At 40.7% G+C, this 119,254-nt stretch overlaps 2 protein-coding genes across 3 annotated transcripts; one reads left to right on the top strand and one right to left on the bottom strand.

The window, feature by feature from the left end:
- Window positions 1-243: 243 nt before the first annotated feature.
- slc30a6 (solute carrier family 30 member 6) lies at window positions 244-79,407 on the top strand. 2 transcript variants are annotated; one of them, XM_023963160.1, is made up of 15 exons: window positions 244-458; window positions 3,654-3,700; window positions 4,535-4,621; window positions 13,249-13,333; window positions 36,409-36,451; window positions 36,714-36,779; window positions 46,270-46,350; window positions 49,041-49,076; window positions 53,111-53,205; window positions 56,595-56,643; window positions 71,487-71,606; window positions 74,731-74,833; window positions 74,912-74,959; window positions 75,106-75,174; window positions 78,205-79,407. In XM_023963160.1, the coding sequence occupies exons 1-15, from the start codon at window positions 275-277 to the stop codon at window positions 78,787-78,789; spliced, it is 1,698 nt and encodes a 565-aa protein (XP_023818928.1). In that variant the 5' UTR covers window positions 244-274; the 3' UTR covers window positions 78,790-79,407. The 2 variants fall into 2 exon arrangements, with proteins under 2 accessions (XP_023818928.1, XP_023818927.1); XM_023963159.1 differs by having other exon boundaries at window positions 71,484-71,606.
- Window positions 79,408-111,940: 32,533 nt separating this feature from the next.
- Window positions 111,941-114,284, bottom strand: LOC111948787 (zinc finger BED domain-containing protein 4-like). Its single transcript, XM_023963428.1, has 7 exons — window positions 114,061-114,284; window positions 113,817-113,908; window positions 113,527-113,733; window positions 113,347-113,460; window positions 112,994-113,251; window positions 112,265-112,887; window positions 111,941-112,181 (listed from the first exon to the last, which is right to left on the bottom strand). The coding sequence occupies exons 1-7, from the start codon at window positions 114,137-114,139 to the stop codon at window positions 111,947-111,949; spliced, it is 1,608 nt and encodes a 535-aa protein (XP_023819196.1). The 5' UTR covers window positions 114,140-114,284; the 3' UTR covers window positions 111,941-111,946.
- Between the last annotated feature and the right edge of the window lie 4,970 nt (window positions 114,285-119,254).

Below are 119,254 nucleotides of genomic sequence, written 5' to 3'. Positions count from 1 at the left end.
ACATTTCAAAATGTTTGATTCAATAGTTTTTAATCTCATGTGTTACAACATTTATCTAACTCTACAAATGTATTGTGTCCTCTATATTTAAATTATCTTTTGGCCAACATTTGTCTGAATTTAACCACAAACTTGCTCTATTTGAAAAAATGTTTGTACATTTTATTAGTATTATTATTTTTATGTTCGTTTCCTTTTAATTTTGCTGGAACGATTTTTCTTACAACGCATGCGCAGGTGAACCGAAGAGGCTCATGGGTACAGGAAGTCCAAAATGGCGATGGACGCAATGATGTCCACGTCCACCGGTCTTTCTTACAGCAATGTCGGGGAGTTTTACCCCCGAAAGTTCGGCCCAAAGCCGGACGTGGTGCCCTCTGGGGTGACGGAGAGGAAGGTGGGACCGCTGGATAAGCCTGACATGGTGTCGGTGGATGTCCTAAACCTGCAGAATCCAGGTTTGTTATGCTAAAGCATGCTAACAGCTGCTTCCGAGTCAGAAAAAGAAATGTCCTCATCTGTCTGCTTATTATCCGTCACTAATAAGAGCTTTACGGGCTTTTATGAAGACCCCCCCCCCCCCCCCACACACACACACACACAGGCTGTGTTACCGTCTGCTAATGTCTGAATGTGGCTGACTGGTTTGGTGGACCGCTGTGTGTGTGTTAGTTAAGTGCAGGTGGAGTTGAAACACTTGTCTGATTGTTGGACAAGCTGGAGAAAAACTAAACGACTGTAGGTTAAAATTTTGAATTCATTTATTTCTGTTTACTTTCTTGCTTTTAGGGGGTTTAGTTTTGAACCTCTTGATTTGTTTGTTTTTTTAGCTTGATTATTCAAAAATGATCCCAGCTTTATGACAAACTGGAAGTAGCCATCAGAAGATGGTACACTGTGGTCATAGAGGGATGGACATGGTGACCAACAAGACTTTGATGTTGTAACCATGGTTAATTGGTACTAAGTGGCCCAAAGTGTGCCAAATAAAAATATCTCCTGACCATTATACCACCACCACCGCCACCAGCCTGAAACGTCAATACAAGGCAGGATAGATGTCCTTGAGTGAGGGGAGAGGGCAGCTGATGATCCTCTGCGCTGTCTTTACCACTCTATGGAGGCTCTGCCGTTCTGCTTCAGTGCAGTGGGAGAACCACACTGTGATGCGTTAGGACAGGATGGTTGAGCGGTAGAAGGTTACCAGCAGCTCCTGGCTTACATTGTTCTCTTCCTGAGCCTTTTCAGGAAGTACAGGCGCTGCTGTGCCTTCCTGATGACAGTCATGGTGTTGTTAGACCATGTGAGGTCAGCCGAGATGGTGGTGCCCAGGAGGGTGAAGGTGTGGACCCACTCCACACAGTTCTCGTTGATGTAGAGTGGTGGTGGATCTGCTCTGTTTTTCCTGAAGTCCAAGATGATCTCCTTGGTCTTGGTGGTTTTCAGGATGAGGTTATTATTAGCCTGACACCACCTGGACAGTTTCAGGACTTCGTCTCTGTAGGCCGTCTCATCGTCCCCAGAGATCAGCCCCACCACAGTAGTGTCGTCTGCAAACTTCACTGTGGTGTTGCTGGTGTGGGCTGGTCTGCAGTCTGCTGTGTAGAGCGTGTACAGCAGAGGACTCGGCACACATCCCTGTGGGGAGCCTGTGCTCAGCATCTGGGTGGAGGAGAAGTAGAGTCCTAGTTTGACTGTCTGTGGTCTGTTTGTGAGGAAGTCTTTGATCCACGAGCAGGTGAGTGGGTGGAGTCCTAGTTCAGACAGTTTGCTGACCAGAATGTCAGGAACGATCGTATTAAAGGCTGAGCTGTAGTCCACAAAGAGCACCCTGGCGTAGGTGTCTCTGTGTTCCAGGTGGCTCAGTGCAGTGTGGAGGGTGAAGGAAATGGCATCCTCCGTTGATCTGTTTGCTTTGTAAACGAACTGGAGGGGGTCAAAGGCTGGAGAAAGGCAGTCTTTTATGTGTCCTTGGAGCAGCCGTTCCAGACGCGTGGTGATGACAGGAGTGAGTGCAACTGGACGGTAGTCCTTGAGGCAGGCTGTGGATGACTTCAGGCAAGCAGGGATGGAAGCCTGAGCTAGCGACAGGTTAAAAATCCTTGTGAAGACTTGAGAGAGCTGGTCGGCACAGGCCCGCAGAACCGTCCCAGGAACTCCAATTAGGCCCAGCCGCTTTCTTGGGGTTTACCCTGCTGAACATCCGTGCCACGTCCTGTGCCTGCACAGTCAGGGTTTCGGAGCTGGAAGCAGAGTGAGGATGAGGTGATGGGACTTCAGACTGCAGTGGTGTGTGTGGTCAAAGCGTGAGGAGAACGCGTTCAGCTCTTCCGCTAGTGCAGCGCTGGAGTGTGCCTCGGTGCTGGTCTGTCCCCTGAAGTCCCCTGAAATACTCAGACTAGCTCAGCAACAATGGTTCAAAGTCACTTCAATCATCTTCCTTCCACATTCTGATGCTCGGTTTGAACTACAGCAGATCATCTTGACCATGTCTATATGCCTAAATGCATCGATTTGCTGTCATGTGATTGGCTGATTAGAAATTTGCGAAAAGAGCAGTTGGACAGGTGTACCTAATAAATTGGCCACTGAGTGTATAGTGTTACAGTAATAATATTTAAATAATAAATAATAAACCAATTTAACATTAATTTAAAATGCTGATTTAATTAAATCTTTGAAGAAAAAAATAGACAAAAAGCAACTAAGTGTTTGCTAAATGTTGCTGTTGTTAACATGTTCTTGTGGCATTTTTGTAATGATAAAGGATATATCGTAACAAAATTAAGCTCATATGGCATTTTTCAGTATTTCTTTATTCAAATTGTTCTGAATCAGGAGCGGACGAAAACATGCTGTTTGAATGAGAGCTTACTTGTGACAGAAAAAATGCTGGATGGGCTACAAGCTTCCTGCTTTCAAGCATTAGGCTAATTTCAAAATATGTATCAATTAAAAAGTACATATAAAATATATCATCAAAATAGGAGGCTGAAAGGGTAGATCCTTCAGTCTGATTTTCGAAATCCTCAAAGCAGCTGAAAACCTCACGGAGGCCCCCCCGCAGAGACGGTCCACAGAGACGGTCCACAGTGTGGACGGAGCGAGGCTTCTCTGTGGGCTCTTGTTTTGTGAGCAGACCTCCACCTGGGGATCTGAGGGCTTAAAAAGATCAATGACAAGAAGGCCTAAGACTATTAAAACATTGATAAACCAATTCATGTTTTTGTTTTTTACGCAGGTAGAGATTGTTTCTTTTTAGATCTCTAGGGAAATTACGTGGGATTCTGTTCTTCCAAACACTTATTAGATCACTCACACAGATTGAAACACACATTACAAGAATACATGAGTAAACAATGTGTTAAAATACAACAATTAACCCAATAAAACAGTTCAAAAGAGAGAATAAACAGTAATTGGACATTCAGTGTACCAAGCCTCCATCTCAAGACTGTTCGAAGCATATATTCCCTCAGTGTGTCATTCTATAGCTTCAGCTGTTAGAAGGAATCGATTTTGTGCTCCAATTAAAACAAGGATAGCAGAAATTTGGTTTAATCATTATAAATAAGTCAATGTGATTGTGAGTCTGTCATTTGTTGTCATCTTGGGGTTCTGTTTTTGTTCTTGACGCCTTTTTTCCTCCTCAGATGTGCCCATTCACAGGAAGAAGCAGGAGCACGACACCTATGTTTTGGTGAGTGTGCTATCTGAGGGGTAGGGGAGTTCACACAAGCACACAAATGCACCAAACTTCACGTTTTTCTCATGATGTCGCACATGAAACATCTGAAACAGAAACTCTTTGTTCTGCCAGCTAAATGAATGTAGAAAACATGAGAACAAAGTCATGTCGAGAGTCATCATCCTCACATGGAGAAAACCTGGAAACATTTTACTAAGAAGAATCAACCAACCAACTAAACTGAGTCCAAGATTCATCCAAGAAGCTTTTTTTTACTAGTATTTCAAAAATTTGTGAGATCTACCACAGTTACAGTTTTATAATAAAGTAAATAAAATGTAATTATTTAAATTTAATGGTAATTCATAGATTATTCTTTCTTAAAGCTAAACTTTAAAGTTGGAAGATTTGTTCAAACAAAAAAGGAAATCAGAAATGATCTGTGGAAACCTGGTCCAAGTCCTGCCACTTGGGGGCAGTATAGGTCAACTGTTGGGCTAAAACTGGGGGGTTTCCTTCATGAGGAAAATAAATTTCATCTGAAAACAAATCATGTCTATTTTTCTAGATTTTGTTAACTTCAGAAAATCTAACTTGCTGGTTCTTTGACATGAACAGTCAAACAATCAATGGTCATTGAACGCACCATCATACCATTACAGCAGCAGAAGGTCCTCTCTGTTGCAGACAGAGGCCTTTACTTCTAATGGGATGTTTGATGGCGTTTTTAAACATGAAAGTGTTCTAGTTGTTTTCCTGAATACACATGGATAAGCGTCAACTTCTGATCATTGCATTAAAGTGATTTATGTCTGATGACCCTTGTTGGTTTGCTTGAACCCAAAGGGCACTTTTCATCCTTTTCGGAAGTCCAACAGATCCGTCGTTGGGAAGTTCCTTCAAGAAGTTCGCCTTGTTGCCTCGGATCGACGGGTAAGTTTCAAAATCTAGTTTGTAAGCCATGATTTTTGATTATTTATTACTCCATATAGTTAATCTTTAGCTCATCGTCAGTCCTGGTACTTTCCATTCACTGCTTGGCAGGAGGAAAACCCGTACATTGTAATCACATTACGCTGTAAGCCTGTTAGATCGGCCGCATGCATGTTTAAACGTCACTCAGCTTCCTGTCTTTAAGTCAGCGTTCCTGCTGACAGCGGTTACAGATGATCTTTACATCAGACTTTTTATATATGTGTGTGTATATGTATATATATATATATATATATATATATATATATATATATATATATATATGTATGTATGTATGTATGTATGTATATATGTATGTATGTATGTATATATGTATGTATATGTATGTATGTATGTATATATGTATGTATATATATGTATGTATATATGTATATATATGTATATATATGTATGTATATATATATGTATATATATGTATATATATGTATGTATATATATATGTATATATATATATGTATATATATATATATATGTATATATATATATGTATATATATATATGTATATATATATGTATATATGTATATATATGTATGTATATATCAGTGACGTGCGGTGAGGTTAATGGCTTGTGAGGCACTGACGTCATCAGTCAGATTTACAAACATATGAACCATACTGAGTAACTTATTCACCATTTAATTGACAACAGTTAACGTGTTTTGTTTAAAATATCATTTCAACGTGTTTTTTTTTCATATAACTGCAGCATAGAAAAAAGCAAAAACGTTATTATAGTCTTACCTTTACTTGTAAATAAAGTCCATACGCCGCTCCTTCTGAAAAAATGACTTGCCGCTTGCTATCACTTATTCTATTATTTTTTAGCGTCATAATCTCAGGGCTCACTGGCGCCCCCTAACATGAGGCACGAGAATGTCTGGCCTCACCCAGCGGCTTTTTTGCTGGCGTTTAGCGCTCAGCACAAGAAACACGTCCCTCACATACAGTTATTTATAAAAACAAACAGTGTACATCATATACATCTGCTAAATTATGTAAACCCAGCTCATATAGTACAAGTGATTGAACCGACATACAGAGAGACAGCAGTACCGTCTGACTGCATAGGTATTGCGCAATCCAAGGTGAGGCTCAGCGGGCTGGTGCCTCATCGCACGTCACTTCTTATTATCTGAATGGCAAATGCGGAAATTCAGCGATTTTGAAAAGAAAAAACACCCAAAAATGGTACATTTAAATGGAAAATGACTGCAAAGCAAAAATTACTGATTAAATATAATAATTGGATTTTTTTTCTCTCTTTTCTTCCCATAATAACAGGTGAGGCTGTGCCTCACCTGCCTCTCCTGACTGCACGTCACTGGTATATATATATGTATATGTGTATGTATATGTCTTTAAATATATATATGTATATGTGTATGTATATATATATATATATATATATATATATATGTGTATGTGTGTGTGTGTGTGTATGTTTATATATATAAATATATGTGTGTATATTAGGCCTGCACAATATACAGCAAATTTATCGTTATCGCGACATCAAGCTGTGCAATATGCATACCGCAAAAGATGGCGAAAATCGCAATAAATGGTTACCTTGATCCTTGTGCTATCCTAGGTACTTTAACATTGGGAGTTGGGTCATCTAGACCCACTAGACAGTGCTCTGAACCTTTTTTCTTCAATGATTTGTGATCTTCACTGGTGTCCATGGATTACATGAAATCTTTCCACCTTCATCCACCTTTGTCATGGTAGGGAGAACATGTCAATGTAAGGGTGGGGTCATCTAAGATAGCACAAGGGTTATATGTGCTAAAACAAACTCATGGCAGCTTGAAATATTAAATAAATGAAATAAATCCCTTTATGCATTTAACCAATCGGAATGACCCGTTTACGTTGTTGATCAATCAGATGAGCCCTTTTATGTTTGATGTTTGCCTCCTATGTAGGCAAGGGTCATTTGGAGTATCATTTTTATACTGTTGCATTGAAATGGAAATGATGTTTTTGGTTGGTTTGATATTTGTTTATATACCGCAAATTATATCGTTATCGCAATATTAATCACCAATATCGCATACCGCGAGTTTTCCTCATATCGTGCAGCCCTAGTGTATATATATATATGTATATATGTATATATGTTATTTATGTAAATATGTATATGTATATATTTATGTATATATGTTTATATATGTATGTATATAAATTCGTACGTATGTATGTATGTATATAAATTACGCGATCAACGGGAATCAGCGGACTCTGTCCTGGACAAAAATGATTTTCACAGATCTAAAGATTTTGATAGTTGACACATTCAGCTGATGTACATTGATTCCACTTTTGCTAATTGTTGCATATCAGCACATGACTGCTTTCCTCCACTTCAGATTTTGCTGGAATTCATCATGTACACAGCTGAAGAGTTACTGTAGTTAAAAGAATGTAAACACTGGAACTAAATCTCTGTCGAAAAGAGCTAAGGGTGCGAGTTTCCAAACACGGCTGACCTGGGCTTTTCCCCACCTTATTTGACCTGTGTGGTGTTTGTGTGTTGGTAGTCATGGAAACGATTTGGCGTCAGACGCTGCTGGTCATTGCATCTTTCTTGTCTGGGTGGAACAGAGGGATCCGTGGCTATCAAAATGCTATAATGAGAGGTAGTTTGGCGAAGCGCTATGAGGCTCGGCTCATTTTCTGTGGGCGGGTCTCCAGTTCAACTACAAGTGATCAGATGCTCAGCTCTAGGTAGATGTTTGCAGGAGTTTATTGTTGTTGATTCTTGGTGCGGCGTCTGCTCTCTGCCCTCTGATGCCCTCTGCTGGTCTGCAGGACTCCTGGAGGATTTCTTTTTCTTTAGACTAAACATCAGTGTAATTGTAACTCACTGGTCTGAAAGAACACAAAAACATGAAGACAGGAAATGAAAGGAATGCAACAAAACAGGGACAGATGTGCAGCTCCAACAGAGATGGAGCAGACACCATCACAGACCTGAAATCATCCTGGTCTTTGTGTATCTGTCAGCGGTATTGTACTATAATCCACTTTGAGCACACACTGGGCAAAGTGGATTAAAGTGGGGGTCTTACTCCTCCATTGAGCCTTGGATTGGATTACATGGTGTGAGGATGGAGACCGAAGGCTTTGCTTTTCACCACAACAACCTTCCATGAAGGCGTTTGTGGAAAAGCAGAGGGCTCCGGGTTTGTGTTCTACGCAAAGAGAAAGAGACCCGTTTTTCGGAACTTTTTTGATTCCACTTCCACAGAGGGAGTGGAGATCAGACGCCAGCCCCCCCACATGGCTGTGTCTGCTCCCCCAGAGGCTCTTCTGTTGATTAATCAGCTAATTGGAGGCTGAGTTGTTTACAAACACCAACTTCTGACGTCAGGGAAAACTGCAGCAGAGAACCATTCCCAGCTTGGACAGGAAACACGTCTGAGTCTAATCAAATGGAATCATTAAGGCATCAGTTAGACAAGACACACCACCTCAGAAAACCTTTACATGTTAAAGCGTACAGCCTTTTTCCTGACTATCACTGTCATCAAAACGATGTGGGTGGAGCTTGTTTCTGCTCCATTCTGATGGATCCATTTGTAGACGATTAGATCCATGAACGTCTTTGTTTTCCTCGTCTGAGGTGGAATCTGGATCAAAAGTGTACGTCTGGAAGGCTCTTATATTGCTCACCAAATTGGTAGCACCAGTAAGCTAGCGGAAGAAAGTGTGTAAACAGAGAGCTCTCAGCAACAAGGATGGGAAGGGGGGCGGTGTTGCTCTGTGCCAGAAACCCTGTGGCTGAACATGTGTGTGTGTGTGTGTGTTTGGGGGGTTGATGTGCTGCTTGGATCCAAGGTTGTCCAAATTTCTGCTGCATTTGGAAAATCTGACCTGAGCAAAAAAAGTGTTGAAGGGCTTAAAGGTGAAGCTGAATCTTCTCCAGTACCTGTCCAGAACTTTCAGTTTGATGACTGAGCTGATGTCACACGTGAACTCATCACACCCTCCACAGGGGGGCAGCAGAGTGCCGTGAAGAAACGACACTGCCCCCACCTCCGGCGGCCAGCGTGTGTTTGTGTGCACGCTAAAGGGGGTCGGGGATGTTTTGGGCTGTGCGCTGTCTCTCTGTTTGCACACACAAACGCACGCACGCGTGTGTGCGTGCACACACACACCAACGCGCTCCAGCGCTGGCTAGTGCTGTCAGCGGACGCCGCGCCACTGTCATAACACGGCACACCACAGTAATTGTAGATTTCACAGCACTCGGCTCTCCTCACCACGGCGTATGAGTCCAACGCAAAGTGACAGGCCGACACACACACAATGCACACGCCATCCTCAATCCCTTCTTCCTCTTCTGGTTCCTCCTCCCTCCGACACACAAACACACTCTCTTGCTGCTCAGAGGGCAAATTACTCTCAAGGTTTTGTCATTTTTTTATTCTTTGTCGAGTTCTGTTGAGTTGGATTCAAACAGTTCCAATCTCGATGCTCCAAAGATAAACTCGTGTCCAGTACAGCTGGCAATCAATCAGAGAGTTCTGAGAAATGATGGCTGCCTCTCAAAGAGAGAGCTGGAAGTGGGGTCACCTTCATGCACCGCCGCTCAGAACCTCAGTTTAGATCCACACTCCGACAGCTGATACTGCCATCTGTAAGCCACAGTCCTGCTGCAGCAGCAGAGAGACAAACTCACTTTTCAGGCCACAAACCCTGGTGGCTCTGGATTTCTGTGTCATTTGTGTACTTCCTGATCAGCTCACAATGTCCAACACCTCCACTGGACTGTCATCCATGAAGCTGGGATCTCTATTTCTGGACTAAGACCAGAATGTTTGGTTCTGACTCCAGAACCTTTCAGATCACGTTCACTAACGCCATCTTTATGTTCATCTGCTGCTTTAAGTTGCTGTCCTCCCCCATCTGTACAAGCTCATAGAATACAGACTTTACATCTAATCCTTCCCTCCTACATCTAAGCAATCAAATATAATAGATAAACGTGAAGGTTTGAGAGTTTGATGTAGATTTTGATGGGACAAATTGCAAAGATCAACAACAGCAGAATATAATTTTTATTTTATTTTAATTAAAGCTCCACTCTGACGTTTGAGGTGTTTTTAACATGTTCCTGTGGCATTTTTCTACTGGAGGACATATAGAAAGAAAATTCCAATTAAATTTACGGTTGTGAGTAATTCTCTAATGCAATCATTGTGAATCAGGAGCAGATGAATGCCTTTTAAAAAAGATTGTATTTGTCGTGTTTGTGACGTAGAAAAGACGCTGGGAGGCCACGAGCTCCCTGCTCTCCGGCTGGATGGCTCCAAAGTTGCTTGTAAATTTCGGTCCACCTGTAATGTATTTCTGTGTCTGTGTCCAAATTCCTACCCCAATCCCTAACTACTTAAAAAACGATATAGTACGGGACTATGTAGTGGATTTTAAATCCAAAAAAGACACCACGCTCACTACTCTTTGTTTTGTTTTTTTTAAACTGCGAATTTGACGTCATCGATTTCACAAAGTGAAAATGCATTGTGCATTGTGTCTATATTTGCCGATCTAGCGAGCATCGATACAAGCTGGTTTTCCTGAGAAACTTCTGGGAGATTTCTACGGCACTGGATTTTGGAATTGTAGATTGCGACAGCACAACAAAATGTTGAACGCACCATGTAGTGAGTAGTGAAGGAAATCGGACACAACCTGTGTTTACTGAACCCGGTGATAATTTGGACACATGTAAAATGTTTGGCTCTGTCGTGCAACCTGAAATCTCTGTCGCCAGACCGCCATGCCTGACAGGCAAAAAATGTGGAGCTCTTTGTGGTATCCATCCCCTCTATTTTTTAATTTAGTTCTGGAGATTGGTGCATATTTAAAGGGAATGCCTCTTCTTTATTCCTTCATTTGCACAGTTCAAACTTGCTGACTTCATCTGCTTTAAAGATGAAGGGAAAAGAAAGAAAGGTGTAAGTGAGAGCCGTGCAGAGAGCGGCTCTTTTTCTGCTGTGCTGCTCTCTCATGCTGGAAATGTGACCTTCCCCCTGGGCTGCTGTTTGACTCCAGCAGCAGTGGACACGTTCAGATCTGTTCACGCAGAGAATTCACCTTAACCCTCGGCAGGACGGGACGACCGCTGAGCCACCAATCCGCCAGCCGGAGCCAGATTACACAGGATTTGAAGCTCGAGGTCGAGTTTGATTATTAAATATGTACAATCTGTCAAATTTCATAAACATTTATGCGGGCGTCTTTAACGTGATCACGTCTCTCTGACGGTTAGTCCAAAGTCATGCTAAACCGCTTTGATGCACAGACTGCAGCGGCTCCTCACATGCCTCAGCACCATCCTGATCAGCTGATCCGGCAAAACAATTTGGTACCCCTCAGTTAAAGAAAGAAAGTCCACAATGCTCAGTGAAATGACTTGAAATGTTCAAAAATAACAATAAATTAAAACTGATTGAAAATTAAATAATCAAAATCAGCCATTACTTTTGAGTTGTTGATTAACAGAATTATTAAAAAAAAAAAACTAATCAAAAATTGCTGGAAAAAAAGGATGGTACCTCCATAAAAGACTGAGAACTAATTGCCCAAAGGGTCATGATAAACTCAGGTATGTCCTTTAATTCACATCACAGCTGTTTTCAAACCCATAATCAGTCAGTCTGCCTATTTAAAGGGAGACAAATAGTCACGTTGCTGTTTGGTGAAAAGGTGTAAACCACACTGAACATGGACAACAGAAAGTGAAGGAGAGAATTGTCCCAGGACATGAGAAACAAAATTATAGACAAACATCGTAAAGGTAAAGGCTATAAAACCATCTCTAAGCAGCTTGAAGTTCCTGTGACGACAGCGGCACATATTATTCAGAAGTTTAAGACCCACGGGACAGTAGCCAACCTCCCTGAACGTGGCCAGGGAGGTTGACAAATTGACAAATTTGATGACAAATTGAGGAGACGGATAGTTCCAACTGTATCCAAAGAGCCCAGAACAACCTCCAAAGACATTAAAGGTGAACTCCTAGATCAAGGTACATCAGTGTCAGATCGCACCATTCGTCGTTGTTTGAGCCAGAGTGGACTTCATGGGAGACGACCAAAGAGGACACCACTGTTAAAAGGAAATCATAAAAAAGCCAGACCGGAATTTGCAAAAATGCATGTTGACAAGCCACAAACCTTCTGGGAAAATGTCCTTTGGATAGATGAGACAAAACTGGAGCTTTTTGGTAAGGCACATCAGCTCTATGTTCATACACTCAAAAATGAATCATCCAACCAAAAGAACACTGTCCCTACTGTGAAACATGGAGGAGGCTCAGTTCTGTTTTGGGGCTGCTTTGCTGCATCTGGCACAGGGTGTCTTCAACATGTGCAAGGTAAAATGAAATCTCAAGATAATCAAGGCATTCTGGATAGAAATGTGCTGCCTAGTGTCGGAAAGCTTGGTCTCAGTCGCAGGTCATGGGTCTTCCAACAGGACAACGATCCAAAACACACAGCCAAACCCCCAAGAATGGCTAAGAGAAAAGCGTTGGACTATTCTGAAGTTGCCTTCTATGAGCCCAGATCTGAATCCCATTGAACATTTGTGGAAGGAGCTGAAACATGCCATTTGGAGAAGACACCCGTCAAACCTGAGACAACTGGAGCAGTTTGCTCATGAGGAGTGGGCCAAAATACCTGTGGACAGGTGCAGAAGGCTCATTGACAAATACAGAAACCGTTTCATTGCAGTGATTGTCTCAAAAGGTTGTGCAACAAGATATTAAGTTATGGGTACCATCATTTTTGTACAGCCATATTTCATTATTTTTTTTAAATATTTCTGTTAATCAACAGCTCAAAAGTAATGACTGATTTTGATTATTTAATTTTCAATCAATTTTAATTTATTGTTACTTTTGAACGTTTCAAGTCATTTCAGTGAGCATTGTGGACTTTCTTTCTTTAACTGAGGGGTACCAACAATTTTGTCCACCACTGTATATGACCTCCATCAGGAAAAATGTGCTACAAGAGCATGTTAAAAACAAGAAAACATGATTTTCAGTGGAGTGGTTTTTAAACTTTTGAAAAAAGGACCTTCGTACGAGTTTAGTTTGAAAATCTATCCTAAGAGATCCCTTCACACTTGCATTTATGGCAAAGTCAAACATAAAAGCCTGTCAAATCCTGTTAATCATCACCATATATTGTGTACCTTACACACAGAACTGTATTGAAGGAAGGATATTTATCCATCACACCAAAATTTGTACCTCTAGACCACATTTTTTGAGATATACTGGTATATTATCATCTGAAGATATTTAGCTTAAAAAACTTCAAAGGTTTTTACTGTTTTCAGAGGATCCCCCCCCCCCCCCCACACCCCAAATTGTATAATTTATACAAATTATACAAATTAACATCCAGAACATTCCTAACTTTTTTTTTGTTGTTGTGAGCTCCTCCCTCCCTCCCGCTGTGAGCGGCGCTGAGTTGGGCCTTCAGCCGGACACCAGCCTCTGCTTGTTGTAATGAACCTGAACGCTCTGTTGTTGTTTGTTCTCAGTCATGGAGGATCCTGCTGTTCGGGGCGCTCAACCTGCTGTGCACCGGCTGTCTGCTGATGTGGTGCAGCTCCACCAACAGCATGGGTAAGCACACACACACACACACACACACACATACACATGCAGGCAGAGTGACATGCAGATAGACACATGCAAACTGACACACAGACACAGATGTGCAGTGACTGACAGCGACGCACACTCTTCCAGACTCGGACGTTAACGAACACAGATACCTGTCCACACACTGCAAACGCAGACTGACAGCAGCTGCGTATTTGTGTGAACAGAAGCGCTCTTTGAATGAAGCCCCACTGACCACGGGGGGCTGGAGCGGCGCTGTTGCTGCACTGCGGGTCTCTGTTTAAGGGGCTTTGAATGGTCCATCCCTGCAAGTGCTGCAGCACACAGAACACATCTGTTGTGTCTGCAGTGGCTCCACCCCCCACACCACCCCTTTTGACACACAGTAGGGGCAACTACAACCAGGAATGCTCCCATCGAAACTAAACTGGATGCTCTCTGATATCAGTGGGATTTCATTCTCACTTCTTAAAAAGCCTGGAAAATGCTAGAATTCCAACCACAGCTGCCTGACAGAAAACTTCAGGTGGGATCTTAAAGATGGGACCGTTCTCCCCCAAAAACCTAGGGATTTTAAAGAACCGAGGGCACGTTCAAGTGATTTAGTACTCAACCTTCTAATACTGGAGAGTAGTAAAAGAGTATCAGGGAACTATCAGAAGGTTGGGCTCTATAAGTTAAAGGCCAGCATAGGAACAACAGTCATCCTCTCCATTCAGTTTCTATCAGTAGAGCACTATGTTCAGAGGTGATATTGATGAATTATTTGTTCCTCTTTTTCCAAAAGACAATCTGAATTTGGCTGCTTTGGTCTTTTATTGTGCTCTTAGAGTAGTGTAGTCGATCCTCTTTCAGTGTTGTGTTTCTCATGTAGGATGTGAAAGCAGCAGACAAATGTACCCATCTGTGTCCATCTTTCCTTGTCCTTCTTTAAAAGTGGAATTAAACACCTTAGAAAACTGAATCAGATTCACTCACTTCTTCCTGACAGCAAAGAGAATTTAAAGTGAAGAACCACCAAGTGCCCTGGATTTTAATACAATTCAGACACATGCTTACTACTGTCTATAAACGGCAAATATGATGTCACACTAGGGCTGAACGATATGAGGAAAACTTGCGATATGCGATATGAGGGATTAATATTGCGATAACGATATAATTTACGGTATATAAACAAATAGCGAAACAACCAAAAACATCATTCCCATTTTCTGGCAACAGTTTAAGAATTGTACTCCAAATGACCCTCGTTGACATAGGAGGGAACATCTAACATAAAAGGGCTCCATCCGATTGGTCAACAACGTTAAAGGGTCTATCCGATTGGTCAAATGCATAAAGGGATTTATTTGATTCATTAAATAATTTAATCTGCCATAAGATTGTTTTAGCACATTTAAGGTAAAGATTTATTGCAATTTTTGCTGTGTTTTACGATATGCATATTGCACAGCTTGATCTTGCGATAACGATAAATTTGCGGAATATTGTGCAGGCCTATGTCACACATTTGCTAAAGTAAAAACCTGAGAAATAGGAACATTTTACTAAAACTTTATATAAATCTGCTGTGCTTGGGTGATGAAGACTCGCATGATTTATCAAAAAATAAATTGAGACTGTTCTAATGCAATTGATTGTGGTTTTTATTCCCCAATCTAGTGAGCATCGATTCACACTAGTGTTTTGCAGAGACTTCTGAGACATTTTAAGGGGTTTTTGTCATCGTAGATTCGGACATCCTGACCAAAAGGCGAACACCCTATAGTGTTCTAACTATTTAGTGAGGGAATTCGGACACAATCTAAAATTCAACAAAAAATCACAACGTTTGGACATGAACAAACGTTGACATTAAGAGGTAAAAGATTGAGAAAAAAATTCTATCTACTGAGTTAAAAAAAAAAAAAAAGAATCCTGTTAAGAATCATGTGCAGGACGGGTGGAGGATTCATCCAGAGCTTTGGGGAGAGGGATGCAGACACTGACTGTAAAGAAAAACAATTTTTTACAAACAAAAAGTTTTTTCCTGGAAGGGCGCTTTAAAAGAGTTTTCTGGTACCACAGTAAACAGAAGTTAATGTTTCACTTTGAGTAAAAGCTGCCATGTTGGTATTCTACATCAAGAATAGGGTTTTTTGAGTCTAAACAGACAAAAACTGTAAAGTCCAACATTTTGTCAGATAGAAATGTTTTTATCTGCTTTTTTATTCGATTTAGCTCATAGAAGTTGGTAGAAAACCAGATTTCAGGATTCCCCTGGACTTAGTATTGATTTTCTGATGGTAGCTGTGCAGCAAAGAAGAATGACTCACACTTCATTCAGGTCAAAGTCATTGAAGGTCTTCAGCGATGGTGGAAATAGTTTATAGATTTGGCGTATTTTTGAAGAAGTCTTGCTGTGAAGAAAGTAGGAAACCCCGTTAATGTTGGCTTTAGCTGTTTGGGTGTTTGTCATCAGAAAATTTAAAACTTTCAAACTTCTGACTACAAACTGTTATGTTTCTGTTAGCGTGACCCTCGTTTTACTCAAATGCAGCTGCTCAGTTCTATTTTTTTTAAGTGGAATCTAAAAAACAAAAAGATCCTGCCGTTAGATTTGATCAGCTGTGCTCGGGTCTGGACTTTCTGAAGCTACTGGGCTTGTTTGTGTGTACTGCGAATGAATTTGTGTGTAAACATGCACATATTAGTCGCAGTCAGACGAGCGGCGAGACGGCGTGTTTCTCCTCAGCCAGGCCCGTCTCTGCCGCCAACCCGAGATCCTCTCGGGGAGTCCGCGGCCCGGGAAAAGGCTGCTGCGAAAAGAAACAGGAGGAAACCCGACCCTGCCGCAGTCGCTCTGCCGGCACAACACAGAATCGCCGAGTGCGCAGGCGGCGTCGGGTGTCGCGCAGACAGGAAGCGGAGAGCAGGGGCATTGATCAGAGAGGAGAAGGCAACACCACAATCAATGCTGAGCTCGATAAGAACAACGAAGCAGACCGCGACCCACACCCCATCTTGTCAACTTCCTGCTGACCCCCCCCTTTCAAGACCACAGACACTCAATCAGAAGTCAAAGTCAAATGTTTTATTTTTGAAACAAACCATAATCTGGGTTCATGTTAAACACATCCTCTCCCTGCTGCCAGTGCTGCTCCAGATTACACCCTTAAATCTCCTTTGCCAGCTCCCAGCACCCTGCTGATGTTTGATGTGCTATTCGGACTTAAACCTTCACCCGCAGAGCGCTGACGGGCCACACCCGGGACAAAATGTCAACTTTAAGCACCAGCTATTATATAAAGTCTTCCTCTGATCCTGTTTGTTTCCCAGCTGCTGAGCTTGTGATTAAATGACCTCTGGGTCCGCCCCGCTTTAAAACTTTAGCCGAAATCTGATGTTTGTTCTTCCCCTCGCTTCTGTTTGTGTTTCTTGGATTAAGCCAGATGTTGGTCCAGGAAGCTGCCAGCTTCTCTGGTCTGCTCTCAGTAGAGCTCCTTTATTATCTCCATTCTTTTCTCAGTTGTCAATCAAACCCCCTGACTGTCAGACCGTGGTCGCTCATCGCCGTGTGTGCGTGCACACTTGTGCCAGGCCTAATGAGATCACTTCATGTCCTGCGCTGTTGGCTAAAAGCCCTCATGATGTGGAGCGCTGAGTGTTTGTCTTCCACCTCATTAGCCTGTGGTTGCACACAAACACGCTTGTGTTTTGGCCGCTGCTAACATCTTCACACATTAAGACTTAAATCTTTTTTTTTTTCGGGGGTTTTTGATCGGGGTCTTTCACCATGTGATCAATACAGCAGTGAAGCTAACATCACCTGTTGAAACACAGGTTAGAGCAGCACCATGAAGCCAATCTGCAAAGATCCACACTATCTGCTCGATTGATTTAAATTGTGATGCCAATAAAAGTAATTAAAGGTCTTATCAGAGTGAAGCAAACTAAGTTTTTAGTTTGTTTTCCCTTAACCTAACCTAAAAAAGGGACTTTTAGGTCATGATTTAAACACTGATTGGGGGTTAATGGTGCGGAGGTCCCGCAATAGATGTTCCAAAGATAAGGGGCAGATCTTCTGAATGCTCCCCACCCCATGATGGAAACACAAGCAGATAGAGTGGAGAGGAGAGAACCAGAGGATGATATAAAGGGTGCAGGAGGATAGATGGAACTGGAGGAGATGAGGGAGATATGAAGGGGTTTGGTTTGGAAGAAATTTCAAACTGAGAAGAAGGGTCTGAATTACATTTTTGAGATGGACAGGCGGACAGTGTGGTGCTTTAGGACAGAAGTGATGTTATCGGTGAGGGCGGTTTGGAAAGGACCAAGGCGGCAGGTAGTTGATGCGGTTATTAAGTGTTGGATTTTGTGGTACAAAATTTGACACGATTGTAGCTGATAGACCCCCGTTTAAGAAAAGCAAATCCAAGATGATAAAATATGTATAATAAATAAATATAATGTATATCATTATATTATTCTGTAGGCACCCCTAGGGCTGGGTGACGGACATGTTTTTAAATCCCTATATAGTGTTTTAATATCAGGCAATAACGATATAAACCAAATAACTGTATTTGTCAAATGTGAACACTCTGCTCATGAGAGAGTAATCATCAGCAGGTTGTGTAGATATACATAATTTTTCACTTTAAACAGGTCTTACCTTTGTTGTTTTTGCTGGAGAATCATCGTTTCTTCAGTCTGAGATTGAACATATTTGGTGGCTCTGCTTCAGGTGATAACAAAGGTTGGTAGTATTTCCAGTTTTATAAGGAACATGCCTTCAACACAATTTGAAGTCCACATTACTCTGTTTTTGTCAGATTTTAAATAACTAATACCTCCACACGGGGGGGGGGGGGGGGGGGGGGGGGGGGGTTGGAAAATAAAATTGCATTAAAGTAATTAAAAATAGATATAAACACTTCTTTATTGTCTTCTAACTGTAAACTCAAATTCAAACACGCTGAGAAAACAAAAAAGATTTAATTCTGCTTGCAGTTTATTACATTTTATATTGAATCATTACAAAAAGACAGCCTGAAAACAGTATAATGTTTTTGATTATTGTCATTATATATCATTGACAATAAAGCTGCAGCTCCGACAAGGGACATCTGACAGGTCACAGTTTTTGGTGTAACTCTGTAATTCTACAAAGAAGATATTGAAACACAGTGTTGTTATATTTATAAAATACAGCTTTATATTAATGTCCATCTTATATGCCGGTCCTTGAAATTACTATCCGACTTTAAATCGGTCCGTGTTTACATTTAGGTGACAGACTGAATAGCTCGTTAGCAAAGCATCGATGCCATCATAGCATAAGCATCTAACAACAGCGCTAGCGCTGTCTACAAATCAACACTTTTTATCAAACTATCTCTTGCTGCTGTAAGTGAGGCTGTTTTGTCCTTCAGTTCTTACTGGATACTGTTTTAAAATTGCTGCATGTTCCACCCCTAAACACCCCATAAGTGAATTGACCTTGGTGGTGTCTTCCTTCGCGTGCGTTAGTCCTCTCCTTGTATCGTGTGCTTGATACAAGGAGAGGACAAAATAAATTTCCCAAAAGGAGGACTAATAAACATGACTAAGTTCACGCAAATGTTTACTCGCCATGTGGCGACTAACCCTCTAACCTTAACTTGGCAAGAGGAGAAAGTGCTTGCCACTGGCGAGTTTTAATTTCGGACTCTTGTGATAGATTGATTCTTTTATTGAGCAAAAGTTATACCATGATGAATATCGTTATTGTTTTATCCCTAGGTAAACATTCAAGTTAGAAAACTGCCTTTTGTGCAACAACCGATAGTGTTGAGACTGGGTCAAATAGAAATCCAATATCCCAAATGTGCATTTCTGAAAGAGGGGATACATGGTACAAGGTACATGACAAATTTGGTGGCTGCACCACAAAATGCACGATATTTCTGGTCCATAAATGTAATCGTAACCACTTTGAGTTTTGAACCAAAGAAGCTAATGAACAGAGCTATGTGAGATACCAAAACAGAATGTGACTTCTGCATGGACCAATGGTAGAAGGTGCAAGATACTGCAGGATTCATTTGATATTTGATAGGTAGAAAAAATGCTGCTGTTTTGAAATTACTAATATGTAAGAAAAATAGTGTGAAGAGTCAAGAATGACACTGAGACTCAACCTGTGAAGGAGAGGACAACAGAGTTACCCATAGGTAATACAAATCTAGAAATATTTGACTTGAAAATGTTAACCCTTTCTCACCGGAGTATTCACCAGCGACACGTAAATACCACACAATTTTGGACAGACCATAACTCTTCAATCGTTTATGTAATCAATGTAATTCAGTTGCCTTTGATGCGCAGAAAAAATGGTTCTTCGTATCGGCTTTGCATAACGGTAAAAAGCAACTTTCCTTTCCGATAGGATCAGCTGATTTTCATTGACTGCATAAGTACTTCACTGCTGTAAAGTGTTGCATTTAAAGCTGTTTTACATTGATTGTGTAAACGGTTAAAGAGTTAGGGTAGTCAAAAGAATGTCAACTCTGGAACTACAGCTGTGGTTTTTAAGGGTTAAAAATATCCCCTAGTGCAGGGGTGGGCAATTATTTTAATTCGCGGGCCACATTGGGTACTAAAATTCGATAGAAGGGCCGGACCAGGAGCAGATGCATGAAGTGAGAATGATATAACATGGAATGTAGATGAAAACATTTATATGAAAAATTATATTCCAAAACGGAACATTCTAGAGTTTTTAGTTTAAAAGTTTTGTTCCCATTTTAGATCTCTTGGTGTGTGCTATATGAATAAAGTTTCATTCATAAATGGTCCTTTGAATAAAATAAATAACATTATTTATTAAATAAAACAATGACCAAATAACACTCTCTATGACTTCATTGGTTCATTCAGTCAGACCCCTTTGTATGTTTGAAAACGTGCACATGCAGTGCCTCCAGTGCACACCGCCTTCAGTTTAAGTGGAGCATAAGACGTATAGAAGGCAGTCCCTGCACACACATACACACGCACTTACACACTTGCATGCACACACATGCATGGACAAACCCCCTGACCTCCTTTTTTTGTTTGCATAATTCCATGTTCCAGAGCAACTGACACACTGACACAGGCAAAGCCCAGTCCGTTCAGAGCGCATAGGCCTGCCCTCTGCAGTGGAGACACACATGTGCACGCTCACATGCATCATCTCTGGCCCCATTAGCTCATGACTAACGGCTTAGCAGACAGTACACACAGAGCAGAGACCCAATGCATGGTTTTCTGAATGTGGGAGGAGCCTGACGGTCAGCTGACCACGGGGTCCATTTAAACGGATAATCAAAGTGCTGCCTATCTGGACCAGATGCTCTGGTGTCATTTCCTCTTCGTGGATGTTACTCAAGAGACGGCGGGATGAGGCTGGAGACATTTATGCTCCTCCAGTTCTCTAAATCTGGTTAATTGTGACAATGTTTCCTTTGACCTGGTAGAGAGACCTGATAATTAAACTCCGGCTGCACTTGACCTTCACACACGATTATGTTTTACATCGTTGTTGGATCTAAGATAAATGCATTTCTGAAGGGATAATAAGTGGAAAATGTTGAGATGTTTTTCAGTTTTTATATAATGTGGTGTGTTTGGTGATAAAGTAATGACTTGCATGGCTCTTCAAAAATGCTGAGAGATGATTGAAAAAAAGATGTTTTGTACCTTGTGTGTGTGTGTGTGTGTGTGCGTGAGTGTGTAAAACCTTAATAATCCAAGGACCTTTTAATTTTAACACCATTTGCCTTATCAAGGAGATATTTTAGAGCCTAAGCAATGCTGTAACAAAAGCTTTAGACCCCCCCCCCCCCCCCGCTTTTCCCTTCCCCTTGTCTGAACTGATTCTGTTCAATCCTAGAAGGTCTGGTTGCGTTCGACTAAATGTTTAATATTGTTGGGGGTATTTTAAGCAGCGGAGCTCTAAAGCCCATAGCTGATGATTTCTGCCCTTTAAATCAAGCATGAGCCACGTAGAAGTGGCACTGTGCACATGCAAACACACAAACTCAGCATACGCACACGCCCCCGCTGACCTCCCTGTCCAAGTTTAATACCATTTTTCCAGAGCGACTGCCACAACAACTCGCACAAAGATTCAGTGGTTCTATAGGAACGCACACACACATGCACACACACTCACTCTGGCCCCATTAGCTCATGACTGTGGGCTTAACTGACATGTAAATCATGCCGCACACACACACGCAAACACACACGCGATGGTATAGACTTTGCGTGCTTTACTGGATGTGGTGAAGCAGCAAACCTGTTGACCCGTGAAGCGCTGACAGAAATTACCAAGCTGTTGCTCCTCTATCCTCGCTCCTGCTGACCTCCTGCTCAGCGCTCAGCTGCTGCATCCCAACCAAGTCAGGTGCGTCCAACAGCTCGTTGGAGAAACACAGCAGAGTTTAATCCAGTTTCTCAAACCATTTCCTTCAGTCTGTTGGAAAGTGTTGCTTCTGAATGTCCATCCAGGGTGTGCACCAATGAGCTCCATCCAGCGTGAGCTTGGGCAAGACCCTTCATGCTACTGCCTAACTATGTAGCCACGAGGGGCGCCCAACTCTGGGTCTCCCTGTGCCGGACCCCAGCCCGGATAAAATACAGGGTTGTGTCAGGAAGGGCATCCAGCATAGAAATCTCTGCCAAACCACCTGTGCAAAACAATGAAAGCTGATTCGCTGTAGCGACCCCTGAAGGGACATTCTGAAGGGTGAACAACAACAACAACTGTTGCTTTGGATCATTTTACAACAAATCTTGCAAATCTTCTCCATAGTTTTTTTATCATTCAAGTTTTTTTGCAGAATACAGCTATTGTACAAGAAGATGCATGAATAAATAAAGACACAGCAACACCTCAATAAAAAAGAATGTTACAACTGGAAAACACTCACAGACCTTTAATCTAAACCAAAAACAGTGATACTAATAGATATGTTGTAGAAACTGATCACAAAATTTTGGTAATATCAGCAAAGTCACATTCATCATATTTCTTCTTATATTTTTTTATTCAAAGTTGTCCTTAGATGTCTTTCATTCCAAATAGTGAGCTAACATTGCAAACTTAAACCAGTGTAAATTATGGTAAGATAAATGGGTAATGTCTGACACACAGGCAGTAAGTAATACACATAGGGATGATTGCAAATTGACTTGTCCTATAAACTACATGTATTTCTCCTTTGTGGATTTTTTCCCCATCTTGACTGGTGCATAATAAATATTCTCATTTGAAAGCTTTCAAAGACGCTGGACTTCGTTGAAATCCTTTCCTTGATTAACACAAAGAACCGTCATAGGTAAAAGCCGTCACATTTGTGCGTAGAAAGAGCAGGTTGTGTTGATGCTGTTCAAGCAGAGCGGTTGTTGCATTGTTGCTGAAATGTAATCTACTGATGATTCTACAGAACTGAATGTGAGCGTATGCGAGCAGCCCGGTTCTACCGGATCAAATTGTGCAGTGGACAACCAGATCAGTTTTCAGCCTTTGACAAAGCAAAGATGTCAGCTCTTTGGAACCGGACTAAACAAACACACACAGCAGCACTTTGATCTGCACTCTCGTCCCTCTGAATCTCCAGATCGTCTCTTCTTTCTTGCACATATAGTTGCACCTGAACACAATTTTGAATTTTAACTGACTTTCTGTGCCTTGTCTTCACCCTGTGAGCGCTAGCTGTGTGGGCTAATGTACAGAACTAGGATAATGTGTAGGTTTCTTCTTAGACTTGTTTGTGATCGACTATGTTGTGCTTGATCTTAAAGCCTGAGTCACATGCACCTGTACGTGGTGTTGACCTGTACGGGCACTACATGTTTATCGGTTGTTCAGGCCGGTGGAGGGTCATAGAAATGAGTGACGGCATCTTAAAGGAAGCACAGATGTGTCTGGAATTTCCTTTAAGGCCTGTACGGCCGTTTTTAGAGATGTCTTGTAAATAGAACTAACGATTGTTGAGTGTGTTGTACGGTTATCTTGAAATATTTGTAAGGGTGTCTGTCAGAAAGTTACCAGCCAAACTTTAAAAATTTAACTTTGGAGTTTTGTTTTTAACTTTAAAAGCTCAGCAAGCGTTTACCTTTTAGGGGAGAAAGGTGCAGACAAAAATCTTTGGGTGACCAAGCCCTTTTCTCTTTAGCTTCCTAGCCTTTGTACTGTTTTTTTGGACTCTTCAAATGTCTGTATTTTTATATTCAGGAGTTTTGCCTTTGAAGCTCACTTTAAATACAGATCTTTTGTCTCCTGTATGCAGTGCATTTATGCATTTCTGTGCTGGGTAAAACCACTAACTGTATATGGACAACATAATCAAGTCTATTCAGACTGCATTTTTTCACACAATGGACACCATTTTGTTGGTACCAGACATTGTCAGTCAGCAGTGATTGGTCCAAGTCGGTCTGAGTCAACATTTCTGTGGGAACAACTCTCGCCTATCAAGGCTAAGCTTGTTGGAAGGCCACACACCCCCAACCACCTGAAAGCTGGCTTGCAAGAATCTGTCAATCAAATGTTAATAATATTCAGCGTCAGACCACATGCTTTTATTGAGGTGTCTCATTGGTCAGTTTATGATTTAAATAACCTTAGTTATAGAAACATTAAAAAGAATATTCTCAAGACAATGTAAAACTATCTGAGCAAGAATGAGTTAATCTGACCAACAGAATGACTGAGTAACAGCTGTTTGTTTCTCTATAGAGGTCTATGGGATTTTGGCTTCTTGGAGCCAGCAGGTACTTCCTGTTTGAAACCTGGGAGAGAGGGGGGGGGGGGGGGTCACTCAGTCCAGTTCTCAGTCAATGGTCTCTGCTAACAGAAGTACCAAATGGCATTTTCATCTGCTCTTTCCTATGTTGCTTTTTTTCTTTGATAATTCATAGGTAAGTGTTTAGTGGTGTCAAAAAAAACCTCCATCCTGAGAAATGAATCTGAAAAACAAATAGGAGACGATCTGCTGAGTTTTCCATTGTGGTTTGGTCTCATTTATCATTGAGTTGCTTTTCTTCTGTCAGACACAGCAGTGAGGACTGTGAACCCCAAATCAATGGCAGATAAAGTTTCCCCATTCGCTGAATCTGACTGAGACCATTGCTTTAACTACAGCAAAGGATTTTGTCTGAAGAGGCTCTTCTGATCAGATCATTCAGAAACACTCAGAGAAATTTGAAATGATGAAATCGAATCTGTACTGATGAGTCACAAAGGAAACCTGAGTTTCTGATTTCTTTAGATTTAAAGTTTGCTTGGGTTGACTTCTAACGTCCAGCTAATTTGTAGAAAACTTGTGAATCATCTTTTTTGAACAGATTTGTGCTATTTCTAGCAATCCATATGGGATGAAGGTTTTACAGCAAGTTTACATGCAATACCGGACCATATATTATAATTATTCTGACACTGATTTGATCTATTGTATTGTCTATTCCCAGTGGTCTCTCAATTATTATTGTGTTTTTTTTTGCCAAAACTATGTCTAGGACAAAATTTCTGCAGAGTAGCAGAGTTTAGCAGGAGTGGCACTGTTTGTGCGGGGGAAGCCTGTCCTGACTACCCATAATCTCTTTCTTCATATGCACTCCCGCTGTCATACAGCCCCTTCACACCCTCAAACCAATGTTACAGCTGCAACAAAAAAGGTGAGCTATCCAACCGTACAGGTGTGAGCTCAGACGAGGAAAACAAAGTCGTACATGGATCTAGTGGACTTCAAGTGGATGCATCCGAATGGGGCGGAGCAGGAAGGTTGTGGCCTGTCAATTGTAGTTTGTGCGTAACTATGATCTTTTTCAAACCGCATTTTTTCCTCTGCTGCTGATTCACAACAATTTGAATAAAGAAATATTCAGAAATGCAAGTTTAATCTTCATTTTTGTTATATGTCCTCCATCATCAGAAAAATATGATAAGAACATGTTAAAAACCCACAAAAAAACACAATTTTCATTGAATTTTTAAAAATGTCATTTCATTTTCTAATTAAGGATGGGGCGGGGTTACCCCGACCAGTGGTCCTGCACACCACTCACATGTGAATTTCTAATGAACTTCTTGGCGCTCTGCAGAAACTTTGTCCTAGAAAATGACTCAGGTTTTTTGATTGTGGTTAAAAACGGCATCATCAAAATTAAAAGACTACTGGAAACTTTTTTTGAATAGAACAAAAGATAATTGGAGGGGGACTAAATGCATTTTAATCTAGAGGCATTTTCCCCATAACTGTCAAAATAAATGTTTTAAGTTTTTATATTAAAAAGCAAAAGAAAATTGTTACCAATGCTTTACCAGACCAGGAGAAGTCATGCTATTGGAGTCCTTGGACTACTTGTACTTCTTCTTTTTGTCCCGTTTTCTTTTTATTCTCTTTTTATTGCTTCTTTTCATCTTCTAATTCTGTTTTTAACATTATCTATAAGTCTTCCATTTTTATCCATCTTCTATTTGCTTTTAATATCGTTCCAGTTTTCTAACTGTCTGTTGAAAAAGTAAGAAAAAAAGTTTCAATACACAATAATAACATACAGTGAAGAAGTATGTCATGAGTATTATCCAGTATTCTGTTTTTTTTTCATTTTTATTAGCTGATATGTTAAAACAGAGGTATTGATCCTCGCAGTTCCTGTTTTGCACAAATGCTATGCAGACTTATTGCTTCTTAGTGTTTTTCACGCAGCTGTTCATCAGGTCAAATATCTCTCTTAAGGTGGTCAGTGTTGGTTAAAGTCTGAATGGATCAGAGGTCACTTCTTAAGGTTTTATTTTTCTGGTTAAAATGACCCAACCCCCTAATTGTTCAAACAGGCTCTGAGCTTATCTGCTGACTCTAAAACCTGTTTTTATCTGTGTTTTCCTGAAGATTCATAGGAACACCAAACTCCACAGGAAATGACACAAACACGTGGAGAGACTGCGCCATCGGCAGTGTGTTTGTTTGTGTTTTTAACGTTTTATTCGATCGTCTCTACATACGCAGCTTTTAGCCCAGAATAAAGCCACGCACACATGTGTGCGGGTGTGTGCTTATATGTGTGTTTGGCTGTTTTTCAGCCCAGAGCCGCTCTCAGAAACCAGGTCAAGTGTCTGTTCCCTGGACAAATAGGTACACCTCTTCGTCTTTCTACCTTCCTCATCGTCACTCTGGGATTGTTTAGAAAAAGATTTTCCAGTTTTGTGTACCTGTTGTGCTTAATTTCTCAGTTTATGTCATTACATTTGTTTTATCTCATCAAATAATAAAAGCCCACTCTGATGTGGACCTCGCTGCCTTCAGCACTGGAAGTGTCGGTCTGCACACAAAGATATAAATACATCTGAACAGAAGACCATGTTAGTCATGTTGTGCGGCAGAGCAGTGTTTGTATGCATATCCATTAGTTTGTTTGCTCCTCATCTAGATATGGTTGAGTGCACACATGTGATCTGAGCTGTGTGTGTGTGTGCTGTCCCCAGGCCCTCAGTGTTCCTGTGTGTCAGAACACAGCTGGTGAAGCATCCCATCCCACAGGGCCTTCAGAGGAGCCAGCACACACTCGCACATAAACACACACACACACACACACACACACACACAGATTGTGTGTGTTTGTGATCAGCTCCTCTTACTCCCCAAACAGTCCCCACATCTGCTTCGCTCTCAAAAGAACTGGATCTCATGAAGACACCAATGATGTGTGTGAATGTTGTCCCACAGGATTCCTTATTTAGAGACTCATGGAACTTCCGTGCCTGTCTGCGGGGAGCGTTCAGTTTGGAACTTGGGTCAACCGATTAAACAAAACTTTTATTCCAATTGATTACGATTTTCTCCTGCCATCACTCTGTTTAATTTGCACAACCATGCAAATGGTCAAATGATATATGGCCTTCAATTGTACATCACTTTACTGGTTCTCAAGCGCTTTCACACTGCTCACATCATGACTGTATGTGAGAACTGGGCTGAGTAAGCCCCCCCCAACGTTCCAAACAGGAAGTTCCTGCTGGCGTCAAGAAGCCAAAATCTGATAGACTTCTATAGAGAAATAAACAGCTATTACTCAGTTATTTTAGAAATAACATTTCTTGACCTGTTGACTTTTTTTACATAGTCTTGCTTATTCTAATTTTTATTCACATTAAAGCTGACCAACCAGATTCCTCAATAAAGTAGGCGGCCTCACGTTAAACATTCGAAACGTTTGATCACCTGCTTTCAAGTGGAAGGGGTGTAAATTCGGACCAATTACTGTTTATGGATCTCCAACATGGTGGTGTCCGTATCGCAAAAGAAATGGTGATTGAATTGACTTCATTTGATTGTAGACTGAAGTAAGTCCATTTCTATAGATGATGTCACACTCACTTAGTCTAGTTCCTAATTAGTCAATGTCTCTAAACTAACCCAAAAAGGCTTCCAAAATGTTCAGGATGTTTTAGCTCGGAAGACTGAAACCCTGAGAGGACAGTTTGGAGCTCCGCTTAACAGGAGCCTCTGTAACAAACCCCTGAGTAGTTTTCTGTTTGGTCATAATGCAAGATGTTATATTGATTATTATCCCTAGGAGGGGGTCTAGGTCAGGCCTCGGGGGGGGGGCGTGAAGGCCTGCTGAGGCGGGAGGTTTAACATGTCACTGCCAGCTGCCGCAGAAATCCTGTTTCCTCCAGAATGGAGCTGTGATCTGGTTTCATGTAGAATGAAGTCGCTTGTCAAATCAGAGGATGACAAGTTGTGTTTTGGCGTGTTTGTGTGTGCGTGTTTGTACACCTGTGTTTGTGTGTGCATCAGATGGTTTTGTCGTGTTTACGCGGGCGCCTGCTGTACATTTGTGTGCAAATATTGAGCAGCCTTGTTGTGATCACTGGGTTTGTGTGCATGCCCTTGATTGTGTGTGTGTCTTTTTGTGTACAGGCAAACCTCAGGTCTAGTTTCAGGCTGTCTGAAGGGCCAGTGCATTCTTCCTCCTACTCATCGTCCTCATGTCATTCCTTGCTTCACCCTTCTGTCCTTGTCCTGACTGCTCCTCCTCTTCCTCGTCCCAGCGGATCGTCCTCGCCGCAGCAGTTGAGACGCTCGATACAAGCTTTTAGTTCACATCTGCCCCCCAACGAGCTAACCTGACAGCGTGCACACCCACATGGTGTGTGCGTGCACGCGTTCAGGCTAGGTTTCAGTTTTCTGTTTTTACCGGAACTGCTGGCATTCATCTTCTGTTTGCTGCAAGTCCTACTTCCACCTCTTTTTTGTACGTTTTTCTTTAACATCTGCTGGATCTAAGGGCCAGAAACAATCTAAATGGACAACTTATTTGCTTAAACAAATCCACTAACTGGATCAGCATCTTTACTGAAGTCCTTCATATCCCTTTCTTTACAACAAATACAACAGAATTTTGAAAAGACACACCGTGAAGAGGAAAATGCAGCCAAAAGAATGTCCTCACATTTTTATGAAATCTGGTCTCATTAATAACATTCCTTCACCTTTTATACTCAATACATGTCAAGTTAAATAATATTCTGCTGTCCGGAACCCTTTTTCTTGCTAGAACAATCGCAGAAAAGGGAGAATATCAAAAGTGAGTCAGAGATGAGGTTATGCATATGGACAGACGCCGGACTGAGATCACCCACTGCTTCATTTTGGCCCAATAAGAAACCTTGTTTTTTCTTTTTTTTCAGCTTGTGGCCCTCTTGTGTGTTTAGGTGTGCTTCAGTTTGAGTGATATGATTTTTTTGGAGGTGTAAATTCCTGACAGGATTTCATCCAACTGTGGATCGTCCAAATCAGACAAAGGTTTGTAGAGACCAGAAAGAGAAACAACAAAGTGACCAATGAGGTGTTTAAAGTTTTCTAGCACTTCACAATCAGAATTCTGACAGTTGGGGCATTTTCAGTATAATTATATCGCAAAATCATAAGCATTTGACACATTTGCAGTTTTTTTTATGCTGCAATTTCAAACTCACAGTAGTCCCTGAACTCAGCGGTGAGTTTACCAATCCCATCGACGAAGGAATGAAGCCAACCCTGTTGGTGTCGTTTCATTTAAAATTTAAAATTTTAGCTTGAAGGTTTTAAAAAGTTTATAGCTTTGAACATTTTGGTTAGAAGCAAACATGGCACATGCTATAATTGTGATACCCCATATAAAAAAATCTTGGTATATTGTGAATAGTTTAGTGTAGGTTTTTAGACTTCTCTCATACTTTTCTGACCTTGTCTTAGCTTTGTTTTTGTTTGTTTGTTTTTTAGATTTTTATATTATTATTTTTCAATTTTTGCTATTTTTGTAGGAAGAAATGGCAAATGTACTACTAGTTAGACAGATCATGGTGGAACTATTGCGTAATATCATAACAAAATATTTGTAGACAGAAAGAAACTGGTGTGGTAGATAAAAAGATGGATATCAGTGGATATCAGCAGTGCCACAAAAACAGTTTTAAAGATCATTTGGCGGAGCAAATTGTAAAGTAGAAAGAAAAAGGCTGTGGACATCTGAGGGTCATTATGTATGGGGGAAAAAATCCAGTTTATTCCCTGTTTTAATCTTTTTGCTTGGTCTTCTTAAATCCAGTTACTCATATAAAATGATTGGGCTGTTGGTAACAGGCTGAGAAAAACCTGAAATGGCTTTCAAAACCTTTGTGTGATTCAACTTCAACTTTTTTTTTATTTTTAGCAGCTGTGGGAGACTTGTTATGTGTCAAAAATGGCAACAGAATTCGGTGACCTCATGAAGTTTTATTTTTTTCTTGGAGCTTTAGAAACGTTTGACCTCACAGGGGTCGCCATGCTCCGATCCCTGTTTTCAGCCGTTTGCTGATGAATCTTAATCCCAACTAATGCTTTTGTTCCTCTGGGAACCTAGATTTTATGTTGAGAACATTCTTTAGATCTGTAATGTTTTTAAAATGAATTAGGTTTTTTTGCTGATGAATTTTGAAAATAGAAGAGGTGGAAAGTACTCGCTATGAACAGTTGTGCTTGTGCACTGACTTTAGTGTGTGTGTGTGTTTGGGCTGCTTGAGTGCAGACAGCATTAAATATTTATCCTGTAGCTTGTGTTTCTGCTCTCATTTGTCTTTATCTCTGATTTCCCTCCCTCCCCCTTTTTTGAACACTTTGTGTTTTCTTCTCTGTTACTATATTTTCTTTAGGACAAAACCAGACAGAATAAAAGTTTAAAATCACTTAAAGAAGGGACGAAAAAGTTTCCTCAAAGCGATGATTCTTTTTGTTTGTTAACACATGTACGGATGTTTTTAAATCTATACTTGGGTCCCGGTTTTTGCATGTTTCAGTGCATTTTTGTGCAATTATGTCTGTGTTTTTTGTGTGTTTTAGTTTGTCTTCGTATTTTTGTGTTTTTCGATGTGTTTAAGTCTGGATTTTTGTGTGTTTCTGTGTTTTTCTGTGCATGTCTATGTGCGTATTAGTACTTTTGTGTATTTATGTTTTTGTGTATGTGTGGTTGTTTTTGTGTGTATCAGTGTATTGTGTGTATGGGTGATTTTGTGTATTTCAGTGTGTTTCAGTGCATGTATTTGTATGTATCTTTTTTGTGTGTCAGTGTCTATTCATGTATTTGTTTGTATGAATGTGTTGTGTGCTTCAATGTATATCTGTGCATGTATTTGTGTGTATCAGTGTTCTTGTGTGTATCTGTGCATGCATTTGTGTGTATCAGTGTTTCAGTGTGTATCTGTGCATGCATTTGTGTGTTTCAGTGTTTCAGTGTGTATCTGTGCATGTATTTGTATGTATCAGTGTTTTTGTGTGTTTCAGTGTGTATCTGTGCATGTATTTGTGTGCATCAGTGTTTTTGTGTGTTTCAGTGTGTATCTGTGCATGTATTTGTGTGAATCAGTGTTTTTGTGTGTTTCAATGTATATCTGTGCATGTATTTGTGTGTATCAGTGTTTCAGTGTGTATCTGTGCATGCATTTGTGTGTATCAGTGTTTCAGTGTGTATCTGTGCATGTATCCGTGTTTTTGTGTGTTTGAGTGTGTCTGTGCATGTATTTGTGTGTATCAGTGTTTTTGTGTGTTTCAGTGTGCATGTATCCGTGTTTTTGTGTGTTTCAGTGTGTATCTGTGCATGTATTTGTGTGTATCTGTGTTTTTGTGTGTTTCAGTTTGTATCTGTGCATGTATTTGTGTGAATCAGTGTTTCAGTGTGTATCTGTGCATGTATCCGTGTTTTTGTGTGTTTCAGTGTGTATCTGTGCATGTATTTGTGTGTATCAGTGTTTCAGTGTGTATCTGTGCATGTATTTGTGTGTATCAGTGCTTTTGTGTTTTATTAGTGCTTTAAAAGTTGGGTTGTCTCCCCTGAACTTGTCTTTTTAAAAACTTTTTTTAAAAACTTTTAAAAACTTAGTCAGACTGATGACGTTAACCTGGATTATCTGCAAAATGTTTCAAGAAGTGACGACAAAGTTTAGATTCCACAACTCAACCTTAAGACGGCCTCGCCTGAATGAATGAATGAAAACATTCACCAACGGTTTCCTTTTCTGTGTATGTATTTGTGTTTCAGTGTGTGTCTTTGTATTTTTGTTGTGTGTTTTTTTTCTTTTCTTGTACACGAACGTCAGATCTGCTGTTATTCTCTGGGTGTCACATCCTCTCGTCCTTTGGGCGTCAGTGTTTGTAAGCCTGAGACTTCTGAAGAAACTCGATCAGGTTTTGTCTCTCACTCTGTGTCTGTGTGTGTGCATGTGCGACAATGCACTTGTAAACCTACCCCTGCAAGACGATTGGAAATTTCAGCCCGCCTATTGATTTGGTCCGGCCCATTTCAGGGTCACTGTGATGTCAGCCTTTGTATTATTATTGCTTTTATTGTCTGCTGCTTTTAATTCGACACAACATGGTGAAATGGAGACTCATTGATCTTCCAGGAGAGACGAGACGCTTTATTAAAAAAAAGGGAAAAGAAAGATGGATTCAGCAAAAGATACAATCCACAATTTATTTTGCTGTTCAATTTCAGTTTTGGTGTCTTATCACAATAACTCAACACTGAACAATTGTAGTACATAACATACAAAACAATACACTAATTTTATCAGTTCATTATGTTGAAGCCCAGTACTCCACCAGACTCCTGACTGGATGCTTCAACAATCCATCAAGTGCTGCAGCTTTGTCGTTTACGAGTCGTACAAAGATATTTGACAGATTTTTAAGCACCGTGTATCCATGAAATTGGTTCCAGGTCAGTAATCGCAAACAGAATCCACCCATATGGTGCATCGAAGTATAAACTTTTGAGAAAATTGAGGGATTTTGAGTGCGTCTTATGCTCTGACAAATACGGTACTCCAAGACATCCAGCGGGTTACACCCTGGAGGTGTTGGCAGTCTGTTGCAGGGTTCATTTAGCCCATGTGTCTTCTAAAGACCAAACATTATAGTGAGGTATAAATCTGAAAATTTAACAGATCCCCTTTAATCTGACAGAATTATGTTTATATTTTTCAAACTATGAAACATTGATGTCAGAAAGATGGTAATCTTTGCAACCCTCAAATACAAATATATCAAACAGCAAATGTTGTGTTGTAATACTTCTGAATGGATTAGGATACAATTCTTTTACAAAATCCTTCAATCGGTGATTTGTTATAATATATTTGGAAGAAATACAAAGATCTCTACAATTTTAAACAAGTTTTTTTCATCAAATGGGAGAAAAGATTGTTTCAGAGCCCTGATCTAAACATGATATTCTTGTGATTGGCCTCATTTCTGGTGTTTTCAGGAAAAGGGTGAAGTTGTCCAGCTTTTTAAAGTAAAGGTGCCTGTGTTTGAACAGCTCAGTCATTTCTGCTGCAGTTAATTCCTTTACTGGGAGTAATTCTCTGAGGCAGCACCAGATTATCAGATAGCTCACTGCTCTGTTGTCCAGCTTTGTGTTCCAGTGCTGTGTTCACACTGAGGTTGATTAAGCTCCAGCAGATCGGCTCTTATTTCTCTGTAATCTGCCGTGCCCACAGTGGATCTATTCTGCCATCTTTGTTTAAATAAAACCCGTTTACATTTCATTATAACGCGGTTGGGCCGTTAACTTTTCTGCAGTTCTGGACTCCTGCCGCTCTTTCTTCCCCTGTCTGTCCACATCTCCAGTCTTCTGTCTCTCTCTGTGCCTGTCTTCCTGCGTTGATGTTTCATCTATCCATCTGTCTTCCTCAGAGCTCCTTTGTCTGTCGATCTGTCACTCAGTCTCTGTCCTGCCTGCCTGTCTGTCTGTCTGTCAGCCTGTCTGTCTCTGCGGCTCTTTGCCGCTGGCTGTCTCTGTCAGGATTACGGGGCGTCAGGTTGGCCAACATGGACGCTGGAAGTGGGGAAACAAAATGTTCCTCTCAGCACAAAGCTGCTCTAATCCTCCGCCGCCCCCCCCCGTCAGCACAACCTGATTACAGAAAGCTGGCTGGCAGGCACTAAGACCCACAGACAGACGGACGCGTTTGCAGGCAGGCAGGTTCGTAGATTGACCGGCAAGTTTGCATTGTCTAAGGCAGACCGCTATTCAACTGGTTAACCCACTCATTAAGTTCTTGGTTGACCGGCTGATTGGTTTAGTTACTAGCTAACTAACCTCTTGGCTTGTGCTCTGTCCGCTCTCCAAGCCACAGTCCTCTGAGCCTGACTCAGCAGAAGCGCTTGCCGAGTCACAACAATGGAAAAGCATTTCAGTTGTACACAGTGGCTGACGTATCCCATCCAGTTCCAATAAAAAAATTAAAATAAGCACCCATATATATGACCTGTACAGGTGCTGCAGGTTTTGGGAGGGTTGTAGATAGAGCGGCTGCATTTTAAAGGAAGCGCAGATGTGTCTGAGGCTACGATCACACAGCCCTTGACTTCCAATCAAACGTCTGCAAATCCATTTAAATGCACATTTCAAGCACCTGCATTCAAAAATCCAAACCCGCGTTCACTCATTGTTACATTTCTGTTTTGAAATGTTCTGTTTTGGGGTTCTACTTACAAAACGTGCTGCCATTGAACGAGGATTGAATGTTAAACCAGGTCTATTTTTAATGAATCAGGGAATTGGACTTGTTAGTGACGTATGGATGGCGTCCCTTTGAACTTACTAAAGTGTGACCCCCCCAACCCCCACCTGCAGTTTGCTCGGCAGGAGTTTTGTGACAGACACCAAGCCTACGTTCACACTGCAGGGCTTAATGCTCAATTCCGATTTTTTTGGAAAAATCCAAATTGTTTGCTAGACCGTTCACATTTCCAAGTATATCCGAACTTTTGTGATATACAGTGTGACCGTGAAACGACCCAGAGTTGACCCGCATGCCCAAAAGAGTACTCAACGTCGAATGACCTCACTCGTTGTTTGCGGAAGTAGCTAACGTTAACATGGATGTCAACAACAGTGTTGTCAACAGCTCTTTTTTCATTAATAAATTTATTTTCACAAAGGGGCCAGCACAATTACAATCTTCCCATTTTTAAGAAGGCATTGGAGCCGGGATCGTCTGTAACCACTGTTGTGGAATGGGAATGTGTATGTACTGGGCCCACGCGCGCGCGCTTGTGTAAGGGAGAGGGGAAGAGCGCGTGCAGCGGGAGAGAATGGGGGGGGGGGGGGGGGCAGTGTGGGCGCGCATTCATGTTGTGTGTTACGGAGGAAGGACAACGGTAATAAAAGAAGGTTTCCCCCAGAATAAATGCTATGGACTCTTTATTAACCCATTCCGGAGAATCCTGGAGAATCTAATGGTCAGAACAGGGAGGAGGAGGAGGATCCGCCTTGGGTCCCCCGCGCTTTTGACCACGGTCGGGAAGGGGAGAAAGAAAAAAAAGTACTCGTGACAAATGTTCAACACCACGCTCAGCCATTAAGCTGTTAATTTTTTTTTCAAAAACCGCCCGGTTGCGATAAGAGCCCTGGAGTTTTGCCTGAATAGTGCTGTCACCCCAAATATTAATCCAATCCGTGACTTTGCTTCCCTTCCACTGACGGGTCTCTGCAGCATCGTCCGCCGTGGTTGCTGTTTACGTTCTCGTTCCCGCCTATTTCAACGCAGAATGATGACGTTTGTTGCGTATCGATGACGTACGATTCGGATTTAGTTGGCCTGGCCGGTCAGACGGCGGCCGCAATTGAAAAGATCGGATACGTTTCGGATTCAGGACGGAAAACCCAAGTGGCCTGGGTCGCATTTAAAAAGATCGGATCTGTGTCATTCAGACTGTCATGAAAAGATCGGAATTGGGTCGCATAGGGGCAAAAAAATCGGAATTGGGTCGTTTCAGCCTGCAGTGTGAACGTAGCCCAAGTCTTACACACATCGGAATAGAAGTGAAAAGCTTTGAAATTTCGCACCAAACCTCTTTCAACTGTAGGTGGCGGACATGCCCCTCTCTGTGTGTCCAGTGTGAACACCATGGGCGTTCAAGAACCCACGTTTAGTGCGTTATGAACACGCGTCACATGCCCAGTTTGTCCTTTACATTTCCCTTGTGGCTCGTACGGCCACCTCAGGGGATCTCACAAAAATTGATTGTTCCATTGTGCTTGTGGTGAATACATTGTCACACAAACTTATGACATTCGGCTGATGTTGTCGTTCAGTGCCCTAATGCTGCACTCTAGTCTACTGTTCGCACACAAAGGCTGCCCGCATGGGGTGTGTAGGCGACACCCAAGTGCCGTAGGATAGAGGCACAAACTACACTGTTTTTTTTGTTTAATTTTCTAATTTCTCGCAGTCGGTGTGGAACCACAAAATCCTACTTCACCCTTACTCATCTTTGCGTGTTCTGTAAGTGTTTGCTACGACCTGCTGCTCGCAGCATACTCTTCCTAACTGGTCTACAACCTTAATACTTTGTGCGGGCCACCTGCATGCCCTTTCGACAGCCCGGCTTCCCCCATTAGGGGGTCAGTTGTGACTAAGGCAAAACTTAAAGTGGTTGACTAAGCATTCCCTGGTGTTTTTGTGATGTTTTTTCTCACAGCATGAACTGGATTGTGTCCAGTGACTGACCTCTGTTGTTGTTTTCTTGCAGCTTTAACTGCCTACACGTACCTCACCATCTTTGACCTCTTCAGGTAAGCACTCTAATTTCTGTTTAACACTGTTTGCATCAAACACATGCAGGAGCTTTCAATAGTTTCTTGACTTCATGGGGAAAAAGTGAATGAAAGTGGAGAGAAGCTGAACTTCAGCTGACCTCTCTGCTGTTTCTTTTCATCTGCCACTCGTCTCTCAGGGACACGTCTTATTTGCAGTCTGTCTCCTTCCATCGGATCAATTATTGTTCTCTATCCCCGTTTTCCTGCCATCACCCCCACCCTCCCCCCTCACCTGCAGTTTGATCACCTGTCTCGTCAGCTCCTGGGTGACGATGAAGAAGCCCAGTCAGTTCTACTCGTTTGGGTGAGTTTGTATTTTGCTCCCCATCCGTCCTTTCATTAAAACAACAGCTGACCTTAAAGATTGTAAGGTTATAAAGTGGTTCCTTGATTTAGTACTGACTTGTACTGTGGTTGGAATACTGTTTGGCCACTTTTGATGTCTAGAAATCCATCAGTATTCTGATCTTTATCAGACGAACCCGTAAGCAGAATAAGACGCAGACATGTTAACATGTTTATTTGACTATCTTAGGCAGAAAAGCCAATTTCAAAACCTAAAATTAGTTAAACATTTCATTTGCAAAAACAACACAAAGACAGACGTGGGTGCTCCCACCATATTTTCTAAAGATTTTACGATCGCCTATCTGCTATGTCTATCCATCATTTTGATCTCCATAAACTCTAACTTTCTAAAGAATAAAAGGCTTTGTGACTCTTTTTGTAGAATGACAAAAATATAATCACAAACACTATGCAATATAATGATAAGATACATGTGATGGGGGTCATTTTTTCAGGTCAGATTGAATTGTTTACTCTGAAATCAATGCACTGCATCATGCTGGTATTCAAAAAGATGTGTGTGGTGTGGTATTATCTAGACTAAGTTTTACATTTGTTTGTAAATGTGGTGGTCAATGTTACGTTTGAGGGAAAACTGGGAAGCATGGGGGCGGCAGCATCATGTTTGAGGCTGCTGTGCCACAGAGGGCCTGAGTCAGGTTAAAGCTTTGGAAACGAGACTACAGCCCTGCAGCTTTGACATGCAGCACTTTGTGAGCAGCTTTGAAAGAACAGTGCCACTTTGCTCCGTGAGAACCTCCTGGAACGCTAACAAGGTGTCTGTTAGCATAAAATAAGAGAGAAAACATAAGTCTCCCTTACTACAATTTTTTTTCCTTTGCAGCTTTGTGTCTTTTAAGCCTACGCGGCAGGTGATGGCACTGATAGACAAAGAAAAGGATCCATACTAAAAAATTACAGTACAAAAAAGTAACTAAAGTAGAAGTCTTAATGGACTAAAATATCTCAGTCAAACAGGGAGAAAAAAGGCTGGTTGCAGCTCTAGGCTGTTTGTATTGGTTGCTCTTATTTAAATCCATCCCATATCTACACACTGACACACAGAGGCTTCAATTAGTTTTTGTATTTGTGTCAGTAAAGTGGCCAAACGGTGCATTTGCTGCTGGCATATGACCCCCGACCCCGGCATTGGGAAAAGTGTTGATCGAGTGGAAATCTGCTTTTCAGCCTCACTTGAGTGTGTGGGTGTGTGTGCGGCAGTGCTTTTCTGTGGGAATCCTCGTGTACTATTTGTGTTCATTTGAGCGTATTATTGCTTTGTGAGTGCGTACGTGTCCTAATGGGCTTCAAGTTTGCGATGGCTCAGCAGCAGATTTTACCAGCTTCCAACTCCTTTAAGCCCCGCAGAAGCACAGGTCTTACCAGGAATTAGTCCGCTCCACTTTTGTCTTGTGTGCTTGAGTTGTAGTTTTGTTTAAAAAGACCTGCAATGATGAGAAAGTACAGCATTTAGAGGAGTAGGCCATTTCTTTTTAAAGAGAATGACTTTTTTCCTCTTTACTCTTTTTTTTTTGTTTCCGTTTCTGTTGTTTTTCAACTAAATCTGTTAAAATTTGTTATAACTAAATTTTTTGGCGGGTGTCACCTTAAAATTCACTTAAGAAGAAGAAAAAAATCACATTTTTCTCTTTATTTTGTGGAAAATGTTCTTTTCCCCTATGCGATTGTCAAATTACCCAAAACATACAGTTTTAAAAAACGTTAAAGCATTAATTTCTAAACAATTACAAGTAAATGTGTTTTAAAATATCTCTGGATGTTGGGCAGTGGATGCATTTGACCAATGTCTGTTCCCCCGTGTGTGACTGAACTGGTCATAGAAGCGTGATTGCGTACCGTCTTCCTTTCCAGAGGAAGGACACGGCTGCTCTGCTTCAGGAACCACAGGCGGTTCAGAGCAGAGCATGACCTCCGACCCCACAGCATGTCGACTAACTGCCCAAACTTTATGGAGGTCGTCTGAGAGCGTCGTCCACGCCACATTGTCTGCAAATAGATCGCCCTGCAGGTGTCTGTGCTCAGGATCATCTAGGGTTTTTTTTGTTCTTTTCCACGCGTGCTCGCGTGCTAAAATGCAATAAAACACTTGCTGCTGTCATACTGATTGAAGTTTTCTGGAATGCAGCCAAGCAAAAAGATTTTTGATTGTGAAAATAATAGATGTTTGCTGTTGTTTTGTAACAGTTTTGATAGTTTCAATGGTAGCTGGTTGTCCCTGATGATCGGATTGCTGATGTGTTAAAGTCCCACTCCAATCACCTGTTGATCTACTGTCAAAGTGTTTCCAGGGGTCCTTTAAATTATGATTGTCATTTTAAACTAAAATAAAAAAACAGTGAAGTTTTCTCTGACATAGTTTCTGCAAAGCAGCAGAAATTCATTTAAAATTCACTACTGAGTTGTGGGCCCCCTTTCCCTTCTCTTAGCTGAGAGCTCACTGTTCATGCCCCCTCCCAGTAGCTTACAGCCCTTCACACCTCCAACCTGACATTACTGGTGCAACAAAAATTGTACGGGTTAGAGGCAGATACCAGCTCAGATGTGGAAAACAAAGACGTTCATAGATCTATTTGTCTGCAAATGGCTGCATCAGAATGGAGCAGAGCAGGGAGCTTGTGGCCCGGCCAGCATATATTCTACCTCACAAATATGATCTTTTTCAAACCGCTATTTATTGCATGCTCCTGATTCACAACTAATTAAATAAAGACATACCGGTACTCAAACATATCATTTTTAACTGAATTTTCGATAAATATGTCCTCAATTATAAGAAAATTGCTACGAGATCATGTAGAAAACACCAAAAACAGGATTTTCGTCTGAGTGGGTCTTAAAGTGACTTGCTACTGTACTGTAGGAATGTTTAGAAATGATCTTACTTAAGATTTATGCTAAAATAAACACTAATTTATTTATTTATTTATTTAGCTTGTATTTAACTATATTTATTCATTTTAAAAACACATAAACATACATCATTGCTGTTTAAAAAAAAACAAGAAACTAAACTCACATTCTAAACATTAGATCAGATGCTACTTTCAAAGTTTTTGTTTCTTTTTTAGTAGTGTTTTGCTAAGCTTTTGAAGAAATGCAGTTCTGTCCTGAGTCCACCTTCAGGAAGTGCCTGACCTGCATCACACAAATGTTAAAAAAAGTTGTTTTTTTTTCAGAACCCTGTGGTCCAGTTTAGCAGCCATGTGTTTGTAGTCTTTCTTTGCCTGTTCATCCTTGTTTCAAAGAATAATTTGTCTTTATTTACTAGGGTTTAAGAACTGTCATTGTAGAGTTTCTACTGGTAAATGTTTAGCAAAACACAATTTTGTAACTTTCCTAAATATTCTTTGAATTTTTCCATCTGTATATCATTTTCTTCTTTAATTTTAACATTTTCTGTATATTTATTCCTCTCTGCATTAGCAGCTTTTGTCTGCCGTCTTCATTTATATTATGACTCGCTCTCGCTTGTTTTAATCCACAAAGCGTTTAATTTAGCCCGCGCTCAAGCTCTCAGGCGGACTATTAGATCACTGACAGCCAGCCAGGAGTTTAACCCAGTAAGCTCCACGGACCACTTATTGAGGCAAAAGCCGCTCAGCCCGCACAGACTGCAGCAGTTTAATAACATCAGCGGCACAGAATCTGCTCGCTTCTGCAGCTCTGTTGCAGGGCTCCGTTATATCCTGATTGCTTAAAAGGACAGATTGGTTTTATTATTTGTTTTTGGTTTTTTTACAGATGGATATGCACAAGCAGTTAAAAGGTGGCGTGTTGCCTTGTCATCATGGACATGGTTTACTCTATCTCAGTGTTTGTTGTCATGGCAAAAACATAAGATTATGCATCTTAAGGGATTTTAATACACATACAGTAATATTTCTATACACGTGTGGGTTAATATGCTCATTGCCATCATCAAACAGTGGGATAAAAGAGGCCCTTATTGACGGAGGACCATTAAAAACGGCAGAGGAGCATCTGCATGTATGTTTATGAATATGATGAGGGGCTGATGAAGGTTTTATCCAGATAGATTCAAGATTCTTTATGCAATTGCACAGCTTTCACTGGCATACTAAAACCAGATTGTCCCCCCTAATTTTTATTTCTGAAGAAGCAGTTGTCTCTGCAGCTGTTTGGAGCTGTGGTTGTAAGGTCTCTGGTACTAGTTGTGCTATTTCTAAACCGGTGATGGGGGTGGACACCAGAAGTTAGGGCTGCCATCAAGCTGAAGAAGGAAGAAGGGCTTGACTGGCTGATGGGACTCCTACTTCCCCTTCCCCTGAGGAGGAAGCAGTTTCCTGCTGGCACCGTTTTTGTTGCCGGTCGGTAGCCGTTAACTTGGATTAGAGATGAGTTGAGTGGTTAAAAAAACAATAAAAACTTGAGTATCTCTTCAACCCTTTGATACATCTTCTGTTGAGGAAGTAGAGGCTGGGGACTCCAGAGTGGAGCTGTCCATCACCTGGGCTAAATTCACTGGGGTAGTTGAAGAACTCCTTGGTGACAAATTGCTGGTGATGGTTGAAATTGACTGCGGCATTGTTTGGTAACCATGAATATTCAGAGTGAAGTAGCATTACCCTTTTGTTTTTTAAATAAGGGGACCAGAAGGTTTGTTTCAACAACAATGGAATCGCACTTCTCAGCCTTCCCAGGAAAGTCTATTCAAGAGTTCTGGAGAGGAGAATTTATTTGATAGTCAAACCTCAGATTCAGGAAAAACAGTGTGTTTTTTGTCCTGATCGTGGAACAGTGGACCAGCTTTTCACTGTCCATAGGGTGCTGGAGATTCATGGGAGTTCGCTCTTCCAAACGTCTTTGTTGATTTGGAGGCAGAGATCGACGGTGGCTCTTATGGTGTGCTGTGAAGACTGCTCTGAGAGTATTTGATCTGGGGAGCCTCACTAAATGGAATTTAGTCCCTGTATGAATAGATTTAGGGCAACACCTGGGACACGCTAGAGAGTGACTACATCTTTTGGCAAGTCTAGGAACGCCTCAGGGTCCCCCAGAGGACCTGGAGGAAGTAGTCAGGTAGAGGGTATTCCGGGTATCTTTGCTTAAAGTGTCGCCCCCATAACTAGGCCCCCAATTGAGCAGAAGAAAAAGTTGAAGACAAAGATAAAGTTTAAAGTGGAGTCCAAGGGCGTATTCAGACTGAAAAAACCTTTGTTCCGCATCAAGAGCAAAGGATTGAATTGCGTTTGGTCTGTATTCAGACTGGCAACAAGCAGACCATTCAGTTACAGACCAAAGCTTGCAAACAAAACCACACGACTAAAGATCTTGTCAGTCATTGACCAGGAACTATGAGGGCGGGTCAAAACAACAAGAAGAAGGCGGAAATGCAGTGCTTTGTAATCCTTACGGATAGTCAACTTATTAAAAATGTAAATGTCAATTATCGGTTTTGTCGGGAAGAACACTCTTTACTTGTTACTTTGGTACTTGCAAGCTGGAAGGCGGTTACTGGTAAGGAGACGTGCCATGTGTGCTTTAACTCAGAGGATGCTAGCAACTGCAGTGATGAGGAGACATCGGGGATGAAGGTATGCGAATAAAAGTTTGCAGGCGCAGGACTTCCATAAATTCTGCCTCTAGCTGCTTTGCCTCATCCTTGTTATTCCTGACCAATGATTGAAGAGATAGATAGATAGATAGATATAAACTTTATTAATCTCCCAAAGGAGAAATTCAGGTGTCCGGTAGCAAAACACACAACCACACACAACAAACAACAGTAAAAAGACAGTTCACAAAATAATATCAGTTCATATCAGGCAGGTTCATTAAACAGCCTGATAGCTGTAGGGACAAATGAGTTCTTAAAGCGCTCTGTCCTGCAGCGCAGTGAAAGGAGTCTATTACTCCGTGTGCTCCTCTGACCTGACATCGTGTTGTGCAAAGGATGTCTGGGATTGTCCAGGATGCTCTGATCTTTAATCGCATGGTTTTGTGTACATGCTTTGGATTGAATCAGGAAAGGCCGCTTGACGGCAGTCGTAATACAGACCAAACGAAAGGTTCAGGACCGGTTTTTCCAGTCGGAATACACCCCAATGTGCTGTTTTTCTCCATCTACTATATGAAAAAACAAATCATGTGCAGTATCAAAGTATATCAACAATAATGTCGGTTAAAGTTTTTTTTTTGGTATCTTTGTGTCACTGTAATGTTAATGATTAGTTATGGTTGATTACTAGTTTCACAAATCAATTGAATCGAGTCAAATAGACATGTAGACAACATTCAATACTGATTACACATCAACAAATTTTAAAACCTGTTTGCATTTATTTTCTTTGTGAAAAAAGTATACAGCTAAAGATTTAAAAGTTTAAATTTAATTACAAAAATAATAAAATCCTAACTACCTGAGACAACCGGAAAGTAAACAAAAAAGCACTAACAAATATTTTCATAGCAAAAGTAAACATTTTTAATAACACGAAGAGTTTTTAACTCTGTAGTCAAAAAACACTGATCTGGTAAACATCTGTAATTGTTTTTCAAAAGTAAAATGAAAAGTTCTTGCAGTAGCAAAACGAATAGACTTGACTCTCACAATATTACACAAGTAATCTGGAAATTGTGTTTACATTTTCAGCTAGAAAATACCAACCTTTTATCAGGCTGTTTTGAACTTTTCTACAGCTTCTTTGACTGTGTGTGACGAATCCAGGCTTGTGTGTAAAACAATGTCTCCTCCGATTGGGAGGCAACAAAACATGACACTGCCTTACCCAATCATAATCACTTTTCCTGTTGTTAATTAACCCAATTTCTGCTTCTAACAGAAAGACATTTTATGATACAACCCCGATCAGAGGTGCCTTTGGTTTGCTAAGTTTAATAAATCTGCACGTAGTAACACACCATAAATAATATTCAATAACAGGAACAACATTATAAAAACAAAAACAGTAATTGCTTACATTACTGTCTTACTAAACATTACCTAAACACCTAACTTTGCAGTGCAGCAAAAACGGCGAGCAATATTGGACCTATCCAGCCGTCAATTTTGAGCCACATTTCAGCTCAGACGAGGAAAAACAACAACATCCATGGATCCATTTGTCTACAAGTGGATGCATCAGAATGGAGCAGAACAGGGAGCTTATGGCCAGGCCATTGTATTTTCTATGTTCGAAATATGCTCATTTTAAAACAATATTTTTCATCTGCTCCTGATTTACTGTGATTTGAATAAAGAAAATACTCAGAAATGCAATTTTAAACCTAATTTTCTTTATAAATGTCCTCCATCATAAGAAAAATACCCAAAACCCCATTTTTATAATCGGAGTGGGTCTATAAACTTGAAAACCAAGAATTTGGTTTATACATGTTTACGGTGTTATTCTGCTGTTCTTGGAACTACTGGTTGGCCATCCTGCTACCTTTTTTTTCTTCAACGTCTTGGTTGGAAATTGTCCAAGACACTTGCAATATCCATCGACATGTCTATCTGTAGTGCCCCCCCATTAATTTATGTTTCTATGTTTCTCAGTGTCCATTAGAAAAAATAAAATGGATCAAAGTATTAGATCTATGGAGCCCATGTCATAGCGTGGCAGCTCGCAGCTCCTGATCCATTGTTGTTCTGACACAGTTTTTCTTTGTTGCCGTCTGCGGCCGCCCCTTACCCTCTTCCTGTGTGACCACGTCTCTTGTATTAATCCACGGTGCGCTTCATTTAGCGCAGACACAGGCTCGGACAGTCTTGTTATGCGGACCATTAGATCACAGTTAGTGTTGAGTTATCCCCATTAGCTCAGCAGAATGCTAACTGGGACAAAGCTGCTCCACATATGTCGGGGTCGAGGGTCAGCAACTGCTGCGGCACTATGTCAGAGTTGCAGACCTGAACTGTTGAGATTTGACCTTATACTTGCGCATGACCACAGTTTCATTGTTTCCGTGGATGAGGGGAAGTTTTTATGACAGTTTTATTGGTGGGGTGAAGTCAAACCTTTTTATTATGAATGCTTGATCAAAATTGGAGCTGAAACAGCGAAAGGTGTCATTCCACAATATTTATGAGGATTCCTCTGTGGCAGTTCTTTGCCTGATGCTTCACTGACCTTTATGATCATTGAGGAAATATGTTTATTCAAGGAAGTAACGAACTGAATGTTCATAACAGCAAGTAGTCACTGCAGCACATAATATCTGATACAGTATTTAATTAAAGGGCCACCATACCCATCAAACTTAGTCAGTGAGTTTTTTTAATGAATAAATTATTCAATGAAAGTCATAATCAGACATCAGTAGTGGAGAAGACAACGCAGTACCAGACATGGCTAAAAGATCCATCATACAAGTTTTAAATAATTTGACATGATTCAGTGGATGATTTTTACTACATATATTCAATGAAGTGGAGTCATGGCATGTGGACTTAAACTCCCACTCAGATGATAATTTTAACATGTTTTTGTGGCCTTTTTTTTTTAAGACAGAAGACATGTGCAGTATAAAGAAAGTTCAGCTTAAAACTGCATTTGATGCATCCACTTGCAGACAGTGAGATCCATGTGCGCCTTTGTTTTCCTTGTCTGAACTGGTATCTGATTTAAAACTGTTCTGCTGGATATCTCCAATATTGCTCACCATTTTTGTTGCACGTGCACTTGCATTGTGTGGGGCTGTAAGCTAGTGGGAGAGTGTGTAAATAGATGGCTCTCAGCAACAGGGGGGAGTAGGGGCTTGTTACTCCGCTCTGTCCCAGGCACAGCTCGGAGGTGAGTTTCTAATGAACTACTGCCGCTGATCAGTATCTATGTTCTAGAAAATGACACAGGTTTTTGATTTTGGCTTAAAACAGCATAATCATAATTACCATTAAAATAGATCAATGGAGTGGAACTTAAAAATATTTTTCTTGAATTTTTTCACCACTCAAAATGAAGCTACTTGGAGGAGTTGTTAAACATTTTAAGTAATATTTTACGTCTAAATGCCACAACTCCACTTCAAGATCACCTGGATAAATAGAAACCTTCATTGACAATTTTATTGACAGTTTTAAAATGACCAAGTATTTGTAACGCGTTTGAAAATTTGGATTATTATTTGAGTTCTGCAGACAAAGTTGATAAACTAGATAAACTTTCAAGAAAAGATACCAAAAACTAATGTGGCACTCTTAAAGTTTTTGGGTCTTAAAATGTAGTATTTGTTGTGAAGATTAATTGTTAACCAGACTGATATGAATTCAATTAGAAGTACTGCTAAACTACATAAGCAAGGTCATATTACTCATCTATAAAATGATATAAAAATATAAAGTAATAAACACAATTAAAAACAAATATTAATGTGATTATCTCCTTTAAACAGACATGACATTGTTTGTCGTTGTTTACTGGCTGCTTGGTGACTGTCGTTTCTGTCTGTTTTGTTTTCTTCAGGTTTGAAAGGCTGGAGGTTTTGGCCGTGTTTGCTTCCACGGTTCTCATCCAGCTGGGCGCTCTGTTCATCCTGAAGGAGAGGTGTGTACATCCCCTCTGACTCCCAAAGAAACAAACACAATCAAATGAGTTGTTTAATTTATATGTTAGCTTAGAGTTTGGTTGTACCAACCAGCAGTCTAGACACAGAAAAGCGTTTATTCATATTTTGGTTCTTTGGTCAGATGTGACCACGGTGTACATATTATTATAACATATAAAGACACTATTGGCTGTATGTGATGATGTGAAAAAAAACCAAACTCTACAATACAAGGGGGTTGATTTCCTTTAAACGTACAGGGAAATGTGCCAATATATTTATTATTATTTTTGGATTGTATGTTTTAGTTCTTATGTGAGAACAATGTTTTTAATAACGACACTGCAGTGATAAATCACGGATGAATAAATGAAATAGTTTATATCAGTGATTACTGACAGAAACCAATAATAATCACCAATTATTAAACCAAATAAAAACCTGAAGAAATCTTGAACAAATGTCAACAGTCAGGTTTTTCTTCATCTGTTTGCAAGGGAATATTATAACATTATAAGTCCATATAATGCTGTGTAATTGAAGTTTGAGAAGATGAGTAGAAAAATGGGGAAACAGGTTTGTAGTCAGGAAAGTTTATATTCCAACCATCATGTGACGGTGATCAGACAGCTCGCCATCTTGAATGTGGTGGTCAGAGCTTTTCTTTGTGACATCAAGCTCTGTTCTGGTCTCTGGTTTTCTGGTTTTAAATTTAATGAATGCAGCTAAAGATCCTTAATTTTATGCATGGTCTTCAAGTTTTAGTCCATGCTTAGTGTCATACAGTGAGGTCAATAAGTATTTGATCACCCTGTGATTTAGCAAGTTCTCCCACTTAGAAAACATGGAGGGGTCTAAAATTTTCATCATAGTTGCATTTCCACAGTGAGAGACAGAATCTGAAGAAGCATTCAGAAATCACGTTGTACAATTTTTTAAACAATTTATTTGTATATTACTGTGACAAGTAAGTATTTGATCGCTCCCTTTCAAGCAATATTTATTAATATGTCTAATTATCCAAAGTTTGATTAGTTATTGTATGAATGTTTAACTGATGATTGTATTATTTTTGTGTATTATTCCTATTTGATTGCTTGAAATAAACCATTTCAAAATCAAATTATCAGATAGATTTCTGACCAGAAAAGACCTGCTGTTCTGCTTTTAAATAGTCCAACTCCACTCTGCTCATGATTCTAAATGAGTGGCACCTGTTTGAGGTGGTTAGCTTGCATAAAGGCACCTGTGCCCCCCACAACCAGTCAGAAGTCTAACTACCAACATGGACAAAACCAAAGAGCTGTCAAAAGACACAAGAGACAAAATTGTAGACCTTCACAAAGCTGGAATTGGCTATGGGGCAATTGCCAATAAGGCTTGGTGAGAAGAGAACAACTGTTCGATCAATTGACAGAAAATGGAAGAGGCTAATGATGACTGACAATGTCCCTCGGACTGGGGCCCCTCACAAGATCTCACCTCGTGGGGTATCGATGAGGCTAAGGAAGGTGAAGAATCAGCCCAGGACTACACGGGAGGAGCTGGTCAATGACCTGAAGAGAGCTGGGACCACCGTTTCCACGGCTACTATAAGTAATACATTAAAACGTCATGGTTTAAAATCATGTATCGCACGGAAGGTTCCCCTGCTGAAGTCAGCCCATGTCAAGGCCCGTCTGAAGTTTGCCAATGACCATCTTGATGATCCAGAGGAGTCATGGGAGAAAGTCTTGTGGTCAGATGAGACCAAACAAGAACTTTTTGGTCTTAACTCCATTTGGCGTGTTTGGAGGAGGAAGTAGGAGGAGCATCATCCCAAGAACACCATACCTACAGTGAAGCACGGTGTGGAAGCATCATGCTCTGGGGGTGTTTTTCTGCACAGGGGACAGGACGACTGCACTGTATTAAGGAGAGGATGAACGGGGCTCTGTATTGTGAGATATTGGGCAAAAACCTCCTTACTTCAGTCAGAGCGTTGAAGATGGGTTGTGGCTGGGTCTTTCAGCATGACAATGACCCGAAGCACACAGCCAAGAAAACCAAGGAGTGGCTCTGTAAGAAGCATATCAAGGTTCTGGAGTGGCCTAGCCAGTCTCCAGACCTAAATCCAATAGAGAATATTTGGAGGGAGCTGAAACTCCGTGTTGCTCAGCGACAGCCCCGAACCCTGACAGATCTAGAGAAGATCTGTATGGAGGAGTGGGCCAAAATCCCTGCTGCAGTGTGTAGAAACCTAGTGAAAAACTACAGGAACCGTTTGACCTCTGTAATTGTTAACAAAGGCTTCTGTACCAAATATTAAAGTTGTTTAACTCAAGTGATCAAATACCTATTTGTCACAGTAATATACAAATAAATTGTTTAAAAAAATCGTACAATGTGATTTCTGAATGTTTCTTCAGATTCTGTCTCTCAGTGTGGAAATGCACATTTGATGAAAATTTTAGACCCCTCCATGTTTTCTAAGTGGGAAAACTTGCTAAATCACAGGGTGATCAAATACTTATTGACCTCACTGTATATGGGTCAGTGAAGCAGCAGAGCAACATAAACTCCTAAATGTTTGTGGAGTTTGTCCTGTTCTGTTACTATATTTTTTGCTTCTTGTCTACTGATTAATTTACCATTGTCCATAGTCCCACCTGACCACTTTTGTTTACTGTGTTTGTTTGTGTTTTGTTAGCGTGGAGCGCTTCATGGAGCAGCCTGAGGTTCACACGTAAGTATGATCTCTCCACACACTAAATCCCGCAATACACTGTCAAATTAACAGAAGGGATGTTTTTGTGGTGTGTCTACACGCACAAAGACACATCAGAACAGTCCCAGCTGCAGTCAGAACAGCGCAGTAAAGCAACTGGGTCATTCCAACAAAAAACAAAATTACATATCAGATGGGTGCAGTGTCATGCAACATTTTTTTTGGCAAGAACCGCGGAAAAGCGTGTTTAAAAAGGTTGACAATGGATTGCTGGGTCTGCTACCAAAATAAAAAACAAATTGCATGATTAAAAAAATAGAATTCTAAACTGTATGAGGTCAAACATATTTAAATTAAATTTCTGGTTTTTGCTTATCACAGCCCTGTTTCCAGTTGTGTTCTCTTGGATCTTTCTCCCTTAATTTAAATTGAGTATTCTAACTCTGAGCTCAGTTCTTAGTCTTTTCTGCTTTTCAATTGCTCTCTTTAGGGGTCGCCACACGTGAATCATTCGCCTCAGTCTTACCAATTCATATCAATATGGTTAACAGCTAATCTTTGCAACAAATACTACTTACAACCATCTAAGCTCAATGTCAGAAATGTACCAAAGACAAAGAGGCAAAGACTGAAAAGTGAGTTATTGGTGACTGATATTAATTCCCCTCAATCAGCATGTGGAGAGGCTTCATTAAGGAGATTTACAAGCCTGTTACATCTGTTGCAATAATCTAAATAATAGACTAGTGCCAGCACAAGGAGTTAAACTACCTCAACTACACAGTGAGGCAATAACTGAAGCAACAAAACCACATCACTCACCAAGAAAGACCAGCATAAAGTCTCTTCTCCTCAAGCTAGGAGGACGTGGAAATGAGAAACCATTAATGTTGTTGAGTTTTTGTAATTGGTTTTAAATTAGAATTTTATTGTTTTTAAATAAGCAGGATTTAAAGCTTAAACATGTATAGCTATTGGCAGAAATATTTTAATTCAAAAGGTTATGTTTAACTTTTGTAAAAACAAAAAAAAATGCTCTGGTACTAGTTTCTCCCCAATAAGAAAACAGATTAAGGATGGATTTGATAACCTAAAACACTGAGATTTAAACCTGTCATGTGTGGTGGGATTACATCTCTCCCCTTTTCACCCCTGTCACTCTTTTCTTTTCCTCCTCTTGTCTAATGTGATTGGACAGCACAGGAGGCAGCTGCTGACTGGGGTACAGGTGTCTGCTGGGCAGAAAGACTGACCCAATCATTCTCCTCTCTGTTAATCTCTCTTTTGAGCGAGCAGGGTTGTTTTTGCTCACTGTTGAGCGGCTCTTCGAGTCCTGTTATCTGAACCGGTTTTAGTCCTATAAATGGATTGTCCCATATGATTGTTGTATTAAATACCGCTGGTCTTGTAAGTTCTTTTGTGTCCCATGTTTTGAAAACAGTACTTTCATTTTCAGAGACCTCTCAAGCCCCCACAACACAAATAATTTAGTTTTAAGTCCTTTGAAGGTCAAACAAGAGATTTGCCCTAGATTCTGAATTAGCTGGTCTAAGAGCTGGTATATATATGCGTTCATGGGGGAGGAGTCAGACCTGAAACTGGAGGTATTGTCCACTTAGCCTACATGGTTTCGGGTCGTTAATAGTCCTTTGTCCTCAGCTGGGGGTTGGGGAGCCAGTGACTCACTCTCCAAGTTGGTCATCTCTTTCAGCGGTTAACGACTCAGGTGGAACTGGTTTGGTTTGTTTAGGTTTCAAAACACTGCCCTAGATGGATGGAAGAATAAACCTGAGACCACCATTCTTATTAAGAGAAGGTTTATCCTTCTTGACAAAGATGGCTTCTTTCACTCCTCGCTCAAACCATCCTTTCTCTCTGGCTAGAATTCGGACTTCACTGTCTTCGAAAGAGTGGTTTGTGGCCTTCAGGTGGAGATGCACTGCAGACTCAGGTCCACTTGGGTTGGCTCTGCGATGTTGGTAAAGCCGCTTGTGTAGAGGTTGTTTGGTTTCTCCTATATACTGTTCATTGCAGTTCTCTTTGCAGTGGATAGAGTACACAACATTACTCTGTTTGTAGCTGGGAATTTTGTCCTTTGGATGAACCAGTTTTTGTCTGAGGGTATTGACTGGTTTGAGATGAACTGGGATGTTATGTTGTTTGAAAATCCTTTTAAGTTTTTCAGACAGGCCTGAGATATACGGAATTGAAATACCGTTCCGTTTCGGTTCTTGTTCCTTCTTTTCTTGTTTTCCTGTATGTTGGGATCTGGTGAATGTCCACTTGGGATATCCACAGGTTCGGAGGGCTTGGTGGATATGTTGCTCTTCCTTCTTCTTTCCGTCAGAGCTTGTAGGCACCTCCTGGGCTCTGTGTTGTAATGTCCTGATGACGCCTAGTTTGTGCTGTAAAGGGTGGTTTGAGTCAAATAAAAGGTACTGATCTGTGTGAGTAGGCTTCCTGTACACTTCAACCTGGAGCTGTCTGTCCTCTCCAATGATCACAGCACAGTCTAGAAAGGCTAGGGTGTTGTCCTTTGTGTCTTCCCTGGTGAACTTGATTTTCTTGTCCACTGCGTTGATATGATCTGTGAAAGTCTCCACTTCCTGGCTTTTGATCTTGACCCAAGTGTCGGCCTTTTTAGGAGACCATCCTGGCACTTGCTGGACTTTCTTGGATGCCGGGAAGCCTTCTTAACAAGAAGTTCTTGATGATGCTATAAATTCTTGATTTAGGTGCAAACTTAGTAGCTACAATACCCTTGCCTGTGAAGCCATTTTTATGCAACGCAATGATGACTGCACGCATTTCTTTGCAGGTCACCATGGTTAACAATGTTTTCAAGCATCACCCTCCGTTGAACATGTCAAGTCTGCCATTCTAACCCAATCAGCCTGACATAATGATCTCCTTGTGCTTGTCAACATTCTCACCTGAGTTGTCAAGACGATTACTAAAATGATCTCAGCAGGTCCTTTATTGACAGCAATAAAATGCAGTTGATTGATTTTTTTCAGGATTAAGTTCATTTTCATGGCAAAGAAGGACAATGCAATTCATCTGATCACTTTTCATAACATTCTGGAGTATATGCAAATTGCTATTAAAAAAAAAACTTAAGCAGCAACTTTTCTCATTTCCAATATTTATGTAATTCTCAAAACCTTTGGCCACGACTGTACATTACTTGTCATCTGATGTCATTTAAGGGAGATTGTCAGTAAGCTTGTGTTTCTTTCATTTTCTAATAATCGCTTCGACAGTCGATCTCTTTTTACCGAGCTGTTCGCTTATTTATTGTAGGTTGGTTCATCCCAGTCTGGTTCAGGTGTTCAGTCTTGTCCCTGGTGTACTTCAAAAGCTCTTTGGTCTTGGTCATGATAAAGAGGTTGCAGTCTGACTCTTTAAAGGTGTGGACAGGTGTCTTTTATACAGATACAGTTAACACAACGGTAAAGAATAGCAAGGCCGTAGTAGAGCTGTTGGGTCCTGTTTTTCTGTCTTTCAACAAAGCTGCCAAATCAAGCAGGTAAATGTACTGGGGCCGTGTTGCTCAACCTCTGAGGTAATTTCAAAGTCATTAAGGTAAAAGACAGCCAAAAAAGGCTCTAGGCGGCTCTATTACATTTTTGTTTTGGAGGGAGAATATCCACATTTGCCTGTCTCCAGAAAATGACTAGATGCATTTGAGATGACGCTCTCTGACCTTTTATGGTCTTGGGAGTCTGGTCACGTTGTTATCCAGGTTCAGAACAGATAAAGTACAGGCCCCAAAAGTACAGAAAGGGTCTACCGTGAATCAACATAGAGCAAGACCGTTCAAAACAGAGTAGGGCTTATGGGTAAGCGGCTCTCGAATCAGGGAAGGACATGAACACAGCTGTTAACTAACCTTTTATTAAAAGAAACCAATTTAATACCCGCCTCCATATTGATGTTCAATATTTTTCATGTTTTAAAGCAGTTTTAAAATAAGAAGTGCTGTGATTATTTGTGCTTCCACACACATGCTCATGCTTTGTCCCACAAACTCTTCATTTTTCTCCCCTTAGCGGCCGCCTCTTGGTTGGGACCTTCGTCGCTCTGTTCTTCAATCTTTCCACGTTGATGTCCGTCAGGAACAAACCCTTCGCATACGTTTCTGAAGGTACCATGAGCCCTTCCCTGCACTCAAAGCACCCCATCAAATGGGATTCCTTCCTGCAGACATTATTGAGCAGCAAACCAGGATTGTTCCGCTGAAAATGTTCACTGCCCTCTTTGCCTGAATAATCAAAGGCACTCTCATAGGTTTCCTTGTCCTGTTTTAAGTGTGGGTTTTACAAAAAAAAAAGTTTTAAAACATGGCTCACTTTATATGTGAGCTTATTCTTTTCATGCAAAATAAAGACAAAATCTGTTAAAGTCATCAAAATGTTCAGCATAAGCACAAAGATGCTAGTTGAAAGGTCTCTTTTGGCTTGATGTGTTTGATAAGTGAACTGGTGCGCCTCTTAAGATGGAAACAGTTTCATATTCAAAGATTATGGTGGGCAGGTGTAGATGTTGAATTTTTATTTATTTATTCATTTTTAGGATTTTTAAAAAAAACCTTTATTTACCCGCGAAATGTCCCATTAGGATTATGAATCTCTTTTCAAAGGACTCCTGGCAAAAGGAGGAACACATATAATTTTCACATTTTCAATTTTTACTGGTATAGTTGCACAAAAGGTACTTGAACCCTTTGGAATATCATGGATTTTTATATGAATTAAACTGAAAACGTGTTCCAATGTTTATCTGTGGTAGAACAATGAAAAGAACATGTTGAAGTCGTTACATTTAATAAGCAGAAGAAAATACGTCTTCTAGAGTTCTGACCTCAACCCAATTGAGATGCTGTGGCATGACATCAAGAGAGCCTTTCTCACCAGACATTCCGAAAACTTTGCTGAACTTGAAAATGTTTATAAAGAAGAATGGTTCAAATACCTTTTCTTGTTACTGAATCAAATCTAGACAGTAAAATGGGAGGCAATATTTTATGAAATGCACCTTTTTGTTTAACATTGTAAATTCACAGCTATTTACGCTCTATAATTTCAACAAAAATCTCAGACTAAAATAGAGCTTCCTCCTCTCCTTCTCTCCTCTGTGAACAGCACCCTGATAAGTGAGGTCAGTCAGAAACTCTGTTTTATTTTGTGCGTTCAGAGAAATCTCAACAACACTTAACATCTGACATTTTGGAAAAGGAGGACACACACACACACACACTCCCTCTCCTACCAAGCGAAGCTGAAAGTGCATTATGCAACCATGTTCCAAGCAGTGGTGGTGTTAGAAACCACAGCAACACACACAGTTCAGCTCCGTACACTCCCTCCATGCAGGTCATGAATAAATCACTTCCATTAAAAGTTTGTTTAAAGTGACTCGGCCTGCTGGCAAAACAAACAAAACACACACTCACAAACACACATGTGCGCACGCACACTCAGATGTGATGCTGAGCCTGAGGGCCTTTCGCTGTCACCAAACATTAAAGGTGGGACCGTGCAGTTGAGCAAGAGCGCTCATCTTTTTTAAAAATTGAAAATCAAACTGTGTTTTTGAACTCTTTACTTATTTTTGTCTTTGATTTTTCTTTTTTCCTTCCTCCAAGCAAAAATAATAAAAATAAAATCCGAAATAAGTGATTTCTTCCAATTTATATTTGCAGATTTGCATTGTTGGAAGTTGTTCTTTAAACTGCAAAGCTGTGTTTATATCTGTAAATGTGCATCTTTGTAAAAAAAAAACAATTCTTTGAGGACACAAGTAAACAACAAGTGTGAAGAATTTTTTTATAATTGATTTATTGAAAAATAATGCCAAAACAAATTAGCTTAAATGTTATTTGGACCCAGGGACATTAAAAAATAGTGTTTTTTTTTTCTTTGCTTTGCTTAAAGTGCTGACCCAAAAGTATAGAATAGTAAGGGAGGCTATGATGAGGTCATCTTTTTGGCACAATACTGGCGAAAGCTTAGATAATATAAAACAGATAGTTCTATGTTTTGAGGGTTTTTATGCTTCGTCATGTGTCTGCTCTGCATGCAGAATGTCTTAGTCAGAACAAGCAGAGAGCTGTAAAGAGGAACAAGCCAAAGTTCTTTATGGAATTATTCATGATTTTCTGACTTTGACAGCTGCTTCATAATCTGCGAAGCAACTTTTGGCCAGAAAAACAAACAAACACATCAATCCTAAAAGAGAAAAGGAGAGCAGCTGACAGTTTAGTTAAAAGCTGGAAATCTCAGTTTCTACCAGGGATGTAAAGATTCAATGTAACAAGTCAATTTATATCAAAATTTGTGATTCATGGGCGATATCGGTTCATTTTGAACAATCCAATTCACTGACCTAACATTGATCCAGGACATCTTTAGCCAAAATTTTAACCAATTTAAATCAGAGATAAATACCTGGATAGTTAACGGTGCAGATGCGGTTTTCCAGATTCCATCCAAGATAACAAAGTGTAAGTTTAAATATATATAAAAAATGAAAAATTGATAAAAATGGATGTCAAATCCAAATAAATTCAAAGTGTTTCCACACATTGGACTGGAATAATGGGCTGATCAGTTTTGCTGTCATCACGTGTGTGTTGTCCGCTGTGATGCAGTTGGCCATTTTTATGTTATAGTAAAATAAACCTACCGTGCTTTAATGCAAAAAAGATTTTCCGATTTGAATTGAGTTGATTCGTTTCATTTTGAAATGATTTTACAATGATGTAGGTCAATTTGAATCAAATAGTTCAATCGGTTAGAATCGTAGAAACATAAATGGATTCATCGATTAAGTCACTTAATCATTACACCCCCTAGAACATTGACACTACAACACTCCTCTTGTAGAAAAGGCAAAAAAAATTAAATAGTGCAAATAGCTTTCTAGAAAAACTATGAAAAGAGTTACATTGTTTACTTTTCTTGCACTATATCTTTAAAAAATGAAGAGGAAATCCATTGGGGATTCATGATGTTGACATATGAGTAAGCAATAGATGATTAAAGGTCTCATGGATGTGGTACATAAACTGCACCTGAAACAAACATCAGCATGTCGGCCGTGTTTGGAATCCCAACCCTTCTCTTTTCACTGCTTTTTGTAAAGCAGCAGTAATGCATGGGGAAGAGGGTAAAACTACAACACTAACTCTAATAAAGAAGTCCTAATATTCTTTCCATTGTAAATAGAAATAATTACAAGACATTTGAATGTCGGACACAAAAAACCCCGAAAAACCCCCACAGTATCTTCAGTAAAATCCAGATCCTGAAATCAGAAGTCTCTAGGAGCTTTTTCAAATGTTTCAGATTTTACTTTGAAAAACAAAACCAGCTCGTTTGCTCCAAAGATGCAAGGGGCATCAGAATTCAACCGAAGTTCAAAAGTTGTGGAAAACTTGGTCAGCCTTATTTTCCAGATCAAGTAGGAGGGTGTTCTGTTGTGATTTCCAAAAAGCTGATGTCTTCAACACTCAAAGGTTGTGTCTCTCCTCAGCGGCCAGCAGCAGTTGGCTTCAGGAACACGTGGCTGACCTGAGTCGAAGGTAAGAGTGTCCCATTTCGGCTCCTCTTCCTCGCTGTGTGTCTGTGCAGGGTCCTTCTGTCCATCTCAGCACTTTTCAGTCATAGGGGGTTAGGGGACAAAGGGATCTCTTTATACTGACTCAACACACACGCACACACACACACACACAGAAGGCACTTTAAAAGAGTTCATCTACTACTCTGCATCTTCATATGGTCTGAATAAGCACATATGGGTTTCCTCTAAGGTCAGAGGTTATCATCAGTCAGGGTCAGACCTCACAAATACCTCATTACAAATATAACTCTCAAACATTCTTACAACAACAATAATGCAGTTAATTTGACTAAAAGTTATAAAAAAGAAAACCAAATAGGTGCAACTGTTTTTTTTTAAACTACATGGTTTCGTGCCTTGTTCTTTATCTGCTATTTGTAAAGCTTCTGTAAACTAATTACTAAAGGGCAACTATTTCTCTTCCTGCTTGAGGCTGGGTTAAAAATGAGTACTAAAGCAGAATAATTCATAAGGCAAAAGGCAGATTCAGATGTCAAGATTAATTTCAATGGAAAACAGGCTAACCTAATACGAAAAAGAAACTTTTACTTCCATTTAAACTGAAGCCAGTAGGAGACATTCCTGTGTCCTGGGTACACTTTTTTCTTGATCTTTCTACATACCAAGGGAGACAGGCAAAAGGAGACAGACTAAATTTGATAAGAGCCTGAAAACCCAAAGAAAATGTTTCCTTTTTCTGTTAAAACACATGCATTATTTCTTTAGTTCTCATCTCTAACAACCTACTTATCAAATGCAGGGCTCTGTTTTGTGTAAAACTAATTAAAGAGCTCTGTTTCAATGAAATTCTTTTACAAAATCTAGGACTATTTGTGACTTTACCAATCAAAATTTGGCCACTAAAGACCCACTTTGATGAAAATTGTGTTGTTGTTTTTTAAACATTTTCTTGTGAAATTATTCTGATGATGGAGAGCATATATAAAGAAAAATAAACTTAAAATTGCAATTCTGTGTATTTTTTTTATTTATCAGGAGCAGATGAAAAAATGCCATTTAAAAAAGCTTATAGTTGTGACGTAGATACTACAATCAGCAGCAGGTCACAAGCTCACTGCTGTTCCCTGGGTGCTGGCTTTCTGCAGCCCTCTCTACACGCAGGGAGATGGATCCCTTATCTCTCTGGCAAGGCCAAGAGCCGGGGATCACATCACACCTGAGCCGGGGGGTGTCCTTGTCCCTGTGGCGTGGGTTCTGGTCCCTGCCCCTGAGCGCTGGGCGTCGCCAAATTTCCAACTGTGGGCGAGCCTGGTCGGGCCATGTTCTTGTGGACCCCCTCTTCCCCTGGGTGCCCTCTTCCTGGACGGGGTCGGCTGGCCCCTGCCACCCACCCGGCTACCCAACTGTAGCTGGGTGGGTGGCTGCCTGGAGCATGGGGCGGGTCTCCCTTGGGGGGTTCTGGCTCGTACCTGGGGTCGGGGCGGGGGGATGCCCAAAACTGCTGGGTGGTGGTAGGGTGCTCGTCTGGGGCTGTGGGCGCTCTTCTGGGACGGGGCAATGCGTTGGGCCCTCCCTTAACGAAAGTGATAAAAAAAGTAAACATTGCAAAGTGAATAGGTAAAGGTGATAGTCTTTTTTGTGCGTGTTGTTTTTTTTGGGACTTTTTTCCATAGCCCTGTCAGATTCATGTCATTATTTGTGTGAAAGCATACCAGAGCAAACACCATATCTATGGTATTCTGGGTTTTTTGTCTGTTTTCAGAATCTCTGTTAGATGGCTAATTTTTTTTCTCGTTCACCATATGTGATAATGAAGTATTAAATATTATGTACTCTGGTTAAACAGAGTCCAGGACTTTTTTTCCAGCTTTACTTTTTAGCTGTTGGTTGAAGTCCAATGCTCACTTTAGGATTGGAGAGCTTATGTTGGTGTAACACATCATGGCTTTAAGGGAAGCAGCTGCTGAAATGCCACCCGGCTTCTGCTAATGTTCAAAGCCTTTAGTTCTGAAACCAGGTTGCTATAGCAACTCATCGACATTGGAAATCTTGTTGCTTTTACTCAGAGTTGACCGTCATGATGAATTTTACATATCTTTGCTTGCTCCCACATCTGACATTGATGTATATAATGCACACACTCATTCATGCATAGACACACACACGCACACACACACACACACACACACCCACACACAGAGTCAGCAGCTCAGTCCATGCAGGTTACTTTGGCCGACAGCCTGGAGAGTTGCGCAACAGAACTAAGCTCTGATTGGCTGAGAGGGCAGTAGTGAACAGGCCGTCCCAGCCTAGTTTCCACTCTTTGACTGTGTATAGCAGGCAGCGTGTTCCCATGTGCCCCCAAACAAGTAACCCAGTGTGTGTGTGTGCGTACATGCACGCGAAGGCTTTTCTTTCTGTGTGCTTTCCAGCGTAATCGCTGTCTGTTAGCATGTACCGACTGTGTTCCTGTCCTCAGTTAACCCAAACAGAGTCTGAGGGCCAACTGGGTTATATAAAGCCTGCTGCTCTGTTGAGCTCACCAGCCAGAAGCCTGAGATCTGTGTTTGTGTGTCTGTGTGTGGGTGTGTGGGAAAGCTGCCCTCACTGGAGGATGGACACAGATTTAAAAAAGCTAACTCATGTTATGTTAGAGAGAATGAATAAGCAGATGTGTTCTGTCATGGAATTTAGTTCTTCTTGTTAAATGACTTCATCCGCAATGAAAGAAAACAGCGCAGATAAAATAATGCAATAGTAAACCTTTAAAAGGCTAAACATAAGACTTCCTTTTCATCCGGTTTGACGTTATTTCCGGAAGCCACCCATGACCAACTGGTGCCTCCGCTAGAAAAGCTGGGATCTGGGAATGACAGGACTTGTGTCCATTGTTCTGCCCAGTGGTTGGTCCATTGGAAGTTAGTTTTTCAGCTTGGTGTTTGACACTATCTCGACCAGTTATGACATCAATGAAACTGTTTGTTGGACCGCACCTCTTCAGTGTTTCAGGTTGTGTTCGGGGAAAGATTTGACAACCATCTGTGAATCAAAAGGACAAGTTTGAGTGCAGTCTCATTTTAATACAAGGTTATTTTAATCTCAATCAATAAACTCAAATTAATGGGCTGGTTACTAATTCTTTTTTAATAAATTGTACTCTTAACACGTGAAGATTCAGGGAACTGGAACTTTTTTTTCAACTTCCATTTCGGTGTTGGCTAAAGCTGCTTCTGTTATGGACCCACTGGCAGTAATTTGATGAAGTAATTACCTTACATTTTTAATCTGGCTCCAACCAGAAGAGTCACTCAGTTGGGTGTGGGGCTTTAGTTAAGGTGGGGTAGCCACTGCACTTGTTTCCCTCACAACTGCCCTTACGGGTGGATACCGGCTGTCTGCAGGTGAAAATCCCTCAAATGCTACACACTACGCAAGGAGCCCAATAGTGCTGTTCAATGGTTAAGCAGGCTTCTGGCTTACAGCCTGACTGTTAGAAACAAGGAAATTAGACAATAAGAGACCAGTGTTGACATCCTTTGGGCACCTATGTATCACCTGCACACTTCGGGCATGGTCAGTAAGGGGCTGTGTGCGGTGAAGGGGCACTGTTCGACAAGATCACCTGTACGTCATAAATGTATGTAACTTGGGGTGTATTCACACTGGACACATTTGGTTAGCTTGAGGGGGAAACATAGTTTCTTTCTCCTGATAATTAAGAACAAATCTTCAGCCTGAATATAACCAAGCAGACCCTGGCCCGAGACCAGGAACCGCTCTCTGACCATCTTTGGAAGGGGTCTCGGTTTGTTTCCAATCGGACTGAGCTTCCGTTCGCTCCGAGATTTCTTAGTCTGAATACAAAATGTTTCCGAAGCAGAGGAACTAAACCAATACGGCCACCGTTGTCGACATAAACAGAGTAGGAATGAAGCAACAAATGAGTTGCAGAAAAATATAAATTAACGGTTGTCGTGTTACAAAAAGGCATCAACTGTAAATATTTTAGAACGTTTATTTAAACACAGCTGAAAACACTTCTCACATGCTTGTCTATGCAGCATGCGCGTGAAAGACGCTGTTGTTACGTCATCCTAAAAGCTACCTTGTAGAATTCTCTTTTAAAAAATGCCATAAAACCACAACCATGAAACACAGCAACTCATTGAAAAGCGATTGGATCACTTCAGGCATATCAAAATAAATTTTAACTTGATACACATGGCTTCTCACTGTTTTCCTGACAATCTATATATCATAAACAGAGTAGGTCTTCCTTGAAAAAAAAATGCAGTCTCAATGGAATTTCCTGGTAAAATAAAATTAATAATAAACACTTATCAGTCTACCTTCTTAGTCTTCATGCCGGTAACCGCCCTGCAGCACGCCTCCACTGGACCAAAAAAGCGAGTAAAAAGAGTTGAGCCTAACGTTGATACAGACGTTCAAACCTTGTAAGAAAATATAGTTTTACTGAACTAAAAGCGCAAGACGTCCATAATTTCTGTCTCTTGTGATTTCGCCCTGCCCTCGGAATTCCTGACCAATGATTGAAGAGATCTTTTGTCACACGGTTTTGTTTTCAAGCTTTAGTCCAGAACAGGAACGTAGCACTAAATGCTGAAATATGTGCCAATGAATTCCATAACGAGTTAAGAAAAAGCTCAGTTACCATGAGAAGTTCAAACAATCACAAATTAAGTGCTAATATATAAATATAACAAATGAAATGTAAAAATATGTACATATAATCTAAAGCAGAAATAAATTAACTTCAGAAAATTCCTGAACATTTTCTTGAATCTGTAAGACTGGATAACTCGTTTTTACATGTGCTGAAGGTACTAATTGTGTTGTTTTACTTTAATTTAAAGTCTCTTTCCCTCCGCGCCTCCCTGCTCTCTGGCTCTGGGGGCCTCGCGGGGGTCCTGCTGGCCCTGGCCTGGGTGGCGGTCTTGGTCGCCCGGGCGGCGGTTGTTCCCTGCCTGTTCCCGTATGGCGTGGGGGGAATTCCGGCTGCCGCTGCTGCTGCGGCGGGGGTCTGGGTGTGGGGGTGGCTGGGCGCTCCTCCTCCTTCTTTTCTCATTCCACCATCCATTTTAGAAGAACATAAACACTCACCTGAGCACAGGTGTTAGCTCACCTTTGCACTAATAGTTTGCATGATTGAATGAATGAAAGATTTCACACTAGTTGGTTTAAAGGCATAGGTATGCGTTTGTGAACACTATCTGTTTTGTGTACATCTTGACATGTGGACATTCTTGCAGCTAGCAGGTGTGTTGATAATATTTGAGTGTGTGTGAACAGGCCCCGCCCTTTTTGTACTACATTTGAACCGTACCGTAACGATAAACAACCAGTAAACCTGTCTGCTCTATGCTGCTTCATGGTCTTACCCCCCTTCCCCTCCTATTATCACCCTCCTACCCCCCCCCCCCTCTCTCTCTAACGTCCCTCTTTCTTCTTCCCCTCTTTCCTTTTCCGTCCGGTCCAACACCAAAGATTTTCAGACATGATTGAAATTAATAAAGTTTGGCCTCAATTACAAAAGGGGTTTATTCAGACATACCTTTGGTTTGTCTGAAGATTAATAACCCCTCTTGTTAAAATAAAATATGTCCAACACAAGAGGCCCTCAGCTCTCATCTGTTTGCCTAGCTGTTGGACAGGACAAGTTAAAAAATAAATAAATAAATAAATAAATAAAGTCTGTGTGATAAATTAGCTGAACGTATCAAATGACACTTCAAAATAAGCTGAATTAATGATATTTGACATTTGTGTAGTTAATATTAATAATGGATTTATTTTCAGAACATAAAGCAAACTCAGGATATGGATCCTGACCAACATAAAGATATGCCACTAAACAGGCTTTGCAGTCTCTGTTAAATAAACTGCAGGCTTACTGCTACATAACTATGGAAACTCTGCGCTGAATCGTCCGGGATGAATCGCTAAAAGTAAACATTATGATCTTCTCGGATGTCTCTACCAACCAGACAAGATTCTGCGCTCCACGTAAACGCTTAAGCATGGCAGGATCAGGCAGGAGACGGGAACCGTTCCGGATCTGATCCCTGATCCCTAGCTTTTGTGCCTGGTCCAAACATGCACATCCACAAACAAACCCACACTCATACGGACAGCTCCATGTGCTCTCTCTCTCACACGCTCATGCCCACACCCACAAGGTCTTACCGTAAATAATATCAATGCTTCAGTGGGGATTAAAGGATCACCAGGATTGTGAGGCTCATCCTCAATTGTCTGCCCTCCCTCTCTTTGTTTTTGTTCCCCTTTGCTTCTTTTCATTATATGCATTTTAGTGTCACAGCATTTCTGATGCCTCTTTGCCTCCATAATTTACTGACTTTGCTCTGTCTGGGGCCTCATCTTCACACGTGAACCACGCGTGACGTGAATTTCCCTGACTGAATTCAAGAGACACGAGCGGTTTGACATGAGAGCAGAGTGAGTTTGAAGGCTTTACACACCAACTGCTGTTGCATGTTTGATTAGGGCAAAAGCTCGTTTGACTCGTTTTCACATTAGAGTTTCCACCTTAGAGTTTTTTTCTTACCCTCCCCCTTTCCCAATCAATGAATTCAGAGTTACAGTCCCACTCTGGTAGGAATAAAACAAAGAAAATACGCGAGGGACCACAGACAGGCCTTCACTGCTCATACTGATCTCCTGTTTCTCAGATCATCTCCCGATATTGTAAATAAATACTAAGTTTATTCATGAAAACAAAAAAATTGTAATCCCCCCCTATAAATACATACAAACATATAAATACAAATATGGGTAGTGGGTTCAACATTTTGTAGTGCTGTCTCGATCTACAATTCCAAAATTAAGTGCCCTAGAAATTTCTCAGAAGTCTCTGCAAAAAACTAGTGTGCATCAATGCTCACAACTGGATTATAGACCACAATGCATTGCATTTAAACACATTTTGCCAAAAAAAAATTTTTTTTTAAATAAACCATCAACATTTTTAGCTGTAGAACACAGTGGATTCATAAATGATCGTTCCAAAACGCTCATATCAATTAGATTTGATCTTCATGAAATGCCGTGTGGAAAAAAAAGTAGTGAGCATGGTGTCCGAATTGCTTTTCAAATCCAGGTCACCACATAGTCCTGCACTATATAGTTTTTTAGTAGTTAGGGCTTAAGGTGGGAATTCAGGCACATCCATGTTTTAGTAATATGCAGTTGGTTTTATGAGATGATCACTTCTGCAAAATATTCAATCACCAATCTTTCCTGGAAGATCAAGTTTATAAAAAAATGACCGTGTCTTTCTAAAGCGTTCTGGTCACAATAAGATACATTAGCAGCTACATCTATGATTGTGAGTCTGACGTTTGGGAGGAATATAAACTATCTGCTAGTGGAGCGTTGCTTGCATGTCAATCAAGTAACATAATTGCCGCAAGGAGGGTTATTGGCAGTCATTATTTCAATGTAATGTCAAATTCTGACTCAATGTGGAGCTCATCAAGTGTCCAGTTTTTATTTATTTATTGGTGTGACAAACCAAAATCTGAAATGGATCAAGCCATTTTCAAAAATATTGCAGTTCCAACTGCAGCTCACTATGGAGGGGTTGTCATTTGAAGTGAGGAAAAGTGACTCCTCACTACACAGTTTACACAGTAGATATTTATTGCTGCAACCACCAAACTAAGCCCTGGTTTGATCATTGTTTTTGTGTTATTCAGTGTTAGGTGTTTGTTCTAAGAAGAAGCACACAAAGTGTGTGAAGGAAGGATGCTGCAGCAGAGCTGAATCCACGGTTTGTTCTTTCAGAGTAAAGCAGCACAGGGAAACCCAGCGGCTGAACCGTCGTGACTCATCGCTCAGTTTAGGACACAGTATAACCGCCTGACTGTGCGTTTGATGTGAACGCCGTGTCCTGCAGTGAATCAGCTCATGGCCTCATATAGCTCAGTAACATCAGCGTCCTTTCCCAGCGGAGCCTACATTATTCAGCGCCGCAGGAGCTGCTGCTGGATCTCGGCGTGCTGACACCATCAGTGGCTTGCGCCTCCGCTCTCCTGCAACCAAGCGCAGCAATGTCTCAGGAAAAGGAGGCATGGCGGTGGAGCTGCAGAAACAAAGGCTGCTTCACGTTTTGCAGATGAGGCTCTCAGTCTTTTAGATCCATCTCCTGTTGCTTCCTCCTCCCTCCTCCGTCTGTGCGTGGCGGCTCCAGCCTGTGGCGAACACTCAGCCTTTCTGTTTGACAACTTTGACATTAATTACGTGTTGACACTCATGTCACAGTTTTGTTTTTAAACATTATCTCATGACAAATGCCCTGCGGCGCTGAGCTCTAGCTTTGTGTTTGTGACGGCACCCGACGCCTTCGACAGAGGCCGCCTTGTAGCGCCGTAACCCAGCGTATTGGAAATTCAAGCTGACAACACAGCGCCGGGCCGATCCGCTCAGAGATGGATTCAGTGACCCGTTAACATGTTCCAGGAACACCAGGCAGCGTGGGTTTCCTGGACGGAGAGCCGGGTTGACTTTGTTTAAAGTTTTTTTGAGGGGTGAGAGGTGAGGAGGACCAAATCCTGGGATGTCACCACTGCTCCATGGCCACTTTGTGAGGCACACTTGTGGTAGGATTTGGTTTGATTTGTGCACGTCGTATCTGTAATCATCAGCTGTGTTTTTCCGCACATTAACAAGAAGAAGGTTGGTAAATCCCACCCAAAGAAAATATTTGATAAATAATCCAGCATTAGAAGAACAGGAGTCTCCCTTCAGTATCTGATCTGCAGCAGCTCAGCATTTCCAGTAACTGTTGATCTGTTCAGCACAAGCTTACAGGAATTTCAGTGTTCATCACAGCAGAGCAGCTTAGCCTCCAGAATGTCAATGAGTTTCTTCACTCAAGCTGCTGGTTCCAGGTTCTTCAGCCTCTCCTTCATTAATGGCAGAACCTTGAGCTGCTAGAATCATTCACGCTTTAGTTGCTGAAGGTCTTCATTATGAGCTCAGGCTCATCCAGATGACTCAGGACTCTGGGTTTCTTGGAACTGGGGCATCGCTCCAAATACGTGATGTTCAAAAGTAATTGGTGAGGTTGACATATGTACACTGGTGGAAAGGATTGTCCACAACACAGGGATCTAACAAACAAACCACTCTGGAAATAAAATTCAGACTGAATCAAACAAGGTTAAAAAAAACCTCATAATAAATGATTCTGTTCTTACCCTGAAACACTGAAATGATCTGTGATATCTGAACCTTCCTGCATCTCTTCTATGGATGCAAGGAAGCTCAAAATTAGAATTTAACAGCAACCAAAGTATAATCTCACAACAAGAAGTGAGTCACAATCCAATCATCTTTGGATTTCTTTAAAAAGTGTTCCCAGTGGTCTTTTCATTATGATTATGTTGTTTATTAGCAAAATCAAAAAAACTGTCGTTTTCTAGAACATAGTTTCTGCAGAGCAGCAGGAGCTCATTAGAAGTTCACCTCTTAGTTGTGGGGGCGAGACCATTGACGGGGAGCAACCCTGTACGTCCTCCACTCACCTGAGAGCTCTCGGTTTACACCACTCTTGCTAGCTTACAGCCCCTCACACTCCTAACCTAACGTTATTGGGGCAACAAAAATGGCGAGCAATATTGGAGTTATCCAGCCGTACAGTTTTGATCCAGATGTCAGCTCAGAGAACAATAACTAAGACGTACATAAATCTAGTTGTCTACAAGTGGACACGTTAGAAAGGAGCGGAGCAGCAAGCTTCTGGCCCAAACTGCTTGCTTTCTATACGACAATTACAATCTATTTATCTGTGTATTAAGCTTTAAAAAAAGTTACACAAAAAGACTCAATGAAGGCAATAGACATCACAAGACTCTAGAGGATGCAGAACGTCAAGAGAATAGCCGAACAATCTAAACTGAATTTACAAATATATTTTAGCTGTAATCGTGGTAAATTCAGGATTCTATAAAGGACATTTCCTGGGTTGGCTTCAAATCGATTCATAAAGGAGGAGTGACTGATGTGTGCAGCGTGACTTCTTTCAATTAAACTAACAGCAGTCAAGTCCCTTTGATTAATCGCAGCAGACAGCCCCAGCGCCCAGCTGTGGTTAAAGCCGCCGCTGACACGTGACGCCGCGCAGGGGCTCAGTCCACCTTCACCTCCTGTGTGTCAGATCCCATCACAAGCCCTGGTTGCTACCACAGTGCCTTTTAGCAACACCCTGAGATGTTAGCCACTCCATAGGGGAAGAAAATTCTAGTTTTCCATGCTGATGTCAAAGTAAAAGATGAGAGGGGAAACGAAGACTGAAATATTTAAAAAAAAAACATTTAAAAAAAACAGAAAGGAATGAAGCTTTTTTTATATAGCACTTTACAACTCATTTAGGGTACCAAAGTGTTTCACAAAAAAAGAAGACAGAATAAAGTTTAAAGTAGGCAGATCCATTAGCAATGCTTCAGGCTTTTTGGAGAAGAAAGCTTGTTTGTAAGTTCTTCAGAGGAATTATTCTGTCCAAACCTTCAAAAGATGAAGGAAAGTAACAGACACACTGTTATTAGTGGACCCAGCAGTGAAATTAACATTAAATCAATTTAAACACTACACCCCCAAAAATCCATTTTGGCTGGGAAACAGGTTTTCATTTTGACTTTTAAGTAATCTCCGCTTACTTGTATGTTTCTGCATGATCTTTATGTCACCAGGATCCCAAATTCTGCTATCATCAGTGGGTTTAATTGCAGATTATTGAATACAAAGAAGGCCAACATGGTCCTATTCAATCCACTGAGCTTCTCTACCATGTGAAGGAAACTCTGAGAAACATGAAACGACAAGAATGATCCCATCAAGTCCAGTATAAGTCTCATCAAGTCCATTATGATGGTGTGATCGGGTTAAAGGCCTAATCCCAAAGACAAACACGAACAGTGAGCTGCATCTTAAGAGGACAAGGAGGACAAGTGTTTCAGTATTTCAGGCAAAAAAGCTCTCAAAAGGAGATGTCCACACGCCAACAGAGCTTCGGCTGCAGTTTTTACATGCAAAACCAAACATTTGAAGAAGAAAAGGGAAGTATTTGGAAACACAATTGACTGTACATGAGAACTGGACTGAGTGCGTGTGACGTCACCCTTGGAAAATAATTCACTTCTGGCTCCAACCAAGTGAAGTTAATCCAGTCGCCATTTTTTCGTGATAAGGACACTGCCCTGTTGGAGCCAGAAATCGTCAGTAAGCAGTGATTAGTCCAGTGCTTCTCAATTATATTTTGCAAGGCCCCCCCTAGGAACAAGAAAATGTTTCACGCCCCCCCCACACCCCCCCCCACACACACTCGCAGCAGTGACTATAAATAAGATCAGTATCTTTAAAAATTATGTACGTATACCTAAAATTGTATCTTTTAACATTAACAAAAGAAAAAGCAATATAAATCCACTTTCAACAAATATTAACTTTATTTTGCCCTGTTCTAGTCTAAAACAGAAAAGAAGCTTAAAGTGCCTGAAATAAACATTTTGACCAACTGAACCATTTGATGCAGAGAAAGATAATTCAACCAATAAATAATATTAAATGTAAATTGATCTGAAACATTAACACAACAGCACCAATATATTCAATGTTTTTAGTCTGAAGAAACAGATAAAAACATTGTGCAGATTTTTTTCTAAATTATGGATTATTTATTTATGATCTCATAAAGTGCAGCGGTTTTCCTGCATTACCTGCTGTCTTTATGTCAAATACTGACACCAACTAAACGACAGGCAGACAAAGAATAAATTTATGGAAAATAAAGACACGTTATCAAAATGTCTACATTAGTTCATAAAGAATGACATTACAGTAAACCCTTGTTTTTCGCGGGGGTTACGTTCCAAAAAAGAACCCGTGATAGGCAAAATCCGTGAAGGAGAAACCTCTATATTTTTTTTTTACAATTATTATACAATTAAATACTCTATTTTACATTGAAAAGAAAGAACAAACCATTTTACAGGCTCAAGAATTTATTTCACCAATAAAAGTACCTTAGAAGTGTTTTTTTCAATAAATAACTTCTGTACTGTCAAATAATAATTTGAATCATCAATGTGAACAGAAGGCTTCAAATCGCGGAGATTAGCCCCGCGACCCGAGTAGTTGGATTAAACGGGAGAAAATTTAAAATGATTATGAAAAAAATACAAAGTACAGTGGCACAAATAGTGACTCAGGTGTATTTACTGCTCTACAGAATGAGCCGCTGCATCCTGACTCCGCTCTGCAGTGTTTTCTTCTTTTGAAGCCCGCGGTGCAGCTGTGTTTGTTCAGGAGAAGAACATAGTGATAGGCAGTTGTTGTCGCTCTTTTTCTATGGGTTTTAGAGAAACTCGAAATTGCAAGAGAATTTGCACGTAGATAATGTAAATTTTGCAAGCTGATGTCATGTCGTTCCACCTCGCAGTCTGAGCCCACTACCCCTCCCCTTTTCCTTCTCAAACACGGCTCCCTCTCAAAGACAGGAGCGCTGCACAGCTGCAGGGACGGCAGTTCACAGGTTTCTGTTACAAACTCTGTGATATAACAGATGAAACCAATAGTGGCTAATAGCTGTTTAGTTCTCCATAGAAGTCAATGGAATTTCGTCTTCTTGGAGCCACTGGGTACTTCCTGTTTGGTGTGCCAATTGGGAAGGGTTCAGTATGATTTGCTGTCAATGGGAAACACCAGCTAAGTTTGTTCAAATGAGAAGGTTTCTCTTCTGAAAAGTTGAATTAAAACGGAAAGTCTGGATTTCAGGCTTGCTTGGATCATCTTTATAAAATCGTCTTTGCCACTATGTCAACTGGAACTTTATGGCTGTGCTTCAGTTACCAACAAATCGATGCTTTTAGCATTTGACCCATGTCTTATTTATTTAAAAGAGTCTGTTTTTCATCTTTAAGCTTCTGGTGGGGAAAAGTCAGATGTCCTTGGGCTGTTGTGAAGTGAACTTTATCCACAATCGCATCACAAATCAATAGTCTGACATCTACAGCGGCTTTAATCAGCTTGTCCTGCAACATATTAGAATTTTACAGGATTCATCCAGGTGGAGCATGTGGGAAACGCCTCTGCTGGAATCTTCCAGAACATATCCTCACCTTATAGCTCCTGTTCTGATCTACTCTGAGATACTCCACGTTAAACTCACCCTTTGCAGTTAAGGGTTTCTTAATTTAGCATGTACATGTCATCAGCAAGGGGAGATTCCCTCCTTTGCAGTGAAAGACTAGGACCTCACGCCTGAAAGTACTGATCATCTTAGCTGCTAAACCTTTTCACTGATCCAGTGATCCGCTCTGGAAAACCTCAGAGTCCCTCTGGAATCAAAGATTTTGCGATCATCTATTCTAACCTTCCCTATGAGGACAGAAACTGTTGTTTGAAATGGCACATTGCAATTTAGAAAATACCTCTAATCTGTTGCTCAAATAAATATACCTTCATTAGAAAACAGTGAAGAGAATTAGGCTTCATCGACTTCATAATGATTAATCATTTAGACTGAATCAGATTTTACCATAAGAAATTTGAGTTTTGATTGATTTGTTTTGAGTTTTATTTTCTTTACTTTCTTTAGTTGATTGAGACGGCCCCCCAACGATGATTACTCTTAAAATAACTAGCTTTGTTTCAGTATCCGGATTTATACGTGAAGCTCCTGCTTCTTGCTAATTATGTGCTTTTTAACTGCAAATCTGGCAATGAAAAAGCACAAATGTCAATTTTCTTTATATTTTTGTCCATTTTTTAACCAAACAATCTGATTGCTGTCAATATAACGCATAAAAGTAATTTTTTTATGAGATGACTTGTTTTATTTTTAAAAAAAAATTTAATCCCTCTAAACTTTCCAAACTAATCTGTGAAATTTATTCAAAAACAAAAAATCTTTCAGCGTAAAGTTTACAGACACTTTAATTAAGGAGTTGTTGTCTCCAATAATGTTTTAAGTCCCACTCCGATCATCTTTGATCTATTTTAAAAGCATTCATGAACTCAGTAGGGATGGGATTATATAAATTTGCTACTTCTCACTCCTTTTCAAGCAATTAATCAAGCTCTACATGACTTTAGTTAATGATCACTGTATTTAATTAAGCAAATGTGATTTAAGTGTCTGTTTTTTGTTTTATTTTCCGTTTTATTTTATCTACGCATTTCATCATTTCTGTAATGAGTTTGATAAATATGTGTAAATTCTTCATTGCTTTGACTACAATGCTTGAAATAAATCAAATCAAATCAATTCCCAGTGGTCTTTTGACTATGATTACGTCATTTTTGGCCAAATTCCAAAAATGTTGTGTCATTTTCTAGGACATAGCAGAGTCGCAATAGTTCATTAGAAATTCCCCTCTGAGTTGTGGGCGGGACCCCTACCCCTCCCCTCCCTTACCTACCCTTTCCTGTTGCTAAGAGCTCGGAGCATTGAGCATTGTATTTCAACATCACAAATACTTATTTTCAAATGGCATTTTTCGTTACTCCTGATTCACAACAATTTGAATAACGAAATGCACAGAAAAACAATTTTAAACTTTGATTTTTGTATATTTTCTCCATCAGAAAAATGCCACAAGAACATGTTAAAAACACCAAAAACGCCATTTTGGGTGTTTTAAGAGCGGGTCTTTTGCTGGTTTGTTACAGTAAAAAAAAGAATGAGACCAAATTCAGTATATGGCTGCTATAATATACATCTGTGGATCACTTTTAGGGCGAATCTGGATCAGATCTGATCTTGCTAATGTTGTGTCTGTTTTGTTTGTGTTTGTTTGCAAGCAGTTTGTGCGGCATCATCCCGGGTCTCAGCAGCATGCTCCTACCTCGGATGAACCCCTTTGTCCTGATTAACATGGCGGGAGCGCTGTCCCTCTGCATCACCTACATGCTTATAGAAATCAAGTAAGCACTAATCTCTGTCCTGGAAATCCGTCAACTTTAGCCTGGGTCATCGCAGCCTCATCCACGGATCTGAGGAACTTAAATGCGGAGAGGGTTTCTTTTTATTCTCTAGTCTTCCAAAACGTTTAGAGACCGTCAGGTTTCAGCTGAGGGAACAGAGCTAAATATATCTCGGCAATTAATTATGTAAACTATTTGAGCAGAAATTCAAACCTGCTCATAGTTTAATGATGGATTTGGTTTAAACCAGTTAATGTCTGGATATTTGCCCAGTATTACAGATGAAAACCTGATACAGCTCTAAAAATAGAATAAAAAGAACAAATTTAAATTACTTTTGTGGTAAAAAAAAAAAAAAAATATATATATATATATATATATATATATATGCATTTTTTTTAAGGAAATTCTTAAGTAAGATGCGTAAACCACTATTTGTACACTGCAAAAAGAGGTGCTTAAAATAGGAAACAAATACTAATCCTAAGAAGAAAAATCAATAGGAATTAGTAAAATTATCGCCCATGCAGAAAGTCATTTTTGCTTTACAAGAAATATTATAAGGTATTGAAATCTCGAAACAAAGAGTTCCACACAAGCATTCAGAAAGGGAAAAATAGTTTTAAAAAAGATAGAATGTTACACAGCCCAATAAGAAATGCTTATAACCTTTGAAGTGAATAGTTTGTATTTTCTGATTATTTTTATGTACGTAATTGTAGTTCATTTTGATTACAGTAACAAAAACTAGTCTGATAATTGATAATGCAAATACGATAAAATTCTCATATCTAGCTCTTTAAAACAATTGTTCAATGTTAAAAACTGTTAGAGAAAATGAATGCGGTTTCTCCCTGTTATGAAGTAATTCTAAAAAGGATTAATAAATGGAATTGTTTTCTTAAATCAACTAATTAGAGTTTTTTAATCTTAAATCATGTTTTTTTATTGTCAAGAGAATGGAACAAAAGGATTTTGATTCATTTTAATAGTAATTTCTTTATGTCTAGATCCTAGCTCTTTATGAGACCAAAAATTCTGGACTGTTCTTATTCTGAGAAAAGAATGAAAACATGTAAAGCAAAGATACAACTTTAAACCTGGTAAAATATCTTAAATGTCTGAAAAAATAGTTTTAAATCTTCGCAAAGATCAAACAGTTTGTATGTTAGGAAAGTTGTTAATCACTTTATTCATGATGTTGTAGTATGAAGGAATCTAAACTGGAACAGGATAAGCTGGAAAAACCTATTCTGAAGGAGGCACAACCACTTTTCAGATTTAGTTTTTTCATTTCTGATGAAAGCTTGTGCTGATTTTCACATGAAAGGGTGTGTGGGAAAACTTCTGGACTTTTCAAACATACTTAGCCTCAATCCAAAGATGCTTAACTGCCTGTTTTTCCAAGACCGAGTCATTAGTCCAACTTTAAAATAGTTTTAAGAAACTCAAAGACAGGCAGTTGGTGTTTCTACATTCACAATGCAAAAACTCTGTAAAGCAAACTTTATTTTTACATTTGACAGTGATGTCCGAGAGCTAAAAACAAACAAATAAATAAACTTCAATTATCAAGTTCCAAGCCTCAAATTCTAAGTCCAAGTCCTCATCTCTTTCTGAAACCAATACCCAAGTTTGTTGCTCTGATTCTCAAAACTAAGACAAACTGGTTTTACTGCCGTGTCATACTTTGCAGATGGTGCCATTCACCAAACTCCAGAGTTTTCCAACACTTTTACAGTTTTTCATGATGAAAGTACAGTTATTCTAGGTCCTCATGGTAACAAGGAGAGATTTATTTTTGTCACCAGTCAAGCGATGTGCAAAAATTCTGAGTGTTCAAATCAGATCGTCAATAATGCATATAAAAAATAAGCAACAAAAGAAAATGCGGTAACACTTTATATTAAGATTCCTTAACAAGCTCTGTTAACACATTAACAAGCATTATAAATGAATTTATAGGGTGTTAGTAAGACATTTATTAGTACATTAAGTCTAATAAGGTTTATTAAATTACTTAGTTAACACATTTACAAGCATTATTATTAGGATGTTTTTAAGATGCTAATGATGCATTTACTGATATTATAGGTGCCTAACAAATGTGTCAGTGTTAATAAGCTTAATAAGATTTATTAACAACCTTTGTTAACAAATTAAGAAGCATTATTATTGTTTGGGGTTCTAGTAAGATATTTATTAGCATTATAGATGTCTCACAAAAGCCTTAGTGTTCTTAAGCTTAATAAGTTTTATTAACTAAATTAACAAATTAATAGGCTTTATTAATGTGTCAGATGCTAGTAAGATATTTATTAGCATTATAGATGTCTTGCAAATACCTGAAAGTGTTAATAAGATTTATTAACATCTAAAATCAGACCATTGTCTTCAAAATCTATATTACTAAACTGCTTATAAGCTTTACAAATGCATTAATTAACTATGTTAATAGTTTATTAATTGTTTTGCAGCACCTCATCTAAAGTGTGGACGTTTTTTAGCACAAACAACCACAAAGCATAAAGATTGTAAAAAGAACTTTATGACATTAAAACAGACTAAACATACACAAATCGTTCTGTAAAAGATATATAATAATTTAATTCAGACAAATGAATTTTTTGGTTAAAAACATATATACTGGTGTCGGATGAGTAGCCTATTAATTTGTTAAGTTAGTTAATAAAACTTATTAAGCTTATGAACACTTAGGCTTGTGTGAGACATCTATAATGCTAATAAATATCTTACTAGAACCCCAAACAATAATAATACTTCTTAATTTTTTAACAAAGGTTGTTAATAAATCGTATTAAGCTTATTAACACTGACACATTTGTTTAGCACCTATAATATCAGTAAATGCATCATTAGCATCTTAAAAACATCCTAATAATAATGCTTGTAAATGTGTTAACTAAGTAATTTAATAAACCTTATTAGACTTATTGTACTAATAAATGTCTTACTAACACCCTATAAATTCATTTATAATGCTTGTTAATGTGTTAACAAAGCTTGTTAAGGAATCTTAATATAAAGTGTTACCGAAAATGCTTTAATATTATCAACCTGTTGACTTAAAGCCCTTCACACTTGTGCGTTTGTGCGCCCTCAGTAACTTCCACGCAGTAGACACGGCGTCGGCAGTCGCCATCGCTCTCATGACGTTCGGAACCATGTATCCCATGAGCGTCTACAGCGGCAAAGTTCTGCTCCAGGTAAGGCTGGCCTTTCCAGACTCCAGCAGCTCCGCCTCCATCTGTGGTGTCACTCATGTCTTTCTGTCTGTCACGCAGACCACGCCCTCCCACGTCATCGGGCAGCTGGACAAGCTTCTCAGAGAGGTGAGACCTTAGTGATTCTTCTTTCCAGGTTTAAGGTTCATGCAGGGACTTGAAGTCCTTGAACTCCAGTTTTATAACTGCAGTTATTTATGATTTTCAACTCTCCTAAAGGGCTGTAATGGTTTTCTCCTCCCATCTCCTACCAGATCTCCACCTTGGACGGGGTTCTGGAACTTCGCAACGAGCACTTCTGGACCGTTGGTTTTGGATCTCTGGTGGGCCTCTTGATGATCTGTCTCCTGTTGGCAGCCTCAGACACTTTATATCCTGTCCTGTCCTGCCCAAGTTCCGGTCTTCATCTATCTCCCTTCCCTGCTCCTGCATTCACCTCCCCAGTACTCTGTGGGATGGAGTGACAGTGCGTGTGTGTGTGTGGGGGGGGGGGGGGGGGGGGAGGTTTGCTCCCACAAAATGAAAAAGAGGAACGAGTCATTCATGCGGAGCTCTCCTTGGCGTGTTGTGTGAGGCAGCTCTGTTGTTGTTGTTCCTGTATGCGCGCCGCTGTCGTCACACACACTGCCTCTGCAGACACAAAACAACTTCAGTTAAACTGTGACTCAGGAAAACATTTCTACTGTGGGTAGAAGCTCTTCAAACACTCATGATCTTGGACTAGTTTGCTTGTTAGCCCGTTGCTTTGGATTGAAGTTGTGGCTAAAAAAATATAAAGATCTCCTGCAGCAAAATCATACCAAAGTAAAAGAATCGAGGAGAACGCGTCTTTCCAGCCTTCAGGCACGATGGTAGAGGGTTGATGATAAGGTCTTGCTTGCAGCCTTTTATTTAATTCATCCAAAACTCTTCCACGACAACATGAAACTAATGAGACAAAGTAATTACTCTAATGTAAGCTAAACTTCCAAAACGATTTGTGCCTTTGCAAGAAAAACATTTACAGTATTTTTTGGATTATAAGTCACAGCAACCAAAAAATGCATTATAAAAAAGAAAAAGTCATACAAGTCGTACTTTTGAGAGACATTTATTTAACAAACAAACAAGGACAAACATTTTATTTTTAGAGGCAAATCCTAATAATGGAAAAGACTAAGAAATAAACAGCAATAGACTGAGTATCTGCACGCTTCACTACTGTAACCATATTTAGTTTCATGTCTGGGTTCATTCAGACTCTCCCAGTGCGGTGAGGTTCACCATCTACTGCGGGAGTCGTGTGAATGGCGGCGCTTTCTGCGGTACTTTTGTGCCTCTTTGACCTAGTTTGATGACCTGCTGTCCGGCATTGGTGCGAGTAGGATAAATAAATAAAACAACAATAAGATTAGAGGACCCTTTTGTTGTTCTCTTTATACAAATAGGAAAAAAAATCCTAAAGTTCAGGAGGAGAACGATCAGATTCGGCTCCATGATAGTTTTTGACTCTGCCCACTAATACATCATCAACACACATTACGCTATGAAAATTCTTCACCAAAGTTTACGTATTTAAACTCTGGAAACATTGCGCTGCGACATCTTAAACGTGCTGCTTTTAGACTGCTGTGCCACACCCGATAAGACCTCTGATCCTGTGAATGTAGCTTAACAGTTCAGATGTTGTGTATTTGTTTTTTACTCGAGTGATCTGCTCATGTTGCTTTGGCCCCTTCTATCATATCCTGCAGCATTTCTGGGCTTTGTTTGCAATCAAACTTTTTACAGTAGTTAAACTCAGACAGGCTCTAAGCATCAATAAAAAAACATTCAGATCATACTTCCATACAAATTATGAATCAATATGTATTGATAGGCTGAAAGGAAATGTTTTGATTTTGGCTGAAAGTGCTGTGAGTGTAGATTTGGAGCAGCTCAGGGCTCTGAACCATAGAAGCTGTGTGGACTGCTGTTCTTCCAGCTGCCTGTAGGGGGAGGAGCATCCTTTGTTTACCTTTGTTTACCTTCCTGCAGATTGTGTTGTGCCTCAGTGCTATCGATGCTGCCGCTCCCGCTGTTGTCGTTTGCAGTGTCGCTGCAGTTACACAACGGTCCGCTGTTGGCCCAACGCTAACAGAGCAGCTGTCCAAACTGATTTGAGCCTGTGACTGCACTTCTGCCCCCCCCAGGGCGCCACTTGCTGTGTGTTCCTGTGTGTGAGTGTGACTTTGTCCTTGTGAGGCCTGGGTGTTTCCAGGAAGACTGCAACTGGTCACAACAGACACCCCGAAGAAGTGTTTTAAAGTGGGGGTGTGCATATTGATTTGGAATTCCCTCTTCTGCACCGAGGAGAGCTTCCACCTGCTGAGGATTGTTTTTTTAATGAGTCAACCTGGGATTTTTCTGTATATTACCCTATTTTTCGCAAGATAGTCCACTGTGTTCTCATGATGAAAACTTGGACGGTTTATAAAAAAAAGACATTTCAATTCCTTTTCTTTAAAATTAAAAATATTTTGAACACAATTTATTGCGGTCTATATTTGCCAATCCAGTGAGCCTTGATGCAAACTAGTTTTTAGCAGAGACTCCTGGGAAATTTTCAGGGCACTGAACTTTGGTGATGATATGTTCTGACAGCCAGAGAAAATGGTGTAAGCCCTATATAGTTCTCCAAGTATTGAGTAGTTTAGGAATTTGTACACAACCCAACATTTGTTTGTAACACGCTACATGTTTAACCACGTTAGAAGTGTTAGGCATGTAGAGAATTCACCTGTAACTCCTAAACGTGTTTGGAACACGATGCTTTAAAGTACAGAAAATGTGGTCCAGAATTGTGGACTTGGATCTAAGAAGCCTAGTCCAGATTTTAGCAGCAGGAGCAGCTGCTGTAGGGTTTATGTCTTGAAGAATCGATGGATGTTCAGTTGACATCAGAAGTGCCAACCATTAAAAAAATGATCATGGAGGAGAATTGAATAATCTCGGTTTGTCCCCGGTTGGAATTCTATTAATTCTATTTTATATGTTGGAATAGAGCTGTGAAAGAAAAAGCCTGGAGCTAGATTCCTGAGATTTGCTTTGCTTTGTCTCACACCAAGCCTCTTTCAGCTGTAGGTGGCAGACATGCGCTAGTAAACAGTAGAAGTAGAAGAAAAGAAAATGAAGCAGCAGCCCCTCCCTGCTTCTCCAGTGTGAACATGGTGGGCTAAATGCTTGAACCCGTGTCAAATACCTGCTGTGTCTGTAGCTTTAGACACGCAAAGTTTATGGACAGACTGACTGCAGGATGAAAAAGATTTTACGTCTAATTTATTTTTTGTTCTTTCCCTCTTTGCTCCTCCCCCATTAACTCCCCTGTGTTCTAGGCTGGCTCCGCCCACGTCCGTATTCGCCGGGACGCCAACGAGCAGCTGGTCCTGGCCCATGTCACCAACCGCCTGCTGCCGCTCGTCTCCACCTTAACGGTTCAGATCTTTAAAGACGACTGGACACGGCCCCTCCTCACCAGCGCCCTCACCTCCCCCGCCGTAGCACACCCCCACGCTGAAAGCTACGCGGCCTCCTCACTGATGCCTCCTGCCCTCCCAGGAGGAGAACTGGACCCAATGACGTCCACCCCCACCAAACTGAGCGGCCCCCCACCGGAATTCTCTTTCAACACGCCGGGGAGGAATGTCCCACCGGTTTTGTTTGCTGCAGCTGGCCCCCACAGCCACAGGCCCTACGGAAACCTGGGACTCGCCTACGGGGCAGTTCCCTACTCCGGTATGCCGAGCCAGGGTTTCATGCGGCCAGGGGCAGGACTGGGCTTGGGTGTTCCTGGAATAGGGTCGGGGTTTGGGTTGAGTCACAGCTATGGAACGGACTTTAGTAGCTCAAGGGCCCCCCTCCGGTTTGGAGCCAACAATCCTTTGGGCCCTCAGACACAGTACAGACAGCACCAGCCCTGACCTCCTGCCATTGGGGCCCCCTCCCCTACTTGAAAACTGTCAGTGCAGCTTGTAAACCTCCAGCATGGGGGTTTAATTTTACAGGCAGCATGTGATGGGCTCTATCTGAGCATCAATGTGACGACACACCACAGCATTTACCTTCTAACCCAAAGTGTTTGAACCTGAGGTGACCGTCTGAGTAAAGACGAGGCAGATGCTGGACATTCCCTCAAGCATCTGAATGTGACCCCAACTCTGCGTTACCGCTTCTGACCCTCTGAGGACCAAACACCTTTCTGCTACAGAAGGAGAAGAAAAGTCCAAAACCAGACCAGATTGAGAAAATGCCAGTCCCAGTGTAACTGGGAATCGTCCCAACAGCCACACTCAGGTCAGCCCAACGTAAAACTGTCTCTACCGTGACCCCACATGTTCTTCAAATTGAAGCCTCGTCAAAAGTAAAGTTGCCCCTTCCACTTTAAGCCTTCAGTCTGAACATTTTTTGAAGATTGAAACAAACCAACATATGTGTGAACCAGTGACGTGCAGTCAGGAGAGGCAGGTGAGGCTGTGCCTCACCTGTCATTATGGGAAGAAAAGAGAAAAAATAAATTCAATTATTATATTTAATCAGTAATTTGTGCTTTGCAGTCATTTTCCATTTAAATGTACCATTTTTGGGTGTTTTTTCTTTTCAAAATCGCTGAATTTCCGCATTTGCCATTCAGATAATAAGAAATGACGTGCGATGAGGCACCAGCCCGCTGAGCCTCACCTTGGATTGCGCAATACCTATGCAGTCAGACAGTACTGCTGTCTCTCTGTGTGTCGGTTCAATCACCTGTACTATATGAGCTGAGTTTACATAATTTAGCAGATGTATATGATGTACAGTGTTTGTTTTTATAAATAACTGTATGTGAGGGACGTGTTTCTTGTGCTGAGCGCTAAACGCCGGCAAAAAAGCCGCTGGGTGAGGCCAGACTTTCTCGTGCCTCATGTTAGGGGGCGCCGGTGAGCCCTAAGATTATGAACAGCCTGAATATAATACTAGAAGAAGTGATAGCAAGCGGCAAGTCATTTTCTTCAGAAGGAGCGGCGTATGGACTTTATTTACAAGTAAAGGTAAGACGATAATAACGTTTGTGCTTTTTTCTATGCTGCAGTTTGTATATGAAAAAAAAACATGTTGAAATGATATTTTAAACAAAACGTTAACTGTTGTCAATTAAATGGTGAATAAGTTACTCAGTTATTTATACTCATGGTTCATATGTTTGTAAATCTGAGTGATGACGTCAGTGCCTCACCAGCCATTAACCTCACCGCACGTCACTGGTGTGAACTGTGGTTACTGTGGCCGAATCAGCATCTAAGTCCGTGTTGTTGTTTTTTCTCAGTTCGGGTTTCTGTGCATTAAAAGAAGTTTTTTTGTTTCACTGCAGTTTTGCTTTGTGGTGACTTCATTTTCCAAAAGAGGTGATGGTTTTTCCTCAGACTCTACTGCATCTTCTGTCTCCTGGTTGGACAAACGTGAGCTACAAACTGAGGGCTACTGTGTTGTTTGCACTATAAATGAGGCTGTTTGAAGTCGCACACATCTGTGTCACATCAGTTTCTTTGTTATGTTAAAGATTTGACCCCATGATGCTCATTTACGGGGTTTTCTACGCCGGTCTTGATCCAGTTTAGCTAAATTCTGAACTTCTCCAGCTCCAAAGTCTGTGATCTTTGCTGGTGATGATTCATTGACTGGCTTTGTCTGCATTTGTGGGCTTTTACATTTTTTGAATAAAATATAGTCCTACTGACCCTGTTCGTATTATTTTGAAACTACAGGGTATACTTCCTGTTTTCCTGAATTTTAGCTCATTTTTTAAACCCTCTAATTCCCCTTTGGAGCCACGGTGTTACTGGAGACAATCCAAGCAACATGTCAGGTTTTCTTAACAGTGTTTCTGCATTAACCCCTTCTCACAAATGTAACCCTTTAATACCAGAGATGTCGCCACTGACACAAAATAAAACAAGCCTTTTAAACTCTTCGGCTGTTGACGCAGTTAACATAAACCAGCAGATTCTGGTGTGAAGAAAAGCAGCAGCTACTGTTGCTCTGCAACACTTTCTTTGTACGGTAGTTATGTAAATTACTGCAAACCTCCTTTGGTAGAGTCAGACTCCATGATAATTAAGTAAATTGTGTTAATACGTCTTTGCAAAAACTGCTCAAGTTCTATCAGGTTGTGTGGAGACCAGGCATGAACAGCCCCTTTCAAGTCCAGCCAAAATTCTCTATGGGATTTAGGTCTGGGCTCTGACTCGGCCGCTCCAGAACATTTACCGGTACCTGGTTCTTTTGAAACGACTCCTGTGTGGCTTTTGCAGTGTGTTTTGGATTATTGTCTTGCTGGAAAATAAATCTCCTCCCATGCCGTGGTTCTCCCGCTGACCGAAAAAGATTGTCCTCCAGGATTTCAGTGTATTTCGCAGCATTCATTCTGTCCTCTGTCGTTACAAGCCTTCCAGGGCCTGCTGCTGAGAAACATCCCTGCAGCATGATGCTGCCACCACCATGCTTCACAGTGGGGATGGTGTATTTTGGATGATATGCAGTGTTTGGTTTCCGACAAACGTATCGTCAAGCTCAATAATGGTCCCATCAGACCTAAGAATCTTCTTCCACTTGAACATGGAGTCTTCCACATGCCTTTTGGTGAACTCTGGGCGAGCTCTAATATGTATTAGCTGAAGCTTGTAACTCCTTCAAAGTAAACTTGGTGACTTCTCTCACAAGTCTCCTACTTGCACGGTCACTCAGTTTATGAGGGCGGCTTGATGTAGAGAGATTCACACATGTGCCATGTTCCTTCCATTTCTCGATGATTTATTTCACTGAATTCCGGGGATGTTCAGTGCCTTGGAAATGATCTTGTATCCAATCCCTGACTTGTACCTTTCAGCAACCCTTTCTCTGAGTTGCTTGGAGCGTTCTTCTGTCTTCATGGTGAAATGGTAGCCAGGAATACCGCTCCAGCAGAGTCTGGACCCTTCATAGACTGGTGTTTTCTAACTCAGTCACTTGGGACACACCCACACCACTCAGGTGATCTTAAACCAGACTCTGTTGGTTTTGTTGATTGTTTGGGATCACAGAGAGGATGTGACTGCAGCGCTCTGCAGCTGCGTGACGTTTAAAGCTGTTTGTAACAGCTCCATGCACACTGGCAGGCAGAGAACTTATAAACCTAAGTGCCTCATCTAAAGGATTTCATTTCCCCTCCAGAGGAGGATAATCTGTCCTCTGTTTGTTTTTGGCTTTCAGGGGGAAATTCTGAACACTCAATGATGCTCTTTGACCCCCCCCCCCTGAAGCTTAGCAGGACTCCTGGATGTGTTTTGGAGCCTTTCACTTCCTTGTTACAAAACAAACAGTTAAGACCTGGTAATCCTCTGCTGACAATACACCAGAATCAACTGAGAACTGTTCAGCATTTCATCTTTCTGGATCATTTTGGCTCCAATCATGCCCAAAGTTATCATTGAAAACCTGTAAATCAGTCCAACAGTTTTTCACTTTACTTAAATTTTTTTTTTTTTATCAAAACACTTATGCATGACTTCACTGAAGACCCCACTCCAATGAAAGTGGCGTGTTTAGTGCTTTTAACATGTTCTTGTAGCATTTTTTCTGATGATGGAGGACATATTGAAAGGAAATTAAGCTTAAAATATCAGATTTTAGTATTTCTTTATTCAAATTGTTGTGAATGAGGAGCAGATGATAAAATGCTGTTTGAAAAAGATTGTATTTGTTATGTAGAACATACTCTGGGTGGGCCACAAGCCTCCTGCTCTACTCCATTCTGATGCAGATAGATTCATGTACATCTTTGTTTTCCTTGTCTGAGCTGGTATCTGCTTTCCACACTCTCAAACACATTTTTAAGACTGTTTTTAATCTCTGCGTATAAAACCTGTGGCTATTGAACGTGTGTTGAAAGTTAACCAGGTCAAACTTTGACCAATCGGGGACTTGGATTTGGTAGTGATGTATGGATGGGGTCACTTTTAATTCACAGAAGTGCCATCCTAATATTTGCCATTTGTGAGCAGCTGGAGGTATATGACGTCAAATCTGTCATATTTTTCGGATAGAGCTGTGAAAGAAAAAGCCTGGAAAAAGATTTACGAGATTTACACTGCTTTGACATTTCACACCAAGCCGCTTTCAACTGTAAGTACATGCCCTTGTATCAGGTAGCGACAGTCCAGTTTTTTTTATTTTTTTCCTAAAGATCCATTCATCCAATCTTTCATTGGCCTCCAACAGTTTTTTTCATCTGACCATCAGTTGACGTATCATACCGTTTGTCATCCATCTCTCGCATGGTCGTACAGAAAACTAAACTGCGTGTTCACACAAGTTTTTTTCTGAGGAACTGTGTGACGGGTTCTGTCAATGTTCTGATGTATGAGGCGAAGCGTAAAAGGAAAGCCTCTCTGCCTTGAACCGTGTGTGGTGAGCGCAGAGACGGTTTGGTCGGCAGCATCTGCGTTGTTGGGATTTGCTGAAGTCAGAGGTCGCAGCGTGTGGCCTTGGCTGCCGCTAACTGGAGCAGAAAATGCAGTGGATGGGGGGGGGGGCTGTGCGACATCACCGCGCTCACAGAGGTTATCATATCATTTCCAACATGCGTGTTTCAGATGGCATCACCCTCCCGAGGAACCAGCAGTGTTAAACTGTGAAATCACTGTTAATCTCCTGAGTGGGTTGTGTAACCCTGGCAGCGAACACTGTGTTCAGACCGACCAGATCACTGCATCTGTTTACCACAACCTGCAGATTAAAACAGACCTCACACTTCAAATAGAGACTAATCCCACACGCACAAACACTCACAAGTACACAAACACGCAGGAGTCGAGACGCTGAGCCGACCCTCCGAGGGTTCGTCTGTTTTGGCTTCAGTGCAGCTTGAGACCATTTTTGGATCACCATACTGATGCTCCTGCTGAGATGGTGTTGCTTTTTGTGGAACCATGTAAGGTCGACCTCTACTTTCACATTTTTGAGACTCAGAAAAAATGTTGTTTTTAACATGTTCTTGTGTCAATTTTTTGATCATAGAGGATATACATATTCATTGTATAAATATGTACAATGACAATAAAGGATTCTCATTCTGATTCTGAGACAGTCCTAAGCATAGATGGGTCCACCCTACTACATTTGTCAGAAAACCTTTAATGTCCTTTCAGAATTAACATTTTCTGTGAAATACTACACTACAAACTACACCTACAAAGGTGGCCTTTGATTGCAAACCTGATATGTTAATTTGCAAACAGAAAAAAAGTGATTTTCCTAAAAAATAATTCAAGCCCATGTTGCAAAAATGAGCACACTGCAGTCATAGTCTTAGGAGAAAAGCCAAACTAAAGACTACCAAATTCTAGTTAACATGAATTCAACCACAAGTGAGTCTAATGATTCATTTAAGAGGTGTCCAGCACACAGGTGCCTAGGGCATTTCCTAAAGAAAAGCCCTTCCCATTTCATGCCGTCAGCAATGCCTCCCCATGGAAAAGAAATGTCACCAAATCTCAGAAAGGAAATCATTTCTTTGCGCAAAAAAGGTGAAGGCTACAAGAATATCAGCAACGCTCTACATATCAGTCAAAATACTATAGCAAAAGTGATCCAAAAATTTAAGAAAGATGGAAGAGCAACCATCTTACAGAGACGTCCAGGCCGTCAACGGAAGCTAACATCTCTACAGTAGCGTCTTCTGATGAGAAGGGTTGAAGAAAATCGCCAAAGTTCCCTGCAGTTAGCTAAAGCAGAAACCCAAACTGGAGTGACTGTTTCCTGAGACACCATACGGCGTACACTGCAGAGGAATGGCATGCATGGTTATTTGTCCACAAAGGAAGCCTCTCCTAAAGTCCAGGCACAAAAAAGTATGCCTAGAATTTGCTAGGGCCCATGCCGAAAAAGATGACGACTACTGGATGTCAATACTCTGGACGGATGAGACAAAGATCACCGTTTTTAGAACTAATGGTTTTTAAACTGTATGGCATCGCAAAGGAGAGGCTTTCAAAGAAAAACGCATGGTGTCTACAGTGAAACATGGTGGTGGCAGTGTCCTTATGTGGGGCTGCAGGAGTGCTGCTGGTGTGGGGGAGCTGCAGTTCATTGACGCTATCATGAACTCAACAACATCCTGTTCTACACTGAAGGAGAAGAGGCTGCCATCACTTCATGCACTTGGTCGTGGAGCACTTTTCCAACACGACAATGATCCAACACCTCTAAAGCTACTGTTGCATTTCTGAAGAAGAACAGGGTGAAGGTGATTGAACGGCCAAGTATGTCTCCTGATCTGAATCCAATCGACACCTGTGGGAAAATCTGAAGCCACAAGTTGAGCATCACTCTCCATCCAGCATCCAGGCTCTAAAAGAGGTTATTCTTGAAGAATGGAAACAGATAGATGTTGCAATATGTCACCGACTTGTTCATTCCATGTTTAGAAGACTTGGTGCTGTTCTTAAAAATCGTGGTGCTCATACAAAGTACTAGATGTAGAAGTTTTTTTTGCAGGGTGTATTCATTTTTGGTTCAACCAGTTTAAGTAAATCTGAAGATTATGTGATCTAAGTTAGATCATTAACCTTAATTACATGTTATTGGAGTTAAAGAAGTGTTCAGTAAAGCTCTACCTTGTGGAAAGTTTGGACATTTTTTTTTTTTTTTCATTAAGCTACTGATTAAGTTAGTACTTTTTAAAGTGGGTGTCCTCATTTATGCTAAGCACTGGATATAAATATAAATATGAAGAAAATTCAGGGTTAGGGTTAGGGTTAGGGTTAAAATTGCCGGTATATTACCGGTATTTCTTTATTAAAATCGTTGTGAATCAGCAAATGAAAAAATTCTGTTTAAAAAAGTTTGTATATGTTATGTAGAAAATACGCTGGGGGGGCCACAACTCCCCCGCTCTGCTCCATTCTGATTCATCCACTTGTAGACAAATAGATTCATATCTGTCTTTGTTTTCTGAGTAGGTCTTTAAAAAAATTGTTTAAAAAAGTTTTTTTGTTTTTTTTTGGAAACCAGCAGGCATCAGACATCAAGTGGGTGTAAGGATTCAGTGGTTTTGTTCTTGGTCGTGTTTTTGGTTTTCTTTGTCAGTCACTCTACCTTCAGGTTTTATGATCCACAGTTGTCTTCAGTTCAGTTAATTACCCTCAGCCTATTTAAGTGTCTTGGTTTCTGTTCTTCCTTGTCAGGTCATCTGCTCTGTTGTGTCACAGTTTTGTTTCTCCTCATAATTTTGTCATGTTTCAGTTTGCCTATTAAATGTTTTAGTTCCTGTCACCAACCCTGGTCTCCTGCATTTGGGTCCTCCACCACCAGTTCGTGACAGTGGGAGGGAAACGTTTTTAGCCTAGAAAGGAGGAAAATGTTTAATCTTCAGTGAAGCATAAACGTATTTAGTCAGCCACCAAGTTCTGCCACTTAAAAAGAAAAGAAAAGAGGCTTGTAATTTTCATCATTTGTATTGTGGTGGCCCTAATACTCCGTAACTACTAGAGACGATAGGAGAAAATAAAATCAAGAAAATCACATTGTTTGAGTTTTAAAGAAATTTTTGTTAATTATAAAGGAAAATAGTTATTTGGTCAATAAATAAAGTTCAACTCGATACTTTGTTATTTACCTTTTGTTGACAAAGACAGCAAAATGTTTCTGTAAGTCTTAATGAGGTTTTAACAAACTGTTGCTGGTATTTTGGCCCATTCCTCCTTGCAGATCTCCTCCAGAGTAGTGCTGTTTTGAGGCTGTTGCTGGACAACTTTGACTTTCAACTCCCTACTAAGATTTTCTATAGGGTTGAGATCTTTGGACTGCCTAGGCCACTCCGAGACCTTGAAATGCTTCTTATGAAGCCACTCCTTTGTTACCCGGGCAGTGTGTTTGGGATCGTTATCATGCTGAAAGACCCAGCCATGTTTCATCTTCAATGTCCTTGCTAATGGAAAAAGGTTTTCCGTCAAAATCTGATGATACATAGCCCCATTCATTCTTTTCTTTACACGAACTAGTCTTCCTGCTCCCTTTGCGAAAAAACTACCCCAAAGCATGATGTTTCCACCCCCATGCTTTACAGTAGGTATGGTGTTCTTTGGATGCACATGTGAACAGGTGTCTTTTATGTAGATAACATAATTTTATAAATAAATTGTTCAAAAATCAAACAATGCAATTTTCTAGATTTTTCACCTCATTGAGTCTATCATAGTTGAGGTTAATTACAGGCCTCTGTCATCTTTTAGAGTGGAAGAACTAGCGCAGTTGGTGGCTGACTAAATGCTTTTTTTGCCCCCACTGACTGAACTCGCAGACTGAACTCTTCTGAAGCCAATGTTCCTTGGTTATATGTAAATCCAACAGTTTTTGCATCCGAAGTTGTTCAATTTAATTCAATTTGATTTATTTAGCCCAAAATTACAACAATAATCGCCTCAATGGGATCCATACCAGTAATTCGCTGTTACAACAATGGAAACTGATACAGAAAAAACAAATTCATGCATCTTTTTTAAGTTGAACTTTACCAATGCCGAAAGGTGAACAGTAAGTATCTGATCCTGTTTTTTTAAAACATTTTATTAATTATAATTTTTTAATGTTTTGTTTTTAAGCCTCAGTTTTTACTTTTATTAGGGACCAAAATGTCCGTAGCTAGAATAAACAGACACGTTCTTTTTCCAGCTTTAAAAGTTTTCAGAGGATGCTGATCAACAGAGACTGGCTGGTTTCTCTTATTGGATCTTGGTCCATGCTCCAAATCCCTCAATTTAATTTGCACATAATGAGGTTAAATAGTCACAGGAAGCTTAACACCAACATCAAATGAAATTATAGCCATTTCCCACCCCCCTCCCTCTTTATCTTGTGTTTGCCGTTGTGTTAAGACTTCTTAAGGATCAAGTTATTAGTTATTTGGTCTGGAAAGAGGTCAGCTGAGGCTGGAGCACAAAAGGAGGTTTGATTAGTGTAAACGCTGGGCAGCAGGGGAACCCAGGACCCTGTCACAGTCCTTTACATGCAGTCTGACCAACTCCAAACAAGCTGTCAGGGCAGAACTTTTTAATGAGATGAAAATGTCTTCATTATTTTCTGTGTTTTTTTTCAATTCTCTGATCTACTCTCAAGAAAATTCCACTTGAATTAGTGCAGCTTAAAATCAGAAATGGACTCAAATAAACTTTTTTCTGGAGCCCTCTCACCTCCAGATCTCCACCTGTTTCCCAGCACCACCTCACCAGCAGCTGTGTTGATGAAACGTTTCATTTTCTCAGCTGGAATCGGACACTTTGCCCTGCCTTTTTTGACCAATCACCCAGATTTCTGTGGTCACAATCAGGAGCACGGCTGTGTGAAAGATGGTGCTGACAGTGAGGTGGGTGGTGCAGCTGCAGCACTTCACTAACACCACACAGCTGGTGTGAAGCACCTCCAAACGGGTACAGCCTCACACCTCTGCTGGGAGGTGGGGGACACTGGTTACAGATTTCAAGTCTGCGTTTTACAAAGCTGTTGATGCATCGCCGTTTATCACCTGTGCTCCGCCCCCAGGTGCAGCTCTTTTCTTGCGACCCCTCATCCTTGCAGGCAGCAGCTCTCACATTCAGGGGTCAGAGGTCCCCGGTGCTGTTTGGAACTGCAGTGCTCCTGCTACAGCAGCAGGGCGGCGCCGGTGTGCAGAGCAGAGACTCCGGGGTTTGATGCTGACGCTGTTTGACGTGTCGCTGCCTCCTCGCTCAGCTGCAGTCAAACACAGAGTGCTTCACTCCCATTAACAATGCATGGTGCGTCTGTGTGTGGCTGTCTTTGCTTTTTGTGTAGTGTTTTTGCTGAAAGAAGGACGGATCCTCCTGTTGTGTGTCCACACGTAATTGTGCAGTCATTGTACTTTGTGTAAAGCGGAACCTTTTCCAGGCTGTAAGACAAACAGATGTTTCTGTTGATGAGGACCATCTGATGCAGGCCTCCTCTTGCAGAACAACACTATCATTAGAAAATAAATTATTCTTGTTAAACTGAATCACACCTTTAGGTTTAGCATTTTTTTCATTTTTCTTATCAAGAATATTGATCTTAAAATAAGTATTCAGAGTTAAAAGATGTTGAGATTATTGAAAGGGAGTCACTTTAAAGTCTCACTCCCATTATCTTTTGATCTATGATAAAAGTGTTCCCAGTGGTCTTTTTATTATGTTTATGCCGTTTTTAGACAAAATAATAAATAAATAAAAACTGTGTTGTTTTCTAGGACATAGTGTCTGCAGAGCGGCAGGAGTTGATAAGAAATTCTCCTCTTGAGTTGTGGGTGGGACTGTTGGCAGGGAGCAACCCTCAATTGCTACAGATCTCCAAACTTTATGTGACCTTCAGATCAGCCTAAGTACAGGACACAGAGAGCTTCATGGAATAGGTTTCCATGGCCGAACAGCTCCATCCAAGCCACACACACCAAGTGCAATGCAAAGCGTCGGATGCATTGTGCCGAGTGTGAAATTTGGCGGAGGAGGAATTGTTGTGTTGGCTTGTTTGTCAGGAAATGGGCTTGGCCCCTTGGTTCCAGTGAATGGAAATCTGAATGCTTCAGCATAACAACATTTTTGGACAATTCCATGCTCCCAACCTTGTGGAAACAGTTTGGAGCGGAACAGTTGTGGAACAGTTTTCCCCCCGGGCCCCTTCCTCTTCCAACATGTCTGTGTGGATGAGCTTGACTGACCTGCACAGAGTCCTGACCTGAATCCGATAGAACACATTTGGAATGAATTAGAGTGGAGATTGAGAGCCAGGTCTTCTCCACCAACATCAGTGTGTGACCTCACCAATGGGCTTTTGGAGGAATGGTCAAAGGTTCCTATAAAGACACTCCTCAACCTTGTGGACAGCCTTCCTAGAAGAGTTGAAGCTGTAAGGGGGGTTCGGAATGGGATGGCACTTCAGTTATGTGGGTCAAGGCACCCAGCGTATTTTCGTTGTAACAAATACTGTCTTTTCCACACCACATTTTTTTCTTGTGCTCCTGATTTACAATGATTTGAATAAAGAATAAACACACATTTATGAACAAAATTTTCTTTTTATGTCCTATACCATCGGAAAAATACCACAAGAAAATGTTAAAAATTCCAAAAATATAATTTTTTATTGAAGTGGGAGTTCAACAGGGACTTCAGAGCAGCCGTGGATCTAGATGACCTTTAGACACGGGTATTAAATCTGGATGAAGATTCTGGATGAAGATGTTCAAGTTCCTTTTGTTGACTGAAAGACACATAAAGATCCAGGAAAGCAGCATGAATCCATGTAAACTGGACTGCATTGATGTTATTTAGCTAGCTGGTTCTGAGATGATGGCATTGACTGTATTTGAGAACTGGACTGAGTGATCCATCACACTAAAAACAGGAAGTACCTGCTGCTTCCTGTTTGAAGAAACCAAAATTCCATAGACTTCTATGGAGAAATAAACAGCTGTAACTCAGTCATTCTATTTGTCAGCATAGCGATTCTTGCTCTGATACCTCTTTTTAACATGTTCTTGGTAATTCAACATTATTTTTTTTAATTAATTGCAAGTTATTCAAGTTATTAACTGAACAGACCCCTCAATAAAAGCTTGTTGTGCCCACTGGCCCCCCTTGAACGCTCAAGATGTTTGATTGACATATTCTTCCAAACCCACTTTCAGTGGAAAGGGTGTGGACTTCCACACTCTTAATTGGTGACAGTAGTTGCCATGGAAACATTGACTCCAGGTGAGCTGGACCAATCACTGCTTACTTTTTAATGAAGATTATCTTTTATCTTTGAATGCCACAAAAACCTTAAAACGTATTAAATGAATAAAAGTTTCATTAAAATCACAAGATACAAGTATGTCAGGAGGAAAAATAAAGTTTGTAGCCCCTTACTGAAATGGGCTTCTCGTGGAAGATACTCTGGTGAAGAGTTCCACTCAGGATTGCTTCAGTTTTTCAGCTACCTCATCGGAAGTTCTCTTGCATTCACATCTACGTCATTTCCAGGTGGATTCTGAGGCCCAACATGGAGGAGAATGTCTGTGGTAGGACAGAATAGGTGTTGGAGACCATATTTAGAAATTGTTGATCAACATTACATTGAAGCGACATGCCATATCTTCTGATTACACTCTTGAGGGGGAGCTTGTAGATGCAGAAAAGGATTGGACCTATGACGGAGCCTTGGGGAACACCACAGGTGATTGAGAGATGGATCTGACTTTACTGGACGAGTCCTGTAGTAAGGTGGGACTGGAACCAGGAGGTTTAATGTGCATGTGTGGTGGAATATTATTTATTTTTAATGTAAAGTACTTTGAGGGGTTGTATGACAGGAAAGGTGCTCTATAAATAAAGTTACATTTGAGTTGACTGGTGCGATGGAAACGCCATAGGAGTATTTTGTGGTTATTTCAAATGCTCCTGATAGATGGCATCCAGGTCTTTCTGTGCTGTGCGCTGAGCAGAAACCAGACTTGAACGTTTCAGAGACTTCTAGACCATGGATAGTCATGAAGATGTGCAGCAATGATCCTTTCCGGAACATTGGATATGAAAGGTGGGTCAGAAATGGGTCTCTGGGTGTCGGTCTATGGGAGTTGTTGTCCAATTAAAACAGTCTGAAGCACAAAGCAAACAGTTTATCATACGAAATCATCATTTCGTATGATATGACATGTTCAATTGAAGAAAGGCTGGAATGTAAATTTGAACACGGATCAAATGGTGGATAACCTAAACTTTATTCTTAGGGCTACGTGGTCTGCTTTTAATTTGAAAATATTAAAAGAGAAATGATGCATTAACTGTTAGAGTGTTTATCGTAACTCCATAAAATAATGAATTAAATCTCAATACATTTTTTTTTATTTAGAACTGATAAAATAAAATGTAAACAAAAGTGTGACGGCAAATGATGTTATGCAAAGTTTAAAAAGGGCTTTGGATAAAGTTTGACAACTTATCCAGTCCAAGAACCTTTTTTCAATTCAGTCCCAATTTAAATTGATAAAAACAGATTTTAAAGGGAGACTAGTTTTTTGTTTTTAACATATTTTTTTAAGTTCTTTTTTTTAGGATAAAAACCAGAAGTGTGAAAGCAAATGCTTAGAATGGGAACATGAGAAAATGGGCGGGACTATAAAAGATGCAAGGTTTGATTGTTGGATAACAGAAAATTCATCTTGACGCCACGAAGAGGAGAAACTCTCACCAAAGTTTAAAAATGTTTTAATAATTTTCCTTTTCTTTACTGTAACCTGTTGATGTCAGTGCTGCTGCCCTTTGATTCCATAAAGCTGGCATTAGCATGGAAAAGCTGCAAGATGAATTGTCGTGCATTCTCTCAGAAGATGTTTTACTGGATGATCGATCTGAGCAGATTTTGGTTTAATACAAGGAAATAGAAAAAAGAAATCAAATTCGGGGATGTTTTCAGATGTAAAAAAGTTTAACCTCTTGACCTTTAAATTTGTTTCCAGCAATAAAAAAAGACATTCACTAACGTTTTTGCTTTCATACAGATGCTAAATGAAGGTAAGTTTGTGGCTAAAGTGGTTTGACGCATATATGCATCAATAGGCATTCAGAGGGTTACAGTAGCTTTTATTATTCCTTTGTGTCAGCCACAGCTTTCATCACTTCACATGTTTTTTCCTCCGATTACTATTCTCCAAGAACATTTTTTGGGTTTTTTAAAGATAAATAAACAAAGGAAAACCTTTAGGCTTTAAAATGGTCCCCTGTGGTCCCAGTGCACCTCATGAATGTCCCTGTGCAACATTCTCAAACAAATTCTTCACCTGAATGAGAGAATTTAGAAAATGAGTGAGAACCCGTTCTTTGCTGATCAGATCTCCTATATAGAGGATATAGTCTCTGAGTTTACGTTCAGTTCCAGCTGCAGTGCAGCCCCTAACCTAAAGGAGAAGAACCGTCAGCAGTTGAAGGATGCTGGATTGATGGACAGATGGGGTGATTGGTTGGTTTAGCAGGAACACAAAAAGGCCAGGAGGGTCAGCTGTGTTTCCATACAACAGCAAACTGCCAGAGGGTTGAGTGAGGTGGGGGGATGAGAATGGAGAGGGGGTGAGTAAACAAGTCCCACATACAAAAAAAAAATACAAAAAACATGTGACCTGAATATCGCTGATTTGAAGGTCAGGCTACAAGTCTTTTAAAGCGAAGAAGCAAAATGTTGTGACATTTGAAGCAGTTTGTCTCATGGAATTAAATTCCTCACATTTTTTTTGTTTCATCAGCTGTGACCAGCAATAATGTCTAAAGCTGAGAGCAGTTTTCCAGCCAAAGCTGCTGCCTCTATCCTTCAGGCTTTTATTTCTCATTTTTTAATTCAGACTTTCATTGTATTTAGCATTTTCTGTATTTTATGTTTCTTTTTAATTTTTATGTCAGTGTTTTGTTTTACTTGATTTAAAGTGCAGCACTGAGTTGTACTTTTTAAATAATGTTGTTGTTCCTTCTTAATTTGGAATTTTTTCATTTTTTCCTTATATGCTATATAATCAATTTAATCTTTCCCTTTATTGCAATATGTAGCTTTCAGTATTTAGCTTTTTTTTCTTTTAGGCTAAATTGTTGTTTTTATTTTTATTTATTTATTTTTATTTTGTTTATTTATCTACTTTAAAAACATTATGAAGCATTTTTAAAATAATATATTTGAATTTTTTTATTTTCTTGATATTAATTGCTTTGGCTCTTTTGTACGTTTTCAAACTACGTTGCTTGTAACTTTGATTGGCATTTATATTTCTCTGTGGGTCATTTTGTCATGGTTTCATAATTTTGGGATTTGATTTTACTGTCTCAACATTTTAACGTCCTTTTTATTTTAGCATTGAGCCTGATGTACAGTTAAATCAGCTAAATTGGCTTTTTGTATTTTATAATGATTTTATAATTGAGAATTTAACAATTTAACATTTATGTTATATATATATATATATATATATATATATATATATATATATATATATATATATATATATATATATATATATATATAACTTGCTATATCACCCTTTGATTTAGCAAGTTTTCCCACTTAGAAAACATGGAGGGGTCTAAAATTTTCATCATAGTTGCATTTCCACAGTGAGAGACAGGATCTGAAGAAATATTCAGAAATAACGTTGTACAATTTTTTAAAAAGAATTTATTTGTATTTTACTGTGACAGATAAGTATTTGATCACTTGATTGTCAGATAGATTTCTGACCAGCAAAGACCTACTGTTCTGCTTTTAAATAGTCCAACTCCACTCTGCTCATGATTCTAAATGAGTGGCACCTGTTTGAGGTGGTTAGCTTGCATAAAGGCACCTGTGCCCCCCACAACCAGTCAGAAGTCTAACTACCAACATGGACAAAACCAAAGAGCTGTCAAAAGACACAAGAGACAAAATTGTAGACCTTCACAAAGCTGGAAGTGGCTACGGGGCAATTGCCAAGCAGTTTGGTGAGAAGAGAACAACTGTTCGATCAATTGACAGAAAATTGAAGAGGCTAATGATGACTGACAATGTCCCTCGGACTGGGGCCCCTCACAAGATCTCACCTCGTGGGGTATCGATGAGGCTAAGGTGAAGAATCAGCCCAGGACTACACGGGAGGAGCTGGTCAATGACCTGAAGAGAGCTGGGACCACCGTTTCCACGGCTACTATAAGTAATACATTAAAACGTCATGGTTTAAAATCATGTATCGCACGGAAGGTTCCCCTGCTGAAGTCAGCCCATGTCAAGGCCCGTCTGAAGTTTGCCAATGACCATCTTGATGATCCAGAAGAGTCATGGGAGAAAGTCTTGTGGTCAGATGAGACCAAACAAGAACTTTTTGGTCTTAACTCCATTTGGCGTGTTTGGAGGAGGAAGTAGGAGGAGCATCATCCCAAGAACACCATACCTACAGTGAAGCACGGGGTGGAAGCATCATGCTCTGGGGGTGTTCTTCTGCACAGGGGACAGGACGACTGCACTGTATTAAGGAGAGGATGAACGGGGCTCTGTATTGTGAGATATTGGGCAAAAACCTCCTTACTTCAGTCAGAGCTTTGAAGATGGGTTGTTGCTGGGTCTTTCAGCATGACAATGACCCGAAGCACACAGCCAATAAAACCAAGGAGTGGCTCCGTAAGAAGCATATCAAGGTTCTGGAGTGGCCTAGCCAGTCTCCAGACCTAAATCCAATAGAGAATATTTGGAGGGAGCTGAAACTCCGTGTTGCTCAGCGACAGCCCCGAACCCTGACAGATCTAGAGAAGATCTGTATGGAGGAGTGGGCCAAAATCCCTGCTGCAGGGTGTGGAAACCTAGTGAAGAACTACAGGAACCGTTTGACCTCTGTAATTGTTAACAAAGGCTTCTGTACCAAATACTAAAGTTGTTTCACTCAAGTGATCAAATACTTGTCACAGTAATATACAAATAAATTGTTTAAAAAAATCGTACAACATGATTTCTGAATGTTTCTTCAGATTCTGTCTCTCACTGTGGAAATGCACCTATGATGAAAAATTTAGACCCCCTCCATGTTGTCTAAGTGGGAGAACTTGCTAAATCACAGGGTGATCAAATACTTATTGACCTCACTGTATATATATATATATATTACGTTTTTCTTTATCATAATAAAAAAATGTCATTCTTTTTTGCTTAATTTTCTTTCAGCAGTTGTTCACCAGAGGGGGGCGCTTGTGAGCCGCCAGGCGCGTGTTGCTGCCGCTGCGCCGCTGTGTGAAGTTAAGTTCACCAAAAAAAAGAAAAGGAACAAAAAAAAAAAAAACCTAAGGTCACCTGTTTGTTTCTAACCTGAAAGCCTGACAGACAACCAGACAACTGAGGATTCTCTACAAAAAATGAAAAGCCATTTGGATGGAGGATGCAAATGATAAAAATAAAGGCAGGACTAAAACATGCTTCAATTAAAAAATAAATCAATAAAAAGACAAAAAAAACATGTTAAAAATATTGAATCTGCTTTATAATTCAGTGTTCATTAATTTCAAACCTCAAATTGATTTTGAGAATTACTTGAATAATGTTCCAGTTACTTTGCTTTTTTTTTAACTTTAGTACTTTTTCTTTGCAGGTTGTTTTCAAAATTAAAAACCTTTAAATCTCTCTTTAACCAGAGAGCCACAAAGGAAGGGTAAAGAGCCACATGTGGCTCCGGGTTGCAGACCCCAGATTAAGACTTTAGCAGCTAATGTAGATTTTTTGTCATTTTTTGATTTTTTTGCTGGCTTCTTTTCAGTTAACGCTCTTCTACCTTTTTCACTTGAACTGCAGTTACTTCAGCGAGGGCAGAGACGGTCCTTTGCCTTTCAACTTTTTCACGTTTCCAAAAGAAACACTCTGTTTTATTAATAATTATTTTACTATTCTTTGTTTTTGATGGACTCACGCAGCTTCAGTCCATATTTTTTCATATCTGGTCATCGTTGAAAGTTAGGATGTGTAAGAACTCAGACATGATTTCACTTTGAACAGACAGATTTGTTTCCTGTGATGCTCATTAACCTTCCTTTGGTTCATTTAATCACTTCTTGACCCACAGTTTACATCATAATTTACACTATAATGTAAAAAAAAACATTTACTACTTTATAATTAATTTCTAAAGCTAAAATTAAAAAAAAAGTATAAACTTAACTTTTAAAGCTTCTTGAAGGTTGTATTTTTCTGTTATGTCAATTCATCTGATTTTCTTTGTTCTGATTGAATTGGTGTCAGTTTAAGGAGAAGTGACATAAAAAAATCATATTTCTCTAGTTACTTTGAGTGTTGCAGCATCAGCTTGGAGACGGTTTTATGTTCTGCTTCCTGATGATGCACTGCTTTGATCATGAGGAGAAACAAAAACTGAGGATCCTCCCTGCTCACGGACTCGCAGGCCGCCACACTGATCGCCACCCTTCACTGAACCCCCTGGCATCCGAGTGCGCTTGATGCTGATGCGGAGCGACAGGCAGGTCTCCAGGTCACTCTTTGGGACCTCTCATAGCTGCTTTTGGTCCTGGATGGCCGCCAAACTGTCTCCTTGCTGGGCAGGGGGCAGCGGCCAGGGCGCCCCCTCTGCCCGACACCAACAACAAATGCAGGCACGCATGTACACACGACAAAACATGCACTCCCTCCCACATTTCTGCATTAATAATGTCTTCTGTCAGAATCTGACTAAAGTGTAAAAATATTTAGGGGTAAATAAAGAACACATAGTCATTAATGAGGGAGGAAACCGTTGGCAGAACATAAAACAAAGCAATCATTTCCACTGTGAAGCTCTTTAACCCTCTTAGATGACCCCACCCTTACATTGACGTGTTCTCCCTACCATGACAAAGGTGGATAAAGGTGTAAAGATTTCATGTAATCCATGGACACCAGTGAAGATCACAAATCATTGAAGAAAAAAGGTTCAGCGCACTGTCTAGTGGGTCTAGATGACCCAACTCCCAACGTTAAAGTGCCTAGGATAGCACAAGGGTTACAGTGCTTCATGCAGTAAAAGGCTACATCGGATGCTAAAAGTGAAGTTAGCTGAAAAACCTGAAAGGACAAAAGAAGAAAGAAACTTTCAATTTTTTAAAATTTCAATTAAATCAATTGCTAAACAGCCGCATTAGCTGAAAAGTGTTAGTTGATACAAAAGTGAGAGCAAACAAAACAAACATGTAACTGTCAAATCCCTAAATTGGCAAAACAATTAAAAGGAAAATTTAGGAACCGGTAAGTTAGTTCAGAAACTGTGAACTCTCCCAATAAATTGGTAATTACTATTATATCAACTGAAAAAAAACAATGTCAACACATTTTTGTCAAAGCTAACGATGCTGAACCACTTTCTAAATACAAAGTTAATCGAAGTAACTGGAAAACAGCAGAAATAGAATGTAAAGTTAGATAGTGAAAACAATGCTTAACAGTTATCTGTGAAATTGGCTGAAAAATGTTAAAAACAATATTGTTTAAATCCAAAATTACTTGAAATTTTGAAGCAGTGGATCCAGTTGTTAAATGCTCTGTTAACAGAATAATACTATGCCTCTTTAAAATAAATCAAACAGCAATACACTTTATAAAAACTTAAACTAGTTAAAATATTTTGTGTTTTAATAAATGAAATAAAAAGTGGATGATACCGACTGATTTTAAAGTCTCACCCTGATCATCTTTTGATATGTTGTAAAAACGTTTCCAGTGGTCTTTGAGTTATGATTTTGCTGTTTTTAGCCAACATCAGAAAAACCTGTGTCGTTATAGGAGAAAGTTTCTGCAGGGCAGCAGAAGTTCATTGGTAATTCACCTCTGAGTTGGGGGCGGGACTCTGTTCACAGAGCAACCCCACCCCCCTTCCCGTCACCCACAACCAAGAGCTCGGAGGTCGTGGCCCACCCTGTGTGTTTTCTACGTCACAAATGCGATCTTGTTAAAATTTTCTTTATCTGGTCCTGATTTACAACGATTTGATTAAAGAAATCATCAGAAGTGCAATTTTTGAGATTAATTTTTTTCACATATGTTAAAAACACCAAAAACACCATTTCAACAGAGTGAGTCTTTATGATGTTTGCATAAATTCTAAATTATCCAAAGAAAGTTAAAAACGAACAGCTTTTTATTTACTTGTGTTTCTTATTGTTTGCTGAAATCAACTGTTGATCCAGAAAATAAATCAATATATTCAATGAAAGCTGAACTCTGTGAGGCATGAATCTTCAGTCAGTTCAGTAAAAATGAGGAAAAACACTCCAGAAAAAATTAATAGAAATGAAAATTACAGGGGAAAAAAACTTAATTACAGGCCTAAAGCACAAAATCAGGCTTGAACTGTTTCTCTTGATCTTTTCTGAACCTGAGGGTTAAAATTTCAAAAACCATAGCAAAAAAAACAACAAGTCCTAGCAAGATCACCTTTAACCAGCTGAATATTAAGACACTGGGATCGTTTATTTTTGCATAAATTATGTCAAAGGAGTTTAAATAGTATGAGGAGACTTCTTCCTGGTCTTCTGGAGGAGAAATTCAAAGTGACATAATGGTGTGTCTGGAATCCTTCTCACACTCAGGTTTTTGAGTTGAAGAAGGCAGAGAGCTGAGGGGCAGAAGGTTGTCAAAACAAACGGTCATTAAGACATCCAGGGACCAGAACACACAAACAGGCTGCATGTGCGCCGGTGTGTGACGGGGTGGGACTTTCTCCTCAGACTCCCGTTTGCCTTCAGCTGCCTGCAGTGGATAACCAGCAGAGTCCAGCTCAGCCTGGCCTGGAGGAGCAGCGGATCCAGCTCTGATTGGCTGTTCTGAAGTGTTCTGGAGACCCAGGACTGTCTGGGCTTCCATCAGAGGATAAACAGGCTGAAGGTAAGACGCACAGACACTAGAATGCTGATTGGCTGAGTGACAGACAGAGTACTCTGACAAATACAAATGTTCTTTTTTAAACGTCAGAAACTGCAAAAGAGGAAAAGTGAAACTTTTGTTGGAAGAAAACTCATGGCTGATGGTTTGATTCCTGTCTGCATGCAAATGTCCCATCCTGATCAGTGTTAGAGGCTGCTGAATCTGGTTTTTGGTGTCTTTAGCTAAAAGACAATGTTGCTTCGGCTACTTCCTGTTTTATTTTGGTAGTTTCCCCTCCTGTATACATGACTTCCTGGTTTCTGTAAAGTGCAGTTTTTTTATTGCCAACAGTTTGTGGGTTTTTTTTCACAATCAGATCATGTCATCAATGCATATTTTATTTTTCTGTTTATGGATTAATATATTAGCTTAGTTTTCATTTATAGAACAGATTTACTGTATAGTCACACAAATACAGAATATTTTAAAATGATATTACACCAGTGAATTACAGCATTCTTGCAATAACTTAGTTTTTTTTTTAGAATTAAACTTAACTGCTGACTGAAAACATTTGAGGTTGTTTTTGGATTAACTTCTGGTCAGAATAAAATCCTTCTCCTCTGACTCATGTGAGATGGAAGAAAACGCTGCAGCGGCGTAAACTTTCTTTAGACGTTGACCATAGACGCTGGCGTTGGTGCTATGAAGTGCTAGGAGATCAGAAGCCTTGCTTCCCCTCTGATGGGATTACTGTGATTTCTCAAATTACACGTCTGACCACCTTCAGATTTACTCTGTGATGTCCCATAAACACAGAAAGAGAAAGGAGAAATGTGAGATCCAATCATTCATTTTCATATTCTATAGGCCCAAGAAATAAAAAATAAAGAACTAAAACCCAATTTCAGAATAATGCAAAAGTGACCCAAACATGCTAGAAATCTATATTTTTAAATCCAATCATATATCGATCAGAAATAGATTTTCTTATGAGGCAGCAGAGGATAAACCGAGACGTATGAAGCAGAATCTTAGGCTTCTCCGTTTGTCAATTAACTGATATTAATTTGCACAAACTAAAAAAAACAACAACAAAATCTACTGAGGCTGCAGCGTAAGTTTAAGGAAAACAGAAAACTAAGTTCTCTGAGGTTTCAAAAGTTAAAGTTCCATTGTTTGTCACACAGCGGGGTTTGTGAAATTCTTTCTCTGCGTCTGACCCGTCCACTGGGGCAGCAGTGAGCTCCCGGGCTTGGGAACCATTTGGTGGTTTGACCCCCGATTATCTTTTCAACTATTGCAAAAGCATTCGCAGTAGTCTTTTAGTCATGATGATGACATTTTAAGCCAAAATCTAAAAACTTTTGTTGTTTTCTAAAACATAGTTTCTGCAGAGCGGCAGGAGTTCATTAGAAATTCGCCTCTGAGTTGTGGGCGGGAGAGTTAGCACAGAGCAACCCCTACCCCCCTTCCTGTCACCCACAAACGAGAGCTCTCTGTTTACACGCTCTCCCCCTATCTTACAGCCTCTCATAACCCATACCTAACATTACCACTGCAGTAATGTTGGAGATATCCAGCCGTACATTTTTGAGCCAAATTCCAGCTCAGACGAGGAAAAAAAAAACGTTCATGGATCTTTTGGACGCATCAGAATGGAGCAGAGCAAGAAGTTTGTGCCCCAAAATCAAACTGGATTTTTTGTCTGCTCCCTATTCACAAGGATTTAAACACAAAAATTCTCTGAAATGCAATTTTGAGCTTAATTTTCTTTATATATGTCCTCCATCATCAGAAAAATGCCACAACAACACGTTGAAAACATGGTTTTCATCTGAGAGGGTCTTTCAAATATATACCGGTAATTCTCAGTGAAATTTTTATTCAAAATAGAAGGATTCACAGGTAAAATTACACTGAGAGGTGATTGGGAATAATTACTGCTTTTTCTGGCTGTAATATTACAAGACTATTTTAATTCGCTCAGAGTGGTCGTTCTTACACAGTGGGCATCAGTTGGGATTTTGAAATGGGACTGGGAAATTTCCTGCCTAAATTCTCTAAACTAAACCACAGTCTGCAATGCAGAACAGTGAAGCTGCAGAAAAACTTTACCCTGGTATTTTGCACAAAATCTTTTTTTATCATATTTACTGTTTTTATTTGAATTGTGTTTGTCTCACTGACCAGTTTTGACCCGCACATGACCTGCTACTACGTATGAGGTTTAGAAAGAGTTTTGTTGTGGCTGGAGCGTCTCTGATGCTGTGGACGAATGACAAACTGCAAAAACAAACTGCTTAGAAATAGTCAATAATTCTTAGTTTTTTCAAACTGAGATTTTAAAAAAAGAAAAAAACGTTGTTGATAGGATTATTTTTTGCAAGACAAAAATAAGACTTTTTCTTTAAACTTGAGTTCTTTAACTTTTTAAGATTCACTTTTTGCAACGACAACAAAAATCTGAATCTGCATTTTCTATTTCTATTTCTTCTGAGTAGAAAACTATTCTTTTTGGATTGTTAGGTTGAATTTACAGGCGGGTGGATGTCAGAGAAGCATCAGCAGCAGCTCTGATGGCGTCTGTGTGTGGCATGATGTTTTGAGACGACAGAGGAGATAAAATGGTCCAAAGGCCTCCTGAATGGTTTCAAACCTGCTGATGCAAAACTTTTGACAGTCGAACTTCTGTAGGCGTCTGAACATCTGCAGATCCTGATCTCTGGTTTGAAACCTCAGGAGGTAAAGTGACTTTAAAACCTTAGTGGTCCTTTAATTCTCCACAAACTGCAGGATTTTGATTTCTATTTGTGAAACTTTATCAGATTTAACTCTGATAAACTTTTTGATGATTGTACTGCCAGTGATCAAATAGTACATAACAGATTAAAGACATTTTTTATAACAGTTCTGGAAACTCTCTTCCTGACACATCCAGTGTGTTTTTTCCTAAATTGTTTTCTCTTTCCGTGGAACTTTTCCAAACCTGGATCGGTGGAAGTTCTTTTTAAAGCAGGATTTGTTTCGCTCCGTCGCTTCTGTTTGGATCAGACTGGGAGCAGAGCTCAGACGGGTCACTTCAGGTCGTCCTGTCGGTCGTTTACCTTCATCAGCTTTTTTAGATCTGACAGGTGGAGCTCCATAACAGCAGATTTGATAGAAAAAAAAATGTCCAAAGAAAACACAGATTAAACTTTCATGAAGGTGGTGTTAAAATGACTTGAAATAATCATGAGGCACTGCGGGGGGCGGGAACAGTTCCTAATGGTGACCATGAGAGGGCAGCAGAGGCCCTACTGGCTCCCTAGAGTTGGTGAAGGGACTTTTAAGTGAAGGTGATGTGTTTGTGGTCTGCAGGGACAGACTCAGACCTCTGAGGGAAAATTGGTATATATGTTTTTTCATCATAACAGGATTACAGCAGGTCTGCGATCTCACAACGTTGATGTGACTCCAAACAGGAGCCAGAAGAGTAATGGTTATGATTGTGTACGTACAATGTCAAAGCTCATTTGGAGAGAATGAACTGTGCTGCGTTCAGGGTCCCGCAGGAAAACATGATTGCAGCTGCAAGCTCAAAATTACTGCAAACTCTACAGAAGAGCAGTCTTAAAAAATAAAACAGTTGTTTTTTTGTTTTTTTTTTAACCAAAAGTGTGCTCTGATAAACCTCAGAAGATCCAACTCATTTGCTTGAATGAATTCACATTTCCTCCTGAACTTCCAAATAATTGGGTAGACTTTAGACCACAGGTCTCAAACTCCAGGCTGTGAGGGCCCGGGTGGAGTCAGACACCTCTGGCTTGAACTAAACCTCAAAGAACCTCAGATTTTTTTTTCACCCCCAAATTTACTTACTAACAAAGTTGAAAATCAAGACATATTTGCACAACACAGAGAAAAGAGAAACCTGCCTTTCTTCTTGCTGTTTGGGAGTTTAAAGCTACGTTTACACTGGGCATGTGTGGCGTGTTCAAGAACACGCTGAATGTGAGGTTCTGTACACATTTTTAATAATTCTTTTTTATATTTTAAAAACCCACATTTTTCCTTCTTTTTACTGTAGAAGACATGTTTTCTTCTAAAGTTCCCGTGTTGTTCTTCTACCCGATAACCAGCGCATGTGCTCACAGTACAGGCACAAAATGCATTCATTAATTTCTCCTCCAATTTTCCAACGGCTGGCACCTCTGTGAATCAAAAGATCCGTACGTCTCTACCAAATCCAATGCCCTGATTGGTCAAAGTTCAACTTGTTTAACTTTCAATACGTTCTGTGGCTGCACATTTTGTCTGTAGAGTCCAAAAACAGACTTAAAAAGCTGTGTAGCGATGGACATGAGAATGTTGAACGCAGAAGCCCAAAACACGCATATTCAGGTATCCATAGACTTTTCTTGGCAGACGTTGCTGTAGCCTGCGTTTCCGAACCTAGTGTGAACGTAGCATTGCGACTAAAGCAGCAAAGTGCTGCTTTAGTGGTGACCTGCTGCCTATTTTCCAAACAGTTTCTCTTTCTATAGTTGGGTACCAAAGATCTGCTTGTATTAGAGAAAGTGGTTGCTCTTTATTTTACTAAAGTATAGCGATAAAGAGGCAGCCCTCTTCTTCAGCTACATCGGCCGTTAATTTTTTATTCATTTTGTGTTTTTTTCTTTGAAAATACAACAATGTTCACACTATTTATTAGATTATTGAATTCTAAGGCTTAAATCCTTTTTTTTTTAAATGGTTTTCATACAGGCGAATTGTCACTATTTATTCTTAACTGAGGAACAATAAATGAATTCCTCTAGTCCGTTTACTTGTTTATGATTCATTTTAAATTTATTTACACCAAAGATCTTTGGAAAATATTTTCATTAATTGTTTACGATGACAATTGAGTATTGAATATTGAATAGATATATATTTGTGTGTTATATTAGGTTTTTAAAGAGCTGCTCTTTTCAGTTACCATGGCAATGAGGATAGAGGAGGCCATTCTGAAACTTCATAAACAAATTGAGGAATAAACCAGAAAAAAATCCCTGAAAGAAGAAGAATCTATTAAACTTAAATGACAAAAGTCAAACAAGACGTAATAAGTTCAAGATAAATTTTAAAAAAAAATCCTGCCCTGAGTGTTTATTAATTTAGATTGGTTAATGCTCGCCGCCTTCTTTTACTCAAATGTAAAATACATCTTTAGTTTTCAAAGATAATTTAAAAAAAATGAAAATAAAGTTGATCCTCCTGTAGTTAGAAAAACGTCTGAATATTTAGTCCAAAGCAAAACGTGTGTTTTTTTAGGCTATGAATGCAAGCTTGTCTTTATTCTGATGTCCAGTTTGTCCTTTTCTGGATTATTCTATTGAAATGGCTTGTTGGCATTTTTAAAACGTCCTTCTTAATCATATTTCTATTTGACTTCACCAAGATGGCAGCCCAGCAGTTAGAACCATGTTTGACATTAAGGAAAACACATTGCGGCTTTGTCAGGAATATTGTGAAGGAAAAGCGAAACGTTTCTTTGGACACAGAAACCTAAAGATATTTATCAGCAGCAGACATGGAAAGCACGCCATGGTTACTGTGAACCTAACCGCCATTTTGAATCAAACTGGTGTTTAAGTTTGACGCTCTTTATTTCCTTTTATGCTGCGAGCTTTAAGGAAGCGTCTTCCTGCTGCTTTGGCGAGGCCGGCTCTCTGTCCTTCATTCAGGCGCATTTCTGCAGCGTGGAGGGTGAAAGCGGCAGGTCGACATCGATCCAATGATGGAGGGAAAACAGAACCCTGATGATCAGAAACCCTTTTTTTTTTTTAGCTTTGCAATTTTTCTCTGAGGGTTTTTTTTCTTTTAAAGTAAAGGGGTTATTCTTCTTGAGTTAAAATCTCTCTCAGATTTTTTTTTCTCAAATAAAATGTAGCTTGGACCTTTCGGCCTCTACAGCAATGTGTGGAACATCGCTGTGACTCCTGGGATCAGAAATGCAGGTTTCCATTCTGTCATCGATCTGCCGCTAGCAGCTACTCTTCTTTACAGACTCCTCCTCTTTATTCTCAAATGTTCTGATTTTACAGAACAATTTAACGACGTATGGCAATTTTCCCAACAAAGAACCTCAAAAAGCTTTATTCAAATCCAGAACAATAACAAGCAGCAGCTTTTGGTCCTTTGTTAATAAAACAATGAAATCTGTTATCATATTTAAAACATGCTAGTTATTTACCTCCATTTATTTAGTTTATATCGTCCTTAAAATACGACTCGTCAGTCGCCTGTAATGACACATTATTTGGTGAAATCAAACGTTTAATGCAGCAAAAATAAAAAAAGGAATAATTGATGCTTTCATTTTATTATTATTTCTAAACATTATCGGGAAACGTTAAAAAAAAACAAAAAAACAGGACAATCCTGCATCTTATATTTCACCAAATCTTTTTACAGTGTTGGAGGAATCCTTGATTTAGTTAAGAGATGCAACCAATTAATAAAGAACTTTTATTTGGTCTCTCAAAGGAGATCCGCATTTTTTCTAGAAATTTATGAAATCGTTATTTGTGTAACGACAAAAAAATGACGCACAAAGATTTACAATTAAAGAGTTTTTAAAATTGTTTTTGATACTGTTTTCAAGCTGTCTTGAGTCCAAAAGTGTTTTGCTCGTTAGAAAATTGAAGGTAAAAAAAAATGAATAAAATGTATTAGCTAAAATCCATTTTAAATATTAAAAGACAACCACTGCAAGAAAAACAATAAAATTAAGTAAATTATGTCAAATTTTTACCAGTCTGGCTGTAAACGCACAACAAAACCCACCAAAAGACAAAATCTTATTTAACCAAAAGTAAACATACATAAATAAGTAAAAAAGACATTTTTACAAATTTTATTTGATGTGAAAAATTATATAGCTATTATATTTCTGAATCTATATAAAACACTGATTCTTTATTTATTTATTTTAGAAATCAAAAATGTACAGACAAAAAAATTATGGGGAATAAACAAATAAAATCCCTCTAAATGCTATAAAAACTTTAATAAACACATTAATTACTGAATAATTTTCAAACCACTTAAGTAAAAAATTGACTTGAAATATTTTCCTTTTTTTTCATTGGCATTTATATGCTTTTTATTTGCTTTGTGTGTGCGGAACAATATTTATCAATAATAACTTCTATATATTCTATAAATAAAGAATATTTCATTTCCAGCAGTCCACTTTTAGCAGCTTGGTTTTAATGGAAAGTAGATTTTTTTTTACAAACTCTGATCAAGTTTTACCGTCTAAAACTTTTAGTGTTTATTCAAACTAAAGTGAAAACATTTAAAACTAAATTATGAAAAAAAAAAAAAGAATGCATTCAATAAAAACTATTGTCCGTCAAGTCTTAAAGCACCCAGTGACTCTTCTTTTGTCTTAATTTAAACTTTGCAAACCTTTATTTTTAACTTTAAAGTTTACAAATTACTTTTTTATGTGGTAAAAGTCAGGGCAGGGTTGAGTTAAAATATTAGAATTTCTTTTTTCTGACAAAAACTGGAAATAATTCTAAATTGATTACATTTATCTTATTTTACAAAAAGACAAAGACGCTGAACGTCTCATTCTGACGTCACAGTTTGCAGGACGTCACATGTCCATCAAATAAGTAAAGTAAAAAAAAAAAAAAAGTTTGTGGATGCAGCCTACCTCACATGGTTACTATGGTGAGGTAGCCATGGCAGCGGCCATTTTGTGTCCTGGAAAAGGTTTCTTTTCATCCAAAGTGGTAAAACGTCTGCAAACTGGAAACTTCTGTGTCCAGCGTTGCCTCAGCTCCATCTGAGGCCCAGGGCCCGACACCTGCGCAGAAAACCCTCCCAGAGAGCGGCTCGGACCCCCAGCAGCCCCCCCTCTCGGTTCCCTCCCGCAGCCTCCATGCAGCTGACGAGCTCTTTGTTGATGCTGCAGCGGCGGCCATCTTGTCTCATTAACTGCAGGGAAATTGTGTGTGCTTCAGGGGAGGGGGTAGGGGGTCGGAGTAGGGGGGGCTTGCGTGCAGAGGCTTCATCCATTGTTTGGCTCAGTTCCGTTTCATTAACAGTCCGTTGGTGGTCGGGTCCACGCTGGTCATTAGGGGGCTGGTGTGACTGGAAGTGGGGCAGAACTCTTCATACATGCGCCGCTTTGTTGTTCACAGGAATGACGCGGTTACCGACGGTAACGAGCAAACTTTCATTGCATTCTGTCCCTTAAATCCTAAACTCCACACCAAAAGAAGCGTTGGTGCAAACTCTGTTCGGCTTTTGAGGTGGAAAGTCCCAAAGACGCAAGAACACAACAGAAAAGGTTTTTTTTTCATGACTTAAAGCAATAAATGAATAAACCACACCATGAAACTGTTGTTTTGACCAAAGGGTGCGGCTGCCTTGTGAGGCTTCTGGTCAACAGGGGGCCCACTTGTTACGTCCCACCCCTCCAGGCCCAACAGGGAGATTCTCATTTAGAGTTCAGCATTGAACGAAAAAACTCTTTTCACATTTATATTCATTATAAACTGTTTTTTTAAATCAATTTATCTAAAAAATGGGACAAGATGTAAAGGCTTTGATTTGTCTGAATCCGTGTGGCAGATTTTAATCTACGAGTTAATTCGGTTGTAAAATACATGTGATCAATGCCAGAGTGGTTGGAACTTTATTTAGTGCTCAAACTTATTTTAAGTTATAAAAGAGCTCAAACAACTTTAAAAAGAAATTTACAAGAAAGTTTGATTTTTGCTAATAAAATCACATCTGAACTAAGACAGAGCTGCCACCATGAACATAATGAAGGAATTTCAGGGTCTTTATTACTTTAAGACCATAACAAGGTTTCAAAGTTTGTTCAAAAAATGATTAGACATAAATGTCAAAATGCTGCATACACAACTGTTTACCCTCTCGTTGTCTTGTAGTTAAAAAGAGATCCACTGCCATGTTCAGTTGTAAAGAAAATACTTTCTATGTTTCAAACTCGAAACTTTTCCTAATTTCCTGATTCTGTCATTGGAAAAACTGATGCTTTGATCTTGTTTATTCTTACATGGGAGCTTTACACCACCAAGGTACAGAGATTGTCTTTTGAGTCATTTTTGAATCATAAACACATTTGAGCTCCAGAAAGAGTTCAAAGGCCACACTCAAACACACCTACATGCACACAAACACACAAATTTGAAATTTCAGATTGTCAGCAGTTTTTCTTCAATTCTATATAATTAATTCAGAAGTAATAACTTCCCAACTTTATATAATAGCCATAATAAACCTTTAGTGTGTAAAAGTTATGACAGTTGGTTTGTGTTTAAAAAAAAGTGTAATAATGTAGACTGGTTATTGTCTTTTTGTATTGTGTAACAAAACATATGATAAAACATGAATTAAATTGGGTTGAATTCATAGGAAACAATGAAGCTTCATCATAGGGTTGTGCCGATGGACGATACCATCGTGATGGTTGACTGACATCCCAATGGAGAGACACCATCGTGATGCTACGCCCCCGGCACGCTGCGAGTCGACACCATAAGACGCGGTTACATGTGCAAAATATCTTGATGGGATCAATGGTCGGATTAGAATCCAACCGTGTAGAAAAACTTTTTCAGATTATAAAAAACATTCACATGGGTCACACTTTCGGTCGGAATAAATCATTCGCACATGCGCAGCAGTGTTTTTAAAAACCGGAAGCGAAACTTAGTTCCGCCGAGCGGCTACATATATCGTTAGCTCGGTTATTTTATTATTATTATACAAGATGATCTCCTAAACGTGCTTTTATTAATGTTACGGTTATTATGAAGCGCCTGTTCGCTCATCATTTTAATCCGTGTGGTCAGTGCTTCTTCTGTTGAAAAACGGAGCCGGAAGCCAGGATTAGCAGTATGCTAACACGGGCTAACAACATTAGCATGAACATAAATCCATGCGTGAAACGCTACAATCTGCATCTTGGCTGCACGTAAATATGTGGGAATAACATCAGCCTTTATTTTGTCGGGACACGACTGGAAACACAAATGTTTGAACGGTTTCTAAGGACTGAGCGGCCTTTCTGCTTCGAAGCTTACACACTGCGTTAGCTAGCGCTCCAAGCTCTGCCCCGACACACACTTTTACCGGGAGACCCGCTTCTCCTAAATTCCGGTTGCTCTTTCACGCAGAGCTCCAAGACGGATCACAGTCCTAAATCTCCCACACGTAACAAAGCATCCTTACTTCCCCTAAAGTCTCTGCTAGAGACACGGTCGCTCGCTCCACCGGTCTAAACAAACGCAGGACCGGACCACCTCTTTTCTATTTTGTTTATTTGATTTTTTTTTAAAGTCACTTCCCTCAGTTTAGACTGGATCATCGTGGATGAGTCATTATTTGGGAAAAAAAATAAATAAAGTAAAATGTTGAATGGCAATTATATAAACATAAGATCGAAAAATTAAGAATAGCCCCCCCAACGATATCATCGTCCATCCCGATGGTTGACTGCAAACATCGTCAACTGCCAATTTAGGGGACATCGCCCAACTCTACTTCATCATGCACACACAATACATGTTAGGTTTTAAATTTTCATGAGTTTTTTATTGTTTGGGGGGGGGTTGAGGGGGCTTTGGTAATATGGATAAGTTTTGACCTGTGGGACAAGGGGAGTACGCGGAAAATAAAGATGGCACACAGGTTAAAAATACAGCCTGCTGATTCATTTGGAAGTTAAACAAAGTAAAGTATTGAGATGACACACAGGTTCAGTTTGGGTAAAACTGGGAGGATTATCCCCCCAACTCTGGAGGAATCACTCAACCGTCACGTCTTTCCAGGTTTACATCGTGTTTGAGAGAATGTCCTAATAACAGTTTTAACTACAAGACAATAACAGAAGTAAAATCCACTTTCTCCATCTGTGCTAAATGTAGTAAAAAAAACACAAAGGCTGTTTTTTTTTTCCGTTAGAAAGAAATGAAAAAGTTAGTTGTTTTCAAATTGGGATAATCCCACAGACTTTTTCAGTCCCATTCTGATCATCTTTTGATCTATTTTAAAGTGTTCCCAGTGGTCTTTTAATTATTATCATGTCGTTTTAGTCAAAATATAAAAACCTTGTGTTGTTTTCTTGAACATAGTTTCTGCAGAGCGCCAGGAGTTAGAAATTTGCCTCTGAGTTCATTTCTGATGAACAACTTCTGATTAGAAGATTGCAGCACCACCCCAAGACACTGGACCCCATTGTTCCTGATTAGTGTGTGAATGTGTGAGCGTGGGTGAATGGGACCATGAAACACTTTGGGCCTTTCACGAAGGCAGAAAACCGCTACATAGCTTTGCTCCATTTTTAACAGAGATGTTTTTTTTGTGAGCCTCTTAGTCTGGTTGGTTTGGATCCAAAGAGAAACACAAAAGTCAGACTACATTTTGGAAGCTGCATGTCCAAACAACTACATACATAACTCTGCATCGGAAACCCAAGCTATGTTCACACCACCCTCAGCAATGCGCGTTTATGAGACCACTTCCACTGAAAAGTCTAGTGCACATTCAGGACTTCGGCATTCAAAACTCTTGTGTTCACACTTCAGCCTTTTGCTGACATGCACCACTTAACGTAATGAAAGTGTTGTGTATCGGTGTAAAGCTGACATGGACAGCTGCTTTTCTCTGGCTTAGAATCAGCTGATTCACATTGATTCCCTATACGATCAAGAGTTACTGTAGATCAAAGAATGTGCATTATTTAGGTGTCGTCTGTGATATCTCCAGTGTTAAAGGGTTAAAGGTGCAGATGACAGAAACTTGCTAGTTGTAGTGCTCATCTCCAACACATTTACTTAAGGGATACTTTTACTTTGACTCATTCTAGGCCTCTATTGACTCAATGTCCCAGTTACTTTACTACTACTATTGTGTAGCACTGACTTTTTCTTATTCTCTTTGGCTAGCTGCAAAGTCTGTCTGCGTTGTGGTAAATGGGCCGGGGTTCAGTTACACGTGAACAGAGACTGTCATGGTTTTAGTTTGTTGTGTCTTGTTTTTCACTTTAGTTCTTGTCCTGTCTTGTTTGGTTCTGTTTCCTGTTTTATTTTGAAAGGTTTCCTGTCTTGTCATGTCTTGAGTTTTACTTCCTTTGGTCCCCATCTGTCCTGATCGTGTTCACCTGTGTCTTGTCTGTATATAAGTCTTGTCTCTGCCTTCCTCCTGTGTTGGTCCATTATTCCTGTCTGGTGTTCATGTCATGCCATATTGCATGTTTCTCGTCACGCCACGCCACGCCACGCCACAGTGAGTTTTTGTTTTTTGTTCTGACATCCTGCTCTGCAGCGCTTTTTGTTTGTTTTTTTGGGAATTAAACCCACTAGCCCTGATCCTCATGCCTCCGCCTAGGGATGGGAATCGAAGCCCCATGAAGCTCTCATGGGGCTTCGTGTAAATGTGCCAGAAAAATGAATGAAGCATTTGGGGCTTCGAAACCACACAGAACAGCGGCATCTGGTGGCAGACAGGACATATATCATCTACTCCACTAAGTTCCTTGCCCTTGTAACACTTCAGTGTGGAAATAAAACAAAGACGATGTTTGAAGATTTGTGAGAAGTGCTTGTGTTACATTGTGAATGCCATGTATAAAGTGAGAATGAGTGATTGTGAACCAGGGTCTAACATGACTGGGTGGGATACATGTTATAGATTTTTATTTAAAAACAGAATTTTCTCCACTGTGCTGGGCTTCAGCCTGTTTCGTCTTTGGCTGACGATTTCGCCAGCCTTGGAGAAGATCCTCTCACAAGGCACAGATGAAGCTGGTGTGCATAAAAACTTCATTGCCAGCTTGTAGAGATGTGGGTATAAAACCTTGTGGGTAACCCAGTATCTCAGTGGGTCCTGAGTCCTTGGGATGTGAGGTTCCTTTAAGTACCTAGAAGGACATTAATAGCCTATTGTCATGCACCAGTCTAAAATGAGCAGAAGTTATGATGAGGATTCTAATCTTTACTGTACCTCTGAACCTCCACTGTTGCACTGGCAGTTGTGCTGGTCACCTGCTGTTGAACCCCCACATGCCTGTCCAGCAGGGCCCAGAGACCACCATCTTCCTGCTGACTTGAAGGACCTTCTCTAGGTGGCGACTGTGGCTGTGCCTCTGGAAGTAGCGCCTGCATTGTTGCAGCACACTCTTTAGTGAGTCGCTCTATGGCCGTGTGGGCAGAGCCTTGGCTGCAGAACCCCAGCTCTTTAAACCTTGGGTCCAACAAGGTTGCCATTAACAGAGCAGTGACCTTCTCCAGAGCTGAAAACCTCTCATGGAGATTGTTCTTCAAGTTAGTGGCCAGTTTTTCACCAAGTGGGTGTGTGATCTGACCACACCTGCTTGAGATGTAATGTTTCAGCATTTTGACCATGGGACTGACTTTGGATGCTGACACTCGTTTTTCTGTCGAAAGCTCAACTGTGGCCTCTTGAAACGGTGAAAGAATGCTCAAGCAGTGGTGTATGGCCTGGTAGTCCTCTGAGGTGAGTGGAGGAAGGTCTGTATGGAGGGTGGCCAGAGCTGCCCCCAGTGGCTCTCTCTCCTTAAACAACCTTTCCAACATATTAAATGTGCTGTTCCATCTTGTTTCCACCTAAGATAAGACAGCAAGTACATTTTAAAGGAGAGAAGAAAGTAACACAATAAACAACTGCAAAAACATGTAAAATCTTAGATTTAAAAAAAAGAAAATGTTTCACCTCTTGTATTAATTTGTGCTCTGGCCTGGCCAGCTGTCGCTGCATCTCTGACAGCTTCTCCTTCGCTGTGGTGCTGGATTTAAAAAGACCGACAATCCTACGCCCCTTACTTCGGATATCCTCTAGTTCAGGGGTTTGGGCAAGGGACTTTTTCACCACCAAATTAAGCATATGTGCAAAACACATTATGTGCCGAAGCAGTAATATATTAGCACATGCAACCATGTTGGGAGCACAGTCTGTAACCAGGCCTGTCACCTGGAAGAAAGATTACATGTTCACAAATCATGTATATTAGGTATTGGGAGGCCATATTGATGAATGATTTTGTACTTTATTGATCTGGCTCGCACCTTCCCTTTAATTCCCCATTCTTCCATGAGAAGATTTTTGGCCTCAGCCAAGTGAGCTGCAGTGTGGGTTTGGGGAAACTTCAGAACCCCCAAGACCACAGAGGCCAGCTCCACCTAGAATGAACAAAGTCAAACTGAGATACATAAACCAAAGCATTGCACAAAGCAGGGGATACCTACCTCCTCGGTGATAAAATGGCATGTTACAGCCAAGTAAGCGTCCATGTTAATGGATGTCCACATGTCTGCTGTAAGGCTGACAGCAGAGGCCCTGCTAACCACATCTAAAGCCTTCTCCTTTTTGGCTTTGTACTTCTCCTCCACCATTGTCCTCAAGGCCTTCCTATTAGGAATTATGTAGGATGGGTCCAAAAGGTTGACAAAAGCCTAATAGTGACAAATAAAATACAGCTTATTATGTACACAAAAACATAAATAATGTAAATGCTATATAATATTAGCCACCTTACCTTGAAGCCTTTGTCTTCAACAATTGAAAATGGTTGTGCATCCATTACAATCATATCCACCAATGCAGAATCAAGTTCTTGCTTTCTTGACACTGCAAAATATACATATGAAGAAAAAAAAAAATATTAATTGTAGAAGCTGAGCCTCAAACCCGGAATCTCAGCATTCACATGTCACTGATTTTTCCACTGAGCTATCTGTTTCAGTTCTTAGTGTGCCATTAGTTGGATATATTCTTATTACCAATACAAGGTGGATTGAAGGCTTGATTTGCCGACTGCGGAGTTTCAACATGATGAACGGAGCGGAGATGTCGCATCATGGAGGATGTACTATCATTAAATGCAAATTCATGTTTGCAAATCAAACATTGCACCTAAAAAAAAAAAATGGAAAGAATAAAAATGATTCCTTTCAACTGACAGACATACCTATAAAACTGACATAATCAGCAATGGCTACTAATAAAATAACGTTAAAAGTGTATTACCTTATTTGGATAAATCAAGTTGAAATGATCCCAAGCCACAGAACGTTTTTTACCGGGTGCCATGACGTTGATTCTTACGATACACGGGAAACAACAGAACTGGTCGGGAAACGTTGTTTGGGATTCATCTGTATTTATAGACAACAGCGCGCCCTTCTGATCAAACACACCTGAGATCTGAAACCTGGTTCAGGTGAGTGATGCATTTGGCGCGTCATACGTCATCAATCACGTGATCTGCGCTGGTTGACACACGCTTTGAAACATTGTGCCGAAACACTCTGTTTCATGAAGGTGAACCGCGCGCCAAAGCCCCGTGTCAAACGGGCCATCCCTACCTCCGCCTCTGCATCTGGGTCCAACCGGCTCTCGAGCCACCCTCCACCGTGACAGAATGGACCAACCATTTTTTCAGGACCCAGCAGAGCGGGACATGAAGCTCCTAGAGGCCTACTGCCAGGAAGCCGAGCGTACGAGGTCTTACTGGGTCTTTGACCAGGCCCAGTTTACCTCTTATGCCTGGAGTGGGAGACACCTGGACTTCACAGGGAGCCATCTTGCCCTGAGGGGGGGTCGTCGTCGCCGCCGTCCCCCACAGTCACGTTCAGTGGTGGTCCGGGATGCACCACAGCCACGTTCAGTGGTGGTCCCGGATGCACCACAACCTCACCCAGTGGTGGTCCCGGACGCACCACAGCCATGTCCAGTGGTGGTCCCGGACACACCCCGACCCGTCCCGGCTCCCAGGGGGTTGCCGCCTGCACCCCGACCCGTCCCGGCTCCCAGGGGGTTGCCGCCTGCACCCCGACCCGTCCCGGCTCCCAGGGGGTTGCCGCCTGCACCCCGACCCATCCCGGCTCCCAGGGGGTTGCCGCCTGCACCCCGACCCGTCCCGGCTCCCAGGGGGGTGCCGCCTGCGCCCCGACAGGTCCCCGCTTCCAAGGGCATGCCTGGACCTCCAGCCGGCTCCACGCCCGACCCGCCAGAGCTCGACTGCTGGCCCGACCCGCCAGAGCTCGACTGCTGGCCCGACCCGCCAGAGCTCGACTGCTGGCCCGACCTGCCAGAGCTCGACTGCTGGCCGAACCCGCCAGAGCTCGGCTCCACGCCCGACCCGCCAGAGCTCGGCTCCACGCCCGACCCGCCAGAGCTCGGCTCCACGCCCGACCCGCCGGCCGAGTGCTGGCCCGACCCCATGCCGGCCGAGTGCTGGCCCGACCCCATGCCGGCCGAGTGCTGGCCCGACCCCATGCCGGCCGAGTGCTGGCCCGACCCCATGCCGGCCGAGTGCTGGCCCGACCCCATGCCGGCCGAGTGCTGGCCCGACCCCATGCCGGCCGAGTGCTGGCCCGACCCCATGCCGGCCGAGTGCTGGCCCGACCCCATGCCGGCCGAGTGCTGGCCCGACCCCATGCCGGCCGAGTGCTGGCCCGACCCCATGCCGGCCGACTGCTGGCCCGACCCCATGCCGGCCGACTGCTGGCCCGACCCCATGCCGGCCGACTGCTGGCCCGACTCCTTGCCGGCCGACTGCTGGCCCGACCCCATGCCGGCCGAGTGCTGGCCCGACCCCATGCCGGCCGACTGCTGGCCCGACCCCATGCCGGCCGAGTGCTGGCCCGACCCCATGCCGGCCGAGTGCTGGCCCGACCCCATGCCGGCCGAGTGCTGGCCCGACCCCATGCCGGCCGAGTGCTGGCCCGACCCCATGCCGGCCGAGTGCTGGCCCGACCCCATGCCGGCCGAGTGCTGGCCCGACCCCATGCCGGCCGAGTGCTGGCCCGACCCCATGCCGGCCGACTGCTGGCCCGACCCCATGCCGGCCGACTGCTGGCCCGACCCCATGCCGGCCGACTGCTGGCCCGACCCCATGCCGGCCGACTGCTGGCCCGACTCTATGCCGGCCGACTGCTGGCCCGACTCCATGCCGGCCGACTGCTGGCCCGACTCCACGCCTGACGACTCCACGCCTGACGACTCCACGCCTGACGACTCCACGCCTGACGACTCCACGCCTGACGACTCCACGCCTGACGACTCCACGCCTGACGACTCCACGCCTGATGACTCCACGCCTGACGACTCGGCCCCCCGGCCGTCCTCCGGACCTGCCTCGCCAGGCGGCGCGGCCGTCCTCCGGACCTGCCTCGCCAGGCGGCGCGGACCCCCGGCCGGACTCTGTGGACTCTTATGCCCGTTGAAGTTTTTCCTCTGGGCATCCCCCCCTCAAGTGACTATTGGAACCTCGGAGCGGTTCCTTGGGGGGGGGGGGGGGTACTGTCATGGTTTCAGTTTGTTGTGTCTTGTTTTTCGCTTTAATTCTTGTCCTGTCTTGTTTGGTTCCTCTTCCTGTTTTATTTTGAAAGGTTTCCTGTCTTGTCATGTCTTGAGTTTTACTTCCTTTGGTCCCCATCTGTCCTGATCGTGTTCACCTGTGTCTTGTCTGCCCTGTCTGTATATATGTCTTGTCTCTGCCTTCCTCCTGTGTTGGTCCATTATTCCTGTCTGGTGTTCATGTCATGCCACGTTCCTTGTTCCTTGTCTCATGCCAAGTCACAGTGAGTTTTTGTTTTTTTGTTTTGTCATCCTGCTCGGCAGCGCCTTTTGTTTGTAATTAAACCCACTAGCCCTGATCCTCATGCCTCCGCCTCTGCATTCTGGGTCCTACCGGCTCTCAAGCCACCCCCGCACATGACAGAGACAAAACTTACATTTTTTTGTCACTTACATATTTAAGCAGTGAAATGTATGGCATAACTGTCCAACAGAGCACAGGCCTAAAAATGATAAAAGTTAGGTGACAGAGTATGAAAAAGACATTTCAATAGAAATCTGTGAAAATATCTCCAATGACTTGTCACTCACCTTAACTATCAGAAGTTTTCATCAATTTTGCTTTTTTCTACTTAGAACCGAAAAAAACAACGTTTGTTTTGAGAGGACGTGGATGAGTGAGAGTCTCCTAAACATGTCCGTGGTTGTGTTGTAACAGCAGCATCACTGTTAGCGGCACGCGGTCTCACCAGTGTAGTGTTTGTGTTTATTTTTGGCCGTGTTAGTCTTTTCTTGCCTCAGAGGACTCATCTGTTATTTCTTGGCCCACAACTCTGTTTAGAGAAGACATGCTGTGTGTCATCGCGCCCGCCTGTGTCTGTTTGTTTGGAAATTTCTGACTAACTTCATGCGTTCTCATCTGCCTGACTGCGTTTCTCCACAGTGACTCTGTGTGGGAATAAATAAATGAGGTTGTGAGTCTAATATTTGTGCATAAGTAAGCAGCTGTATGTGTGGGTGTATGTGTGTGTGTGTGTGGGGTCTTTTTGAGAAAAAAGACAAAATGTGGAGATTTTGATGAAATGTGATGGGGTGGTGTGTGGTAGAAACCAGGAGCCAAAGATCGGTTTATCTTGATTGTTCCTGCACGTAAACATGGTAGTGGGAGCACCATGATGAGGAGGTTGTTGGGTGGATGCTCATTCCTGGTTCTTCTGTATCCCCAACGTCCTTAATCTGCATACTTGTAATCAGATACAGAATTCCAAATTTCAATGCAATCCTTAACTATTGATGAGCAGCAAATGGGGATCCAGAAAACTTTGTAACGATGCTCAGGGTCCACTTTCAGCAAGTCTACAGTTAAAGCAAGAGATACAGGATTAACACCAAAAAAACATTCAAGTTTCAGGAAGACTTTCGGTCCACAGCAGGGGTCGGCAACCTGGGGCACGCATGCCGTTTCTCCGTTTTCCCTTGTGCAATATTTTTATGAAAGCAATTTTTTGAGTTAATGCCAAAATAAGTTTAAAAAGCTATTTGACCTGCTGTCTATAAATTCAATGAAATTTCAGATATATTGGAAATGGTTTTGTATTTCTTTGTATTAGAGTTTGCATTATACTTGGCGATGGCACCGTTGTTACAGAGAAAATTTGGAATCGGCCCTTCATGTCATAAACACTGCTGATCCTTGGTCTATAGCTACGTTCACACCGCCCTCGGCAATGCGCGTCCAAGCGGCCACTTCCAGTAAAAGTACATGTGAAGATGAGTTTTGGTGTTCAAAACTAAGCTCAGTTACGTTTCATATCCGTTTTCGGGCTCCAAGTACAAAACATGCAGACATTGTTAATTAAACCAGGTCAAACTTTGCCCAATCAGGGACTCAGACTTGGTAGTGACAAATAGAGGGCTTCTCTTTTACTTCCCGGCAGTGTCAACTGTTTTAAAAATGATAATGGAGGAAAAATTACAAAAATTAAGATGAGTCGTGTGTGTTGGTTTCAGCAGCAGTGTGGGTGCTTGGAAACTTTGCATTTATGTGAGCTGCAAAAACAAGAGACAACTCTTAATGAGGAGTGGCCTGGAGCCCCACAGCAGTAGAGCAGCGTGGCACAAGGAAGCAACACCGCAGGAAAGAGGGGCTGGAGGATAATCCCCTAGAATGACTCACATAGAAGATGCTGTTCCTGGGTACCTTTGGGATGGTACTGACTTCCACAAATGTGTGGAAAACTAGGACAAATGAGCCGGACATTTGTTGGAGCATGCTCAGTGTGGCCGTTCTGGAACTAAAGTAACATCAAGGTTATGTTTATTTTTTTCCCCTGTTTTGATTGCCACTCTAGCTTAAACCATAAAAGAAAAAAAAAGGCACTAAATATGATACAAAAGAACATAAAAGACAAATAAGGATCAAATGATTTCCAAAATACATTTTCCTTCCTAATTTGAGAGACAGACATGTGATTAATGGTGAATGGACTGAAGCATAATGCTTTATTTTGTCTGATAATCTAAATACTGAAGCATCTGCTGACTCGGCATTTTAACTTTAGGGGAAGCTTTTTAAAAATGCCATAATAAATACTCAATATTCAAATCATAATTTGTTTTTTCTTATCTTGATTATATCTAATCATATCTATTGTCTGAGGCAAGTCTTTCATT

This window comes from Oryzias latipes, chromosome 15 (genome assembly GCF_002234675.1).
Source record: "Oryzias latipes chromosome 15, ASM223467v1".
In the NCBI taxonomy this organism is placed as follows: domain Eukaryota; kingdom Metazoa; phylum Chordata; class Actinopteri; order Beloniformes; family Adrianichthyidae; genus Oryzias; species Oryzias latipes.
Note: the sequence above shows the minus strand (reverse complement) of the source record. Positions and strands in the feature narration are given on the sequence as shown.

Bases quoted from the DNA above. Each gene is read 5' to 3' on its own strand.
- slc30a6 (XM_023963159.1), top strand. From the start codon at position 275: ATGGCGATGGACGCAATGATGTCCACGTCCACCGGTCTTTCTTACAGC. The intron at 13,334-36,408 runs GTAAGCACACAC...GTTTTCTTGCAG, and splicing joins CAGCTCCACCAACAGCATGG to CTTTAACTGCCTACACGTAC. The intron at 56,644-71,483 runs GTAAGAGTGTCC...TTTGTTTGCAAG, and splicing joins GTGGCTGACCTGAGTCGAAG to CAGTTTGTGCGGCATCATCC.
- LOC111948787 (XM_023963428.1), bottom strand. From the start codon at position 114,139: ATGATGCGACATCTCCGCTCCGTTCATCATGTTGAAACTCCGCAGTCG. The intron at 113,461-113,526 runs GTAGGTATCCCC...TGTTCATTCTAG, and splicing joins GCCATTTTATCACCGAGGAG to GTGGAGCTGGCCTCTGTGGT. The intron at 112,888-112,993 runs GTGAAACATTTT...GTCTTATCTTAG, and splicing joins AGCACAAATTAATACAAGAG to GTGGAAACAAGATGGAACAG.